General features: G+C 33.8%; 7 protein-coding genes and 1 long non-coding RNA gene across 12 annotated transcripts; 4 read left to right on the top strand and 4 right to left on the bottom strand.

Annotated features, from left to right (window-relative positions):
• Positions 1-9562: 9562 nt before the first annotated feature.
• On the bottom strand, positions 9563-13043 carry LOC120326179 (uncharacterized). 2 transcript variants are annotated; one of them, XM_039392429.2, is made up of 3 exons: positions 12749-13043; positions 11921-12104; positions 9563-10321 (listed from the first exon to the last, which is right to left on the bottom strand). In XM_039392429.2, the coding sequence occupies exons 1-3, from the start codon at positions 12989-12991 to the stop codon at positions 10011-10013; spliced, it is 738 nt and encodes a 245-aa protein (XP_039248363.2). In that variant the 5' UTR covers positions 12992-13043; the 3' UTR covers positions 9563-10010. The 2 variants fall into 2 exon arrangements, with proteins under 2 accessions (XP_039248363.2, XP_039248364.2); XM_039392430.2 differs by having other exon boundaries at positions 9563-10291.
• Positions 13044-14015: 972 nt separating this feature from the next.
• On the top strand, positions 14016-15875 carry LOC144422189 (uncharacterized). Its single transcript, XR_013475185.1, has 3 exons — positions 14016-14868; positions 15186-15377; positions 15513-15875. It is a non-coding gene; the product is annotated as an uncharacterized LOC144422189 (long non-coding RNA).
• Positions 15876-16222: 347 nt separating this feature from the next.
• Positions 16223-17906, bottom strand: LOC120326190 (small nuclear ribonucleoprotein Sm D2-like). The gene is made up of 3 exons (XM_039392441.2): positions 17746-17906; positions 16712-16891; positions 16223-16599 (listed from the first exon to the last, which is right to left on the bottom strand). Exons 1-3 carry the CDS (start codon positions 17748-17750, stop codon positions 16416-16418), a joined length of 369 nt encoding a protein of 122 aa, XP_039248375.1. The 5' UTR covers positions 17751-17906; the 3' UTR covers positions 16223-16415.
• Positions 17907-28769: 10863 nt separating this feature from the next.
• Positions 28770-30847, top strand: LOC120326186 (uncharacterized). The gene is made up of 5 exons (XM_039392438.2): positions 28770-28958; positions 29820-29961; positions 30031-30147; positions 30387-30487; positions 30582-30847. The coding sequence occupies exons 1-5, from the start codon at positions 28915-28917 to the stop codon at positions 30667-30669; spliced, it is 492 nt and encodes a 163-aa protein (XP_039248372.2). The 5' UTR covers positions 28770-28914; the 3' UTR covers positions 30670-30847.
• Positions 30755-76502, bottom strand: LOC120326144 (polycystin-1-like). Its single transcript, XM_039392380.2, has 94 exons — positions 75934-76502; positions 75589-75728; positions 75065-75136; positions 73590-73661; positions 72949-73133; positions 71036-71190; positions 70643-70747; positions 70352-70429; positions 69594-69775; positions 68911-69068; positions 68636-68828; positions 67591-67732; positions 67008-67101; positions 66699-66817; positions 66433-66583; positions 64095-64219; positions 63772-63903; positions 63533-63666; positions 63120-63285; positions 62749-62986; positions 62378-62520; positions 61973-62095; positions 61557-61688; positions 61259-61405; positions 60940-61122; positions 60625-60747; positions 59959-60163; positions 59550-59779; positions 59282-59382; positions 59039-59192; positions 58480-58651; positions 57982-58095; positions 57538-57683; positions 57050-57265; positions 55548-55646; positions 54951-55185; positions 53933-54123; positions 53595-53793; positions 53253-53440; positions 52739-52882; positions 52284-52418; positions 52013-52123; positions 51589-51801; positions 51148-51240; positions 50837-50980; positions 50402-50617; positions 49872-50006; positions 49349-49558; positions 48871-49014; positions 48637-48774; positions 48218-48382; positions 47800-47933; positions 47569-47716; positions 47279-47376; positions 46694-46841; positions 46152-46301; positions 45562-45790; positions 45272-45449; positions 45087-45189; positions 44706-44843; positions 44299-44412; positions 44062-44224; positions 43537-43660; positions 43073-43190; positions 42810-42950; positions 42173-42368; positions 41716-41886; positions 41462-41608; positions 40818-40989; positions 40554-40719; positions 40151-40378; positions 39864-39977; positions 39559-39680; positions 39268-39387; positions 39025-39186; positions 38083-38276; positions 37426-37649; positions 37157-37264; positions 36643-36923; positions 36265-36401; positions 36018-36183; positions 35686-35868; positions 35268-35391; positions 35039-35199; positions 34731-34866; positions 34198-34332; positions 33891-34072; positions 33542-33686; positions 33309-33432; positions 32625-32857; positions 32319-32451; positions 31956-32025; positions 31744-31881; positions 30755-31617 (listed from the first exon to the last, which is right to left on the bottom strand). Exons 1-94 carry the CDS (start codon positions 76363-76365, stop codon positions 31296-31298), a joined length of 14802 nt encoding a protein of 4933 aa, XP_039248314.2. The 5' UTR covers positions 76366-76502; the 3' UTR covers positions 30755-31295.
• A 1804-nt stretch (positions 76503-78306) lies between these two features.
• On the bottom strand, positions 78307-93001 carry LOC120326146 (ATP-dependent RNA helicase TDRD9-like). The gene is made up of 28 exons (XM_039392384.2): positions 92667-93001; positions 91761-91959; positions 91353-91526; positions 90670-90762; positions 90378-90524; positions 89827-89907; positions 89588-89689; positions 89248-89400; positions 88394-88624; positions 88155-88268; positions 87646-87822; positions 87434-87535; positions 86693-86855; positions 84979-85187; positions 84558-84686; positions 84345-84471; positions 83756-83927; positions 83415-83685; positions 82719-82925; positions 82454-82567; positions 82012-82134; positions 81575-81718; positions 81243-81382; positions 81071-81130; positions 80457-80597; positions 80001-80082; positions 79425-79597; positions 78307-79032 (listed from the first exon to the last, which is right to left on the bottom strand). The coding sequence occupies exons 1-28, from the start codon at positions 92852-92854 to the stop codon at positions 78903-78905; spliced, it is 4146 nt and encodes a 1381-aa protein (XP_039248318.2). The 5' UTR covers positions 92855-93001; the 3' UTR covers positions 78307-78902.
• A 12000-nt stretch (positions 93002-105001) lies between these two features.
• LOC120326175 (chymotrypsinogen A-like) lies at positions 105002-110276 on the top strand. 3 transcript variants are annotated; one of them, XM_039392424.2, is made up of 9 exons: positions 105002-105112; positions 105924-106897; positions 107253-107365; positions 107699-107760; positions 108002-108090; positions 108691-108850; positions 109168-109255; positions 109498-109649; positions 110003-110276. In XM_039392424.2, exons 3-9 carry the CDS (start codon positions 107323-107325, stop codon positions 110159-110161), a joined length of 753 nt encoding a protein of 250 aa, XP_039248358.1. In that variant the 5' UTR covers positions 105002-105112; positions 105924-106897; positions 107253-107322; the 3' UTR covers positions 110162-110276. The 3 variants fall into 3 exon arrangements, with proteins under 3 accessions (XP_039248358.1, XP_039248360.1, XP_039248359.1); XM_039392426.2 differs by lacking the exon at positions 107253-107365; XM_039392425.2 differs by lacking the exon at positions 105924-106897 and having other exon boundaries at positions 105016-105112.
• A 2541-nt stretch (positions 110277-112817) lies between these two features.
• On the top strand, positions 112818-121878 carry LOC120326154 (kelch-like protein 24). Of its 2 annotated transcripts, none has more exons than XM_039392393.2 (13): positions 112818-113414; positions 113668-113811; positions 115039-115141; positions 116152-116282; positions 116429-116521; positions 116977-117127; positions 117345-117439; positions 118088-118180; positions 118353-118527; positions 118920-119060; positions 119306-119487; positions 119927-120103; positions 121034-121878. In XM_039392393.2, the coding sequence occupies exons 1-13, from the start codon at positions 113358-113360 to the stop codon at positions 121301-121303; spliced, it is 1812 nt and encodes a 603-aa protein (XP_039248327.1). In that variant the 5' UTR covers positions 112818-113357; the 3' UTR covers positions 121304-121878. The 2 variants fall into 2 exon arrangements, with proteins under 2 accessions (XP_039248327.1, XP_039248326.1); XM_039392392.2 differs by having other exon boundaries at positions 117342-117439.
• Positions 121879-123226: the final 1348 nt, after the last annotated feature.

Below are 123226 nucleotides of genomic sequence, written 5' to 3'. Positions count from 1 at the left end.
AGTTTCGACAACTTTTCAGTTGTTAACGTGTTTCCCCGAAAATAAGACTGGATCTTATTTCAATTTTTCTCCGAAAAATAACACTAGGGCTTATTTTCGGGGGAGTTTTATATTTTCATTTATCAAAAACAACATTACAACGTAGAGAATTATGATATGTTTAAATATACAAAATATGAAAACCGATATCCCTTTACTTATAAATAACACGTTTTTATTCAAAATAACTGCAAAACATAGATTATTAATCACTTAAAACGTGTAGGAGAGATTTCTTGCTATCGACTAGGAGGACAAAGAAAAATTTCGCGTTATAGACCAGGTTTTATTTTAATGGGAGGGTTTATATTAAAATCATTTTTAGAATTCAGGATAGGTCTTATTTTCGAGGAAACATGGTAGGACCGTTTGGTAAAATTCAAATCACCAATACAATTACCTAATAAAGTAACATTTAAAATTTCCGAACGGATATATTAATTTGAATAGGAAATACCATTTAGTGAATTCTGCGATATTTCAATGGTTACGCACTTACGACAGTTCAGAGGTTTTATTCTGAAGCAAAAATAACATGGGCACGATAGAAAACTACAATCCATAAAGATATTGTTTGTGTTTTTTTTTACGATGGTGATGAGGGCAATCAAATCCGACACAAAGGATAATAATCAGAATGAAACTAATTTGGAAATTTGGGCTGCAAACTCCTTTCTACAATTTTCCTCAGCGAATCGTCGCCAGTGATCGCATAATATCTTTAGAGTTTTTCAGAAGGAGCAATTCTAGATATATACCCACTAATTCTCAAGACTTTATAGCGGCGGAAAATTTTGAGACTGACTACGATAAAATGAAATTCATATACCTTGCAATAGTGCCCGTAAAAAGACTATAAAACATTTAGATAGATACCTACCGTATATCCTCGCATGTAAGTCGACCCCCTAAAAACAGCCTTAAAACGGTTATAAAAATTTGCATATAAGCCGACTCTACAAATCGTAACACGCCGTATCAAGCCAAGGATGTCCAATTCGAATATCGCTACCTTCGAATATCGTTTTTGGTATATATCGGCACACATGCTAGCACCGGCGTTCACATTTTTATCGAAAACATTTTCCGAATATTATGTTTTATGGTAATCGAAGACAGCCCATTGCGGCTCGGTAATGATATGATATGATCTTTGCTATCAAATTATGCTCGGGCCTTGCATGAAAATCATAACAGGAAAAGATACGTCCAACGATGAAAATTGTTTATATCAACTTTAAACCTATTTAGTGTTTTAAGCGATAATAATCAATTGTTGTAATGAAATACAGTTTGTTTGCCACTTTCATTTCTCTGGTAAGTGCCGACAATAACACTATTGAATGATTTTGGCAATGGGAGAAACATGAATTATAACAACAAGAGAGCTACGTCCAAATATATGGACACGTCTGTTCGCAGTATAGTACGGTTTACCGTACCGTCAGATCACAGTCTACAAATATATTCACACCAAGCGAAGCAGTACAGTAGGACTTCCAACTTTCGCTAAGGCGGTACGGTAACGTCCCCGCAGAAAAAAAAACCAACATTATAGCAATACTGTACGGTACAGTACCGGTACCGTAGTAAGACAGCGTAAGGAAAAAATCGTAGCAAAGTACCGTAAGGACTTCGTTACGAACCATCGACTTTCGATGGCACGTGATCAAAAAGAAGAGGAGTGTCGGCGATGCGTCCGCAGAACGTTCGGTGACGTCTAGCAAACAAAAACAAATCTCACAGAGCTAACAGAAATATTTGAAATAAATAAAAGTAATAGCCTTCTGGAGAAAAATTTCATCTTTAACCAGTAAAAATTTCGAAGCAATCGGTCCAGTAATGAAAGAGCGTGTGAGCGTGTGTGAAATATTTTAATTATTTTAGGTGAGTGAACACGTACCACATCTTCTTGGCAAAACCTTCCATCTTATATACATTCTGTACGTTTTAAACCTTATCTAAGGTTTTGTTCGCTCTCCTGATTTCATAATCAGTTTTTATTTATTTATTTTTAGCATTCATTTTATTGTTTTGCTGATTATGGAGTCGAAATAAACTTATACTTATACCAATGACATTAAACAACATGATAGGCAACTCTGACGTCACTCCATAAGACTACAGGCAAAACATTGTATTTCATGATACGCTCCAATGCACATATTTCTCGTCGCCTTTCGCGTCCGTTTTCCGCTCGCTTTTGCTACTCGGCGTCTTTTTTACGTGTAGTACCTGCCTTTTTGCGCCTGTAACGAAACAAAATAATCTCTATATCTAAGAAGTTTTGCTTACTTGGAAAGCTGGAATAACAGGCAAGCTGTAAAGAGCAATTCTGGACATCATAGACGTTTTTTTTTATCAGAGAAGATTACAAACGCGATAGCGGAAAGATTTGTGTGGAACATTTTGCAGATAATGACAAAGTTCAAAGTTAGTAATTTTAATGTTTGCGCTTAATCATTGAAATTTCATTTAAAGAGGGTGTCATACAAAACTGTGCTGCGATACAATTTCATAACACAAAGTTTGCACCTATCGAACTTGCTTTTGTAGGTGAATTTATTAGACATATTACATTACATATTCAGTTAATCGTAGGTAACATTGCTGGTACATAATGCATCATAGAGGTTTTTTTAAATTTAGGAATTTAGCTCATAGCCCACTAATTAATATTATCTTCTATGCAGGAGGTTGCAGGGTTGAATTCAACTTGCAGCCTTATCGATCACCTGACGATGCTCATTTAGTTTGGCTCGAGCAAGTCTCCTTGAAATGCTTGTGTGGATGGAAACTACCTATAGTTTTTGCCTTCCTCCGATTTTAGACAAATTTATTCTGAGGGATTTCGCATATAATTCTCACTGATTGTTGGCTGTTTATAATTCCTATTGATTGTGAATTCTGATTATAACAATGAGTTGAAATTTTTTTTACTTAATTTACTGGCACCTTTTTCTTGTCAATACTCCAAGCTGAGGTAATAAACATGACAATACATTTATGTCATCTGGAAGCAAAATATGCACACTAATTAATAGTTTGGCACATTGAGATAATACATCATGACAGAAAATACAAGTTAAAGATATGTATGACCATCACATGGTAATTAAAATTAAAAAAAATTAATAGGGGCTGTGGAGTATGGAAAGTTCAAGACAAAGAAAAAGACAAATGTTCATAGCTCATGAACTCTCAATTTTGCCTCCATTGCTTTGTGAAGGCCAATATATTTCGAGTGGCTGAATTGGTTTACCTTTATGATAGCAACGATTTTGTATTTAATATAGCGAGATTATTTCAATTTAATTGAAGTGATATAATCTCCCAAAGCAATGCTTGAATCGTCTAGAATAGATCAGTGGTGTCGAACTCATGGGTTTTCGAGAGCCGCATTGCATTTTGAAAATTGTAAAAAGAGCCGCAAACAGTTTTTGATAATGTATACTTAAAAGATATTTTTAAGATAGTTTTAGTTTGTGACATATATTGTGATGCAACTAAACAGTTGGATTAAGTTTTATTATTTTCTTCAATTTCAAATGCAATTACATATTAATATTTGCATTCCACTATTATTGCAACATTTGCAAGTTACAGTATTTATTATAAAAAATCGTAAAATTCTATGTACAACCATCAAAATCATTTTTGAACAAGCTTTGAATAAGGAAAGAATAATACATACACTAAAAATAACTTAATCTAAATATATGAACCTAAAATTAACAAAAATACTACAGTATAAACTCAATGTTTTAATAATTACATTTGTCCTGGCGTTTGGCATCTTTTTTGTGTCACCAGCATACTAAGGCCAGTCTGAAATGATTTTATAGTACCAACTCTAACTAACGAGGCCACATGATCATGGGTTTATCTGGATCTTTACGAATGTTTAATTAATTCCAGTAATGCAAAAAAGTTACTTTTATCATTTCATGTATAGATCAGTAAAAAAACAAATGACAGATTTTTTCGACAAGACATTTCGCACTACATTGCGTGGCATAGGATTGCTTGAATTATTATTGATATTGATTTTTAGTAACTAAGTCGTTGTATAATTATATTAATATACAAACACATGGAAATTTTCTGTTCGAAGTTGGACTTCGAATTTGTCATATTGACTGCTGAGCTTATTGTGTTTTTTGATTGTATTGATGGAAATATGACAAATTAAACAATGTGCTTCAGAATTTTGTGAAGAGCAGAAATATTACAACTCCCATTTTCTTCGAAAATGCCACCTTCTTCATGTACTTTGCGTTTAATTTAATTACTCAAGTGTTTTATTCAAGTATTCTTTTGCTAGCTTGATGTGTATTCTTAATTGGGTCAAAATGTGGACAAAAAAAAAATCAATATTCCAAAACTACTTTCAGTAAATTGTTTTCTGTGTGAATTATCAATTTCACTTTAGAAGGTTTGAAAAATCTATTACATTTAGATAAAAAAAAAACTTCCAAAATACTATTACAATTATTGTTAATCGAGGGCCGCACTGGAAGTTCTCTGGGGCCGCGAGTTTGAGATCCCTGGTCTAGATTGAAGTTGTTCAAAAAATATATGATAGTATTTTATCATGAATGATGATTATACCCCTTCCGGAATTTCTTCTATAGTACTACCAAAAGTTGATGAACCAAATATAACACAGGTGCAGTGAGGTACCCATAATCCTCATTTCCAAAGCTGTTTTAAGTATGTCTGGCGTGTTTTGTGCCTTTTTACAAATAAGACCGCTTAAGCAATCTTACGCTTTGGAATTTTTAGTTATTTTCCTCAAGCCCTGCAGGATGTGGGGGCCATACACAACTCTACCGGAGGGTCAAATGTCTTTGCATGCCTCCATAGGTTGTTTTTCTATTGCAAATTTCTAATTTCAGTTGCATTATATTTCTTGGAATCACACTGTCACTGATATGTCGCCAGACTTCTGATATCTCCCCGTCTGCTATAGTTGTCCTGTGAATAAATAATAGGAAATTGAGTTTAGACGAATAGTTGAAAGTTTTGCTTCATGTCGGCTTAATTTCTTGATTGACATACTTACTATTTCTGCTATTGCCTCTTGTGCTGCAAGAGTCTCACAATGCTTAGACAGGTTTGTCCACAACTTTCACATCTGAAGAAAGAGAGGAGATTTATTAATTTTCGTTAAGAATAAATAAAGCAGTCTATATGATTCAGAATGGAAAAGCTAATAAATCCAATATCTCATGTTTTATTTAAAAAATATTTTACTGAATTTGGTATATAAACCAACTAATAAAAGGGTTTAGTCAGAAAATTACAAGCATTCGTGGCTCCAAATACTTGAGAAATCAGACTATACAATATAGACCGGTATGAGTGAAATGTTAGGTGAACTTGTTAACACTTTGATTCAATACGCAAATAAAAGTGAATGCGTAATAGTATGTTACAATGAGCAGCAATCAACAATGAGTATATATCCTCACTGATTAAAAAAATCTAACTGGAGGTGCATGAACTATTTGAAACCATAAGGGGTAAGTAAATATGTAATTTCGGCAAATGGGCAACTACGTACCGTACTGAATTAATAACTTCGTAGTATTTGACAAAGGCTGGCTTTTCTACATGTACTTAACAGTGCGATGCCCGGGTGTGATATACAACAATAGTATTCACCTTACCTTTTACCGATTTCTTTTTACCCCAACTTTCAAAAATATCATTAAAATCGACAACAACTGTCAAAGCAGGCACGAACACCATTCGTGCTACGCCTTGAAAGCAGCACACATCCGCTCGTTTTCGTCTCGTTAAGTATGTGCATTGGAGCGTGCTATCGAATACGATCTTCGGACAAAAATGCCGGAGTTGCGCATCATGTTGTTTAATGTCATTGCTTATACTTAAGAGAAAAGCGGTTTTTTAGATTTTCCACTAGATGTCCAAAAAGTGTCAAAGAACAACAACAACAAGACCAACATAATATTGAAACGACTACGTGTCCAATAATATTGAAACGATCGTTATGTCCACTACGTGTCCGTGTCCAATAATATTGAAACGATCGTTATGAATTAGGTTGTGAAAAAGTGAGAATACATGTGATAACAAGAGAGCTATGCTCAAATATATGGGCACGTAGCGCCACCCAATGGCAATAATTTTGATGACGTCATAGCGAGAAAAAAAAGTAATAGCCTTCTGGAGAAAAATTTTATCTTTAACCACTGAAAATTTCAAAGCAATTGGTCCAGTATTCGAAGAGAAAAGCGATTTTTTAATGATAATGACGAAAGAAAATAACAATAACAACAAAATTTTGAAACGATCGTTATGGCCACTAAACGTGTCCAATAATAAGGGCGTAACGTGGAATGGGGAAGGGCGAACAAAACCGAAGCGCGCGATCGGCGGTGCGTTTGAAGACCACGTATTACCCGTGCTGCCGCGCAATTTTTAAAATAATGTGAGGTGCTCCGAAGATGCTCTCGTTTACAATAATATAAGAAAACAGTTGTAATATAGGTATTTATGAACCATTTGTTCGCGTTCGACTATCGCACTCTTTATGAGTAGAAAATGTTCGTGTTTTGTGATAGGTGTGCCGCGAATATTTAAAGAGATAAATAGTGTGCTGCGATATAAAAAAGGTTCGGAACCACTGAGTTAATTTGTGTGTGTATAAGCTTAGTTTGGCAACTTTTTTTTGAGTTTTGAACTGCACTCACATGCGATAGGATAGGATAGGATTTACATATTTATCCCGGGGGAGAGGAAAGCCGATAAGACGGCTTATCCATATGGCGAACCACGGCCTCTCGTCCGGTTACCATTCCAAGTCGGGTATGGGATTAGTTTTACTGTATTGTTTGTTTTCGGAAGCATGGACTTGGTGGTGGAGGAAGCCGTAACCGACCAGCGGTTACGTGAACCACCCAACGACGGCGAGGAGTCCAGCAATCCTCTCGCACATAACCATCCCTGCATGGGATTCGAACCTGCGAACCCACGCAGAGTAGTTAGAGATGCGGTGGCGAGCGTATTCCTAACGCTTAGCCCGTTGAGCCACACCGCCGCGCCATATACGCCATATACGCGATATACGGTAAATGGTGTTTCTCGCGCGTTTGAACGACATGGAATATTTTTTCTAGGAGATGTCATAGTGCCGTCGTGGGACACCTCGGATTAAACTGACTTCGTTAACATTCTGTTGTGTTTGATTTTATTGCTTCTTCACACAGAGTTCGGATATAATTGACAGCAAAGATTTTCGCTGGTGAAAGAATAGTCCGCTGAGTGAGCCAGTTATTTGTTTTTGCATGAACTTGAATCAGCAGAGGGTACTTGCTATCGCACCCCTGATTACCATGCACGGGTTCGCATCCCGCTGGGAATAATTAGGTGCGAAGGTATTGCCGCACTCCTGTTCGTCGTAAGGTGGTTTAGGTCAGTGGTTCCAGTCCGCGAAGCTTTTTTGCCGGTCCTTGGTTTATTACGCAATTTCTCATCCGCCGTCATATTGCGACGTCTTTCGCGACATCTTGGCGCCGAGCAATCACACTTTTCGCTTTTTCGGCTCCGATTCATTGCGAATGCGCTCCATCAAATCTCGCAAGATTCAGAAACCTAAAAATCGGCACGAGTGCTTTTTTTGTTTTGAGTGCTTTTTTCATGATTAATATATGACCATCCATATAAAACGTTATGCATATTTCTTTGTTTAAACCAGAAAACAGTCAAGAACAGTAAAATATTTCAGTAGGATATGAACTTGTTGCGACCCTGCAGGTGGTCACGAGACACGCAAAAAAGCATGGGCCGCAGAGATGTTTTCCAGTATTTTGAGCAGACAGTAGGATTTTGAGCCTGGTGCCAAGTTATCGACGACTTTGTCATTGTAACGTAAATTCGTTTCGTTTGAGGCGTCGATCAACTGCAAAGGATTAATATGATGAACCCGATGAAAAAGGAAAAGCTTGATTAAAATTGTGATTCTACTTTACAGTCCATATTTAAAAAAGAATTACTTGACACAATTTTGGAAATCTATTGATAAGAATACCTATCACTAAGTAATCGAGCAATCAAACTGTTGTACATATTTTCAACCAGTTACTGCGTTATGCGAACTAGATTCAATTAAAACGAAGCAAAGAAATCGGCTGCACGCGCTACAGAGCTCCGTGTCGCAGAAACTTCTTTGAGGCCTCGTTTGCAATTCTTTATTCGAAACGAAACAGCAGCAAAATTCTTACTGGAGTTAATTGTGACATGATTTGACATGTAATATACATATTTTTATATGAGATGTTTTATGATTTCCTTTTTTACGCATATTGGGTGCTCAGCAGTGCATTTCATTACGCAAATATATGGTATTATTTTAGTGTTGACGGTCACTGATGATCGATACCGTCAGTATTGCAGTATAAAACAGAACATTCACAAGATGTGAAATAGATCAAAAAATTCACGTGTATTGCTGATGATGATTTTTTGAAGGAAACAACATACAAACATTCAACGACTGTACAAGAAGTGACCAGTGAGTTTATGTTAATTACAGTCACAATTGTTTGCATTTGGTTATGGAATAAAATTTAAACTTTAGATAATTATTCAGAAATACTGACATACAATTTGTTTGTTTTTTAAATATATTCATCCATCTGTTATTCTTTACTTTGTTAATAATACTGTGGTGCTGTTATTACATGTGGACTGTAGGCTACAGTTATCTGATGTTAAGGGTTTCATTTTGTAGTGATCAATTCATTATATCGTATTTTTTTTTTTGAGAATTGGAAATAATATTATCCGTTAACCAAGGTTTACATTTGATGCCAATATCTTCGATTTATCACAATATCACCGAGCGATGGGGGAAATTAAGCATTACTTTCACAACATATATATATCATGTATGCAACTGTTGTGAACCGCTTGTCTGAGGGAGTCTGATTTTGGTCAGGCGAAACGTTACAGAAATGCATTTGTGTTGGTGTGCAGTATTAAATCCACCACTGCTTTTATGTAACAGGTACTTTGAATATTTGAAATTAAATTGATAGTGACAAAACATGTAAACCAGTTAGTAAGCACTGACTCGTAAAATCCCTTCCAAAATAGGTATCAAAAAGTTTGCAATGTTGGGTATACGAACGAACGGCTTGGAGTTCAGCAATCCGCTCGCATATACCGGTATTTATCCAACATGATATTGTAGCCTTCCATCCACGCATAGTTTGTATTGCCAGACTTGGTTCCTCATATCAGCAAAAGAAAATGCGGTTTTTAAAGCAATACAATTCGAAGAGCAATCAATAATTTTTTATACTTCATAATAGAACGGATACAGTATGCAGTTAATACTACTTAGACTTCAACTACTACTGCTTACTTCAATATTATTATTCACAGTACTCTTTGAATCCGCTACTGGGGATGTGGGATGATGATACTAACAGTGCCCTATTTCCCTTCTCTCATTCATTGGTAGATTGTACTAGCCTATTTGAATATACCCATATTTCTGAACTTCACTTATTTATTATGTTATGTCATACGACTCATACATGTTAGACGTAAATGAATAGATGTATAAATTTATTGCATTTTATGAGTTCTGAAGCATATCATAAACTAAGTAATTGCAGTATTTTTAGTATTTCATATACGTACATAAAAGGTCATTGCAATTAAAAGGCTTCACTTGCATTTGAAAAGCTCAAATTGTTAAACGGATACCTACAAAGTAGATAAGAGCTAGATTTCAGGTAGTATTTATATTACCGCCGCGCAGTAACCGGTCCGTGTAAAAAATGCTAGTTATAGTTAAGACTAATAAAAGTTTTTCGACTCCATAACAGTATCCGTCTAACAATGGATTATTAAAAGCTAAGCAGAACACTCACATAAGCGTCATATTAGATTCGGCAAAATAGAAGTTCTACATTTAATCCGAGATAAAGAAAAGTTCAATCGCAGTAAGGTAAATCCTTGAAGTCCTGAGAGTTTGAATGCCACTTAATTTTCTTTGTTTCTTTGTCCTTGATCCAGCACCCTTTATTTTTATCTGAAGAACCGTGCTTGTTTCCTTTGTCTGTATTTTTATCATCAATATCATCGCCATCATCATCATCATCATCATCTCCGACGTATTTATGTTTTCCGGCGATTTCTAAGTTTTTTTGCTTACTTGTATCCTTGGACTCGTCGTCATCATCATCGTCGTCATGCTTGTCATCATCATCGTCGTCTTTTAATGAAAAGTTGATAACATCATTGGCTAACAAAAAGGGTGACGTAACAAATAAAATTCAGCCAGCCACTCAAACATATTTTTCAACATAGTTCTAATCCTGTAATATAAGAACTCAACATACGATTGCACGATAGGATAGAACTTTGGCGTCAAGTTTATATACTGTACTAATGTCACTACGTAAACTTGATTAACATTACAATCTTAACATAAATTTACTACATAGCTGTTGAAACGCCAAATACAAGTTTAGTCGACAGCTACGATGCAATATACCCATTTGTTGGGCAAAACAAAAAACAAGAAGGTTCTTACAGGAACTTATATCAATTTTTCTTCGATTAGGAGACCAAACACGCAATTAGGATTTCACTTTAAATATACATTTTTGTTGCGGTATTTCGAGACGCGGTGGACTTCAAATGCGTTACTTGATACCAACATTGGGAAATCTATAGCCATATTCTATTTTTTACACTCGTGCAGAATAGCAAAAATGCCATTGTCTGATTAGCCACTCATCGTAGGTATGGTTCGCATAAGTTCAGTGGTGTACCACGGATCTCGTTTTAAGGAGGATTACAAATTTCAAATAATTATGTGAGAGATGAGAATAGATACCGACTATCTGTTAGGTACCGGTACCGTACATCATCAGAAAAACGGTATAACCTACACTTCATGTTAAGTGTTTTTAAAAACGTCAAATCTCATGTGGTCGTTTCTAGATAGATTGCCGACTAGAGGTCCTACGAAATAAGAGTTGCTATTTTCAAATTGCAGTACCTCGTCGCAAACTAATCGAAGTAGAATTATCTCCAACTATTCGACCAGGTGGCGCAGATCTTTTTGGACCGGAGGGAAATAATAGGTGGATGCCGCTAATAACCTTTACAGTATTTCGATTCTGGGCGCGAGCCACTAGTTTACCAAAAGGTGGGGCGCGGAAGAGACTGACAAGCTAGGACTCTACCTTGTGATGTAATAATGAAAGTGATTTAGTTTGCCAACTTTATTTTGTACGCTCCTTGCACATGTTTATTTAGTATATATAAATGAACTCCTCATTTCGTCTATTTGGATCACTTCATTTCCTCCCTCGCTAAAAACATTTTTTATTTTTTTATTTTTTCAATCTTAAAAAGATCTTCATCTTGTGTTATGCACAGGGCCCAATCGCGCTTCTGTACAATTTGAGTGGTATATAACAAGTGCATAAATAAGTATCACAATAATAGTAATGAACTAAGTAATATTATCCCCGTTACCTAACGGCAAATACAAAGCTTTGTCGTAACGAAAAAGAGTGACGTCATTATAGTCTATCTGTTTCCAATAGCAGGGTGTTATCAACGGTTCATTCAAATCTACCCTACATGTCACGAATGTTATATTGACTTTTGACTCAAAATCAGCTGAAAAATTTTTTTTGCGCGCCCCTTCGAGTAGAGCTGATTTTCATGATGAATAACTTTCTTGAAACCGTATGTTTTGTGTTTGTGCATATATATGCAATTTATATTTAGTTGGACTTGGCAATTTGTATGTCAGTGGTATGTTAAAATCAACAAAGCACGGTTTTGCAATATAGGACTTGGCGTGTTTAACGATAAGAATTCTTACCCGTAAGAATGCATTTCGTTTGTGATGAACCTCCTTCACCGGATTTGAGGTTTGAGTGTTTGGAGTCACCCCTTCCATATTTGAAATACATACCAACACCTATCCCAGTTCCTATGAAAACACAGATGATGAGTACAGACAATACAATTGTCAAGCGGGTGCTGCAACATCTCTCTCGTCGAGCCTGAGAATGATGAAATTGTTTTTAAGCACTGATGATACGACGAACCATTACTAACATATATGGGATAATGGTAGATGATATGTTCTTATAGATTTAAATTTTGCGAGATAGAGTCTGCCCAACAAAATAAAAGAGTACAGTATCGTACAAATTATTATTACTTTATATTTTAAAATCGTATGAATGGTCATTGGATATGAAAGTAGAAGCCCGTAAAAGCCCCGAACTTTTCGCTTCCAATTCAAATCTCTCAGCATTCAAATTTAGTCAAGTTGCATAATACATTTTGCAGTCAATATATTCGAATTGATTATGAGACTGTTCTTCTAGTTTTGGATAGACATAATTCGAACGATTATTTTGTTTCCATTTTTAAATATCGTATTACCTTGGTAATGATGCCACGGTTATACCCCGCTTTGAGAAAATTCCCATGAAAAATAATTCACGCATGCATCCAAGTTCGAAAAACCAATAAGTTCGCGTAAAAACCTACTAAAATCTCATTAAAACGCGTAAAAACCCACTCAGTTTTATGATATATAATACTAATTATTGAAATCGAATAGACCATTTTAAAAATGCGACAAGACAGAAATCTGCATAAGTAGTTCAAAATGCACTCCTAAAAAGTGAAGACTTACATATGTTGATGGCAGCACTGTTGGGTTCGCGTAAGCAGGCGCGTGTTGTACTATTATCGGCGGTTGCATTGACCTCACATAAACTGAATCATCTTGTGTTGCATTATATCTGTCAACCCTCTGCGCGGGTATTCTATCTACATAATGTACTTGGCGCTCTATGGCATTTGGTCTCTGTATTCTTTGACCAGAATAATGCTCATCGTTTGGTATTACGGATCCCGGAAGAATTGGGTATTCCATTTTCGTGCACAGAACTCGATAAGAACCGCGACTGGAATGAGGCGCGATTACCTTCCGCGATTATATGTCCTGAATATTATATATATATATATATATATATATAATTAGATAAATTAAATGTTTACAATATTTTTTGTAACCTGATAAAAGCTATGTACAGAACTACGTTGGTCTAAAATATACATACTTCTATCAATTGTCAGACATTCTAGTTGTGGGTGTTTCATTGTTCTGATCTAATTAAATAAGAATTCAAACCATAACGACAGCAAAACACTGGTATGAAATTTATTGTAGCGTGTGGTGTGGATTTCCACAATATTGTTCTTATAACAATCCAGGTCACGAGTTATTGCTGCGGTACTTACAAAGAAAATACTCTTTTCTTCTCGGACGTATATACTTATGTAGCATATGGCAGGCAGATAAATTCACGTAAAAATGTTAAATGTATATTTCACTTTTTATGTGATCTGCTGGGATTAAGGACATGAAGTTTGGAAACAAGTCATTTTGCCAGTTTTTGTTTTGAATATGCAATACGTTAACTCGCTCAAGAGTTTTTTTTCCTGGATACGTCGAACACGTCCCCCTTCGCAGTCGTGAATTGCCATGTTTAGTGCAGTCGCCAAAGCATCGAGCAGACAGCGGGCTAAGGTTGAGGTCGTACGAAGACTTGGGTTGGATTTGTCGTGTGTGTACTCGTCTAAAGAGCTAATTGGCGGAATGATATCATGTTGGGCAAAAGCATATATATATCTGCTTTTTTATATCGGCTAGGTGGAGATTCCATGCCGAATATGCGATGTACAGTGGTGGAATTGAGAACGTTCTCGCAATCCGTTCTTGGACTGTCGCGATGATCATCGAACCTGTTTTTGTTTTAGTTAGACATTAGACGACGGCGGCAAATGTGTACAGTGTACATCAGATGACAATTAGCGTTATATTTGAGGTTTCTAAATTCATGATTAGGTTTATGTAAAGCAGGGGTCGGCAAACTTTTGTCGTTCGCGGGCAATGGCGGGCCGCACATATTTTTAGAACGTTAAAAACCGAGAAAATGGCCAATGAATCACATTTTTTCACACAGATTTCAGTTAAAATTCAAGCAGCGCGCGAAGACTGATCATTTGAATATTTTCTGCGCCATTAAACCATTTGCACTCAGCATCAACTTTTTTACGTTCTGTTGCCATTTGTCTAAATATAATCAATTTATAGGCTCATTAAACGAGTGATCGTGAATTATATACTTGTTAGGTTATAATATAATTTAGTGTCTCGAAACAAATTCTGTTACGTAATGAATATAATCATCAATACAGTTGTTTTGTTAATATAATTCAGTGAAGAGTCGCGGGCCGCGGATGTTTGAGTGCTATTTAGAGTTCAATCAAAATGTAAAAAAGTTGTCATAAAATACATCCCATGTTTAAGAATATTTGTTCAAAGTGCGCAATTTAAAAAATTGTCTTAAAAGTTATATATCATAATGAAAACAATGCGCCTGTATGTAGTCTGTGAGTTTTTGAAACCTTGCCATTTTCTGAAAAGCAATATAAGAATCATAGACAGTGTATTTATTCACAGTAGTAAATGTTTAATGAATTTGCTCGCGCTGATAGTGCTTTTAATTTACGTTGAAAATATATGGTTTGGCGCGAGGTGACGCACGAGTTTTTTTTTTTGTCATTTATTCAAGGGGCGTGTGACTTTTTATATCACTGAGCCGCAGAGAATTAGAAAAGTATGTAACTGCAGACTTTTGAAAAATTATCAATTCTTATTATTTTGCCTTCAGATACTCATGAAAAAAAGGTTGGCAGATAAGGAGGACCAAGGTCAACTACTACAACTATTGTCCTTATTCGAAGGTAAAATTCTCAAAAAAACAACTATAAACATCGAAATACAACTGACTCTTCTAACACTATCACGTAATTGCATTTAGTACCCGACTATCGCGAATTTCACTTTCCGCAGCATTCAAATCCTAGTGACTCGTGTGCACCGCTTTGCATGTTCAGCGGAAACTCTTGACTTGACACGACCCACAGTTTGGAGACCACCGATCTGGATTTAGTCCAGTTATTCTCGCAATCCCATTCGCTGCTCGCAACGGGCTAGTTAAAGTTGAATCTCATCACCTTGCTGATCGATATTTTTGTGACCGCCTACTTTACTTCTACAGGAACACTTGAACATGGATTGTCGATTGCCGCCAAGTCCGGGCTTTGAACTCCTATGGCCGGTCTAAAGCCGAATTGGCATGGAGTATGACGGGCTCACAATCGATGCCATTTCCAACGACTGGCTTTACATCGAATGTGTCCATTTCAGCCATCGGACTCCGTTTACTGCCAACGTAGCCAGCAGTCTCAAGGTAGCTCAAACTTATTTTTCTATGTAATACGAGCGTCGTACTGCGTACGAGTGGCTACTGGGTTGGATGAGCTCTCATCTGCTTAGGGCTAGTGTTCCTACTATTTGGAGGTGGCTCAAACTTTTTTCTTTGTAGCACGAGTACATCCAGTACCACGATGGCTACTAACGCCGAAAGATAGGATTCACATCTTTATCGCGGGGAAAACCAATAAGACGGCTTGATCAGATGGCGAACCACGGGCAATATTTCTCAACACTGTACTTGCCGGAAGAAGCTGATTGCCGACCATATCAAAGTCTGCGATCGGCCTTATTCAACATTCCCGGTCATACAAAGAATTGATATCTTTCGTCGTGATAGTTTTATTTTTTCTCGTCGAGGTCTGCGTGCCAATAAGAAATTCTTCACGCATTTCTCTTAAAAAAAAACGGGGAACCACCGCCTAACATTATATGTCAGCTTGTAACCGTTACAAATGGACTACGCCTACTTTTAATATAAAGGTAATAAACATCACCAATTATCGTACCAGAGAAATATTTCCAAAGCTGATTTTATTTAGTATAACACCATATGATCGTTAACTTTCTTTCAATTTGGAATAACTACAAGCGAAATTGTCACAAAATAATATCAATGAATAAAGTTAGTTCACTGGACGCATCAAACACCCAATATACTAGGGCTGAGAAATCTTATTTTTTGTTGCACAGAGCTACGCTCAGATACACATCTAGTTTTTAATATCTAAATATCAGTTTTCAAAGAATCCCAGACGCAGTGATAGTTTTCTTCCAAAATTGACTGCACACTAATACTATAGCAGACTCGACGCAATACAATTTGAAACAATGTCTTCTTTTTATTGAAAATCAATATAAAACCATGATTGCAGACTTCTGGCTCCTGTACAACATATATGCGCAGGAATACCTGAAAATTTGTCTTCAAGCAGGTTGATAAAAATGATATTCGCAGCTACAGCAGTTAGGCATCTATATGTCAAACTAGATGTAGCTGCGAAAAAAAAAACAACTAAGCCTTGGACTCAGCTGAAGCAAGAGGATTCTTCAGCACAATAATGATAGAGTCTCCACGAATAAACATCTTGCTTATAAAACGATCACGATTAACAGGCTTCTGCTTCGTCTTTCCTTTACCAGTTTTTGGAGTTTCTGTCCACATCTCCTTCACATTTTCCAGAACCATATTGCAATGCCTGTTAACAGAGATAAAACTGTTGTTGCATGAGAATAAATCAAATCTGTGTGGGAACTTACAATACCGTTTCATATACTTTAGCAATATTTTATATAGCAAAATCTGCTTACCTATCGAATGCTTTAACTCTAGCAAGTAACTTTCTGTTATTTCTGCAGTTGATCAATATTTGTGTATTGTTTTTCACTGAATCAGTCAACACTGATAAAGGACCAGTTTGAAATTCTTCTTTTTCTCGTGCCTCCAACTCCTCAGCAGTCATCTCACTCCTTGGTTTGTTTGCAAGCGCACTGTAGTTGTCGAATTGAATACCGAATTAGTAAACTGGAGCGAAACGTATAGGAAAATATGGGGTAAAAGATATTGTCAAGCTGTCTATATTTCAGTATTTGAGAGTCCACTTACTGCCTTATGCAGTAACTTGATACCAAATGGGGATTTCTGTATTGCCTAGTTCAGTCGTTGAATGTATAAAGCGGTCTGGCAGACTGGAGGTGGACTAGACCGCTTCACTCACAACATTAAAGCTGTAAAGCCAAAACAAGCATATTTCGAGTTCAGATTACAGGATTATATCAAGTATGAAATGTTAATATCAATCAGTAGAAGTAGGCTAACTATCGTTATAAATATTGATAATTACTGAGTTACTATAATTAAGGCTGTTAACGGGGGTCTTACTACTGTACTACTTACTGAATACATCGCATTACAGAGGAAAACAGCGCGAAACAGTGGAAACCAGCGCAAAACAGGTGACACAATTATTACCACTTCATGATGGCACCTGCCACGAAAGAATCACGGTACCTCTCGCCATGGTTTTATAGCGCTACCCGTATTACCTGTATATTCACGTGGTTATGTACCGGTACCGGATTTTACGTCATCATTTTTTGGGGATTTTTTTGGGAGGTACCGGTACCTGCGGGTCTTTTGACTAAAATAATGATTAAAAACCTATTTTGCAAATAAAACATGGAAATATTATATTGCTCCTAACGTTTCATTTTTGTAGTAGAAAATTTCCAAGGGCTCCCTCAAACATTAACTAACCAATGATTCACATTGTCGCTATTTTTCTCATGCAAAATCATGTTGATAACTAGTTTATAAAACATAAAAACTGTTATATTGTACTCACGCCATTTTGCAGTTACTCCGTATGTAGATACAGATTAAAACCGATTATGATCCAGCAATGACGCTGAAAAGAAAATTCCACTCACCAACCGACAAGCGAGCTACGAGTACGAGCGGCAAAAGTAAGTCGTATATAATATAGTAGACTCCAATCAGTAATTTCGTTTCCCCGACCCTTGACCCCTTAAAAATTCCAATATACCGTGAGACGAGGCCCTCGAAAACGACTATAAAATGAGTTTCGTATCGCACATATGGTAATATAATAATTTTTTTAGTTTCGTATGAAAATCAACACACTAAACGCATTACAGCTTGTTCCCATTAACGAAAGTTGCACATTTTCTGTAACTATGCAATTCAAGAGTCCTGCTGCACACTTAGAAACGTTTCGTCTGACCAAAATCAGACCTCCCTAGCCAAGCAATTTACAACAAAGAACAGCATAAGAAGTTGCGTTTATTTTACAGAAGCTATCAAACGCATTCATCTTTATGCAATGAAGTCACAAATTAACACGAGAGCACGAATACACAAAAAAAATCGATTATATATTCGCTGTTTTAAGTTTGCAGATATAGCTGAGCAATACCATAGTCTATACTTTATAATATATACTCTATAATGTATTCTTAAAACATCTGAAAATCTATCTGCTTGAACTCAAAACGTCAGTTACGATCTTTTGATCTTCGTACAAGAAAATGTCAAGCGCAAAAGCTCCACTGATCGTCAAGCTGCTAGTACCTATACAGTTACCAAACTGCCCGAAAGTAAAATGTCCGACCTGGTAACAGTGCTTGAGAGTGAAATATTAAAAACTCTGAGACTTGAAATACCAACCATCATTAAACAACCCATGGAAAGGTTGGCCCATGATGTTTCTTTACTCTCCCCCCTCTAGTATTGGCATCCAGGAGTCGTTGTCATCACTAGATGAATTTCTGAAGGAAGTGAAATCTCAACTATCCCTCTGAAGTGGAGGAGATAAAAAAAAGCCAAGACTTCATCGCAAAGAAACCAAAACGAAGTTATTACCAAAACCTTATTGTCCAAAACAGAGGTAACCTTAGATAGATAGATAGTTTATTTCGAAAACTCCATAACAAACCTAAATTAAAAATGGAGAATTCTGGAGGGCAAGCAAAACCTACAAAAAAGTTTAAAACATGAAGTATCTCATGTGCCTGCCCACCAGCACGCACACCTTAGATCAACATGGCAAATATTTAACAAAATCAAAAACACACATAATAAATCAAAGCAACAAGTTGAGGAAATCTGTCTGAAAAATGGCAGTATCACTAGGTTTGACTTTTCGATTTCGAACAAATTTAAGTACTTCTGAACCATTGGGTCCAGCCTCTCTGAGAAGTTTTCAAATGATTCGGGTAATTTCAAACATCTTCCCCATAATCGCGTGAGCAAGTCCATTTTTATGAGTTTGGCTACCGCAAATGAACTGTTGGTAGAAATTCAAAATCTGAAGGTTAGGAAGGCAGTTGGGCCAGACAATATTCCGGCCTCAAATATGTTGCTGACCTTGTTGCTCCGTGTCTAACAGAGTTCTTTAATTGCTATCTCTCACTCGGCATATTCCCTTCATCTCTCAAAATTGAGCGGGTAATTCCTCTTTTTAAATCTGGAAACAAAAAACTTGCTTCAAATTATAGACCGATATCTATTCTTTCATCGATTGATAAAATTTTTGTTTGTACGCTCAATTCACAAGAGGCTTACTAGTTTTTTCATTAAATATGTTGTCATGAATTAATCTCTATTCGGTTTCCAAAACAGTTTTCAACATCGTATGCCATTTTGGGTACTATATTTTTTATATATGACAAACTATAAAAAAAGGAGTTTGTTGGTGCAACCTTTTTAGATTTGAAGAAGAGCTTCGATACCGTAAGGCGTAAATTGAGCGGCAGATCACACAGTATGTTCAAGTAGGTACAAATCCTTTTCTTACCGGTGTTTCACGGGTTCCCACAAGGTAGTTGTTTAGGACCTCTTAGATTTTTTGTATTTATTAATGACATAACTAGGGCTGGGCATATTCGAATACCTGATGATTCCAGAATCGAATCGAATCTCGAATACTTGAGATATATATAATTGTATACAATTTTTTTTATTGTAACTGATTCTTTCAACGAATGAATTACTGAAAACGTAGAATACATCACTCAGACAAATTGCGAGCGTTCACACGCAATAAGAAACACGTTTTATCAATAAATCACTACAGAAAATAGTCATATGTCTGGAATGCATTGAAAAAATAAGGCTTCAATAAAAAAAAAATTAAGGAATATACGTTGACCATTGGCGATGAGAAAAAAAAATAAGATGGCGGCGATTCGAAATGCCCAGCTCTAGACATAACTCGTTGTTCTTCATTATTTTCCAAATTGTTTGCCGATGATACCAATCTCCTCGATAGTGACAAATCTCATGTAGCCCTTCAATAGAGAGTGAACACTGAAATTGCAAAAGTAGCAAATTGTATGAGAGCCAAAAAACATCGATAAATCAAAAACTATGGTAATTAATATCACCAAATAAAAGTAAAGCTCAAAATAGTCTGACAGTCCAAATTGATGATACAGAACTTGAAAATGTCAATTCATATATATATCTTGGTTTATATATAGATAACAAAATGAAGTGCATGGGACGTTCAAATATCTGACCTGGCTGTTAAATTAGCCAAGTCAGTGGGAATACTATACAAGCTTCGACATTTTACATAGCTAACCACTTTACGTATGGTCTCCTATTCTTTATTTCAATCCCATATTCAATATGGTATTGTGGCGCGTGGTTCAGCAGATAAAACCTTATTGCATCGCATCGAAATTCTACAGAATCAAGCGATTTCAGATGTAGAATATGCACTCGTCTTAGTCCTATTTATCGTAGACTTGGTTGATATTTACAAAATTGAAATGTTGAAATTAATGCACCATCACCACCACAACGAAAAACTTCCTCCAGCATTCACTACCTATTTTTTAAGCAGAGTGATGTGCACTCATATGGAACACTCTTATTATGTAAATCGTTTTTCCACCAAACTCACCCAAAATAATGGTTCTCCTAATTTCTTTAGTTCCTATTACTAATTGTTGTTCTCTTCGTGATTGTGTTTTTTGGTTAATTTTCTTTGAAACTTGTTTCTTCCCTATATTTTCTGCTCAATTCAGGTATCGCTGATTAGACGACTAATTGAGTTTTTCGCGACCCCTCATCAATTGTTATGAATCAGTGTGTTCCCGTATTTTTTTATTCTTGTGTGCGTTTATTGCTTTACATTGATTCTTGCACGGTAAAATAAATATCTGAATCTGATTTTTCACTGAGAAATTTACACGGAAAAGTCAAGAAAATTGAGGCCCCAAAACAGAACCTTGTGGTATAAACATATTAACATGTTTTGACGTAGACCTCACATTACCATAAATGACATATTGCATACGTTCGCTTATGTAACTTTTGATCAGCGCCATGGTTTACCTCGTATACCATAATGATGAATTTACTGCAATAATATTGAGTGATCAATGGTGTCAAAAACCTTTTCCAAGTCGACATAAATGTTAACAAAATGTTTTTTTTCTCCCAATATTCATATAATGATTAAGGATGCCAAGTATGAGTACTTACAAGTATTCGATTCTTATCCGATTCCTAAATTTTCGATTCCGATTCTCGATTCCTCGACATATTACCGAAAAAATATACCCACCCAAGCAATACCATATGAAATCAAGCAAGACAGCGATGTTCAAATTCTGGACGGACAAGAAGGCCGAAACTAAGTAGTATGGGTATCCAATATGCCACAGGAGACAAAACCGCACAAAAAAAAAACGAATCCCTCAAAACCCACAGAGATTTTTAAAATAAATAAACGTTAAAGCCTACTAGCGATATTTATAATATATATATTATATATAGTGAAGTTTGTGGTGTCGTAGCAACTCAACATAGCAGTGAAGCAGTTTATACATATATATATATGTGAAGAAATTGCCACTAAACGTTACACATTGTTTGCAAACAAAGTTTCAAACTCGAGAATCGATTCCGGTGCATGGAATCGATTCTGTAATCGAATCCGGACTCGATTTCGCCATCCCTAATAATGATGAGTAACGCTGTCTAAAACTGCGTGAATAGTTGAGTGTTTCAATGTAAAACCGAATTGTTTATCTGACAAAATATCGAATTTGTCCGAATATTCTGTCAATCTGGAATGCGAAAGATTTTCAAAAACTTTCGATATAGCTGTGAGCACTGAAATTGGTTAATAATTGCTCACTATGTTTGGATCTCCTGATTTTAACACAGGTGTCACTTTTGCCACTTTCAGGCATTGAGGAAAAACTCCTTGCTACATGCATGCTTTAAAGAAATCTGTAGAGTACTTGCTAATGATATAAATCATAAGATTTGGAACACGAATATACAGACCGTCCGGACCAGAAGCTTTTCTTGAATCCATTTTGTTTACAATGGAAATAGTTTCATATGCTAGTATAGGCTCCAGATAGATTGAATTTTTCTGAGGTTTTCCCAAATACTTCATAGAATTATTTGTCAGTTTCGATGCAAGATTAGGACCAACATTTACAAAGTAAGTGTAAAATTCGTGGCATATGAACTGATGGTTGCATATGATGCCATGAGTTGTCTCAATTTCGTGTGGAAATTTTCGTTTACGTTTCTTATTGTTGATTGTTATGATACGCCCCAAACAACGATATTTCATGCTTGTATGGAAGGTTTATGATTAATTTAATGACGAATCTTGAGTATTCAGCAGACACATACTACTATATAGGCTACCGTAGGCATTTCCAACCTTTTTAGTGTCGCGGGCTCTTTTTTCATGGGGAAATTCATTGCGGGCCGCAAACGTTTTTACCAAACTCAAACACCAACCCAATTCTGATTTACGTTAGAATTTGAGCGTCGCTAAATCAAACGCCTGGATTGCACAACAATTTTACGGATTTCTGCACACAAAGACCATGGACCATGAAATTCAACTCAACTTTTGTGCAAAGTGCACATACATTGGCGTCAAAAATAAAATCAGAAGTTTTTTCTTTAACTAGTTCGAAACTTTGATTGCCATTGCAAAATTGTTTAATATCAACGAGTAGTTTTGATACCGCACAGTGTAACTAACTGGCTTGTCAAATTTTCGTTCGTCAGTGTACTCCTATGCTTCGACTTTACAATTTTCAAATTCTTGGACTTTCCAAATTCTCGGAATAAGACTTCAAGCTCGGAACAGTTTTTTCTGCATATTAGGCATACATCGCTGTCTTACAATTCCGATTTTCATCCTCAAGCTTCATCTTTTTTGTTCCAGACGTACCGGTGGATTTGTTTTTGTGGTTCAACAACATTCGATAAAACACAGTACCGTTAGGTGACTTCAACCTTGATGACTTCACAATCGGTAGAAAACTCATTGCATCGCCACAAATGTAGCACGCTTGAGTGGCCCTCTGTAAAATCATGTTCTGTGGCGCTAACAACGCTTTTCTTATTGCGGAGTCGCGTGAAATTATAGCCCAAATTCTAGGAAGATTTGATATCATACCAGGAAATTTTTATGTTAAATATGTTTATATGTCCGTATTTATATGAAAACTTTAAGTGGGCCAAACGAATTCTTCCTGTGGGCCGCATGCGGCCCACGGGTTGGACATCCCTGGGCTACAAGCATATTTGATTCAGAAAATAATGACCGTGTGTGTAATGCACATTTGTGAGAAAGATGGGAAAGTAACCAATTTTACGTTGCTGTCAGTTTGTCTAAATTCCCAAAGTCGACAAGAAACTCGGCAGCAATGATAAGTTATGCAGGAGTTGAAAGAAATGAAGCGATGGAGAGGTAAGAAATCAAGTTGTGGGCTGAAAGTTGAAGTTTTAGAATATACAAGGCATTTCAGATTGTGTGACTTTTCGAGATTCAGTGTAGATATAATCTAGTATGCAAGCACTGCAGGACTGTATAGTACGTCATATAAAGTGCATTATGTATGGGAAGTATTAGTGAGTATTTAGTGGTATTTTCATTTGTCGAAAAACACTTACGTTGCTCCAAATATGTGTTCTTCATCATTTTAGATACCGTACTACAAAAAAACGACAATGCTCCACCAATCCAACCTGTTGCGGGCTATCATCGCTGCTGCTATCAGCGCTATACCTGTAAGAATGAAATGTATCAAAGGAGTCTTTAAAAAAAAGCGTTAAGGTATATGAGAATCATAACAGTTGCAAACAGCTTAGATGGGCTATTCATATTGAAATACTTTCTCCGGCAATTGAAACTGCCTATCAAACTGATCTCGAAAACTCGAAATTTTCTCCATTTTTTTTCTTAACTATGAAGATGTTTTGAGGTTAACGAGGCATTAATAAACGAGAATATCGGTTGGAAACCGAAGACTTATCGATCGATAGTTAAGGGTTCCCCCAAAACAGAAACTGCAGTTTCGATTCATCCGCTCTTGTAACTTGCGCACTGCGCATCGCACACACACACTCGGCGGGTCTCAAAATTCTCTCTCTTTACAAAAATCTAGATCACTATATCAATAATTAATTGATAACTCGCTAATTATACGACATAATTCGCCCAAAATCAATAGGCTTCTGGTCCGAGATAAGATGAATGCACATGCAAAATCTGGAGCAGATTCAATCGCTTTCGTGAGATATCGTGTGCATCTAACAGACATACAGACAAATACCTATCAACATACTTACCGATTAAAATCGATAAGTAATAAAGCTGAGGAATTTGTTAACTATGAGGATTATTGAGGAATAAAACACCATACTATGCAATTTCAAGAGTCCTGCTGTAAACTAACATAAATGTATGTCTGTAAACGTTTCTTCTGACCAAAATCCGACTTCCTCAGACAAGCAGTTTATAATAGTCCGGCAGAATCGTGGCCGAAGATTGTTTTGAGACATAACGTTTTTTTATTGTTTAGATATAATGTCGATGACATAAATAATGATACCCATGTGGATGTGGAGTATTTAATGTTGAGCATTTTTTCTAATTGGATTTTAAGGCGCTACGGAAGTATTCGTACCAAGATGACGCACATCCTGAACCCTAACCTGGTACACATACAATGTTCAGGCTGTGCGCCATCTTGGTACGAATACTCCGGGAGCACCTTTTTGTTAAAAACAATTATTTCTTAACAACATGGGTTAGTTTTGCATACATAGTAACATTGAATCTCCTCACAATGTCAGAAATTCAATTTTATAACAATGAATGGTAGTTTATTTCCCTAATATAAGCCAAGATCCATCGACAGCATCTAGCCACTTTCTTTTTCACTTTTCAAACTGCATTTGCGTTGCCGCGGGCATTTCGTTTTCTTGCTTAAAATTTCGGGACCTGGGAAATATTTTATTAGTTGAAATGGATTGAAATATTCGACCTTGTCTTTCGCTCCGAACGAGGCCATGTAAAACCGTCCACTGGTATCTAACGATGTGTAACGTGTTTACTTTTCGAAGAACCGGAACCTTTCAGGTTCAGCATTGACTTAGGCCAAATTGTTATATCCTTGTGGAGATAGAGGGTATGCGTATGCGGAACCGAGATGTGCACCTGTTATGAGTTGAGTCAAACATTTTTTAATCACTAGTACATCACACACATTTTCCTGAGTGCCTCGGTTGTACGTGGTAACGCGCACATTTTTGCGCACGTGCTCAAATTCCACTTGTTTCTTGACCTATAGGTTTTTGACGAGCTTATGTGTATGATTTCATCCCATAGAATTTGTATGCTGTTCTAAAGAATAATAGTTTTAGCTTTTTTTACAATGCCGAATTATATAGTCACATTCATTTAAACCGCGTGTTGTAAGTGAGTTTTGTAATATTGCGTGTTGGTTTTCAACTGGTTTATCGATATTCATCATTTGTCATCCTTAAATCGGTGATGCCAGTAAATCTGTAAGATAAAAAGATCCAAGTGCAGTTTCAAGTATTTTGTGGCGTCTAGAGCTGCCGCAAAACCATGGCGGGCTTTCCAAACCATGGCCGACCAAACTCACGGCGACTGACTTTTTAGCTGTCACAAACCAATAGCGAGCTGCCGTGATTACGGCAGCAAATCGAATACCACCAATTTTGCTGCCGTAACCACGGCATGTCGGCTGTAATAGCAGGGCTGCCCCTGATGGTGATAAATATTGGGTAGGTAAGTTGTAACGCTTTTCTCATGAATACAGTTTTGATGTATTTGGGGTCAGGATTAGGTTTAAGTAGATATAATTCCACATGATAAACTAAAATATTGTACAAGACTTTGTAAATATACCGGCAATAGCGCGATAAAACCATGTCAAGAGACGCCGCGTACGTTCGTGGCATGAGCTGCCATGAAGTGGTAAAAACTGCGCTTCAAAAGATCAGTATTATCTGCATTAAACAGCAGTACCCACTCAAATGACAGCTGGGGCATGGATACTCATATAATCTGCTTCATCCTGTGGCGTTTCAATATGAAACCTGCCTCTTACCAGTTTACACGAGTGTCAATTGGTATCTAAGCTTAGCCAGAGACAAAAAGTTTCGGACTGCGGTTGGCGTGACGAAATGTTTTTGAATATATATTCTACAATAAGATTATTTGATTGCATATTACTGAAAGTTACGCCTTATATGTTTTCCCATTGCATTATTCCTTCACTAATATTCGATAATGTGACGCTCATCTGACATAGTTTTTCAAGTGTGTAATTAGGTATAATCTTTTCCACGCAGTTCAGATGAGAATGTGCGAATATATCTAAGAATCGCTGATATTGGTTTGCAATGAAATGAAATCCCATCTTGGCATTCTTCCCTCTCGCAATTGCTGTGTATATTTATCGGAGAAGTTCTTTGGCATGGTTATTAAATGAAGAAAACATGGGAGTATTTTTTCTACTTCTCTACTACTCTCAAATCTTCACATTTTGTAAAAACTTTTTTCCATTCAAGCTGTTTTTGAAACATCCTCAACAACCACAATTGATTCTGTCATTAAACAAACACTCCGAAACAAACACTTAAAGTCATCAACAGATGCATATCAACAAGTCCTAATATTGCTAAATTGGTCTTTATTTTACCATTTCACATGTAATGCTTTTTGGTAAACCTGTTATCTATCGTAAATACAGCACATTTGACTATGTTGTAGTGTAACTTTTTTGGCCTCACTTTTTTAATATTTGTAGTTAGATCTCTTGGGGCAAAACATGATCATGTTGTTGGAATAACTTGGCACTTTACCACTCGTATATCATTCATTGTCGAGAATATTAATGAAATCATAAAATTTAACACCCGTTTTCGTTAATTTTTTGCTGTAGCTGAATTCGAGGGACAGCATGACAACATGCAAGAGAAGCACGGTCGTCTCTCAGTTTTGGCAGGGTTCACCAATATGGCGCACAAGCTGAACATAGTATGTGTACCAGGTTAGGGTTGAGGTTGTGCGCCATTATGGTACACAGATTTGACAAAAAAACACTAATACAAATATCAAGCCGTAAAAAAATGCTCAAGGCTGCAAACTCCACACCCATGTAGAAATGATGGGAAAATACCCCAAGATGAATAATCACAAATAAAAAAACTTTATGTCTGAAAACAAGGTTAGGCCCAAAATAGCCCCTTATCTGCCGGACTACAACAGTTTGTTGTTTGACTCTTGAATTGCATAGTAAACTAAAAGTCTTCGAAAGACATAATGACAATTAAGTTATTTGTTTTACAATCATTTTTTGGAAAGACAACTGAAAACTGACAAAACTGCAAAACCACGAAAACGAGGCAATGTTTAATGTTCAAAGATAAAATAATCTAGAATCTCAACAAATAATATCTAAAATATTCTAAGTTCAAAAATAATAATCCAAAATACCAAAGTTACATTTTCAATAAAAAACAAAAATTCTAATATAAAGAAAATAATTACTCATATCGATAGTCAATACGTCATTTGGAACACAAGTAGGGCAACTTAGGTATTTATCATGAGAAAAATTGAAAGCTTGTTGCCATCTGACCTGTGTGAATGTATTTTTCAATTCAATTATTACCAACTTATAGCTGATGTTCATAAGTGGAGGCTTGAACGTTAGTGGAAAATTGCACAATAATTATATATGGATGTAATTTTTTCTCTCTGCAATCTCCGCATATCAAATACACTAATATTGAATAATGCAAAGATACAATATACAAATACCAATATTTATTGAAGATTCTGTAAGTAAATAGAATATTGAATTTTCGTATTTTACTGTAATTGTATCTAAATAACGATAACACGAACACACTTAGTTAACACACAGCATAGTTATGCTTGTGATATAATGAGTCATTCATAGGCAAGTTTTGTGACAACATGAACTGCACTTCACTTCTTTGCCACTAGAGAACAATGCAAAATAACATTTGTTAAAATAATCTAAATATATCTAAATGAATGCTAAAACAATCTAGAAAATAATATAAAATCTGAATGGGTATTTATTACATCTAAATTATACGAAAATAATCTAAATATAGACAAGAGAGCTATGCTCAAATATATGGACACGTAGAGTCACATAATTTTGATGACGTCATAGCGAAAAAAAAAAGTAATAGCCTTCTGGAGAAAATTTTTATCTTTAACCACTGAAAATTTCAAAGCAATTGGTCCAGTATTCGAAGAGAAAAGCGACTTTTTAAAAACGTGTCAAAGAACAAGAACAAGAACAAGAACAACAAGAACAAGAACAAGAACAACAACAACATAATATTGAAACGATCGTTATGTCCACTACGTGTCCAAAAATATTCCAAGTTGGCAAGTCGTTGCGTAGATGTGTCTGAGCGACTTCATGAATTGCTATTGTTACGTCATCGTAGGCTTATTGCTGATTGGTCATTGTGACGACTATAAACAAGGAAATCGATGCTCGGGGAAACACCCATCGATTATGCGACGGAAGAGTGATTTTGAGCTGAACGGACAGTGCGGCATACAAGTTGGCGCGGGCGACGGACGCTGTGAAAGCGAAGCACCTGTTTTATTTTCATCACACTTCTAAGCTTTCTGAAGATAGGAATGAATCAATCAATCTCAAAGACAAACCAAACACTTGAGCACGAGTAAGTTCGACATCACTACGTACAAGCACAGGTTATGGTACCGTACTCGACTGGTAACGTTACCCTTCCATGGTGTCTGAGTCTGACGCTTTGCACGATGCACCACACCGCCGAGGATAGAATTACTTGAACAAACGCTGTGGTAAATTTATGAAATTTTAGCTTGGGACGCAATGCTGTCATAATAGCGGGAGTCCTAAAATTCTCAGTTTCCTTATTAGTTTCTAACAATTATAGACTATATTATATTTCCAATTGACCGGTGTAAACCAAAAACCTTGCGTGTGAGTTCTTACCCCAATATCGTTTTACTTTCTCCCTGTTACATTTTGCTTAATTTGCATTCCGGCCAATTCTCTGGCTATTCAGATAATCGTATTAGGCATTTTCACAACTCACAATTTTCACTCTCAATAAGAGTATCATTCCCCCTCAATTTAATAAGCTATGACCAGATATAATGTACATGCGTTCTCATCATTTGTGTATATATTATTTTACTTATTTTCATGTTATTTTGTGTGATTGTTTATATTGCGTTAGACATGCACGTGAACTTAATGTTATCGTTCTAAATGCTTGCCGATATTTTGCGCGTTTTCCCTGATTCTGTTTAGTTCGATTCCTTGATGTGTATCGTACGTTGTCAAGACGGGTTTATCTAAAATAAATTACAATCCTGTGTTTGGATGGTCACTGGTTTGCTGATGAAGCGTTGTAGGATAGAATAAGATTTACATATTTATACCAGGGGAGAGGAAAGTCGATAAAACGGCTTGATCATATTCATATGACAAGCTACGTCCTTGTAATGATTCCAGTTTTTGAATAATTTCATAAACAATGTCCAATTATTCAAAGCATTGACAAAATCTTCGGAGAAATTCAGAAGTCCTTCAATGAAAAGGGAGACGAAAAGAAAAGACGTGGTAAGCTTGGGAAGAGAAAATTTGTAGAAATGTCAATTATGAAGCAGTGGAAGAGCATCGACGCTTTAAACGAAGTATGTGTATAAACAAGCTTAAATATGTGTAATAAAAGTATACTTTTGAATGAAGTATTTTACTTGCAGCAACAAATTCATAATCGGAAAGAGGTGAACAGAATATTTAAAGACAAGTCTAAACAGATATTCAAGAAGTGGAAGTCGGAGTTAGTGGAGAATAAATTACTTGCAGAAAAGCTAAAAGTAAGCGACTAGATCAGATTTAGTCATAATTGTGGCCATTTGGGCGCTAGTTCAAAAATATATGTATCAGAGTTGATTAGAACAGACATCACCAGAACCAAAATTAGTTTATTTTCAATTTTGTCTTGGACAATTACTAACGGAATGAAATAGACTTCCACATGCAGACATGATAAAAATAGTGCATTATTATTATAATGAAAGAAATTAGTCGGTAATGATTTAATTTTTGGAAACAGAAAGAATCAAAGAAGCTGTCTGTATTGCTGCATAGACTTCCTGATCCTGACTCGAATTCAGAAACAAAATCGGAAAAAGTGCATAAACATTTCATCAACAGGTGAAGAAATATTTGCTTCAATAATTGTCCTAATTTCCATGTTTTTGGACTTACTAATATATTCTTAATACGTTTCATTACTTTCTTTTCACAGCCAGAATTATGTGAATAAATCTCATAAAATGCAGCTCAAAATGGAGTATACTCGACTGAAGAAAACTCATAGCAAGGAAAATAAGTAATAACGTTATTTATTTCCATACTATTAACTTTCATTATTTGAAAAAAACTGATTCTATCCGTGTTGAATCTATGAAGTATGACAGAAACAAGGACAATTTCAATATTCGAATTTATTATACAAATACTGTAATTACACTTTTTACAATATGTATAAAAATATAGCAGACTTTTACTGAATGAGTCTTTTGTCAGTGATTTTGAAAAAGGTAAAAAATTGGCTCTAGCACATGATTAATGGCACTTGCCGTCAAAAATAATTTGTAAAAATGAAGAATTATAATAATAGTGAAGAGATAGAAAATAAAAATTGTAGCTTTAAAAACGGAACACACGAGTATTAATGATGAACATGGAAAAAATAATAAACACATAAATATAAATACTTTTACTAAGATTCTCACAGTATAAGATTGTCAAAAAATGATACTAACTACAATTATATTTATATACAATATATTAAGATATATAAAATGGACTCACACCTTACACTGTTCAATAAGCACTTCACCAAAATATAAAGACCTCGAATTGCTTCATCAGAATGACCATAGTTTAATAGTAAACAGTGTGAATGTTGTGCGCATATTGACAGACCAAAAGAAAAAGAGTAAGGTTGCAAAAAATATTATTGCAGCTGCCAAGCACTTTTCTTTGGAGTTCTGCCAAGAGGACTTGGTCGGTGTTTAGTACCTTTAGAGTCTATTTTTTGTGGATGAGGAGAACCAGATCGTCCGGATGATTGCTTTATATAACGTGTGTTGAGATCATTAAGAGATGCACGGCTATGCTTTTCTTGTGCTAGTAATGTTGAGTCTGTACTGAAGCGCACACCTTCATCACTATGTGGTCGTTTCTTTGTGGAATTATGGACCGCGATGCCCCATTTTCCAGTTGGATCTTCATCTTTCTTCAATACAGAACTTGCACTAATTGTGCCTCGCACAGTACTAAAACAATAATGGATAAAAATTATGCAATACTATTTACTATCCAATAGATAACCTGAATGATTCTGAAAATTTTACATAATCATAATTTGAAAATGTTAAATTTCTTTTATCTATACAACTCACCCTTTTTGTGTCTGTGACGGACCAGTGTAAGAACTACTCCTGACTGGAGGTCGACGTAAAGGATCTCCTACATCTGGAAACATGCTCTGCATCACTGTTTGAAATCTTGAATCATTTGAAATTTCACTTTTTCGGCCACTAAATAGAAATTATAATGTTTGCAAATAACGATTCACAGTTAGAGTGAATGATAAAACAAAGATTTGACAAACCTGTTCAAACTTGTTTGAGATAATGTTTGTTGGCTGTGCATGCTGAAATGACCTCGACTAGAATAGGTTGCTGAAATATAAATTGTCATTATTCATATCATGTTTTCTTATTTAATTGAGGCCGTATTAGATGATACTGAACTACAGCAGTCATTAATGTAAGAAGTTGATAACATAACATAATTATGAAAGAAATATAACGAGTTACGTAGACTTGAAATAGGTACTAATGCAGCATACCAAGCAGACAATGATACAAGCACACTGCAAGGGTCTAATTCACAAATTTTCCATCTCACCGTGTCATTTGACAAGATGAATTTTTGAAAAATGACTTCAGGTCTAAATATGCAGCATATTTACCAGCACTTCTCACAGATCCTTTACTTTCAGATGCAGGTATGAAGTGTGGCTGTACAGTCATACTTGATGCTGCCGTAGCTATCTCTCTTGCTTGACTTTGCAGCATTGCAAGTTGTTTCTTTCGCTGGGTTATCTAAACAATGATTAATATTTGCTATGACTGTACAGTTTTAAACAAGTATTATATGCACAGTAGGTCATGATTGAATAATGCAGTAGCCTGCCTCGGTGTTTGCATAAAACAAATTTATCCTGTTTTTTAATTCTGAAAAATATTAGTATGATACTCGTAACACAATTACATACTTCTAAAGCCTCCGATTCCATATCAGTGACCTCATTTGTCAGTACATTCACACGTTCAAATCTATGTAACATCATGTCAACTGAATAGTTTGACAATCTGTTATACAAGTAGTCAAGATGTTGATTGTCCATTGGTGTGTCTGAAGGTTGGTCTAATGTCAGGTAATCATACACAGATATTGAATGATCCGATGGTGTTCCAAATCCAGAATCTGATGATGATGAAGAGATTCCTAGAACAAAGTTTTTTTAATTAGTAAATCATTATTTTCAGTCCAGGGTGCTTGTCCTGCTACTGCTATAATAGTAAGCAGTACAGCGCAAAACTCGATGAAGCGGTTACCAAACTTTGTAGTACGCTATATCAATGGCTTCGGACGGATGAGCCTGCAGGCTTTTTCGGCATCACTTATTAACCACATTATAATGAAGAGTGGTAAAGAGTCTTTACTCTCACTCCGGGTTGATACCACATTACCACTCCCTGCATTTTCAGTTCAGTATATTAGTTAGATTGTAGTTTGTGATTCCCATTAACTCTTATGTTTTTCAATTTACATATAAGTTGATTTTGCACAATTTTGCGTTATACTTAGTAGATGAGCTCAATTGGATATTTTAAAGATTGACAAATGCAATTCAAATCGCAATGATAAAAGAATGCAATTAGCAGAAGATAATCACCTGTTGCATATGAACATTGAGAAATCCTCCCTGGCATGAAGCATGTGTCAAATGAGTCTAGGGACATGAATGACCCTCTTGAAGATGGAGTTGACATTCCTTCGAATCTTACCATAGGTCGATACTGGATTTGAATATACAAGTTTAAAAAAGGTTGATTCATAGGAGAGTGCAGAATTAATTTGCTGCTGTGACAATAGTTTGGAATCGAAAAAATTTTTCAAATATCTCACCTGCTTTGGTTTTATGATTCCAAGGCGCATTTTAATTCTTGCTATTAAATGTTTTAATATTTCGTAATCTGGAACGTCCGTCCTCAGATGACTTTTTCTGCCATGACTGAACTTGTATTCATTGATAAGAATGGCAGCAAATATCCTGAGAAAATAAAGAGCAAATAGCATATCAAGTGTAGGCCTGAACTATCATTGTGCATACATCCCGTCTCCAACATTAATATCGCTATATTTTATCTACCGGTACCTGTATATATTAATAAGACAAATAACATACATGATACACAAATGGATTTTGCATAATTCAACATTGAAATAAATTGAACTGTTTTACTCTTTGACATACCGGCAAAATATGTAGAAAATTCCGAAAAAGTATGAAAAGAAAAAGAATATGGTGAAGAAAGGACTGTAGTCGAAGCATGTTCTGACATCAAGACGCCCTCTAAAAGCACGAAACATTGCATATATTGCATTTGGGAAATCCCGGAAGTCTGATATTACTTGATTGTAGCTTTGTCCGTAAACCTGTAGGTAGTAAAACATACAATTTGTTGCCCATTTAAAGTTTCAAATGTACATAGCCAGCTTGCAAATGCATTTTCAAAAAGTGCAATATAAAATGGAAAACAGAAAATAAATATTTAACTAACCAAATATCCAAGAATTGCAAAGTTGAGAACAAATAGCATGAGCATGAATGAAGCCCCAAGCAGATATCCTGCACTTGCAACAATGGTGTCACCAATTGAAGACCATGATTTGATAAAGCGCAATAGTCTTGCAGCCTGCAAATTAAGTTGAGTTACTTCCTAGAATATTTTTGAAATTTATGGTCTAATGTTAAAACCATTGGTTGAATCCATATTGCGGTGACCATGTCTTCGAAAGTGAACCACTTGCTAAAGAGCATACTATAATATGATATGGGTTTAATGTCTATACATAAATGAATGTCATTTGAAAAAAATCAACAAGGCGTTTTGCAATACATTCAGAACTACTAGATCTGAAAATGCGTTACCTCCCTGGTTCAGCATACACATTTACCGAGGATTAGATGGTGGAAATAAATTGAAAAGCCTGAGATTAATCTGCAGCCCACAATACTAAAGAGGTTAGGACAAAGAGTGCACTATTAAGCAGCCGTATTTTATATTATACTAATAACTAATAAGTGTATTACCCTCGCTATGATAGCAAATAGAAGTAGGCAGGCAGTGATGGTTACTAAATCAGTATAGAAAGCAATCTTATAAAAATTGGTGAACGCGGTTTTGTCTGATATGTATCTTTGTGTGACTTCTTCCATGTATATTTCCCTAGAAAAATTAATAATATTTTATAAGATAATATTCAATTAATTTGGTATAAATCAACAATTTTTTACACCATTATCATTGTAAAAAATTGAAAATTTAACAAAAAGAAGGCATTCACAAATGAAAAAAATTTCAAAATGTAAAATATTCAGTAAAATAGAACAATACATACTTGTATATGAAGAGGATGCATAATGTGAGTGTCAATGCCAGGACAACTAGATTAACCCAATTCGTCCACTTGGTGAAGTATAGTTGTGGGGTTATTTTTGGATCTCTGACTTTTTTCAATTCCATCACTAGTAGAATAATACCAATGATTCCGACAAATGACTAAAACAAAATTTGAATTATTATATTGCTCACACGGTTTATTTTTAACAACAATAATTCATACAAACCATAAAAAGCATGTCCACATAGAAAGAAGAACTTGGCACAACAATACGGACTGTTTGTATATCTATTGATGGTCGCACACCTCCACTGACACCAATTTCAAACATTACAGCACAGACAGTAAACCTAAAAAAAATAACATTAATAATCTGCTGCAACACATTCAACATACAAAATTTCATATTTTCCCAGGAGAGAAGAAATATTGAAAATTTTAATGCCATAGTAAAATACCATAGCTAGTCCGGTACCGATTAAGGAACCAGGAAACCAGCTATTATAATTGCCAGATGCTTTAACATGGTTAGCATAAGGATCCAATAAAATCAAAAGAGACTTATTGTGAAATGCATTAAACTTGATTAAGCATAACCAAGATAGTGGAATATTATGATCATATTAATGTCAGTCAATGCTTACCAATATGTTGCTGGATTGAGTTGTGTGAATTCTACAAACACCACTCTGGTATTCCTGTCAATCCAATTCTGATCTTGCAATTCTGTAAACTTCTGTTTGGCCTCAGTTTCAGTTGATGAAGAATTAAAGAATTGTGAATATCCAGAATCATCATATATCAAATCTTCACCCCAGTACATCACACTATGAATACACATAAGACAAATGTAGAGATCTATTGTAAGAAACTTGAGGCATATAAATGTGAAAATACTCAAATCCCAACAAGACGTTATTTAACTTTGAAAATATAATGGTCTGATTTGAATAGTTTGCAAAATCCAAATTCTAACCCTCCAAATTCAGCTTTAGTCCATGTCCATGAATCATTTGTGGAATTAGTCCAGCCAACACCAAAAGTATCAGTCTCTTGCTTCCCTGAGTCGTGATTCAAACATGTTTGTCCCGTGTTTGTTATCTGACTATATTGCCTCTGACCAGTATCAACAAAACAGATTCCTGTATTTGAAGGAAAAGATTAATTTTATTTAATTACAATAAACTAGTGATTGTTCTAAATATTGCAACATAACTGATTACCTGGAACATCTCTTTGTTGTCGAAGTCTGACTTTTCCAAGAAGATTGTTATTGAGATTTTCATTCTCCAAAGATGTTTTGGCTTCATATATCTTCACAGCAAATATTTGATCAAGCCATGCCCAGATATCTGTCACACTAAAAAATAGAAATAAAAATACAGGCATTGAAAATATGAAAATATTTTCATTTTTAATGTATTTTTGCATATCAATACCTCTTCAATTTTTAATCAAATGGCAAACAACTCTGTTACATGTAATTGCAAGAAAAAAAGTAAATTGTCTCAGAGCAATTAACACAATGACTGTTTTGATAACTTTACAGTAATGATAATAAAAAGAAGAATTATAACAGTATATACTTATTAGATACTAACGTTCTAATTTCATTGAATGTTGAAGATTTATTCTGCCACCGAGGTCCTTCAGCATCAGATTGAAGCCTGAACTCAGTGTTGAATAACGATTTCTTAACAGCAAGAGTGTTGTAATATCCCATGGTGTCACGATCCCAAGATGCCACTGCTGCAACTGACGATAGGAAAATCAAATAGATGGCCAGATGTAAAAGAAGCTTGTTAGATCTTTTTGTTTTCTGAGCCTCACGCTTGCATTTATCCAGAGCAAAACCGCCTGGTGCTCTCACCTTGCTGAAACTCTGTAGCAACAAAGAAAAATGTTAATCAATATATAATAAATAGAAACTAATGTTCCAACACAGTTTTCTTTGCAATTCATTCTTATAGCTTTACTGCTGGAAACTTCACAGACCTATTTTTAAATACTGGCATCAAAACTAAGTAATATCAATACCCATTCTATTAAATGACATAAAAAACAAATTTATTCATAGCATAAAAAGTTTACATAAAACATGAAAAATTAACTTACATCAGTATGTCCATATGCTTCTACAAGAGGTTCATCCACAAGATTATCATTTTCATCAGGATTTATTGGTTTTGTAATCAAGGCCAAGAAAGCAGCAAATAGAACAACCTGTTCAAAAATAACCGTAATATCATATAAGATTCATTTCAAAACGAAAGTCTTTTTTATTTATTTTTTTCCACGCTAATTAAATTTTAATGAATTTCAAGATATATATACTTGACTGAAATAATTTCATCTCATTATTTATTGATAGAATACGAATTTACCTTGATAGGTTCTACAATGAAGAAGCTTTCGAGCAATGCAACAAACATTGACAAGAGCCATCTTTTTGTTGTGTCTGCACCAAATGCATTTCCGTACAATATGATAAACAGAATACAGACTCCCATTGTGATGAAGCATATAAAATAGTTGAGATAAATACACCAGTGTGGTAGAAGATATTTTTCAGAAGATGGCTGCGGACTTGATCCAAAGTATGTTGATGCTGATAAATGAAAAAATTATATGCAAATTATATAACACTACGTTCTACTACGTTAATGTTAAATTTGTTAATTTGAAATATCAAGTAAAATGGAAATAGCAAGAAATATAAACCATTAATTAAAGCTAAATTCATATAAAATATGAGAAATGACAAAATCAAATCAAACACAGATAGAAATATTGCAATCAAAAATTGAAACAATGAACAAGTGATTGCATTAAAGCAGGATAAGACTGATTCCGATTAGTCCAGAAAGCTTAATCTATTTTCATATCCATGATGAAATAAATTGGGTGATGATGCAAAACAAAAACAATGTTAATATGCTTTGTTGATTCAACAACTTCAAGACAACTAGTTGGAGAGCACAGACATGGCTAAACTTCAATAAATCCACAAGTTGTGTCATACATGGTGTTCATAAAATTACCTCTTGACATTCTGCTTTCACCTCTACTGGTAGGAAAATCAGGTAATGGAACATCACTTTCATCAGAATCATCATCACTGTGACTGACGAGTACATCGTCTAAAACCAAACCTCGATGTTCATCACCAAGTGGAATTTCATCAATCTCATTGAACTTAGTTCCTCGTGTACGTTTCAAAACTGCTTGCTTATTTCTACAACAATATAATATCAAAATTTGATATGTAATCAAAATTTGATATGTAATCAAAAATAAGCCCGATATTACTAAATATTGCCAGATATTACTAGACATATGAGTGCTCAAAACAGTGTTGGGCAGAAGTCCTCGAACCCCTGTTAGTCAATTTGATTCACATCCATTCGAATGTAGAGTCAGGTCAGTCACTGAGTTGAACCTCACTTGAGTGAGAGTCTAAGTCAAGTCTCGGATAAAGAAATGACTTGAGTCCAATTTGAGTTGTGTCAATGTCTTAGCCCCCAACACTGAAACTCGAATTAGCATAAAATAATTATCAAAGTTTGTTATGTTGCTTAATAAGTTAGCCTATTTCCTCGTTTTGTGCTCTTTTATGGTACATTGTACATCTGCCCATTTTTTATATGTTATTTACTTTTTTAACCTTAATTAATTTGTTGTGCTTATTTTTTTATTTATTTTTGTCATTCTATGAGGACATTTAAAATGTTTGAAATAAACAAATAAATTTCAATAATCACTGACTTGAGACAATATATCGAATTTGTAGCATGAATGACACACAAGTTTAAGGAAGACAACGAAAATTAAATTCTATTAATTGCGATGAAATTTGACCATTAAAAATACTAGTATCAATTATTATTAGAAAAAATTTTGGCCTCAGTCTGACTATAAATAGAGTTATTTTATTTATTTGTAGATGTTTCTCTTCAAACTGTGACATTAGTTTCCTATCTTACGTAATCACAAGATCTTCCTCCATATCATCATTATTTGCAAAAACATCCCAGAGATCATTAATATCTTCATCATCATCTTCATTCTCAGGCACAAAGTTAGGTGGACTAGCACTGTCTGTATTTCTGACGAAACCAGTGTTGCGTCGTCGAAGAGGTTTTCTCCTATTATAAATGTATATTTATATAAAAATCAAAATTATCAGCCTGTTTTCCTGCGTTCAAGAAATAAAAAAATACACTTACGTCACACTTTGAGGAGATTCTGTAAACTGGGTTGTGGAAAACTTCACTGGTTTCTGCAGTTGGTTTTCATTTTGAGAATGTAACAAACCTTTTTTTGTTGCATTCGTGCGGTTCGGCCAACTGTTTAACATGACAAAAATTATGATTTCTTACTAGCCTATTATAGAAAAATTCAATTCATACATTCATCTGTGTATTCTCATAAAAATTTACAAACAAGTGGAAAAAATAAAATACAGATTTTCAAGTAAAAGTCAATTCATTCCTATAATAAGACAGCTGAAATCTTACTCTGGGCTTCCACTTGTAGATGATCTATCCTCACTTGAAGATGCTATATCTCCTGATGATCCTGTCACACCAGATGATGATGGACTATCAGACAACTGAATTGCACTGTCATCAGACCAGACCTAATTAACATTTTTAAGATTGAAAAAATATTGATCAGATTATTCATTCACTACAACTTTGCGAATTGTTCAGCAAGAACATGCTGTAAGTATGTATATAAGTTGAAATCCATCAACAGCAGGAGAAACAGTGCACTTTATGCATAATTGTGAAAAATTTGGAATAAGTCATGTAAAAATTACCTTGTCTTTGATGTCCAAAGATTTAACAGTTCCAGATCCTTTATGTAATTTTGCTTTACGACTTGAAGATGATTCATATGGTTTACTTTTTATGCTAACAGGAGTTTGTGCTCTCTGAATGAAGTTGCAAAACAACACGTTAAAGTATAATTTGTACAAGTATAAACTTTGTAAAGTTATTTCACTTTTGTTAAAGGTTAGTTGACTTATAACGATAATTAACAACTATTCTTAATCTATATTAATTAACTTTGCTTAATCTTCGTAAAAGAATGAAAGTTACTTACTGAATGAAATAGTGATCCACCATCTACTGATTCATTGAAATATCCGGCCAGAAATTCATTTTGTCCTGGTAATCCTTGATGGTGCCTTGAAGATCCTTCACTGTAATCATCATCAGAATCTGACATGTCAGCATTATAACGTCTTCCATTTCCATCAATGATTTCATCAAGTATTTCTATTGTTTGTGCAGTTCTTGAACGTTCAAGCCAGGGTTTAACTGGTGCCACCTAGAATTTCAAATATATTATATTTGGCACTACTGGGAACAGGAAATCGCATTTTCAAAGAAAAAAGGCTATATTCAGGGATTTGAATCGAAAAAATGTAATATGACAATATTTACAATCCACAATTTAAAAAATTCATATACAAATATTGACTGAGAAAGTTCAAAATTCATACCTTGCTCTTAGATTTCTTGAAAACGCAAACAATGATGAGACTCAGTGGAAAGACCATCAAGCTAACAATTGCACCAACAGCAATATCTTTCCATCTTAAAATCCCAACTATGGTATCTTGTGGTATTACATCACCATCTGCATCCCATCCTTGATACCAAAATGCACTGAAAAAAGGTTTCAATTTAATTCATAAAATATAATCACATTGGCAAGTGATGTGAAGTGCATCAGAATGTGTATTCATTTTTTACATCACTCTTACCTGAACAGCATGAATGTCAGAAGTAAAGTAACACAGCATGTTACTCGCTGAACTCTTGTAAATCTGCTTCGAGTTGGACGTTCAATAACGGACAACCATAAATGTGCATCTTCCCATCCGTATGATAGTTGAGAGCCAAAAATGTTTGAAAAATTCATTAATTCTTCCTCAGCTGAAAATAGTAAAACAACAAGGACCTGTTATTTCTTCCCCATATAAATGGCCGGCAACCACCAAACCTGGTGCTGGTCCATGAAGAGTTTATTACTCGTTAACATCAATAGAGTTTGGTCAAATTTGGTTAAATTTGGTCAAGTAAAAAAAAAGGTTAGGAATTAGATTCAAGGTACCACAAATGAGATGCAATCTGCAGTTAGCATTTCAATAAGTCTCTGAAATTTGACTGACAAAATTTGTATTAAAGATTTTTTAGTCCTGGAAAGAGAAGTCAAAATCAGCCAGACCTTTCATGGAAGGCGTGGGTAAAGTTTTGGGCTGCTTGAAACAACACAGTTACTATTCCCATTCACTATTATAGTGTCAAATTTAATGGTGGAAGATAAAAATAAAAAATTTATAACATTCCAACAATTCTTATTTTACATGAAGTTTGCTGAAATTGTTTATCAAAAACACTAACTTACTTGCAACTCGGATGGTTTTTTCCAAACACGTTTCATCTTCATCGTCAGGATAAACTTGCAGCCACGAATTAACCAGAAAATAATACTTATATTCAGTTTGAAGATCACGAACCATGACGCGGTCCACACACCAGCCAGGATCCAAACCTGATAAGATGTGTAATTTTGAATATTTTAAATTTCAAACGATGGTATACATTTATATTAAATCCATTTAAAATTGAAATCAGATAAAAAATGTTATTCTATTGTACCTGTGTTGTCATGCCACAGCTTGATTTTATAAATTTCACCCAGACTAACATCAGAAGCAATTTGCATTGTGTCAACAGCACCTCGTTGAAATGCATCTTTTCTTGCTAGATGTCTTGAACCTGATCTTGTATCATATCCATAAACACATATTCCAACATTGGCAGTCGTTCCTGAAATATATTAAATAAACTATTATATTACATATCGGTGATATAAGAGTGGAGTGGGTCACTGTAGCGATAAAAAATTCTGAAGTTATTGGCAATCAACTTGAAACATAAACAATTTTATGCACAAATTAGCATACCACAGTGAATCGGGGTTGGCTTGTGACACACCCCCTTGCGTTTTCAAAAAGTAATGTGACAACAGGTGTGTAGTATGATGTTTTATTTTTTGCTTGCTAACGTTAAAGGAAATATGAGTGGCCCAATGAAACATAACAAATATACTTACCACTTCCAATTCCAGCAGCAGTTTTGATTGTAATTTCATATTTGAATGAACCATCCAAACCACAAAGCGGAATTACACTTGCTTTCTTAATATCTCTCAAATCAAGTTTTCTTGCCCATATCATTGCAACAATGTAGAGGAACATAATAACAACCACAGTTATCAGAGCAATAGGATTTTGTGAAAAATCAATGTTCTGTAAATGCAAATGAAGAAGTTTAAAAATCACAAGTAACTTTTCATTAAAATACTTTGGCAAATATTGCTTCAAACTATGACTTGAACACTAGCTTGAAAAGCATGTACATCTTTGTAATATGTTCAAATGAAAATTTATCGAAATTTTAATATTTGTCCTTTTGTCTTAAAACCCTTAAATTACTTTTCAGATATTTATACATATGCATGAATTAGAATATTTAATATACCTTTTTATTTCTGTATAAATTAAAAATACTGTCAACTCGAAAAACGACAACTTATATAGCGATAACAGGATGAGCAACAATAACATTTGATTATTTACTAAGAACATTGGACAGTACATTTAACCATTCAGTTCAAATTAACAAGAAATTAAATGAAATTATTTTATCAATATAAACAGGCATACACTGAGATTAGGTAACAATCTTACCACAATATCAGTGACATTGATAAGATTCGGTGGATTAATGACAAAAGATCCGAATGATGTGAGATGGTCTGAATAACATACTGACACAGTGTATGTGGACTCTGATGATGGATATAAACCATCAGTTGCCCATATGTCACTCTGCAAAATAAATAGAATATATAAGATAGATAAAATTTGAATATTGTATTTTTTATCATAACTAATCTACAGTTGGTTTAGAAATGCTCCCTTTTCTGTTTTTGTTTTAAAATCAATCTTACCGATTCACCATAATACAGACATAAGCTGTAATAAACTGCAATCTTTAGATCAATGATTTCATATGTGAAGTAGTTGGATATATTCAAATATAATTCTGGCACGGTTGTGTCATTCAACCTGAAATGTATGAAGTATTTTTTAATCAAGATTGCAACAAAATTGGTATTGTGAAAGAAGATCCTTTAAATGGCTGAACTATAATGCACTTTGCTACATGATTATGATTGAATTGCCGCAAATAACAGAGGGAAAATGGAGTCATATATACTGAATAATGGTTTAAATGTGAATAATATTTTTTACCTTAATTTAAGTTTTGTGATTAAAATAACTAATGCAAATAGAATTTTGAACAGGAAAACAATTCTAAGTATTTGAATTATCAGTTCTAATTGAATATAAACATAGTTAATGTAATTATGCCATTTATCAACAAAATCGAGAAGACAGAACAAATCCATACGATGGATCCAAGAAGAATGTATAAAGTTGATGATTAGCACCATCTGTCATCTCAACATCTGATATCCTCAATATTGCAGCATAATCTTCCTTGTTTGGTTTAGGTGAATATCCAAAATAAGCCTCTGTGGAAGATCATGGATTGAATATATATTATTTGCAACAAGAATTGCTAAGTTGCAGGTATGCAAACAGCTTATTGGTACTAATTTAAGTTATGTTATCACGATATCTTTTGCTTATGAATCCATCTATTAGTTTGATGAATTTTGTGTGCAAAGGCTGCGATACTCCAATTAAACGGTACTCTTACAATATCATTTGTCATGGAAAGATGTGAGAAAAATAAAATATTAGAGTAGCAAAAACAATAAAAGTTTTCACCTTCAAAATTTCTCTTGTATTGAATTCAAATTATAACTACAACCTCAAACTACCCTAAGCCAATTACAGTTTGTTGTAGGAGCAGATTCATTTTCCAAATATGCAAGAACAACAAAAAATGAGCAAAACATCAATTTCTCACCTATGGTTGGGTTTGGCTCAGCTTTATTGTTGTTATACTTTTTTGTATATATGATCATGATGTGAACTGCTGTTCCTGCATCACGATTATCATTTTTTATCGTAATTGCAACAGACTGTAGAGGTTCAACCATGTCAGGAGTTGATTCAAATACAAGTCCAGCCTGCAACGCAAATATAATTTATGCTTTGATGACTTTTTATGCAGAAAAATTTCAGCTTCTATGTCCGCACTCACCCTTGGTTGATAGTTTGAACCGGAAGCATTTACAACCTGCAATGTATCAGCAACACTCAAGTATTCCCATGAACTTTGTGCCATAACAAGTTTTACTCGTCTTTCATTTCCTTCCTGTAACAAAAAAAGATTCTGTGGCTGTTTAATTTGTTGGTCATAAATGTTTACTTGATACTTTTATAAACCAAATGGGTGAATAGAAAGATCTACAATAAAAATTCATAAATCCAAAATAAAGATGTAATTTCAATCGTGCGAATGATTCATCTTATCTTATGTAGGTTTTACACAAATTCATTTTCATGTCAGCAAGGATCAATAGTTTTATAAAATTAAAACTTCACAATGTTTTTTGAATATGAACTACTACAGCTGTATATATAGTAATCTGAAAACCTATTACTTACGCTGGCTGTAGCCAAGTTAGTGATGGGAATTGCTGTCCCATTAGGATATGTGTATTCTATCCTTGGAACTCGAGAAGTGATGTTTGCATATCCATTACTTGATAAACTATGAGGTGGAAAGCCATAGGTAAACGGATTCTACATAAAAAAGAAGACATGATATGATGTTAATTCATAATTAGATAAGAAAAAATCAGTAGGCTCAGTAATGATTACCAAAAGCAACAACAAAAATCTCTTTAAATGAGTCGCAGCTTCGAGGCACTGTGATACAGAAAAATAGCAATACAAGAATGAAATCCATATCCAACTATCCTACTGGAATAGGCTCATATAACTGAAAACTTCAATGAGTGTTAAATGAAAAAACTATGGACTCACCTGCTCATAAACCATTGAAACTGCAAACATCTCAATATCAGAACTCAATCCATCAAATACATGACTTGGAAGATTCCAGTATATACCCCCATTCACTTGTTCTCTGTGAAAAGCAGTTCAAAATTTAAATATTGCTGCAGTTCATGATGCTAATTATATTATCACTTCAATATCAAAACACTCACTTTGGAGCTGTGCTGGGGGTTGTCTTGATACTTGTGACACTGACTACAGGAGATAAGAATGAAACTGCTTCTTCATCAACTACTTTACTTTTCAGTACATTTTCAACAAGTAAATCAATGTTTGTCATCAGTTTGTTGACAATTTCACGTCGATATTCTTCAGTGTAGTTGACAGACACTGAAAAAGGACAAATTCACTATTAAAATTGGCCACTATTAGTGTTTTAAGAATAACAAAAACCCAATTTTTCATTGTTGACTTTTAATTTTTTCCCAGGAACAAAACATACCGTTTCCAGCATTAGGATTTGCAATTGTTTCTGCGGTCACGGTGTCATATACAGCATAGTTGACAACTCTGATTAAACCACCAATAATATCTAGCACATCGTTTGTCGCTCTCTGGAATGTTGTTTGACCTTCTTTATTAACAAATTCTCCCAATCTTGTTACCATGTTTTCAACACTGGCAACAACATTTTGCTGAATGCTTGGATTTTGCATTTCCATCGGTTCTTTCTGAAAGAAAAAAAAATCTCATATTCTAACTTATGTAGTTCATCTAGTCGTTTGACGTTATTGAATATATCCATATAGGTAGCTTATTTATAAATCAAATATCTTCAGAAATAATAAGGTATAAGAACATCTATGGCAATAAATCAAGGTTAATTTTGGAATAGATTCGACTTTGAAAAACAAATTTGTTTTTTGTCATTTGTTTGACAAAATATATTACTGATAATACAATCCAACAGATACTGCATGGGTGGTAAAATTTAAAACTTGAAGCAGAATATAAATAGCACCAAAATCATCATTCATATTCTCATGTAATATCGACTCGACTAGTCATCAAGAATACACAATTGATTTTTACCATGCATTGTTCTAATACAGATGCAACTTGCTGAACTTCCTTCAGGGTAGTTGTTTCAATCCCGGTAACAGTTTGCGTAATTTTCTCTCTCACTGCAACTCTTTTACTATATTCTGTATCGGCAACACTGATATTGTTCTGAGTTGACACCTGGAATTCATGAAATATAAAGCTTCCTTTTTAACAAAATTTGAACAAGCAATTTCCATCAATTCTTTAGAATTAAGATCTTACATTCAAGATGAGATAACAAATTACAATATACTTGAAGATCCAAAGGATAAATTCTCAATTTTTAATAAAATAAAATATGTTAATTAAGCAAAGTGTAACATTCGTAATATGCATTTCATACAATGTTTAAACATGGGGGATGATATCTTGGATAATGGAGTAAATACTGGTAATAGAAGAATGAAGAAATGCATTCAATAATTACAACATCACCATATATCTCGTGCCATTTAAAAGAAGTGCTTTTGACTGAATTTCTGCATTTTTCATTGAGAAGATGTAAAATAATACCTATATATAATTCTTACCGAATTAAGGATAGTAATGGCAGCAGCAGAAAAATCCAAAATATCTTGTGGATCATTTAATTTTTCTAAAATCGTCAATTCCACTTGTATTTTTTGAACCAACCAATCAATGTGTGAGTCTCTCTCTCCCATAGTTACTGTTACATTCCTGTAAAAAATTCATGATTGATTTTTTTCCTAATTATGACTGTCTTGTTGCAAATGATTGCAGTCAAAAAATAGTTGCAAAAGATGTGACGATGGAGGGACAATATCTGCAGAAATATTTCTTAAGTGACAATGGATTGGACACAAGTAAATATTCATCTAGGCACAAAATCAATTCATCATTATTTTTTACAGATCTAAAATAAATATCTGACAATATTTTTGAAGGATGGAAAATACTTCTTATATTCTGCAAGATTAATAAAACATACTTTGTTGAACTTGAGGCACAGTGAACACAGTGATAATGTTTAGTGCTCTATGAAATATAATATACTCAATGACATGGTACTGTGGTATGGTATGTTGACCAAATTATAACATGACTTCAAAAATGTAATTCTATCCTGTGATTAAAACAGACAAGTCAATACTCACTGATCCAAACCAAGGGTAGATGTACCAAGCTGATCTTCAACTAATACTTTGATGTTGACCAAATATCCATAATCTGCATGCCCAAGAGGTACGTATCCCTGTATTACAGAAAATAATATCAATACAAAACAAATAGTCTTTAAAAATAGTTTTTCACTCTAAATGCACTAATTAATTTATTTTTAAACAAACATGCTAATCAAAAGATACAGAAAATATTGGTTATATACTTGTGTTTGACATAATATAATAGATAAATAATTCCATGGTAAAGATTGACGCTTTCTTACCTCGTATGATAATTGTGTTCCTCGATAAAGAATAAATGTGTCGTCAGTATCTTCAAATCCTGTAGATGAACGTCGACATGCAACAATTGTGTACACTAAAGGTGAGTCAGAATCTGCAGCATCATCTCGCCAGTTGGAACAAGAGAAACTAGAATGAAGATAAACTAGTAGCATTGATTTCTACAATATAATTTTAGGATAAATCTGAAAAATGTGGAAAAAATTACTTACGACACCAGGGTATCCAGGGCATATATAGGATTTGTAGGCCAACCATCATATGTCATAACACACGTCCCATTTAAAGGAGGCAAATTGGGACCAAGTACCAACTTAGAGTACCCTTCCTCTCCATCAACATTGATCTAATGCAAATGAAAAATAAATAAAGATATCAAGTCATGATATAATACGTATTCATATACCCTGAAGTGAGTACTAAGTGAAAGACCAGTGTCATCCACATTATTGGGAGAATTTAGTTTAATTGAATGAGTTTACCGAATATGAAAACCAAATAGAGTACAAAAACTAAAAGAGAAACTAATAGAAGGTGAAATTTAAAAAAAAAAGTGATATTATTCTAAATGAATTTAAGAACAGATAATGAATATCATGGAATATCTTTACACAATTATACTACAATTACCCGTAGTTTGAACTGATAGGTGTATGAGTTGACCAATGCTCCTTCCTTCACAACCAAATATCTTGATTGTGCTCCTGTTGTTGTTGTTTCAAGATCAAGTGGAAATATAGTATCTTCTTCAGAACCATTATCGGATACTCTTAACACTTCCCAGATATATTTTATCTGAAAAATCATCAGCATAAAATAATGAATTAATCTTAATGCCTTCATAAATGTAATTGAATAGGACCGGTAATTTAAATTCATCATGAAAATATCCTGTAAATTTATGATTGTCTCCAACAAAACAGAACAATTTAAAACAGTATTAGGCTAAATACAGTTAGAATTTTCAAACAAAAATTGACTTATAACATATACGGTCGTACATCAGCAATAAGTCTGTGTGTCATAAAACCTTTTCTCTTGGTACTTACATTATCGGTGCTTGAGCATGTGTCACAAGATCCTTGCAATCCAACGTGAAATGAAGCACTGATCTGATATGAAGCCATGGAGTAGCAGGTATAACAAACTATTGTTGTTGTGGGTATAGTACGTGGAACAACAACAACCTTGGAACCGAAAGCAATTTGTCAAAGACATGAAATACATGAGTACAACATTCTGCTCAAATAAAGGTAATTTGAAATATGAATAAAACAGCCTACTCTTTGAACAGCAGAAGAGTCAGTTTTTCCGGTCTTGGAAGCTGTCACCTTATAATCATATTGCATTTCTTCTTCAAGAGTTTCAGGAGGTATACTGAATTGATATTCAGTCTGATATGCCAGTGGTATGTCACATTGGGCAGTCTGCAAGCAAATGAATATTTTTGTTAAACTAGTTGACAGAAAAGTGTTTTATTGCTTTTATATAATGGTGCATAATGAAGTAATTTTAATATCATTCCTTCAAATCTTATTTTTATTCTAACCTACTTGAGTTAAGTTTGAAAAAACATTAAAGGAACTGAATTTTTAGGAGCCTGATATTAATTAAATAGGATTTTACTAGTATCGTATTTGCATCTGTCTATGTCAGAAAAATATAGTTGTGAAACGACCTCAATGTCATATTATTGTACATACTGCTTTAAGCAGTGAAATAAATATGATAGTTTTAACTTTGGGTATAATAGAAACATACCTTGGTAACTGTGCTATTTATGTAACCATAATCTTCTTCCGTTAGTGCATTTGATGAATTGCAAGTCCATAGAAATGACAACCCTTTCTGTTGTTCTGATGGAACATCAGGATCAAAGGAATACCCAGCATCAAGAACCAGTGGAGCTCCTTTTGATAAAAATCTTGTTGTTCCACCGATGATAACAACAGTCAAAGGAGTAGAAAGTACCTAGAAGATTCAAGTTGAGTCCTTTGTATTCAAATTTACAATTTCTACATACTTTAATATTAGTATGTGATATTTTCACCTAGATGTGCCATTATTTCAAAATGAGATTTAATTTATAATTATCACTACACAAAATAAAAATATTTTAAAAATAAATATTAAACAAAACCTGCATCAAGTAGAAAGAGTTGGGAAAATCAAATAAAAAAAAACCTAAGAATACAGATCATTGGATAATAAGTAGTAAGCAAATAATCTCACTCAATAAGTTGACTTAAACACTAAATTAGCACAAGCAAATCTGGATACTTACAGCCACTGATACAGCAGATTTATCTGACAGATAAGTGTCATCATACGATACTTCAACTTCAAAACAGTAGTTGCTCACTTCGAGTGTTAATGCAGGAAGAACCAGCATCGGTTTATTGGAACCAACAGAGATTTTCTAAAAATACCATTCATGATAAAATACAGAAGAAGAATTTCGCGAAAGCTGAGAATATACTTGAAATTTTCACATAAATCAAAAGTAAGATATATAAATACACTAAGGCTTAATCATGCCGGGAATTACACTGTGAAACCAACCTTTTGAGCAACACAGACAGTATTTAAAAGGATGACTGATTTTATAAAGTATTTCGTATAGGTTATCAATCACGGTGCTGGCCACAAATTTGTTTACGATATTATTTGAAATGGTAAAGTCAATATCTATTATTGAAAACTTTAGAGATTATATCAGAATAATGATTTGCTATGAGCATCATTCGTTTCCAAGAAAATTAAACTTATGAAAAGGATTCAGCTAATATCAGAGTTTTATAAAACAAAATGTACCTGGACATTGTTTGGATTAAGTGTAGTACAGTCCTCTTGTTTATAGACAAGCCAAGTGTAAGAAACATCATAATCAGAACAGTTTGTTGTGATTGTTGACTCAACATATATTGTTCGAGAACGAAAAAACTTGGAAGATTTGCTGCTTTCAACAAATGAGATTGTAGGTGCAACACATGCAAGTTTGCTGATCGTCACTGAAGCTGTATTTTCAACCTGAAAATGCCAATAATGCCAATGCCAATGCCAATAAAATATTGAAAAATACAAATGAATTTGATAGTTTCTAACTGTGTTAGACATCATTATCAGTAAATTTTTATAATTTAAAATAGATCTTACAAATTTATCACATTGTTGTATGAAGAAAAAAGAAATTTAGTAACAGTCACAATTTTACTTAGGTTCGAGATATCAGAGACAAACAATACTTACCCAACTAACTTGATTGCTTGTGTTGACTGTGATTGTGTAATCATTCTTAAATCTATATATATGAACTGCTGTGCTTGCTGTAGTTATATCTGGAATGCTTGGAAAGTCTCCCCAGTCAATAGTATGTGATACATTAGTTCCAACCTATTCAAAGTCAGAATACAATTTAAAAAGCCCATCTCGTTGCTATTAGCAAGAGAAATATTTTAAAGTAAACTTTAAAAACAAGAAAATATTGTGTAAAAGTGTACAATAGTTCTTTTATTTGTGAAAACTATTTTAGCCATTTTTAAAAATAGTTGTACACTTACTACAACATTTATGTTCAAAGTGATGTTTTCATTTATGTATTGTGTTCTTCCTGGATTTTCTACAGACAGTTGCACAAGACACTTATCCTGAAGCTGTAAAAATATTATACACATAACTAAAAAATATTATATATCCGTATCAAAAAGAACTCTGTTATTATGAAAAATATTTTGTTCCATAAGTTACAAAATTTACGTATTGGCTCTACTTACTAAAAATATGTATGTATGTGCATATTTAATTGAAAACCATGAACAATTTTCAGATATTACCATGAAGTAATTTAACACAAGATAAATTGATAGTGCTTCTGAGCTAATTTCAACTATTCACTTTATCTTATGTTCAGATATTTATAATTTAAATTCTTAATTATGGTTGGTTCATTCTGCTTTAAAGTAATAATTAAAAGTTTTCTCAAAATATCAAAATGAACTTGCCTGCAATGTTAGAGCTATTATGCTTTCACTGACTCCATTATTTGCAAGTAATTTAACTTCAGTTCGTCCAGGAACTGTTAATGTTTTGTGAATTTCTTGCCCGCTTGCTTGAATGACTTGACCAGTTTCATACGTAATGTTCCAAGAGTAAACAATGTCTGTGCCAGAATCAGTTTTCACAGAAAAGGTCAGATTTTCTCCAGTTGCCACATACTTGAAAAATAGAAGGGAAATTTTTGCACACTGAAAATAGTTGCAAGGTATATTTATTTAATAGACTAGTGTCCATACAAAATTGAACAACTGTTAACGTCTGAAGTGAAATAGGTTTTCTTTATTCTTCTAATTGTACAATCATTGGTGTCATTATCTGATCCACAGATTGAAATTATTGATTCAGATAATACATAATTTGCCAACTTACCATTTCATCAGTACAACATCCTTCAATTTTCACACCAGATATCGGATCTCGAACTGTAATTATTTTTGTCAGATTTGAAGAACTCACATTGTTGCTTGCTTCAACATAAACCTAGAATGAGATTTTCATTATTTTATTCTGAATAGATTGTTTGGGACATCAATAAAAAAAATTTTCACCACTATTGTATCTTATTGAGATAGATTTGGATAATGATGATTGAGAAAAATATACCAATATAAACATGCAAATTCAAAATGGTTTTGCTTACTTCATATATACCGGGTGAAACAAAATAAGATGATGTTTCAGATTCCTTCTCATTCACCACTGCTGCTAATAATTCTGACCCATTAACATAGAACTTGAAATTAACATTGTCACCATGTTCCACTGTTCCCTTGATCTAAATATGATGAAGAAAACTTAGTGTTAGATTGTAAAAAATATAAAGATTTTTAATAAAACCTACAAATTGATTATTGGTGAAAAATCTAATATATTCAATGTCTTTGTGGGACAGTCTTGATATATCTTTCGCAAATGAACACTCACATCATACATAACATTGCATTAACAAGTATAAAACAAATAAAATTCAGTTGGATCATAAAATTTAAAAACTTGAACTGAAAGTGTTCATGATGTAGTAATGTGGTCAAGTAATGGTCAAGTGATGTGCATGAACCTCAACGAACATAAAAAAAAATGTGTAAAATGAAATACCTTGACTGTAGCATTAGTTGCAACAAGCAGAGAGTCAGAAACAATATCAAGATTGGAAATCGGTGTCACAACAGTCACTGTGTAATTGACTTGATCCCAGCTGACAAGATTGGATGCATTTACTATGAGCTTGTATGTGGTAACCTGCACAACATTACATATATAATAATTTAATATGCGTTACAGGTAACAACGAGAGATACATATTGGTGTTCTCCAATCATATATAAAGATGTTTCTTTAAGCCATTTTTTATATTTCTACTTTCATGCGTAATCCTTGAAGTAATGTTGATTTGGAAAACATTATAGTCATGGTACTTAATAGTGCCCGAAAAGAAGTTCAAACTACATGTATATTTAAAATTTCTTTGTCATTTTTTTTTTATCATTAGTCAGACCCTGCAATAAAGTTTGTATTCGTATTTACATATGATTTGAAATCTATTCGAAATTTTTAAAAACACAATAATAAGGAGCACTGCTACATTAATGAAAATATATTGTGAAAATACCTCTGGAAATTTCCAATTCATTTGAGTGTTTGTAGAGTTTTCTATATCAGATAATGTACCAGATTCGCCTACATAATACCATGAGTAAATGACATCAGTGCCAGAAGAAATGGAAGCTACGAAATGTGTTTGTTGAGATAATGGAACATTGAATGGAACGATTGCATTCATGTGGGTGATTTCAAGTCCTGAAAATAGACAAGAAATTCTTATTGTTTAGACGAGAGTAAGGTACAGGGTATAATGCAAATTTAAATTAACTCAAAGCAGATTTTAGTGTAATAATTATTTTTAACTAAATTATTAACAGAAGATTAATAACAACAATTATTTAGTGAATACCTGTAACAACATCTTGCACAGTCAAATCATAAGATTCAGTCTTATTTCCAAGAGGATTTTCAACTCGAACAAAAGGATAATATTTTCCAGCTGCTGAGTATGTGTATGTTAAATTTGTATCATTCACTTCAGCATATGCTGCACCAGAATCATTCGGATCCCAAAAGAATTCTAAATTTGTGCCAACAGATACGATTGCCTAGAAAAAAGGGTCAATTACTTAAATGAAAAAGTGTGGAACACAATAAAATCAAAGTAACATAGAGACACACATATTCCTGATAATATTTTATTACTTATATTCATATGGAAATTTAAAAAAAAAATGGATAACTAACCATGATTTTGACTTCTGATCCTGTGGCAGCTGCTCCATCAAAGCCATCAATGACCATAAAATTAATGTCACCAATCCTATCAATGGAATCAACTGTAATTTCAGATTGTTTTGAACTGACTCCATTGCTTACATTAACACTGACGGTGTATATACCAACTTCTTTAAATGAGTGAAATATGATAGAAGAATCTAAAAATAAGAAATTTTCATTCACTGTATTCAGTATGGGGAGCAAAATGCTGACAATTATATAGTGAAATCCATGAACTTTCACTTGAATATCCATCTATTTTGAGCATGAGAATAGTTAACCAATGCAATGCATGCAAGGGAGGGGGACATAATGGGCCAGAGGTAGTGGGGACCACTACATGTAATCCAGAACTCCAGAAATATTCTCGCACATAATTATTTCCATTTGGAATTCGAAGCTAAAAACCCACACATTAATAAGCGGTGCTATAGCAATCATGTTCACAATGCATCAACATTTTTACAATGCTGTAACTACTCTTTGTGTTTCTATTTATACTACAAATTCACAAAGGAGATAGACTAAATAGCGATAGGAGACTGCCGACATATGGATCTTCAGCATGTTCAATATTTTACCCAACAATTTTGACGGAGTACGATTTCACATGAGTTATGCATGTTACGCACACAATCGTTTGCAGTGACGAAAGTTAGGGGGTCCCCCAAAACAGTAACTGTGGTTTCGATTCCTTTCCTTTGAACTCAATAGCGATACCATGTGTTCCATCACTAATTAATTAATAACTCGCTAATTATATGACATAATTCATCCAAAATCAATAGGCTTCTGGTCCGAGATATGATGAATGCACATGCGAATTCAACCTCGCTGCCTTGAGATATCGCGCAACATACAAAAATGTCTAACAGACAATCAAAGAGACAAATACCTATCAAGATACTTACCGATCAAGATTGATAAGTAATAAGTTTGATAAACAGTTGATCAATCGGGGTATTTCCTTAATTGATTAACATACCATTGTAAACTTCTTCTGTTACACCATTTATTGAAATGGTCCAGTCACTTGTTACAGCACTTGAACTTCCTGCAGTTGTAGTTGAAATGTTTTCACCAGAATCTAACAAAGCTTCAAATCTAGTGATTTCATTTCTTGCAGTATATTTTCCATCCACCAAAGCGTCCGTTGATATATTGACTCCGAGAATTAAGTCAGCAGCAAGAGCAAATATTTCTGCATAATCTGCACTCACCTAATAGTAAAACAAAATCACAAAAATATAACAATTGCAACTATATTCTTTTTAATATTTCACACATTGACAATAATATGCAATCATATAATTTTTTTTTTACTGTAATCATTCTTTGATGGTCAATTTTGATCTAAGTAAGCAATTTCCATTATAGTTTATCCCATTTATCATGCTGTTATTTTTTTTTAAATGATTATTTATATCTCTAGTGTTGTGTTTGACACTATTTTACCTTATTGTAATTGGGAATTTGCAATGCAACATTTGAACCTCAAATTGAAACCGATGACTAAATAATGAACATGGGCAGTTCAAGTTTGAAAAAATTATAGTGGGTGCAAGAATAAATTATATCTTACCTCATTTTCAATTTTAACAGATATGCTGTAGTTTTTAATATCCGTGAATACATAAGTAAACGTCGGTGTAGATAAAGTATAATCATGTCCAGGGGTAACCTGAATTAGAATAAAAAAAATTAAAAGCCTTAAACATCATATAGCCCATAGGTTCTCAGGGCTCCGCGAGAGAAACCCAGGGGCTCCGCGAGCTATTCGATTACTTTTCAAATACTGACTCAAAATTTTGTAACTGTTCAAAGAAGCGATAACAGCTCCGATAAAATCTGACAACAATATAGTCTCGAAATATGGTAAAGAGGCGAAATTGAAAAAATGACATTATTTATAATCAGGAACGTAGCCAGGATTTTTAAGAGGGAAATGGTTCAAAATTGGAATCGGAAATTTCCGAGCAACATTCTTCGCGATTAAAAAAACGGATAACGAGATTTCTGTTGCGTAAAATATTCAATCCATGACCGATGCGAGCATTTAACGTGTCTCGTCGTTATAATGTAATGGTGCTCATCGTTACTCACACTGTCGGTGCAAAACACGAACAATTGGAATTTATTTTATTGCATTCGGCTCTGTCGCTAGTTTCAGAATGAAAAAAGGTACATCGCGGATCACGTGCACAATGGACTGCGTGCGGCTCCGTCAGTAGTTTCAGAATGGGAAAAAAGGTACATCGCGCGAACAATTGACTGTGTTTCGATTTCGCAGTTACTACGATGAAAACCTAACATAACACCAAATTTTGTAATTTACAATGTCTATAAAAACGTTTTCTATCTGAGATGAGTCTGCTGAAAACCAAATTTGTGATCTTCTCTTCTAAGTTTCAGTTTTAATATTTTAGAATGCCGTTTTTCAATCAAGAAATTTGAGTTGCGGATTTACCTCTTTATTAATTATTATTTTTAGCATTTCATCGCCGATGGCTATAATATGGTAACATAATTTTCACATTGAACTCATAATTCCCCACGAGAACAAAAAAGCAATTAACGTCGTCAATGTGTAACAATACATGTATATATATGCCGAGGGAAATTTTTGATTCACGGAGAATAAACACCGGCGGTAAAGATGTTTGAAGGTTCAAAGATACGCCATGCTGACGAAAAAAATCGGCAATCGAACAAAATGCAATCGCGCACGTTATTAGCGGCCTTTTAGGTCTTCCAAAAATGTCGAAAGGGAAAAGATTCGACCACTAATTTATTAATGTTTGTCAAGTGTGAAATTTACAGCCTCAGTATATATATAATTTATGTTTGAAATTTAAATTTATGTATGACTTGTATTAACCCTAAGGTTCAGCATTTAAATTAAGTAAAGTACTTTTAACTTGCTCAGGAATATTAATCTGAAAGTAACAATTTTAACATTTATTTTTTGGGGCTCCGTGAATAATAGTAAACCTTTTCAAGGGCTCCGCAACACCAAAAGTTTGAGAACCCCTGATATAGCCTATATATATATATATTTTTCAGAAAGATTCAAATCAATATTACCTTCCAATAATATTTCTCCCCAGGTCCACCGGTACTGATTGAGGCAGTGAAAGTGACACTTGTATTGGCTCTGATAATGGATCCTTGTCCAGTTATACTTGCTCCAGTCACTGGTTCTTTTACAGTAATGTCAAAGTCAAAGGTTTTTGAACTGATCAAATTTGAAACCGTCAAAGTAATTTTAAAATCTCCTGTAGTGCTATAAGTGTGATTTGCCTGAATGAAAAATGCAATACGACAGATTGAATTATTGTTATTGTTATCATCTTGTTTATAACTAACAGCTTGCTTGCTTTCAGATTTTTATAACCACTGTTGAGAAAGATAATTTTTAAGCCTTCGGTGTCAGTATTACTTTTCCATAGGAAAAGCATATCTCATAATTAATTACAACTAACAAATTATATTTGTCATTTCTAATCAAAAATAGCTGTCAAGTTTGCATGTTCTATAGGATTTTGAATTTGACAATAATTGAATTGATTTACCTCAATTCCGCTCTGTAATGCGCTTCCATCTTTAAAATCCCACTGATATTCAAGGTCAGTACCATTAGTTGAGGTCGCAGTGTATAATACTTGCAAATCTTTTGCAATTAAAGGTGAATATGTGGATGATGTACTAATATTGATTCCTATATCAAAATAAAAATAAGGTATTACTTAAATAGCTCAATTGGAAAATAAAAAACAATAAAAACTAAAAATTAGTATTTTAAACAAAGTAACAATGAAATTAGGCATAATAAAAAAGCAAATTGCAAAACTTGGATAATAGATACTATTGTAGAACAGATGATAAATCTACATACTGATCTCACTCCACATGAATCAACACTTTTTATTGCTGACTCATCTATTGAATAATATTTGAGATAAAACAGATAAAATATTTATACATTTGTGATATTTTTCTAATTCATTTGAGAATACCTTGAACAGCTTCTTGTACAACAGCATAAGCAATGTCTGTCACTTCACTCACAAGATTTTTTGCAGTGAATGTTACCGTGTAGTTTCCAGTGCTAGAATAGGTGTGGGTGATATCTAGAATAAAACAAACATAAAATGGAAACTTTAATTTCAGACACCACTGCTATGCATGTTGACATTCATCCGTTAAACTTTATGAATCAATACTGCCGCGATAAAAACATACTTTGTGAAAAACACACACAAATACAAGATTTCGCAGTAATACCATAGATTAAATTGTAATCTTCATGTTATTATACTAAGATTAAATCACAGCAATATAAAAATTATGAAATTTAATCAAGCTAGTATGCAGAAATCTCCTAAACATAATATGACAACATGAAATGGCATGCTCTGATGAAAAGAATGATTTTGCAACTTTGAAAGAAAGATTATAGTGGAGGATAGCTTTTTTTAAATATAATGATGTGTTTCAAAGACTAAATCACTTACCTGCTAATGTGATATTTTCTACCAAGGTGCCGTCACCAAAATCAATCTTATACACTGGATTTGTTCCACCAACAGAATTCAATTTAAAAGTGGTCGATGATCCTATCTCAGTTTCTGGCGAGTCAGTTATTGCAGCGGAAGTTATTTCATCTTCAATACACACTATCACAGACTGAAATAAGAATATACTGAATGTTTAATTTACACGTTCAGGTACAGCTTATGTTCGAAAGTATGGAAATGTGTTTACTTATAAGCAAGTGGAAAAATATCCTGATGCTGATCAAATCTGCATGTAGCATTATTGTAACATTTAATAAGACCTGTAGCGGAACTTGAACAAGATTTTAGTTGCATAGAGGCATCAGTATATTCTAAGGTTTCTCATTCCAATGCACTAACTATACAAAATATATACAAAATTGTATTTTTCTAGAAATAAAAATAAGTATTCTCATTTGAATATCAGTACCATGTGATCTCTTGAATATATTGTTTTAAGACAAAACCAGATACAGCAAAAACACAGTCACGATGAGGGATTCAAAATTTAACAAACCATTTCATCATATTTTGATGTTTTCTTGCTCTTGACTCTTGCAGTTACATTGTGGTAGCCAGCAGTCGTGAAAACATGATTTATAGTATTATTTGAGTCAACATCTATTGATGTCCCATCTTGAAATATCCATTCGTAGTCAAACAGGGTTGTACTGAAACAATATCATATTTAATAAAGTATCATTTATATGCTTTGACTTCCCTTTTTTTTCAAAAACTATAATTCTAAAACTGAACTTACACATCAGTAGGCATGAATGCTTGCATTGTTGCATTTCCATTTGTTTTGAAACATCCTTCAGTTGTGTTGACATTTGTTACGTCAATTGCAAACACATGAACCTTTGAAAAATCAAATTAATATGATTAGTGAAATTGTAGCAAATACATTTGAAAACTAAAAATATGAAAAAAAAGGCAATCAGTTGTAGAATATAGGTTGTCGAATTAGCTCATTATTATTAAGTATTAAGATTATACACTACATCTGCCTCAAAACAGAACCTTACCTCAAGAAACTTCTGCTCTGAACTGATGGGGTTCGTGGCCGTAACTGATACATTATATCTTCCCAAAGATGGGTAGATCACAGTATATGACAAGTCTGTAACATTATCAGTGGATGGCAGCGAATCAAAATCAAATGAGAACAGAGCACTTGCTTTCCCAGTGACAATGTCAGCAGTCAAAACAGTTGATGTTGAAATCTCAGTAGGTCCATCAGACGTCAGAGTAAGGCCTGAAAAAGACACAAATAGATGAATACACAACATGTAGCCAACAAAAGACATTCTGAACAAAGAAATTATCGGACATTTTTTCAGAATAAATAAATTAACAAACATCAAGATTGACTGTAACCTGGTAATTCAGTCTTTATATCTGATTTATTTATGATTAGGTTATGCATATCCATACCTGTGACTCTTTCATAGATAGTGATCGTTGTTGTATTTGACATTGCGTTTAATTTATTGTCTGCAGTCATGTTTACTGTGTATGTTCCGGGAGAAGAATATCTATGAGTTATTGTTCCTTGATTAGAATCTGGATCTATTGTTCCATCACCCCAGTCATAAGTAAATACAGCACCATATGTTGAGGGTGATCCTGATACTCTGAACTGTTAAAGAAATATATACTGTTATAATATGTTGCGAATTTTCAAGCATGGCTTCAAATATTGGCTCGATTTTATGATTTTGCCAGCTATTGGGTAGTTTTTAGTTGGGTCTCCAAAAATGATCTGTACAGTTCTAGTTTAGCTGCAATTTTCGAAAAAGCTGCACGATAGACTAGGCTAAAATTAGCTATCAGTAGTTTTAACCGATGGGTTGTTACATATTTAATTAAAATAGTGGTGATGAAACAAGTAAACCAATCTGGAAGCACCAACTCATGAGAGCAGTCTCGAAATAATTATATAAAATTTGCAGAGATATAATATGAGAAGAATATTTTTGGTGTCAAGGGTCGGGAAAACAGCCATTGAAACAGTCTTGATATGGAAGTAATAACATGGATTCACAGATTCCATGTCTCTACATTCTGATGAGTCAGGTTAAAATAAAACTTTTCTGCTACCTGAAGATCGTCACCAACAGCAGGCACGGTCGATGTCATTTCTATCACAACACCAGTGAGCAGGGATCGGATGTCAACAGTAATTGTTTCAGAGATGGAATCATATTCGTTGAAGACTTTTATCTGAAATTGAAAAACAAGTGAATAGCAGCAATAATATTATTAGGATATATTGTCCATATACAATAGTATCTGAGATAGTCTTATTGCATTAAATACATTTGCAGCATAGACAAAAAAATAAACTGCTTGAGATAGTTAATTGGGAAAATAAAACAAATTTTCAGAGAATTGAATCAAAATTTGTTCATTTACCTTGATGCTTTTTTCACCAGTAGTTGGAAAAGATGCATTTTTAGAGTCAGTACCATAAACTCTCTCTATATCTGGATCAGGATCTGGGTCACCCGTATGAGGTTGATTAATTACAGCACCTGTCTCTGCCACATTGTTGATTGTCCATTCAACTTGATAATTGATGTTGATATCAACCAAAAACTATAATATAATTAATCGTAAACAAGTTAATTTAGAATTTATAAACTATTAATGTGCATGTATACAAATATGATTAGATCAGGCTTCTGAACGTTTAAAGATAAAATGTATAATAATATTATTTGTCATATGATACCTTTGCTTTGATTTCGATATCTGCACCAGTTTCAGCGATAAATGGACTAGGAGCATCAACAAATTGTAAACTAGAAAGTCTGTTCATTTCATCAACAGTCAATGTCACTGATGTATTCATTAATCCCAATCCGTTTGTTGCCTGAACCTGAAAAAAAAAAAACGATTCAATTGAACAACATTAATTCAATACAGCTGTTGCAAGAAATTAGAAAGAAAAGATGCAGTTTTATTTTCAACCAACTTCAAATCTCGTTTATGAGGAACATTATGCTATGAATATAACCATAAGAACTTACTGATAGGACATATACAGCAGGTGTACGAAACAAAACATTATATTGTTGGTTGGTGTATATGAATTGAGTTAAATCATCAACAACCCATGAATAGACAATGTTCGTTCCTGTGTCAACCTCTGCTGTGAACACCTGAATATAAAAAACAGACAATGGTCTTCAAAGTTCGACAAGTTAACTATGGCCATATCTACTGAGAAAAATTGGATGCAATAATTGGAATGTTAATCAATACTCATGTACAATGAATGTGTAATGGGAGAGAGTTGTCCACATTCTCATTTTATTTATAAAAATAGCTACATAAAATATGCAATAAATCATCGATGTTTAAAGGTCTTGCATCCTACATCCAGGAATGAATGTATAAGAAATAGCAACTATAATACATTATGTATTCCAGAAATATAGCTCACCTGAGGAATGCTGGCCAGTACTCGTGTAGTAGCAGCAGGCAAAATTCGAAGACCTGTGATTGCTATTTCAGTTGTGACTCTGATTGTTATTTCAGTGGAACTATACGCATTACTCACAGTAGCCTGTAAAATAAGTACCGGTATTCATTCATTTAATGCTTAAAAAATATGTATGAAACATGAAACAAAACAAAACATACTGATTATTGTTATAGCCATAAGGGTTATGCAAACTACTGTTCAATACACGCATGTCTATAAATTTGCATGATAAAGTAAATGGATCAGAATTTTATACTCAGAGTCAAACATAGAAGCAGAATTGCTAGATACACGAATTCAAAAAACAACACAAGTGTAAAAAGTAACATGTTAGTTCACTCTACAAATTTGGAAATGATATACCGTTATCAAAGATGAATTTGCAGTTATGGGGATATCAGTAGCTGTGATTCTCAAGTTCCCGGTAGATTTTGTCGTACATTCTGTGTATGTTTTAATGATTTCTGAAGGACATTCTGATAGCAAACCACTCCTGCCTTCGATACCTGTAAAATTGAAATATTGAATATTGTAAAAAGGTTTATTTTATTTAGGAGGCATTCTGTTGTGACACATATACAATTAAACACTTTTGAAAAACTAGAAACTATTGTTGTTTGATTATTCTAAAACAATAACAGACAGGAAATAACCATTGGTTGGTTTCCTTTTTCAAATTTGAAAAAAAAATATTCAGAAATTAAGTTGAAGTACAGTAATATAAAGTGTCTCACCTTCAAATTGCGTTTCCACATTTGACCCACCGCCTTCAATTTCTAATATAATTTTGGCTGTTGTACCTGCTTCTACAGCAATAATTGGGTAACCTTCAGGACTTGTACCAGTAGATGGAGGTGATATCAACTTTGCACTTTTAACCAAATCTCTCACTTCTACATTGCATGAAGAAGAATCAGATTGAGATACATTGTTGAATGCTTGTACAGTGAAAGTTAAATTTCCAGCTTCGCTCTATATGAGAAAATAAGAATAAAACAATAATCAGCTTTCCTGAAACACTAAGTTTGCGTATAAACTCTACATCTACGAGAGCCTGTTGATGTTGACATATTGATAGTAAAATGTAGTACTAGAGTGAACAAACCGGGGTGAGGAATGTTGATGACGGAATTGATCCTGTAGATCGATGACTATAATGCATTCTTATGTCACACCATACAGACTCAATCCAGTTATTTGTTGATGTATCAAGGTTAGAATGTTTAGTTGTCCAAGAATCTGTTTGAACCAACATAGCATTCTGACGCCAGCTGAAATCATTTAATAAAGAATATTTCAAAAATTGTAAAATACAACTAACCAATTTTCCTGATCTTTATATAATAAATTTATTTTTCTTGCTCATAAAACTTGGCATACTTAATCTATGAAAGAATTGTTATAATAGTTAGAATTTCAACATTTCATCAATCTAAATCAGTACATATTGAAGATTTCAACAACACTGAATATATTATTTGTGTAACATTGATTCTCAATCAAAAATAATAAACTTACAGACTCAAGTTTGTTGACTGACAAAGTAATGGCAAATCAGTGAGTTGAATGCTGTTGTGATCTGTTATAGGATGACTGAATGCAATTCCAATTACATCATCCATTTTCAATTCTTCACCATTTTGTGCAATAAGCTTGGTAAAGAAATAATGTTGAATTACTTGAAACTCTTATCATGTATTACAATAACAAAACAGAATGTATATTATTCGAAACTATATATAAAACTGTAACTATACCTGGTAAATTTTGTTATTGTTCAAAGAAGAACTGACAACATATTCACCGACCAATTTGTAAGACGGGATACCTGCTGTTGGTATGGAACTGGTAACATTCTCAGCATAATGACTGCAAGGCTCGGATAATTCCTGAAAAATAAATGTTTGACAAAGAGATTACAAATATAAATAAAAGAACGAAACAACAAAGGTTTTCAAAATGCATTTGTAAGCTAAGACAAATGACTTGATAGAGCTATAAGAAAAGACAGGTATTTCAAAATGAAAAGGGAGGTAACCAAATTGAGTTATATTATTGAATAAATACTTTCACTTCATACCTTGCATGAATTAGTTATTGGACAAAGTTGTTGTCCAGATTCACATGGGGTTATTTTCTTTATGCATGTATTGAATTCAACAGCATTTCCACAAGTCGAATATGAATTGCCAAAGGATGAACAACCTGTAGTAAATTTCAAACGAATATCAAGTGAATAAGGAATAGTGTATTGACAATACATGGATTGGTATTCATAATCATAACTGGATAATTTATAGAGTAAAACCATCATAATTTTTTAAGTATGAATGTATATCAAAACAGTAGTTCCGCATTTGAACAAATGAAATAATCATTATGTATACACATATTAAGCTGAATACATCACAAGAAACACATGAGAAGGATGTGGCAATAAACGTCTTTCTTGAGAAAGATCTCTAATTCTTTTTAACTAAAGCAAACAAGGAATAATACATTGAAAAGAGCTCAGGCGCCATTTATTCTGTGTTTGATTAATAAACTTTGATTTCCAAAAACATTAGTTTAGTTGAATAAAAGATGAATAAAAGAAAAGTTCATTTACTTTGCCATATGATGGTGAAGTAGTATTTTATTTACTTTTCAGTTAGTTGAAATATTTAAGATATAAACCAAAGTGGACTTTTGATAACAAATGAATGTAAGAAGTGAAATTGAAAGGGCTTCGTTGCGCTGTGACAAAACCCTTGTAATAACAATAGAAGAACGTAATAGGGAATGTATTCAATGAGACACTCGACACGTCAACCCTTTTGTTGAATGTTAACCCAGATAATGCTGCTCATGGGAGGGGTCTACTCTTTCCAGACATCAGACAAAACCTACATGAATTTCTTTATATTATTATTTCAAAATGAATCAAATAGGTATAAATAGGCTTTTATGTAAGTAAGCAGCAGACATTTATGCCATGTTTTATTATTTTTGGAAGCTATACTAAATCATGTAGTGTACTTCTATGAACTATCTACCCTGTTTAATAGTTTTTCGAACTTTAGTAAAAATAAATAAAGACTGCAACTTTCTGAGACAAAGTACAAGAACAATCTTTATATAAAAGTAAAAGATCACTGACAGAGGAAATCCATTGGTAATTTAAGAGATATACATTTACATTACTGACACAAGAATAGATACAATACAATGCAACACTGTGAGGGTAACAGTATAGTGGAAGAAAGCCCAAAAGGCAGAAGAAGTTCCTAAGCAAATTATGACGGAAAAATTTTATGAGCCGTATTCAAACATTGAAACAAGCATATTTAATAAATGTATTCATCTATTACCTAAGTTCGAAGGGTCAAAACAAAAAAAATCTTTTTTCATTCGTGAATTAGATTTAGTAGATATGTCCATGATGCCCAAGCATGATTATGTTCACAAAACATATATTCGGTTTTCACAGGCAGAGGCCGCTTACTTTTGTTTCACTCTAATCAGAGATATAAACAGGTTAAACTATTGGACAAAGATTCCAGAGGTGTGAAATAAAGTGTCAGACATAAGACAGGTGGTAATAAGAACCATTGTATTTTCACACCTGCCGGTCGTCACCGTGCAACCTAACACTACTCACACGAGTCCGAACACTATGGTTTGGGTCGTAGTGATGACACAACAATTACGACATTACATTTACACAAACATCAGATATCATGACATCAAAAGAACCGCTGTGTTTTATATAAATTGCATCAGAGAGGCATAATGAACCACAAATCATATTAATTATATTCGATTAAATCAATGCGTTTACCAAAAAACAAAGATCAAAAAGCAGCCTCGGTATTGGGAATTGATACTGGAACCGGAAATTTAATTAATAATTATATTGACTGGCCTTTCAGATATTCCTGTTTCAATGTGAAGAATAGGCCTATAGAACAAATAAATTTATTTTCACTTGGACTTATTTAACAATTCGCAGAATGTTATGTTATGGATCCCCAAATATTCCCCCTAGGTTTTTCATTCACACAAAATCTTGATTCAGGATGGAATCTTAATTTTAGATTCAAACACAATTAGCTTTATTCTCAAAGTGACTAATTTCTCTAAAAATTTCCTGAGAATCCTTTTAGCAGAACCCACTAGATATGACCAAAATTATTCTTGACTAAATAGAAAAAATGATCTTGGGAATTTCATCTTAAAAACATACACAAAAATGCTTAAGTTTCGATTTATAACAGTTACCAAAATGAAGCATATTTAATGTATTTGAAACCTACAATATATCGGTAAACATATTGTTGATCCAAATAACTCGGAAATACATATCAGTATAATAGTGAATACTATCAACTAAGACAAAGGATGAAAACTTGCACACTTGACAGACTTAAAACACCTACCCGGTCGGATTAGTTGTGAGCCAGAAGCACATACTGGTCTGAATATTTGAAGTCTAATTGCTGTAACAGATGTTGATGAACCACTGAACTCCCAGCTTGTGGAAGTTCCAGCATGATAAACCCACAATCCAGGAAAAAGTAGAGTGTATACCTAAAACCAAAATATTTTTAAAGAATGGCAACTATTTTTGTCAGCAGAAAAATGAACTACAATTTTTTCAGATTTCTTTTAAAATACCGTTGTTTTGAATATCCATTACACTTACCTTTTCACTCGCGGAAATTGAGGTCGGGGCAGATTCAACTAAATTTTCAAGCGCTGATGTTGTGGAACTTCCAAACAGAGTTGTACCAGATATATAGTGATGAGGCTCCTCGGCAATATCTGATGAAAAATGGTTTTGAATAAAACAAAATTTATTTTTATACTTTTTTCAAAATTCCACTGATCAATAGAGTGTCATATATAACCATAATATTCTCGATATCACAATATAAACCGTTCATACTAAAACATAAAACTTTTCAGAACTGCCACATAAATATAATTTTGTACATAGGTAGTACGATGTTACCTGGATTTCGATACTGGCATATGTAAGGCAGAGAATCTGTGCACGGTAGTGTGTACCATTTCCCGCCATCTGTTGCATTGAGAGCAACACATCTCTAAATTGAGGAATGAAAAAGATCAGAGAATCTTGTAAACTGGTGGATTACAAACTATAAGCAACTATTTTTAAAACAAAACAGTAAATAATAGGCATAAATACATTTATGAAATAATTAAATATGAAGCAATGCCCTTTTTGTTGCTTCCATTCTTATTAATATGTTCTGAGGTGTCATATGAAAACTCCTTTAATAAACAATGTTATGCTTTTGAAAATGAGCACAATTCTTGAAAATTTCTTTATGTTTAAGCGAAGTCTTTGTATTATTTCAATATGTGTGTCACCGATAACCCACTTGATAGTTTCAACATAAGTGACACTTAGGAAGCTCTCATGTGGAAAAGAAAGACTTACAATTGCTGTAATTGGCACTAATAAATATAAAATATTAATTCTTTATCATTTAGAATTAGATTGCCTTCGTTAGTGTTTTATTTTTATAGCATACAAAAAGATATGAAATGAATGATAATTTGTTAATTACAGCTGAGGCGTCTCCAAGATTTGGTTGATCCACAGCCCAGTTTGAAAACATCGAACCAGAAACTGATTGTTGTGTTACATGGAATATTGTTCCTCCCAATACATCATCAATCACAACACCAATCCAGAATAATTTGTTTCCACTAAAATGAAATAAGCCAGGCAAAGCATTATATTAATAAACAATGTAATAAAAAGTGCAGGATTAATCATGTCAAAGAGATATTACAAAAAAAATTAATTTTTGCATTTATTTTTCTATCTCATCTGTACCAAATGCCTATTAATATAATAATAATCCTTTTCTTCCTTCCGCAATGACATGAATGAACCATATTTGGACACAGTGTAAATATGGATTATTTTGCTGAATTGTTGCTGAGTAGAAAATTTGGAAAGTTTGAAGATGTAGTTATTATAACTCAAACTGTTATTTGAAAACCATTAATTCAAAATACAAAATGGTGGAATTCAGACTTTCACAGTATGATAGACTGTAAACTTGGGCATAAGACTTTTTTAGGATTGTACTGTTTTATAAACTGAATACAAGTTGCATGATTAATACACTGGTTTCCAACTGAGTATCTGCCATAACGGATGTTAAATCAATTGAAATTGAAGACAACGGGTTAATCCTATTATGTTTAATATATCTATATCTGTTTTAATAGGTAATGGAAGGTTGTCAAAACAACAAAGTACTTGACGTCACTTGTATATGCTGAGGAATGGCACTAAAAGAAGAATAGACAAACACTAATGTGGTAAACTCTATAATATTTCCATATAAATCCCTAATACCTAACATAAACTAAAGCCAAAATAATGTTGTCAAGTACAATCAAACAAAACCAGAATTAAGTGCAGTTGATTGTCACTTGAAAAAAAAACGTACTATATATCCACCAGATGCATGAAAACTATTCTAAAACTTTTAATAAAAATAGAGAATATGATTATACACTCAAAAGGTTTCATTGCAAAGCAATGTTTTTCATTATATCACAAATTAAAAAAAAAATTAGTTCTGTGGAATAATTTACCTCGCAACGGCATCGACAATGAGATTGTTCTGAAGATAGTCTGATATTGTTGAACTGTCAACTACAACTAGATTGCCCTGATTTTCTTGGCAAGAAGCTTGTGCATTCATCAAATTTTGTGGCCCAGTTTTCAAAATATATCCAATCTGCAAAGACTCTAGAAAGCTGGAGCCAGTTGGTAGGAATGTTTTATCTGCAAAATTACAATTTAAATTTTTTATAACAAATCATTGCTTTAGAAATGTTTGATAATTTTTTTGCAGGCTACAGCATACCATAATCTACTGTTCCATTCAATGAGGATTTCCACATTAATCGTGGCTGAGATCCGTGTTGTACATCAACTGTGGCATTTATGCTTTCACCTAATTCGATAACCTTATTGCATTGTAGACTCACATCACCAATTGGTTCCTCAACATTAACCATTATACTAAAAAAAAGGAACAAATTAACAAGTGATTTATAACCACCTGTTATATAATTTATATATACAAGACAGGAGCTAAATAGGTTGTTTGACATTTTAGAATTCTATTTTAAAGCAAAACGTTGATGCATTTAACTTTAATTCCTTACATCTGCCGACTAAATCATAACTCCACTGTGAAATCAAAAATTTTACTAAAAGGGCAGTATATTCAATAATTTGAATTCGTCATTATATATTTTTTATTAAAATTTATATCAAAATCAATTATTAAAACTGATTTGATTTACATAGTTTGCAAACATGGATGATACAATTTATAAATAAACATTTAAAAGTTTAATACCAAATAAACGAAGTGAAAAAAGTTATTCATATGTAATATTATTCCAAGATAGATGGCATAGTATGTCCTTCTTGTTGAAATACATCCTTAGTTTTTGTTAGAATAGGATTGATTTATTTGCTTATGTTGCTTGAATAAGTATTGATGGGAAAATTCATTCAGTAGAAGTTTATATAAAATACCTGTATGAATCATAAACATTTTTGCAGTTCACAGTGATAGTGACGTAGTACGATCCAGCCAAGGCATATTTGTGCATCACATCAAACTTTTCAGTGACAATGACGACAGTGGAATCATTAAAATTCCAAATAAAATTAGGACAGCTTTCGACTTTGAAATCAGGAGTCACAGACAATTGAATCTGTTATAAAATGATAATAAAAATCATTGTAAAAAAAAAACATGCCTCAATGCAGTATTTATTATTACAGTAATAATATTTAAATGTCAGTGCCACACATTAGAAAATGTCCATGAAAAAAGAAGATAAATAATAGGCAAATAGTGCAGAAATTATCTCAAGTGAGATCAGTACATTTCTCATGTATTCCTCCTCAATTTTCAGATATAGTCAAGCAATAAGACTTGCTTCAATGGATTTTAACTCGGAATACTTCACATAATATGACTTGATTCCTTTTAAAAACCACTTGAAAAGCATCATTCAAGGATATCAGATTACAACAGATGCTTTATGATTTGTTCAAATAATAGCGATGCTAACAAAATGGCGACAAAATATATACATATTTGGATAACACTCATACTCAACATCTGCTGTAATATTAAAACAGGATGTATAGCAATATAGAGGAAATCCTGTATTTGCTCAAATTGGTTATACTTCACAATCATTGAACCCCTAAATTTATTGTTTAAACAATTTATAGTTTATGTCAATTCAATTTCCACATAACAATGACTTGAAAGACCTTACCGCTTCATGCTGAGAGTACGTTCTTAACCCATCTATACGGAATGATATGCTTGCAAGTAGTACATTGTTGTTAACAACCTGAATAATGATAAGTTTCAACTTTAAACATTCCCAAATTAACATATCAAACATTGATAAGATAATTTAGATTAAGATTTGCTGATGAAATGTAGCTCAACACAAGTTGCAATTCCATGTACATTTACTTTGAAAATGTTGAAGTTTGAGAATGAGAAAATTTGTAATAATGCATTTTATTCAAAACCAAAAAAAAAAACTAAAAATATCTACCTGTCTTCCACAAACATCAGTTGACACAGTGTCAGAACAAACATCATCACAAGTAGATCCTATACTTTGAGGAAGTGTGCCCGATGAACATAAACACATCGATTCCTAAATAGAAAGAAAAACTAGTATTGAGCTTATAGCATACATAAACATCCAAAATATATCAAAATATTTTCAGCAAATAATGGGCCTACATGTAAAAAATAAAACAATTGATTTGATAGCATTTTATACTCAACCAAAGAATGTCTTAAACAGAATATAATAAAAATAAGAACAAATATTTTTGCAAGAGACATAAGTTGGTACAGTTTATCCAGCACACAACTGTAATTTTATAATAGTGTATAATAATTCGTATATTTAACAAGAAAAATTCAAAATGATACCCACAGTTGTATGAACCACTGCATAGGAGTATCCAGATATGAGACACTGTTTTTTGCATTCAACATCCTCAGTGATACTTGATTCCAAGTCAGTATATTGCCATAAAATTACAGTGTTCGTTCCATTGGAATGATGAAGACAAGAGATGTATGAAGATGCTGATAAAAAGAATTTCAATGTTTACGTTTTAAATAGAAAGATGGAAAGAAATGTAAGTGAATAATGCAAATTGTAAGCTTATATATACGACATAATTCGAAGATGTTTCTGGAAAGGGTATTTAAAATTTTTTTTATAACAAGTTGAAAAACGAAGCATATGTTTTTGCACCGATAGATGAAATATGGCTAAAATTAGCCATTGCCAACACAAGGAGTGTCTTGCCAATTAAATAAGGTGTGGACAGTTGAAGTCATGCATAGCATATTTCATTAAATTCTATGAAATATATAACTTTATGTTTCGATAAATGTGTGCCTCTGTATATATATGTGCCACACAAATAAATATAGGATGGGAACGTAAAATATTTTTTTGCGAATTATTTGAACATTTCTAAATGGTAACTGTGTATGGTCATGTAATTTCAACATTTAAGATTACATTTTATTATTATTCACACTTTCTCACAAAAATAATATTTTTATCATTTACTGCATAAATTAGGCAAACAATAATATGTTTCCTCGATAAATTTCAGTTACTGAACCATGACTTAAAATGACAAGAAAAAAACTATGATTTAGGAAATACTATGTGGCAGTTACCCGTGAAACCGCACCCACTAAACCACAATGATGAAAAGGTGAATCTGGTTCATGAGTTCATTTGCAGACAAACTCAAATTCCTTGGTTATTACACGAATTTGAGAAACTGAATAGATGTTGAACTCTCTGTTCAGTTCATGTATTGCATAATATTACCTGATTCACTCACACTAACATATGTCAATCCTAAATATTCCAAAAGCATAAATTAACAATAAAAATTATGCTAAGCATTGATATAGAAAAAAGCTATTTAAAATCAGATATATATATATATCTCATTTTGTATCAAACAAAGTTAAAATTATACATATACTTAACTATATAAATATAAATTGAGCAGTCTTTACGCTGATTATTTTTTAATCAAAACATTTTAATTCAAATCCCTTCAAAAGTAAAAGTAGATCAAAATGCATTGCCAATCTATCAGTATGATTACTTCATTTGGTCACAAATAATGCAATATAGACAAATTTAATTGGGGGAACTGTTAGCAAAAATGAACTTATTACAGACTTTCCATCGATTCCATTCTTCAATTTTTGAAACAATATTTTGCTTTACTATGGCTTTTCATAATAAAAGTACAACTACACTCAACTTTTTGTTTACATTTTTCAGAGTCTAAGGCCCCACCCTTAACCCCTTTCTGAAGTTATTGAAGGATTAAAGAAATTGTAAAGGAAGTGATAAAAATAGGATCTACGCAAACTCTATAGAGCGAGACAAAATACTTGACATTTAAACATTGAGTGTAAATATAGCATTTCACTGAGATTCAAGGATGTTTTAATAGGAAATGTCAATCATCAGTAACTAACCAGCCTAATTAAGGACATGCATTGTTTTGATCACAAAAATAAATATTTAATTAGCCATCATTGGTCATTAATAAGCCTGATTTTTGAGTAAGGCTAGTTCAGAATAAGAGCGAGAAATAAAGAAACTAGGTATAATTTGTTGAAAAACGAAACAATAGCCTACAATGTATTCAACAGTCATTCAAATTGAAACTTGTAGAGGTTGTATTAGCACGTCACAATTAAAATTTATGATGTGTTCATGCAAGAAATGATGCCTTGTATTATAACCAGTACAAGTGGAAAAGCAATGATCATGTAAAAAGCGCCAAACTATACACTTACCGCATTTCACAGTGGACAGATCAACATCTTTGAGGGATTGGTGCAGAAGTGATGAAGGGCTAGAACATACAATCTGATTTTTGTCATGCACGTTGATTCTGGTGATAAAATCACCTTCTCCTTTTACAAGTTGTTGGAGCCATTCAATATCACATGTACATGTCCAATTATTACCGGAAAGTGTTCTGTGAAACGAAAAACATTTCAATGAATGAAAAACTTTGAATAATGAACACAAAATAAACACAATTATGTATGATTATGTTAAAAAACAAGAGAAATGATACCAGATAGATTTAGTAAGGATTTTATCTACATTATTTTTCAAGTTATTCGCTACTATTTTACATTTTAAAATCTTGCTAAGAAATAAATGAATGCATTTGAAAACACATTGCATAAAATAAATTACAGTTTCAGATTAATGTCTAATAATAAATTAAATACTGTTTTTAAGATGTTTGTATAGGCATAATCATAAAAAAAAACACCATATGCCATGGATATTGTAAATATTGATTGTCCAATAAATTAAAACATCTCGTAGAATTCTGATTGCTATTTTATATTTTTGAATTTCTTCCAAGAACCGCTATACAGTATGATATTTTAAAATATTAATATATCCAAATAGTACTTACACATTATTGAGATTTGTTAGTTGTTGAAATACATAATTTGGTAAAGAATTGAGGTTGTTGTTATGCAGTGATCTGAAAAAATAATAAAACAAAATAGGATAATGTGCATAATTTAGAGAACAAGAAGAGATGAGATTGCCGACAATACTCAACAACTATTCGATGACAGACAAAAAAAATATGGTGTTTTTATGGCAGGATCTCAATTTGTTTTGTATTTATCTATAGTTTGAGGTAAGCATTGAGATAACTCCCATTAATATTCATTTTAAATAGAAAATAATAAAGTAAGAGTGTTTATTATTATTTGCAGATGGAAGCATACTTGCTGTTCAATTGACTTGGCATTTTCTACAACCACCAGTGTCATTCCTTTACCAAAAGAAATAACTGCCACCTCACACACTTATTATTTGGGGGCATAATGATGGGTTTAGGGTATCATTATCAAAATTATCACTTGTTATAAGATTTGTTAATTCAGGCGAATGAAAGACAAACCTCTAGCTGACTAATCCTACAAATATTTTGTATAGTTAGATTCATTAAAAACAACATTTGAAACAAAATGTATACGAAGTGAATTAGAATTAAATGTATTGTTTGTTTCTATTTTTGTTACTACCGAAATTGTGGAAAAATTTACTGAAAAGCAATTTATAAATCCGATAGTATGTGAAATACAACATATATAAATATATATATATATTGGTAATATAAAAATTATTGGGTGAAGACATGCCTATCATCAATCAAATTCAGTGTCTCATAAAGTTTGAACTGAATTGAACCCTACCTAATCTCTACCCACACCCTAAATCTTTCATTCGACCACAAGCTTGATAATTGATACTGCAAAAATGGATGCTTAGACAAAGTAGAATATTTTTTGGAGAGAAGTGTTGAAAACAAAATACTAATTACTATTCATTTATAGAGGCAGCAATTACAATCATTTAGTAATTTATAGTTTTAATAAACAGAACCCTGATTTAGAATATTTTTAGATCATAATAAGATGACTTGTTTATTTCTTTTTCCATATTATGATGAGTATATTGGATAGATTTTTCATAATATATACCTCCTAATCAGAAATATCATCAATCATGTAAATATTATGACAAGAATCTATTGATATCAAAAAGTCATTCGCTTCACTGCACATGTAGAACGCGATTCAATTATCAATGCACTAAGACACAATATGGACGACCCCACTTCGTCAAAATATCAAAGCGAATTATTGTTGAACAATAAGAATCACAATCTATTGTTTCGTAAATATGGTGAAATGGACTCCAGCGAAGAAGTAACAATATGCTTTCTTGTCATATTTGTACTATGGAAACCGTAATACAGGAATAAATAATTTGATTGTTAATTTGATACATCATCATAGGATTACTTGAGAGCAAAATCAGGCTTTTTATATTCACACGAACTAAAATAGCAGAGCAATTTTTTCAACTTACAATTCTTCCAAAGAAGAAAATCCATTAAAAAAAGTTTCTGGTATTGCTTCAATATTGTTATTTGATAGGTCCCTGAAAATAAATTGGCAAAAATACAGATTTAAAAAACTAAAATTTCTGCAGTATTATATCAAAATTTATTTTTTTTTAATTTTGTATACATGGATCAAAATGATTCAAAAGTTGAAGAAATTGTTGTGTGATGAATTATGAATAATGATGTACCGGTACTCTAAATTCAAAAAGTTGACAACGATTATGATGTCAATAAGATAGACCATTCACAATATTAAAATTTTGAACTTGAATTGGAAAAAATTATAGAATATCAAAGTCAAAAAATGACAATAATTTTTCAAGCAGACTTAAATTATTATCAAACAAACGATGATTGTTCAACAAATCAATGTAAGTGATTAAATACCCAGATATCTTAAGGTAAATTTTACATTCGATGCAAGGTAAAAATTTTTAAATTACTTTAAATAAGTAGATCGTGAATGAAACGTAAAAAAAGTAATTACAGCTTTTTAACACTTGAGTCTAATCCAGAAGGAAATGAATTCAAGTTTCTTCCAGAACAATCAACATAACATTGGTTTCCTGGCTCAGAAGTGCAAGAACATTCACTTGGACACGATGAACAGGCAGCAGCAGTTACAGCCTGAATACAACATATAAAATTTAATATCTAGAATATCTTTATGAATGTATAAGGGGATTCACTTATGTCAACACAGGTGACCTTGGTGGGATGGGCTAGTACTCACATTGAGTGAAATTAGATGCGATTGAAACACAAACAATTGGATGTCGAAATGCACCGCACACAAATTGATATCTTGAATTTATGAGTAAATCATTCTCACCTGATTTAACATAAATGACGAAAACAACAGATACATAAAAACGAGGTTTAGCAGCTGTATACTGGACAATCTGTGCCAGGCAGATCGAGTCTTTGTAATCTTTTTATATTTGCACAGTGAGGATGAACGACTGGAACACATAGGTGGAGATGATAATCTTTGGAGTAGAACATGTTTGTTACATTTCCCATACTGTGACAGTGATTCCTGAAAAGTTTTTTGACGTACTCGTGTACATCCATCAAAATGGCATGAACCATTTTTCATTCGGATTGACTTCCAGCTGTTAGCGTAATAATTTTGACGCTTTTCATATTTCCATTTGTCTGATACAGCTTTAGTATCTACATCATCCGTATGCGCTGAATCATACTGTCCTGGCTCTCGTTCACTGTTTGGAATAACTGGCCAATCACTTGAATCAACAGCCATGTAAATATGATGTAGTTATTATCTTGAAGAATTGCAGGTGGTAATTCCCAGTTCAAGCTTGATCTAGCCGTACATTTTTAGCAATCTATTTAATTGACAAAATATTTATCTGCTAACAACAATTAAACCACAGAAATTTATAACTTTCAACACAATTTCATTTCATACATTTTCTTTTTTTATATATAATATAAACGGCTGAAAAAAGAAGAGAACGCTTCCTTTTTGCTTTTAACAATATTAGATCCTGTAGTTTCATATTTTCTGTTTATGTGTTATGTCGCCAGATTCATTAATTCAGCATGATGCTTCAAGATAATAAGCAAAATATTAATCAGCTTTAATATGAAAGTGTATTTTCATTTAATAACCAATATTTAATCAAAATATTTTTATTTATTCAGGTATTGGGAACACTCCTCCAAAACAGTGTGCCCACATGTATTTACATTTACTTTGATTTTTCTTTGTATTTATTCACTTATTTGTGTTTTTTAAATGGACCTAAATAAAGGCTATAAAGGCTTATCATATATATAGGATTTCTATTATCAAAGGAGTATAAATGGAAATAAAATAAGTGAATTAACAATTTCTATATGTCAATCAAACGTTCAACATATGGGTGGAATATGCGTGTATAAGTGTACAGTATAATTTGGAATAATCATGCTTCCCAGAGGAAGTGTGAAACCAAATAAAAGGTGTAGTATGCTAGGAAACACTTCTATCTCCATCTACTAAAATTCTGAGGGGTACACAATTGCACGAAATTATTCATTTTTGCAAAATAAGATATATGTCCACTCCATGTCTAATAAGATAATGATATTTAGGGCAATTCTATATATCACAGCCATGAAGTTTTAGTAAAAAAGGTGATCTTGTTGATTTTTCAAAATTGTCGAGTTTATCATGAATTCATCAAAATTTCAAATACACAATGTAATCGCAATTATACAAAGAATTTATTGAATTATAATGTGATAATGAACTAACAATATTTTTAATAAGTTATTTACCAATTTGTGTTGAGGAAATTAAATAATGATATGTCTGTATGTGCTTATTATGGAGTGGGAGCCTCTCACAGTCTCAGTAGAAGTTTAAAACTCACCACTGAACCCTGATGATTTGTCTTTTTAAGTATGCAAATGTTTTACATTTTTTGTATTGGTCCAATAAATTTACAAATAGATTAAAATTTATTGCATTGAAGATCTTGCATGCAAGTTTGATTGAAATGTTGTTCAAATCATAATTAATTGCATAATTGGCAGATGTTGTGCAAACAATGCATAACAATAAAACAAAAAGATAAGATGTTCTTAAACAATATTAACTGTACATTTTTGTTGTTGATCAGAATTAAACCTCTTTCACCAATAATACCGGTAATCTTTTTTATTCAGTATGAAGTTACCATTATCAACCAGTCCGCTGGTACCTTTACACCTACAGAAAGCTATACTCAGAATCAACGAAATTTCAGAATATAAAAATGATATATCATATTTTTACTTGGATTTCTCTCCTAGGTATGGAATATTCTGATTACCTGACTTATAAAATTCAAAATCACATAGATATGGCCAAGCTTCAACCCAGCCAGAGAAATAGTTTTACCTATTGGCTAAAATGTGATGATTTCTAATCTGCTTGAGTAAGAAAGCATATTCTGATTAGACTGCACATTTGAAGGTATAGATTCAAACAAAATTTACCTTTTCAAACATCATGAACAAATACAATCCCTCTATACAACAGACATAAGAATTGCCTGCATACCTGACTGTCCCACTCTTTGAAATATACAACAAATTTATAAATTCAAGAAAAAGTACTTTGTTTACATAGGGAAATTCCACAGCTCAATACTCCCATCTAGAGGAAAATATTTATAACTATTCCAACACCACATACCAAAACAACACACAGATGTGAAAGAATGTTTGTGAATGTATTTGAAACAACTTTATAAAAGTCCAACGAAATCCACCAATAGATATTATAGTTAGAGAAAATAAAAAACCGCCCCATATTTCAAGAAGGCTTGTGTAAACTGTAGCAAAACACAGCATACTTCAAAGAAGTATTTTTATACATGACTGTGATTTGGATACATTGAAACTAAATTAAAAGACAAACCAATAACAGTGACATAGGCAAATAGCAGGCTGTGATAAGGCAGATAATAATAACAATTGAAAGTAATAATATGTAGAAAGAAATTGACAATGGCACAATATGGATTGCACCGATGTAAAAAAGTATTGGTTTTCAAAATCATGATTGAAAGAAATTGTTCAAAAAAATAACGAAAACATTCTTCAAATTCTTCTTTTATTTATCCCGCATGTAGCAAACACAATTGCAAGCCAGAAAATACAATACATGACTATTGGTAAGAAGTCTTTATCGCCAATAATAATTTATATCATGAATGAAGAAATTCACTTTTAATCAGTGGCCAAGTCATAAGTCATGAGAGAGACTCATGACGATAGTATGCTTGACAGTATATAGACTTTTTTTTTTTACAAATCGTCAAAGGCAGATGTATCATTGAGAATCATGGCATCATGCAATCTGTACAAATCTTTTCTGTCTGCACTGTGATGCTCTATTTCATGAGGAACAATGAAATGAGGATCAACTTGGTCCCACCTGAATAAAATAAGAAATCAATTACTTGATTATAAGAGAAAGTCAATGTAATCAACCAGTCAATTTGCAACTATCTAATTCAGCTACACAGTCAGAATAAACATGGCAAAAAAAGTCTCATTTAACACTAGAAATTTTGTTGGTGTATCATTCAGTGATTGTACCCAAAAACTTTAGTAATCTTTGAGATTTTGCACAAAAGATATGTTCTCACTAATCTACATTTTAATAGAACTGGGCTAGAGATGGCTTGAGCAGTGATATTTTTTCTTTTTATCTTGCACTTGCTGCAAACAAAGCTCTACTTATAAATTCAATTGAATAAAGCCGTGCAGTTGTATTTCATGAACAGGACTAAATGGAAGAGAAACTCCAAAAACAAGATAGCTTACCTATGTGGTCGACGGAAATTGTCTGGCGTAACAGATGGTCGTTTCTTATGAAGAAGTTTCAATATTTCTGCCCTCGATTGTTTTTGCAGGATATGAACAGTACCTTGACTGTTACTTGCAATATCTTCACTCGATCCGACTGTCATATTAATCTTCATGCGAAGACTGTTGATCTACATCAAAATGCAAGTACATATCCCAGAGTTTTTTTGAAATAATATATAATCGGGCTCAAGTAATAGACGTGAAAACTTTCATTAGTCTAATCATTAGCATGTTTATAAATTCCTCGTAAATGAGAGACATACACCGTGCTATAGAAATTTCAATCTGATCAATTTGCTACAGTGACCATTCTAGAATTACCAATCGTGAAGTTATTCAATGTATAGACTATAGACAAATGTAAATAATCTTATGCCACCAATTCAGTGGTTCTCAACCTATGTTACGTTATCAAACATTTCAGTCATCATGTTATGCAAATATAATTGAAATAATCATGAAACAGATTTGCTGCAAAAATGTAGAAAGAGTGGTGAAACAATAAAATCAACCACCAAAATGTTAACCTACTGCAATAATATCTTTGATTGAAATATGAACATCGAATGTGAGTTCCATGTCATGTTCTGGTAAGATTGATATTGTTCCGATCCTGATTGTAAAAAGATTCATAATTTGAATATTACTGTCTTGACAGCAGACAGCTCAAATAAGCATCCTAGATTACTGAAACTTCTGGGTACAATCATATACAAACAGAAGTTTTCTTGTTAAATAAATGTTCTTCACTTTGGTGAAGGTAATTGAGAAATTTATGGGTTGTTTTTCTGGATCATATTCAAGAGTTTTTTTGGGGGGTCATACTCAATAAGGGATATCTCACAAAAGAAATTGGACCCGAATAGTTTTATGGTATAGTACAAAACAATTTTAAATCATTACAAAAAATTAAAAATTTGAAAAATTGATTTCAGATAAAAAAGATGGTTAACTGATATTGTATAAAATACAAACATTTAGCCGTACCTGGATTTCGTAGCTCCCAATCCACAAATAGCACCTGTCAACCTCATCCTGTGTTTATCGCATCGTAGTTCCATGACGGGAGTAAATAACATGGCAATGATGAAAGGAAGGCCATAAATTTTTGGCAAATAAGTCGTGCTCCTGCATAGTTAAAATAGAAATGCAACCAAACAATGTTTCCTTGGACAAGAAAAAAGAAACCAACAGGGCCTGCTGCTGACAATCTTTCATAACGCAAGAAAAACAAATCTGGGATAGGTGAGTAAAATACGGTGTTCATGCATGCATGCAGGCAGCAATGATTTAACTTTTTTATGTCAGACTCTGAATTGGCGTTGGAGATTTTCACATTTGAATAGTTTGGTATTTTAGAATTGACTTTCGTGATTAATTTGAATTCTATATGCAACTACCTGGAAATATCAAGATTAAATCCGGTTTTACAGCTGGGAAAAGATGGGAAATTTCACAAACATAAGTTATAGCAAAACTGAATTCTAAAATTGATCTTTTTCAAATAACAAAATTCTCTGTACTTTTTAACAGACCATAAAACAAATGAAGAGTCATCAATTCGGGTATAATAGTATAATTTGAGAACAAAAAATTCTCACCTTGCAAGCATCGTGCTTCCTGATTCATTAATACCAACACAAGCGGAAACCATCAGATCCCTAAAAACAGTTTTCAAAAAAGTTGAAAAATGCTTTTCGATATAAACTAAAATAGGATAGGAATTGAAATAACAATTGATACCAGAATAAGACATATTACTTTCACACATACCTATGATCATCATTGGGATCTTGGTTTATCACAATCGAATTAACACTGTCTCTTTCAATCCGAACATTGCGAAGTTGCCCAATATTTATCATACTGTAAAAACCTATTTCAAAAGGGTTTTTCGGTCCATGTAGAGCAACCTGAAATAGAATTCTTTGTTGAAATTCCAAGAGCATACTTTAGACATACTTAGCTATGCTAGCATCACTAAAAAGTTCATAATAACTAAAAAGCTAGTTGCAATACAATATGAAAATTTGAATTCACATTCTTTAAATCCAATATCATCACCGGTACCTACATCACTGGTTCAGTATAGCAAAATAGCTTACAGCATTTCTTCTCTTAGAATGAGGTATCAATTCCCCTCTCGCTTCCCCAGGTACAAGATGCCAATCAGCAGTTGATATTGCTCTGTATTGTTCTTCTGACTGTACTTTGTTATATTCTGCTAATTCCCACTCTCCATGACTTCTCTAAGTAAAAATTAATTCATATTGATTAATGAACAACCAAATAAACACATGGTGATAAACTGAGGCCCATTATTTTTCACAAACATTTGCAATTATGGAACTTTGCATCATTGCTAGGGTTTTCCGCAAAGGTAATGCTCAGCACCAGTGTTATTAGTGACGATATCAGTACAGATTCATATATTTGAACATTGCTCTCATAAGCCTATCATATACTGTGAATTAATCATGAGAAGCAATTCATAACCTATCAAATATATTATCATATTTATAAAGAACATGCAAGAGAATACCTCAGAAAGTCTGTTCTCTTCACATTTTTCTGCAAGTTCTTTTTCAACGAGATGACCATTTACATGCATATCATCATAAGTAAATAAATCAACTCTAGTTCTATTTGAGACGACGGAATAAACCTGAAACAAAATATTAATTTGAAAGAATACTTTTGACACAAAAAGTCGTGCATCAACTCAAAGATAGGCAAATAAAGACTTGAAGACTTAAATAAATAACTTAAGTTGAGTTTGATAGCAAAGATGTTTCATTGCTTAATTACTCAGACAATTACTTTCTTCTTCCATAGTGTACTATTCATGTCAAAAACGTTAACTAATATGTCCACTATGGACGCCCAAAAAAAATCAAATATTCAATTTCATTCAAAATTCATTCCATGCCTTACTTTAATCGACTTTTGTGAATTTGAAGGCTCACAAATTTCTGAAACAGTACCTTTACATTACATCTGTTCTCAGATTTCATCAACAAATTTTCCAAATACTTCTTTCCTTTTTGTTGAGCAACACTTGCAAGAACACGAATATTTTTCAGTTGGAATTCAATTGCCTAAAATACCAAGTACTAAATCATCTATTCAAATAGTTGAGGACCTAAACATATCAACATCGAATAGAGTAAATTGACCAAAATCCCATAAATTGGCATGATGTAGATTGATCATTCTTTCTGCAGAAAAAAGCAACAAAAGCAAACTAACCTGAAAAGGAATTTCAGCCAAATTGTGAGAAATTCTCTTCAATCTGCTGATATCAATATTTGAACCAGAATTACCATAATCAACGAAGAACACTCGAACTTTTGTACCTACACGATGTTGAACAAGGCTTCTGTAATGCCAGGTGCCAGTTCCATCACTATATGGTGCCAGCACAAGCATTCCTGGTTCTATAGCTGTACTGAATCGCTGAAAAATAATAAATCCTAATAAAGATAAACAATAAAAAAAAATTCAATTCAGGTTTGTTAGTGTACAATTATTAAAGTTATCAAATAGTTATATCTACGGTAATCTAGTGTGATAGTAGCATATACCAAGTTGACATAAGCAGTATTTAAAAGTCAAAGTTGTGTGTCTGTATTTAAGCAATTTGATGTTTTCTAATATTCAATTTTCAATAGTCAAGTGATGTGTCACCAAACATGATCATGATATATGACAAACTTATGTAAAAGCCAACTCAATTGCAGATATTTGATAATTGAACAAATATTTTGGAAAAAAATTAAACAAAAAAATTTAAATACATTTGTTTATTTAATTTAAAAAAATGTGAGAAAAGAATATGAAGACACTATCAAGACTGCAAAATAAGATGGTTGCTGGAATGGCATAGAATAACAAAAACATTGGGTAATTATGTCTTCTTTCAACATAAAATCAAAGCAAACTAACCTCAGCTGTTTTTGCAGATTCTTGAAGTTCTTTGAAGAGCTTTTGTTGGAGTGAGAAATGAGGGTCGCTTGCTTTACATCCCCAAAAATGATTTATAGCTACAACATACGTGACTTGAATGGTTATCCAAGTACTTCCACCAGGTTTTGGAGTTTCATATTTAAAGTCAGGCATGTTGATAGGGTCGTAGAGAAAAGGTGTTTTGAGTAATTTCCATGATTTTGAAGTATCTGAATGACTTTGGACTACATGTATCTTACGCCTTGCATCTCTATAAAAACATATAGTTTATTTGTCAATAAAATGTAATTTCTTAGAACTCTATTCATAATTCTTACTACCTCATCTTGCAGGCGACATATACAGAAGGCAGAACATTTCCAGTATGTATGTCATCATCTTCTTCATTGCAGAATTCTATAAACGCTTTTGATCCATCAAAATAAATTGCTTTTTGTTTACCACAGTCTTTTAAAGCGAACTGAAGCGATTCAGAATACAATGGTCCCTTGTCTGAGAAAAAAAAAAAAAAAGCATGTTCATATCAAAAGTATGAGAAGCATGTTTTGAATATGATTCGTAGAAAATTTTGTACAACATATAATATTAATACAAAAAGGTTCTTTGTGAAGTATGCCAAAAATTTGGCATCAAAATGGTATGTATATAAAAAAAAAAAAAAGAGGAAATACTGTCTTCGAAAATAAAATATTCCATTGCGTAGGTACTACTACCACACTACACAAATTTAACATCTAAATTGAGCCAAATAAGAAAATATCTATACACAACCAGATTCAAGCGTTTCATACAGTACACTGATCTAAACTGACATAGATATTCATCTTTCCCAATTGGGTATGGGAGGCATACAATTTATTATATGATTATATGACTTTTCTATATAATATAATTTCTTTATCAACAAACTTGCGGGAAGTCCAGTCATCATGACAGTTCTGTGCGGATCAAGTTCACAAATATCTTTCAGAGCTGGTTTCTCATCAGTACTTGTACTATAAAAATAGTTGGGATAGAATGCTCCAGCCATCGCAACCTTCATTATGATAAAAAAATAAATTAGCAGTGAAATGAAAATGTGGTTCTTGTGGAAGATATAGTAATATGGTGTAGCATGATTACTTTCAGAATAAGTTCACAATCTTCATAACTGTCCCTCCAGTAATTTCTATCATATGATAAAATGTTGAAAGCACGTAAACGATCAGTCAATTCCTTGACAAGCATGTTGACCTCGTGAATACGCCGAACCTTGAAAATAAGAAATATAATTTCAAATATCTGACAGAGCAGGTTACTTTCTGTCCCAAAGTAGGAAGACACGCAACAATTTTTAACGAGTAACATGATGCAATACACAATCCTTCAGACATGCATGCATACAATGATGCAAAATTAAATGAAAGAGTTCCATAAATATACCGGTACATATATATACAGTAGGAACAGTAAAAGTCATCTCTACAGAAAATGCAGAGAACATTGGTCACTTATTGAATAAAAAAAATTTGTAAAGAAAATGAAACAAGCTACATGGAATTACTTGTATAAAGTTCTTCTTGCACCAAATATATTCATCTCTTCTTCTACGAAACATCTGAGTATTGACAGCATGATCCCAAGCTCTGTATGCTTTCAAATAAGCAATGCAATCACTGAATGATCCACTTGCCCAACGTAAACGATGACGATAAGCATCAAGATTCTCACGATATGGTGTTGCAAGAAACGAACCACGAGATAATGAAGCAGCTGCAAAAATATACCATTCATAAAATTTAATACGAAAATAATGAGAATTCAACACAAGATGAAAAGATGAGACCGCCAACTTATCGACTTAAAATTAAAAATTAATTAATTGATAACTCGCTAATTATTCGACATAATTCACCAAAAATCAATAGGCTTCTGGTCCGAGATATGATGAAAGCACATGCAAAATTGCAAAATTTGGAGCAGATTCAACCTCGCTTTCATGAGATATCACCTAACATACGGAAGTGTCTAACACAGGGTCGGCCAACCTTTTTGGCCGACGGGCCACATTTAGTTCACTAATAATTGCGCGGGCCACTTAACATGGTAATTATTTTCTAATTTTGCTACACTGACTAAAATGTAATGGAAAAACAAACAAAATCATCGCATCAAACTTTCTCAATGATAAGAACAATAAAAAACGAAGATACTGTGTAGAGTCAACAACGGTATTTCTACGCGTAGATATTTTGGTGTGAAGTTCGGCACAGTTTTTCGCTGACAAGTTTTCAATATTCGCTGAAATGGACGATGTAGCAATGCGACGCCAATTTTTCATATGACTGTCAGAAATTAGTGATCTCACAGGGGATTTGATATGGTTCATCTGTGAAAAAACTTGCTTGTACAAGTAAGTGCTGACGAATAATGAGGCCATTAAAACTGTCATTCTGTGAATCCTCTGAAATTCTTTCTTTAGAGACTTATTTTCTGTAAAATTGAGTAATGGCAAGTCTTTAAATCATTCAAGCGCCAAAGCAATCCAAAGTTGTCAACTCATCAATATTGTGCTTCATTGCCAAAACATCAAGAATTTTATGCATGTACATACCACGCCTAAACACACAGCATTGGCAATTATCATTTATGCCCCCAGCAGGTCCAAGTAATATTTGGTCGGTGCTACATTTGAACGAGAGACCACGTGATAAAATAAAAGAAGATTGTCTCACAGATGAGATAATGTTAAATAGAGTAGTAGAAGACCCAAGTGTGTAAGCGACCATTTAAGTATCGATATCTTCCAGTTGGTTTCGAATTTCGATTCAAAATTGCACTCATTGCTCGTTTGAAAGGGCTAGCAGAGCGCATTTCAGGAAAATGAACAAATTTTTTGTATCAAATCTTTATATTAACTACATCACTTGAAAAATAGCAGTTTTACTCAAAATTTTTTTTTTCATTTATTTCCGAAAATACAGCAAGGGCCACTCGAAACTCCTCGGCGGGCCACATGTGGCCCACGGGCCACGGGTTGGACGACCCTGGTCTAACAGACAGACAAACAAACAGACAAATACCTATCAACATACTTACCAACCAAGACCAATAAGTAATAATCTATAGATTATGGGTGGTACAGAAGTTATTTACTGATCAAAAATTCAATGAAATCGTATTATTTAATTTGTTATTAAGCATAACAAATTGTCCTTGTAGTAAGTTTCATTTACAAAAACAAAAAAGAAAGATGAATTCACACAAATTGAGCTCACCAATAATAACACAATCTTGCAAACAACCAAATACAAGACCAAGAAGTAACAATTTCCCCAATCTCATATCAAGCGGTAAAGCAGCCAACACTCTGCCAACAAAAGTTAGATCTCCATCATGTCTTTGTCTGCAAGCGTTTCCAACAGTTGACAATGCACCAACCTGAAGATTGTGAAATAAAAAATGAATTTGAAAAAATTACTCGGCACATACCTTATCAATTGATTGGGCAAAGATTTTCAATAAATTTGTTTCAGGGTGTTGAGATACTTTTTAATATTTCTATGTCATAAAAACAATACTTATATATGACTTCTTTGTAATGTACCATAACTTTATTACACTGCGATTTTCACATCTTTCCCAGGCGCTCCAGAAGTATGTGTACCAATATGGAAGTGACTAATTTTGTTCACCTATTTTACATTAAGTTGTGTTAAAGGACAGAAGCCTATGGGCAGGGGGTATATTCACTTGGCTAACACAAACAGTCCCCGAACTCCTAATAGAACTAAAATTAAAAAATTGGGAATAAAATTATCGCCTAACCCTAACCTTGTACACATACTACGAGAGTACCCTTTTTCCTCAGAAAGCTCATTACAAGAAGCTATAAGCTTTCTGATTTGGCCCTGGCTAAGTAATCCGTTACACACTGGGTGAGGTCATTGGCACAGAATTTGGGTCAAATATCCAAAACCGGCAAGTCCAACTCTCTAGTATAAATGCATTCACAGTACCTCTTTCAACAGCAGGATTGTCCTCTCAATGTTCTCAAGTCTAGGTGGCGACATTGCTAGAGATAGAATTGCTTTTGGTTCTCCAAGATCGAGAAGCTTCACCTGATGAAATAACATATGAAAATAAACTATTTTTCAAATCAACTCAATATGATGCTGCTGATAAATTTTAATGACAAATATAACCTAGCTGCAACCTAGAACGTTCATACTTGTAAAATAACATGTTCAAGCGGGCATCTTTGCATTTCTGGTATTCCATATTCGCTCATGTGGTTATTCCAGAAGTCTTCACTAACGAGTCTATAAACTTGTCCATTCGAGATACGACCAGCGCGACCTTTCCTTTGAATAGCATTGGTCTTGGAAGCCCATTGCAGCCGCAGACTCTGTAAACATAAAAACATAGCATGATCCAAATGAAAGATTGAAGAGCAATGGATTGATGACATTGAAGCAAATGGATGATACGATGAACAATCAGCTATTTCTCTGTTGAAGATAAGCACAAATATTGATCGATTAAAAACATGATTAATAGTTGTGGAATGATGCTCCAATCTACTATCGAATATGGTTATTCCAAAACTTATACCTGAGACAAAATAAGCTATTTAATGAGAACTTTATGTTAAGCAAATCCATTTAGATTTTAGATGTTGCAATGTTCAACACCATGTAGACTATGTTAAGAATTATCACTTATCTATTTCCTACTAACCTGATAATTTGTATCCAAATCACAAATTAAACTTTTAGTGAGGCAGAAATCAATAACATATTTGATGTCTGGAACAGTGATGGAGCTTTCAGCAATGTTGGTTGAGAGAATAACCTGAAAATGAATTACATATAGTTGCCTACATAACCTTAGTCTAATAAATGAATCCTTGACGCTAGAACTCCAATCACAATTAATTAAAATCAATACTTACTCACACTAACTAACAAGCAGCTTACCTTTCTCATTCCAGGTTTAGGTGGTGCAAATACTTGAGATTGCTCTTCGAGTGTGATACTTGAATGTAGTGGAACAATCGTTAATTTGTTTTCAACTCTAGTATATTCCAACAATTGCTCGAGTTCGCGAATGTGAAAAATACCAGGTAAGAATACCAAGACAGTTCCGCGATAAACCACAGGTGGAGGAGTAGATGAGGCATTTGCGAACTGCAGTAAAGTCCTAATTTCCTACAAAAAAAGGTAACAGTCGGGGATAATAGTAGTAATGCATTCATTCACAAACCTATCAAGAACATGAAATAATAATATGATAGCTTCAATTAGAATAGTGAAAACTGAAAAAGCTGTTTTGAAAGAATGAAGAAAACAAACTATTTAATACTAAAATACTTTGGTGGTGAATAATGCTTCGAGTTCAAACTATGATTAAATACAAATTTAGGCATTCTTCTTTATAGATTGACATTTTTCGCCTTTGTACCGATAAGAAATGGACACATTTCTCCCCTTTTTCCAAAATTTTCCTTTAAAAACTAATTGAGTTATAATTAATGAAGCATGGAGAGTACAGCATAAAAAGCACTTATTTTTCATTGTTAGGTTTTCGAATAAACTTGCTTTAAAAATCAAAGTACTCGCCCTTGTGTTCTGAGACCACTAGTAAAGACCAAGTTTTTCTCAGTCATGTACAACTGAAAAACGAAGAAAGCACAGTTCATGTATTACTCATGAACATCAATTTTCGGTAAAATAGACCTAGTTAGATTATTCAAAATTGGAATTGAAAATGAGCTGTCAATTTTGACACCAGTCCCCTTATTAGATTATAATTGATTAAAATATTTGATTACCTTGGCTTCTAATGCATCAAAATGTTTGATTAATTTTGCTGTAAGGGTGAATGCTTCATCAGAAATATCAGGATCTGTTGCATCTAGTGGAGGAAGTGGTCCCAGTGTCTCAAGTTCTTCAAGAAAATGTTCAGTAACCTCATAAGTACGACCCTATAATAGGAAAAAATAAGTTGGTCAAGAGAGATTATATTTCCAACGGGAATATCAATACGCATACAGCTACAATTGCACAGCTGTATTACAGAAAGATGATACATGACTTACAACCTGTATCTTTTTGAATATAACCAGACTAAAAATGGTTCAGTCTTATTAAATGATTTCATAAAACACATACCTCGATAGTAATGACCGGCGCCATCTCAGGCTTGTCAAAAACAGGCTGAAGAAAATATTTAGCAAACTGTTCTGTATCAAATGTTGCAGACATGAGAACAACCTGGAATTTTAATGATATACGATATGTTATATTACTTCATATCGCACATGAAATATAAAAAACTTGCTGTCTGTCTTGCTGCTGTGAATTAATTATCATTTTTTCATAATGAAATGCATTGAATAAAAGGTACAAACCTTAACAGATTGTGAGTTGAGATGCAACAACCTCCTCACAACAAGCAATGCAAAATCTGTCTCTTGGTCACGTTCATGAACCTTAAATTGTAAGAAATTAGAGAGTTTAAAGTTAATAGGATCAGTTGAGTTGATGTGAAAAAACTTTCAAAATACAAATCTTGATACATGTTTTCAAATATTTTCTATGAAATCAAATAATGAAGTTAGGGCGGAATAAAATATAACATCCAGACAACATTTAGAATAGATTTATAACATAATCAAAAGACATTGATCCAAATAAGTGTCCCCAAACATCATTCAAAACTTTCTCAAATATCAAAATCAAAGCATCTCTCAATGCCAGTATTAACCAAGGTAGAATGAAGTTAGGGCGGAATAAAATATAACATCCAGACAACATTTAGAATAGATTTATAACATAATCAAAAGACATTGATCCAAATAAGTGTCCCCAAACATCATTCAAAACTTTCTCAAATATCAAAATCAAAGCATCTCTCAATGCCAGTATTAACCAAGGTAGCCTATTACGACTGTCCACTCACCTCATCTAAAATGATGTGTGTATAATTCTTCATATGTTTTTGTTTAACAATATGTCGCAGTAACACACCAACTGTCATGTATGTAATTCTGGTATCTTCAGAAGTTACTTTGTCTAATCCAACTTGATAACCAACCAACTGACCAACCTGAAACAGAAATTCATTCGCATTTTGCTACAGTGATTGAGAATATCTGGCATAGAATTTAGCTATAGAATTATCTATAAATGGCAGCATGAGAGAAAGTTAAAATTAAATGTAAATACGGGTAAAAAATAAATTGATATCTTGCCTGCCAATTTCTTTCATGACAAACCCTTCTCGCAATGCTCATGGCAGCAATTTTTCTTGGTTGAGTCACAACTATATTGCAGTACATGTGTTTCTGAAAACAATCATCGTGATCATCACCTTTTAGATTATGACAATTGATAGAGAAATGAAAAGTATTTTTCATATATTATATATCGCATAATAGATGAAAACTGACAAGATGGTCTACCTTATGGCGAATAATGGTAACATGTCGGGTATACGAATAGCTAGTCAGTATGCATGGCAGATGTTTAGACTTGGTTGGTGAAGAACCCACGACCATTGATTAAGCGAACTTATCTAACATGGAAAGGAGCACAGTAACTCCATGCGCACATAATCATTCCAAACAGAGTACGGTACTTCCCCTCTATCAGAAAAACAATTGAAACAGTAGCCTATAGCCAACCTAACACTTGGCCCAACAGTCAGTCACTCATGATGACTTCTTGTTTCCACACAACATATAAGCATATTTACATTTTATATATGACTTGTTGAGTATTTAACAGTTTGATTGACAATATGAAATAACAGGTATAAGTACCGGTAGTTTTTTTTTTCAATTAGTACCGATCTAATAGTTTAAAAGGTTTGCAAACAACTCGTGGTGTTTGTTTATATTACTTTCTTCTCAATATTCAGAATTGATATGACAACCTGCTGATGCTGATCCAAAATAAACTGAGGAACTTGAGTAGTTTTTCCACTTCCAGTTTCTCCCTGTATAATCGTCACTCTGTTGTTTTGTATTGTGTCAAGAATATCTTGCTTATGTTGCAAAACAGGCAGAGATTCATCATATCGGTGTTTGAAATTGTAGTGATTGTAAACCTTAAACGAACATCAGTTTAATTATACACCAATTTTGTTTAACACCTTATGTGGGTTACCCATAGTCGGTTGGCTGAGTCATATTTTTAATAATACAAAATTTACACAATTACTAGTTTATCAAATTAAATAATAATTACAACATTTTATTTGCGTATATACCAACAATCGATATTTAGTCTCACAGTGATTAAATGAACACTGCTGTAATATATACTGTAATAATTCAATAACCTCCAGGTATGAAACATCCGCAGAATGTTGATCTGCCGTATTGATGGAAAGACACGCAAGATCAGGAAGGGTATCAAGTTCCAGCTGTTGCATATCTCCCCCAGTAAGTGTTGAATAAGATTGGCAAGTATCAGTCCCATCATATAATGATGATGTTACAGAATCTGGACCACTGCTCACCATAGGCTGATTTCTGTTCCTAGAATGTAATTTTTCCTCAAATGGTCAGTCATAAATAACATTACAATCAATCACATTACAGTTAATTATAGCAGTTGTGATGCCAATTATACGACTGCATATGTCACAAAATATTTTTGGGGATTTTAATTATTTGGTAAGCAACACATTGTAATAAATATATTATCCCCCAATTAGATCTACAATATTTTGAGTCCATGAGAATCTCCTAAAGATGAAATACCAAAGTAACATGATATGGTGAATTATTTTTATAATTACTGTATATCAATTGAATTTCCCCGACTTTTACTTCTACATTCTCTTCCAAATCATATATGATGATTCATATCAATCTTGTTGGTTAAGTATTGAATGAATAAGTTTCCTTTTGTGCTTATTGCTTTCATTTATTTCAATTTTTATTAACTCGTTTTTAATCTTGGTGTCGCAGACTTATGATGACCATCTCTGGTCCTTCGCGACCCCGAGTCAATTGCAATGAAATCCGTTACTGTAACGCATTATTACTTTTTCCTATTTTGAATTTGTGTTGTGATTTCTTGCACGACAAAATAAACTTATTGTCTATTACAGCCATGGATAGACAGCTATGAATCAGATGAAATCTATTCTGCCTTTGGCAAATCTTACCGTCATCTTTGGACATATAACCAATAATGTACAGGAATGAGAAAACTAAAATTCAATAATAAATATAATCACCTGTTGAAACGAGATAAGTATGTATACTCTTCTTTGATTCTCATTGGTTGTTTGGTATCAGGGTCGAATGGCCTTCCTTGAAATTCCAAGCCGGGAACAGTTTGACTCTTTGGGACGGGTTTACCAATAGAAAAATAGGCATCTATCTGATCCAAAGTAATCCCACAACTTAGATTACTGCGAGCCATTGACAAGTCTTAGATAAATCACTTTAATACAGTAATAGCAGACTAGAACAGGAACAAGTACCACAGTTGAGTCATTGAGTACATGCTGATAATATTATGCTACATAATACAAGGTGTCATTAAAAACCATTTTGCAGTTTTGAAAACAAACATTAGGGATGGTTGAGAATTTAAAGGGCATTGCTGGCAAGTGCAGTTTCAATATTCTGTTGCGTCTGCAGTTGCAGCAAAACCATGGCGGTATTTCCATACCATGGCCGCAACGGCCAAACCTATGACGACTGACTTTTTAGCTGCCACAAACCAATGACGAGCTGCCGTTACCGCGGCAGCAAATAATCGGGATTATTGCCATAGTTAACTTAATATGTTATTACGACAAGAAAACGAGAGAAATAGCTGGCTTGATTTCGGGCCATCGTCTGCACGTTTTGGTCGAATATCCGTTAATATTGACGGGCCATATTCCGTGTGTTGTTATAGTGACTCAATTTTTGGATGACTTAGTCAGGTGGGGGTTAGAAACGACAAATGCGAAAATGGTTATGCCACGCCAACTACATGACGGTGTTTAGTGAACTCGCCCCCATTAGTATGGGGTTCTTTCAACTACCGGTACGTACCGTAACGGCCCTAAATTATCGGAACGGGGGCGAATTTTCACCTACACCTACCGGAAAGCTGGGACGAACCTATAGATGGATAGATAGATTTTATTTCGATTTATTCGCAAAAAATAAAACTTAAAAACGAGAATATCGATCGAAAGTTAGGGGATCCCCCAAAACAGAAACTGCGGTTGGGATTATTCGACTCCGTAGCGACACTGTGTGTCCCATCACTAATTAATCAATAACTCGCTTATTATACGACATGATTCATCCAAAATCGATAGGCTCCTGGTCCGAGATATGATGAATACACCTGCAAAATCTGGAGCAGATTCAATCTAGCTTTCGTGAGATATCGCGTGTATCTAACAGACAAACAAATACCTATCAACATCCTTACCGATCAAGATCGATCGGTTATACGTAGAATTTTCAGTTATTGAACTAGTATTCACTCAAATCTTGGAGTGTTGCCATTTTCGGAAAATTAAAATAAAACATAAAGAAAACAATATGTAGAAATCCTGATGCATTCTAACAAAATGACACAGAACTAGCTTTGTCACGCGACTATTACCAGAGTCAGATCTTTAGAAAATTGTGCTACGTTGGCCACATCAGGTCGCTTTACTTCAATTTCATCACAAATATGTATAACCAAAAAATAACAGGGTCAAGCAAGATGCCAGTTTCTGCTGTGATTGAAGTCGAGGTGTGCATTGATTTTGATATCCCATGTAGGAAGCACCAATTTCATATGCACCAAGCACTGCAGTAGGCTACTGCGCACGCGCAAAATACGATATACACATATAGTACTTGAGCCCCGCCAGTGCCGATAGAGAATATTATTACTTAACAAAAGAAAATTTCGCCGCTGCCGATGTTAAGAAATGAATTTGCCGAATATCGCGTGCCTTGACTGACGTACGATCGTACAATAACTTTTGCACTATGCGAAATTAATTGTCTCACTCCGAGAGTAGTGTGATGAGTTTTATTCGCAAAGTTAGCAGTGGGATGTTTGAGCAGTCATGTAATATTTATGGTTTAGGAATATTTATTTTTCGCTTTTTTTACCTGCATATTCAGTACTCATTTGTTTTTGCGTATGACCTTTTTACCCATCAGTCGATCGCGAGCTCTTTGACAATTTCAGCCGATCGCTGTCGCAAGTTGGTTGGTCACCTCTGCTATACGGAAACATTCTTTTGTGCAATCTGCTATTTTGAAGCTAAGTTCTTACAGTTAAATAGGATTGAATAAAATGTTTTGGGCTGTGGTACATTATAAATCAGAAAAATGGCTAGGTTAAGCTATATTCTTTCTTCGGCAAAAACACTCACTAACACTCGCTGAAAAATCTAAATTAGTGATCGCCCTATACTCGATCCATGTACGATACGTGCCTGTGTTTCGCTGAGTGAAAGTGGCTGATTATATGACACTCGTCCAAGAAATTTTATCGGTATATATAACTTATTGATAATAAAAGCAATATCAAAAAACAAAAAAGTTATTTTAGAAATTGAAAATGCTTGTATATAAGCAATAACAGAACATAAAACTATTAAGAGTACTGACAAAACTCAAATTTAACGGAATACTATCACTCACAAAAATATAAACATTGATCCAAAGTAAAATTACAAGTACTTGTATGAAATGCAAAAAGGTTTTATTAACAGTAAAGCTAGATAAAAACAATTAACTTTTTTCATAAAAGGATATATTTGATTCTGTTAGTGTAGTTGTCAAATGGGGAATTTTGTTGTATCATTGGAAAAAATTTCAGGGATTCAAATACCTATATACCGTGTTTCCACGAAAATAAGAAAGGTTTCTCATTTAAATTTTCTTTCGAAAAATTACACTAGGGCTTATTTTGGGAGTATGTCTTTTATTTTTATTTATCAAAAACAATATTACAAATTTGAGGATTACGAGATTTTAAATATATATATATGTATATGCAAAGAATGAAATCCGATATTCCTTTACATCCATTAAAAAACGGGTTTATAATATTAAAAAAAACTGTTGGGTTACTTTTAGGCTTGGTCTCATTTTTGGGGAAACACGGTAGTTATATATAAAAATCGGAAGAAAAGTAGACAATTTCCATTACATTATATTTTTAAAATGTATAAAATTGAAAACGTTTGAAACAATATGAACAAGCAAAGTTTAGTCAAAGATAAGTAGGTGGATATAACTATAACATACGCTATAATTTAACAATCGATGAATCGAACATTTTAAATAGAAATCTGGTATAGTATTTCGAATATATCAGTCTGATTTCCATTCAGTACAAAAATACTTCTGTGTATTGAACAAAACTTTTTTTTTATTTTAAAACGTTGCGGGGGTGTTTTTCTCAAATCTCACATTTTGCATAAGTAGCTGGGGCTCTGTACAAAAGATCCGACAATTGAATCTCTACATAATATGTACAATTAATCACGATTCAACCGAAATCAAGTAGAATTTTGAGATAACAAAATAATATCATAGTCAAGAACATAATAAAATGGATGATGTTCTTTTATAGCGTCAAACATTAAAAATTCATCAACAAAATGTAATTGGTCCCAAAATGTTTCGCGATTTGTGTTACGAGCCAATGCTGATCACAGTAATAATTACAATCTAAGGTTTGGTGCGAGTTTACTACGCGCACAATTATTGAATAGTCGAATATCCTGATGGCGGCGAGGTGATACAAATTCGAAATAATGACAACGATTAGTTGCGGCAAAAAACCTCCCACGTTTTAAATTCTTTGTGGTTTAATTATTTAATGAACTGTAACCAATTAATTGTTTATTTGTCATAGAGAAGTGTATTTAATAAAAGTGATACATCGATTAAATATGCTAATTGTGTGACTGGAGTTGCGAAGGGCCTAGACAGGTCTTCAAGCAGCGATATCTACAACGATGATACCAGGTTAGTATAAAAAAGGTTACTGAATGAGGCACACTTACTGAATACCAGCAGTTGCGACAGTAAACATATTTGAGCCTATAAGGCAGATCAACTAAGAATATGCCGCTATCTTGGAGAAAGTCCCCGAAAATCAAAAATGGGACGAACATAGAACAAAAATATAGTAAAGGTAAAGTTGACAAACTGTAAAACTATAAACAGGGAAATCAAACAATTAACACAAAATATTTATAACAACTAAAATTTTGAAGGAGATATACCAAATTTAAAGAGAGAACTTAGCGGGCTTTAATAAGGAAACAAAGCAGACCGCTGTATATGGCAAACAATAATGATATGCTTTTATATGTACGTACTGTCCGCAGAAAAAATAAAATACGAAGGGGAAAAACGTATAAGAGTTTATTTATGTGCTTTATTATTTATTTTGAAATACTTAAACACACGGTAAACTTGAATGCAAAAAATACATATGACCTATTAGCTAGCATCTGCATCGCTCAGTGATGAATAACCTGCTGAACTACCAGCGCTGTGAACTGATGAAGACATAGAACCAGACCAAGCATCAACCTCGATGATATCATGATTTGAAGAAATGTTGGAGCCTGAACTTGCTCCACTGTCAACGGTTTTTCGAGATTGAAAATTTGCATCTAAACTTGGTAAACTATTGTTTGATGACATATTGTCAGAGTGCAGGGATGGAGTTACAAAACTCGAGATCGTTTCGCTTGATCTTGGAGATGCCTGTTGACTGTTCAATGGCAAACTACACAAATTGGCATTTAGTGATTGAGACAAAATTGGACCGGGTATTGATGTGTTTATTAGGCCTACAGACCGAAGTTCGGGGAAACTTTCGGATTTCGAAATGGAACCACTTATCAGCGGGAAATAATCGCTTGTTGTCATTTTGGATGTAGGATTTCTTGTTGGTATGACACATTTGGGCCGGAATGTATTTTATGATCATTGGTGAGGCCCTCGGTAGCAACATTGGGATTTGGAGTTTTGAGCAGTGACATTTTCATTAGATTTGTTTTTACAAAATTAATAAATGTGATTGCAATCACAATCAGAATCACTATGATCGGACATACCAAATTACCATACCAAACAAGTGAAGATAATGTTCGAAATAATACGCGATCATAATAAGCGTAATAGAATATATCACTAGTTGAGAGAAACATCAAAATTAGTCCAATTCCAATATTCCCACATACCAAGAATATGAACGTATAGAAATATATTAATAAAATTCGGCGAGAGAACTTCCATTCGACGTTATTTCTTATCAATTTTGAGATTCTAATACTAACTGTCCATGTAAGAGCAAAAGTTGCTATTGATGAATAAAGCCAGCTACACACTAACTTGTATTCCACTAGCCCTGGAAAAGTCCAAGGCAATACAGTTGATAAAAGCACTCCCAGCCATCTTGCAACATATAAAGCAAGTATCAATTTGTTGCACTTTGTATGATCACTCGCGGTTTTTTCAGAAGTAGTTTCTCTAATATTAACTTTGCAGTCAAATATCGTGAAGGTAGTTGTCCCAACCATTGAAAGTAATTGACCGACGATTATTATCCCTAGACTCCAATAAGTCCCGGAGAGGTACAAAACAAGCAAAGAAAATCCCAGGAGTGCGTCTGAGGCTGCAAGCAAATTTTTTTCCCCTAAAATATATAAATTCTTCAAATATATTTTGAATAAGTGACCTGGTTATTTATTTTTGTAACTGTCTATGTTATATGATGTATACCACCAATGATAGATATCTATTCCGAGATTGTTCTTTTATATATTTCCACTGCTTGAAATAATTTTCTTTTTTTCGGTTCTAAAACCAAACCAGCCTCTAACATAAATTATTAGGTACTCCTGTAGTAGGCTATGCGAACCAAGATGGCGGACACCGGAACGTAGTATGTGTTCCATTTAGAGTTAGGCCATAATTTCAGGTACAAATACTACGGGATTCTCTTGGCTAGTTCATAGAACTAATATAATATAGAACAAGAGAGCTACGCACAAATATATGGACACGTTAGACCAGAGCGAATCAGTCTTTACCGGTACCTTTGACGCTACCGGTACCCTCAAAAAAGTTCTGAATTTCCAGTAGCAAGAATTTTGCAGAATCAAAACGTACAGCCAGTCATGACACTGACTAAAATCCGTGTTCCCATGGATAAAAAATAATACAGCAAAATTTTAGACGAAATATCAAATTTCATAGAAATTTTGAAATAAATAAAAGTAATAGCCTTCTAGCAAAGAAATTAATCTTTAACCACTGAAAATTTCAAAGCAATTGGTCCAGTATTCGAAGAGAAAAGCGATTTTTTAAAAACGTGTCAAAGAACAACAACAACAACAACATAATATTGAAACGATCGTTATGGCCACTAAACGTGTCCAAAAATTGGAATACGATTATGGCCCACGTTCCGGTGTCCGCCGTCTTGGTTCGCATACCACAGGAGTACAAATTATAGGCCCGGGTTCCAAAGAGCGACTTTCAGAACAACGACTGGCCCACTGCCATAATGGAGACCTCATAATAGCGACGTAATCAAGTGAGCGACTGTCATAATGGCGACCGCATTAAAACCGCGACTGTTATGATAGCGTTAGGGTTAGTCCAAATAAAATGTTGTTTTAAAGTCCCTTTTGGTTCAAATCTTTCACTACGCAGTGTTTGCCTGTTTGTGCGTGTATACGAGTGTAGAGAGGTTCCTAACCCTGACACGAGTTAAGACGCTATCATAACAGTCGCTGTTTTAATGCGGTCGCCATTATGACGGTCGCTGTTTTGACAGTGGCTCACATAACAGTCGCTGTTTTAATGCGGTCGCCATTATGACGGTCGCTGTTTTAACAGTCGCTCACTCGATTATGTCGATGAAGTCGCCATTATGACAGTCGCTCTTTGGGCAGTCGCTGGATACCCCAATTATTATATCCAGTCAATTAAAATATTTCAATCATTTTTATTATATTCTTTCCATATGATTATAAGAAGGATGTCAAGAACAATACATTTTCTGACATGGATACTTCATAACCTATTGTACAAGGTTGAAAAATAAATTCGACCAATTATACAAAAATTAGGACGCTACACGAAATGGTACATCTAAAAACGTTTCGCAATTTGGGTACTTCCATAATGTTGTACCAGGTAAGGTTTGGGCCATAATTTCATTCTGATTTTTCATTATTTTAGTTCTATTACGAGTTCGGGTACAGTATGTGCTAGCCAAGTTATTATGTCCATAGGCTTCCGTCCCTTTACATAACTTAATGCATGGTAGGCGAAAAAAATTAGTTCGTACCTACACATTGGCACACACTTCTGGAGCGCCATAAATTGAATAGGAAGACAAAAATAAATACAATATCCTGCAGCTGAGATGTTTTTTTCTAAATTATACATAAATGAATTTCAAATGTAAACAAACCTGTAGTCAATTTCATGGTGTAGCTATCAGATGTCTCCTTTTCCCAGTAACAAGCATTTATGGTCAATTCATAAATTTACGAAATATAATTAAAATTTATATCCTGAATTTAAGATTGAATAGCTATAAAAATATTATATTTAAAATCAGTGGCGTAGCCAGGGGGTGGCTTTGCGGGTCGAACCCCCTTTGAAATGTAAGAAAAATAAAATCAATTTTCTGTGTCTTAGATAGCAATTTTCCGTAGCTTGAAATGCTTTTTAGACCTCCAAGACTACTAAAAAACACACGTATTCCAGCGTTCGATCGGACCCGCAAGCTGTTTCAATCTAACCTAGCAAAAACAAAAAAATTCAGAACTCACCCTTTGAAAATTTCTGGCTACGCCCCTGTTTAAAATTATTGAAAGTAAGTTTACAACGTAAACAATGTTAGATTTTGTCACTTAATTCCGACAAAATAATGAACTTTTGTTTTGGGCCGTGAACTACTATTCATGGAAGATATTGGACTAATTTTGAAATACGAATTTCTCCAGTACGGAATAAAATATACAATCGACCTAACGAATTGAAACGAAGGCGTAAATGGCCCAAGCTTGATGAGGTGTCCGATTTGCTTAACATAGACATAAATTGTGAACACACTGGACCCTACTAAAGTGGCGTTTGCGGTCTAACTATATCTGGTCATTAATATAAGTACTGCAACCGTCCCTATTGAACGAATTCCTCTTGTAATGTATGGTTATATTATATAAATGTTTTGTACCGCACATAAGGATTGGATTAATTAGACTGGAATGAATATTACAATTCTGCTTTGTAAATTACTCTTAATATAAAATATTTTATCTAGAATCATTTTGCAGAAGCATCTTGCTATCATACAATTGCTAACTAAATTGTGATGAAGTCCAAACATTCTCATATTCTACGTCACATTGAATTTAAATAAACCGTTTTTGTTTTCTCCCAATTGCAATTTTCTATCTCGTCAATTTTAACTAAGCTAATGCTTATCACTAACTTATTCAATTCTAACCAAAGACTCCCATACCCGGGTATTTATCGGGTATGGGAGTCTTTGGTTATCGTTGAAAAGTGACGTGCCACATTGTTGGTTTTGAAATGAAAAAGTAGTTAAGCAAAGAGTAATATAGTATGTTGCAGGTTTTAATATGAATATGCCACAAAAAATATAGGGAAACGAATTTTTGCCAAATATTGGAAAATTCAGCTTTAACAAGAAGATGCAAAAAATATAGTTCTCGCATGTAGTAGGCTATATCCGATATAACATCATATTGCATACCAATAAAAAATATTTTGTTCTTAGTGATAAAATATTGAGAGTTTTTCCAATCGGCCAACTGTACTTTCATCATATATACATAAAATTCTCGTTTCACAGTTGACAGTACTCCTTTAAAACTAATTTATTATCTTGCCAAATGATAGATCTATGTACCACAAGCCGTGTGGTACTGAGATGAAACTTGCCCTTATTATGACTTTTTGCAAAGGTCAGCGGCGGCAGCCCGGTTTATATCAACGAACAGAGTTTTTATGATCAAATTTGGGGTGTACCATCATCAAATGAAATATTTGATTCCTCATTGAAAAGCTTATAAAACAGCAATTGGAACTAAAGTATAATATTCATTAGTATATGAACAATGCGACAAGATAAAATCGGAACCTTGGAAAAGAAATTATTGCTGTGATTTAGGTCTAATTTTCCTAGTTACGCATACAATTACGGTCGTGCCGAGATACAGATTAAAATTACATCACCGTCGTATATGAAGTTGTTTTGGAATTATATGCAAGTAGGTTGATATTTCCATACCAAAGTTACAAGCCAAGTTGGGGGTTACAAATTAGGACTGCACGAAACCATACATGTTGAAAGCGTGAAAATATTGGAATCCGTTAAATAGCATTCACCATATATGGCAACGTGTACGATCTGCGTGACAATCTAAAATATTTCAAACGAATTTAGACCAGAAAGCACGACTGACGATTTTAAATTTAAGTTCCTTTATTATCCTTCACCAACTTAGTAATCTGTGTGATGGAAAACATACTAAAGTATAAATGTACTCCTCTTTTCAGTAGCAGTCTGTATATATATATATAGTCTGTAATATATATAATTTTAAAGCATTAGTCGATGACTCAACCGTTGGCAACTAAATTGCATAATAATCCAAGATTTACCGATTTTAGGACTCAATTAATTTTCGCAAAGCATAAAAAAATAGTTTCCATAGATAAAACAAAATTTTGAGAGGTCTTGCTTGGTTTTATGACCAAAATCTCACTGCTACAGCTTAAAACATCAACTTATTGAAAGTCTACTTCCAGTAACATACCCTGGTGTGCATACCAGGTATGGGAGTCTTTGGTTAATATTGAGAAACGACGTTGCGCCTTGTTGGTTACGAATTTCAGGAAACTGTAATGTATGTTCACGCAACTGTTAAGCCAACAGTAATATAGGGTTATTGCATAACTATGACAATAGCAGTAATTGGATCTGCCACGATGCATATATGTTAAGGAAATGACAGCCAGATAAATTCTAGCAATGTAACACAAGCAATGGAAAGTGTCTCAAATTCTCATCAAGTTAATTGTAGAAATTCTTTTCTTGCTGTTCATCATTTATTAAATTTTACTTCTGATTGAGAATTGTCGTTTTGAGATTTACAAATCTTTCAAATTTTGAAGTGACTAGAATGTCACAAAGACGGATTAAGGCCTAATTCTTCAATGTTTAATTTTCAAGGTTCAGATTTGATCTTGTCGCATTGTTCAGTATCATTTTGAACACATTACGCCTACTTATGCAAACCATGAGAGTAATCGATGTGACCCGCCATTACTAAGTGCTATTCATTGCTCACCAAGCTTTGATATTTTTATCCGAAACCTCTGGCTGAATATTTCTTGTGGAATTATACTTTCATATTATTTAGTTCATATTGGTATTTTATGAGCGTTTGATATAGAATCAAATATTTTATTTGATATTAACATCCCCGAATCTGATCAACCATATAGGCCCACTTCGTATCGAATAACTAAAAGTCATTATGCAAAAAAGTGTTCTAAATGCTTAAGTGATTAATACGTACAATTTGAAAATCTATTTATGACTTTTTTGGGTTTGCAGTTTGATTACTAGAATATATGCCTAAGAATTATAGGTAAGATCGGGCGCAAAGATGCCAGCCCGGCCCGACTGATTAACTGGATTTGCAGGCTCAAGCCCGAAGCAAACCCGAAATTTCCTATTTTATTTAGGAGTTCATTGAATTGTCATTGTGCAGGAGTTAAGTACAGTTTTTTGCAGACTACGGTCTCTCGTGGCCAAAACACGGCCGAAGCGCCTCATTTAAAAAAAAAGGTCAGCGATAGTGAAGCCCGACTCGGCCCGAATTTCGGGTCGGCTCGGGCTTGAGATCTTAGCTCTACTAAGAATACAGTCATCGGTTACAGATGTGGAGTGATGACCATAGCGCCTTATAATAGTTTCCATATATATATATACTTGCTCTTCATAAGCCTTTAAATCCGAGCAAGCTATGAGAAATTGCTGCTAAAATGCTGCTAGGTAAAAAAGATCTCGAGGTAGAGATCTCGATTCAGCATTGCCTCCTAATTAATTACACTCTGGGTAGGGTTAGTTGATTGCCTATTCATATTTTTATTCTGTTACCCCTCTATCAATATCGATGACCTAACATAAGAAACCCTGCTTTTAGGCAAAATATTAAGCTAGGGGGGAAGTGATTTCCCCAGAACAGAAGGGCTTCTTATTTCTTCCGAAGGCGTCTTCGAGCATGTTCTCATGCTTGATTCGGTCATTGCGGATATCAAGAAGAAGATACACAAGCGTAATGTTAATGTTGCGTGGCTTGACATCCTTATCGTGGCATTCCCCTCCAAGGAGATATTCCAGCAAAGGCCGCTACGGCGGCTTATAGGGCGCAGGTAGCCCCAAAGATCACCAGTTTTCACGATTGAAAAAATCTAATGTCAGAGGCGGCGTCGCCTCCTGGACTCGGTAAGACGTTGCCACAATCTCGCCCAGCTGAGCACGAGCAACCGAACGGACCATGTATAGTCGGGGGAGTTCAAGGTTTTGAACGCCTAGGTAACCCGAAATATGTCAGCTTCGCGGGCAACATTCGGGACGCCCAGACCCCCGACCGCAGCCGTGGAGTGTACCCCGGTGCACCAAAATGTCCAAGGACTTCGAAAATGGCACCATGCCTAACCGACCCGTAGGAATCAAACTATTCAGAATAAAATGCGACTTTGAGATAAAGCTCACACTTTCAATTCAACAAGTATCATGACATACAACAAACTTGATAAATAATCTAATCTGATTTATAAATACTTCGTTATCTAAAATGATAAAACAAAACCTCAGAAATATCGTAACCGTTTTGTAATACCATTAAATTTTTATATACAAATGACACATATAACCAATCTAAAATCTCAAAGAAGACATTCGAACGAATTTTATAAATAAGTATCATGTGTACACGTGATATACGGTAAATATTCTCTGCTATTGGACAAAATTCCTAAGTGTGATCACCTAGCGCCAACCATTCTTGCTTTTAGAAAAATTGAGGGTATTCAAGATAAACATTTTCTTCTGATATTGGTTAAATAGAAAAGGGGGGATTCAAGAACTGCAAACATCATCTCAAACTCACATACTCATGTTCCCATCGTCTTCTTCAAATTTGAAGTGGGACAAGTCCCTTTAATAAATAAAATCTTGCATCTTTGAGAACTACGTTTTTGTATGTGACTGTAAAGATGGTAAAAAGCTTCGCATTATAATATTGATATACTATGTTGTACATGAAATAGTCTTAATATTGACGAGCATCGTTGACGGTGGTTCCATTTGCAGATCACATGAATATATATTGCTTCCTTACGCGGCCCAGGAGTTTGTGCTGGTTAATAACAAAATAAACAAAGTAATTAGGGTTAAATTAGTTATCGAAATCTGTCGTATCGTGATTGATTGGTTGATAAAAAAGGTAAACAACATAGCTCTTATACGTGTTGACATCTCTGCTCCGGGGATGAACCCGTGAAAAACATATTATCAGCATCTAGTTTTTATTCTGCAATAGCACTTTGTCTATCTTCGGTACTTTCAAATGAGTAAATTTGGATAAACGTGAGTATGTTAATATAATATCATTTTATTTTTTTTGGGGTACTTTACAGATATTATCGTTATATAAGTTGGTGAAAACACTTTACTATTTTAAGTGGTGTACTCTCTCACTTTACTATTTTTAGCGGTATACTCCCTGGAATTCGAATTAAAATAATTGAATACTTTTACCATTACATCTCGCAACTTCAGCGAACTACATTTGGGCATGTTTAATAGCTAGGCCCACTCCCGCTTTAGTCGGGACAGTCCCGCTTTTTAGCGTCTTGTCTTTTTGAAGAAGGTGTTATCTACATAAAAGCATTATTGGGCGAATAAATGAATTCTCAATGCTTGAAAACGCCAGGCTATTTTATTATTCTTTCTTCCTTTTGCTGTACATAAAAAATCGAATCGAATTATTTGTATCATTAACGTCAATTCCTTTCTATTATTTGAACTGAACCCGATATTTAGACAGAGAATATGCGCATGAACTCTCGATGACAATATGGCCAATGAAGACAGCCGGGATGGTTTAAAAAGTAGCCCTATGTAGTAAAATCGGAAAATGTAAAGTAACAAAATCACAGCTAAGGGGTCGTTGTCTTTGGAGGCGTCCCGCTTTAAGGTCACAAAAATATGGTAACCCCCATTAATAGCAAAACAAAGACAACTACTTTAAAAACGGTATAATGACAAACATTGAATTTTCGCAATATTATCTATACCTATTGGAGCATATTCAGATTGTACCACGAAGTTGCGATTTAGGGTGCAGAATATTAGGCATTTGGTTAACATTTCATAATTCTGCCAATATGCTTTCCAGAAATACAGACCAGAAGTGCTGAAGGTTACACTCAAGAAGAAAAGCTACATTCTGTTACGCACAAAGAATAATTTTATATTCAGAATTGCTATAGTCTAGAACGATAGTGCTACGCCATCCATAATTCTGTTTCAAACACTTGTACCAGCATTTTTATAGAATTTCCGCCTGTACTAACGCTTGACGTATCTGAAAAATAGCTACCAAACAAGCTAGCGTTATATTCATGCGATACACATAAATTTGCGAAGCTGTTGTCATCTAAGGGATATAAGTGGGACACACACTTATATACAATAGATGATTTGTAAGCACCGGGTGAATTTTTGTCCCCAAAATCCAAATAACCACCTCTTCGGTATAAAAACGTCTGTATATGTAATACCTTTATTCGATATTGTGGAAATATAGCTTTGACAAAACAACAACTAAATTATCCTTACCGCGTCGGCGAAGTGGGCGCTGTACATGATTTGCGGATTCGCCATCGCAAATGGTAATTTTCGGGGACCAGGTATTGAATATAATCTTGAAATCAATATGACCCCTTTATACTTCTATATTTTAATTCTTTACGTCCTTGACACAACGAAAACTGCAACCAAAATTACCAGCAGGTACAACTGAAGGAGTGGTGTCTATCTCATACAACGTGAACAATTCGCAAGTCATTAGTTTCAAACAAATTAAAATTCTCGTGATTGGTTCTAACATCCGCACATCATTAAATCCTATTTAACTACAAGCACTAAGTTTTAATTCACCTAAGATTAGATAGTAAAAATGGACAAGCCCTCTTATTTGCCTGTTGGGATTTTAGTTTCTGGGTTTCTTTAACTTCATCATCCCAGTTTCCGTAACATGAATGATACGTTTGATCACTCCCGCTCAGTAGTCAAAAATAAAAACAATATTTGAAAAATTGGAACGGTGGACGATGTCAAATAATATCAACATCCGGCCATCTTCCAAATGTGAGTATGACTTTGAACATGTTAATAAATAAGTTGCTGTCACATTTCCAGTAATTTTGTGCACGTGATGAAAGTATGTTCTCTGAAAAATAGAAAAGAGAGAGAAACTATTTATCTTCGAGTAAACCTCATTATTAGATCACCTAGTCGATGACGTTGCGTAAAATTCTTTCGTTTCGAGGACATGTATCCTTTATCTCTTATTCTTTTATGAATGTGCGTCATCGTGCTAAATGCATGTCAAACAAACGTCATTTATCGCGCGAACAGATGTAAATTCTCACCCCGTTATAGAAAACTTTGCTATTTTGGGGCAATTAATTCATGGTAGACAAACAGAAACATTTCATTTTAGCATAAAAACCCTGTGTTTTCGGATATTAGTTTATGTTACTTTTGAGAAATCTGAAGAAACAATCTACAAGATGAAATATCTTCTAATTGCACTCTTCGTCGCAGCAGTGTCTGGTAAGAACTAATCTTTATACAATATTGCTAAGAACATGGGTCGACAACCACAATTAACGATGTCAGAATTTGTAAACCCCGTTTACAGTCTATTGCTTATAAATTATAGGTTGCAATCATTCCTGGCGGGTAACACGGCGTGGTCTTTGAAGTCGTATTAATTCTTATACGCGCATTAATGTTTTACTGCATGTAAAAATACCAATACGCGCTAAAAGTTTAAATATAGGTGGCTCTTAAAAAGTGCACGAGTAAAATATTCAGAATGCAATCTAAGAACAGTTTGTGGAACATATTCATCGCATTTCAACTTAAAGTTTAAATATATTTTAGCTCGTCCACATGATCGTGTAATCGGTGGATCGAACGCACCAAGCGAGGCGTATCCATGGCAGGTGACTGTAAAACGTGTTGTTATTTTTTGATGAGTTTCGATATTTTAATTTAAATCACTAAATCTTGATGAATTATTGCCCTACATCATTTTTAATCCTATTTCGTAGCGATATACAGTATATTTAATTAATGATATTCTTTTGGCGTTATAGGATTCTGTTAACATGTCATAACTGCTTGTATATAAGCATTATGGATATATAAATATACAATTGAATCAATTTAAAACATTTGTTTAAGGTATCACTTCGTCGGCCTATCGGAAATTCTCATTTTTGTGGAGGATCCCTCATCTCTATGGACTGGGTTATGACAGCTGCTCATTGCACGTAAGATAGCCCTACGTAATCATGGTGTAAATCATGATGAAATATTCGAAGCACTCGATGTTTATAGATTACGTATTTTGTATTAACATTCGAAGTTCGTAAAGACTAGATAAATTAAAGTTTAACACTTTAAAACAATTAACGAGGCTTTTGTGATTAGATAATGTTTGTGAATATATGCGTAATAAATTATATAATCAATTATTTTATACTGTGGGTATGTAGATGCTTGTTATTTTGTCCCAAAATTTATTTCTTCACTTCACAAATTGAAGTAGCGTTGTTCTTTCGAGAACCAAATATCACATAACACGATCTTGATAGTAGCACGATCAAGACCATTTTGAATTGGTTCCATTACATTTGAACCCACGTACATTTGAACCCATGGCAATTGTACCCGTATGCTATTGCACCTATGGAATTTTTTTGTTTTTCGGATTGTTGAACCCACACTAACCCTAACCCATGGGTTTTAGCACCCGCATATAGATTGAACCCGCGGATATACACATGGGTTCAAATGTACGTGGGTTCAAATGTACGGTCACCTTTTGAATTATATTAGACATTTTGGTAGTCAGTTCTTAATTTTTACAGACTCAACAACGTTAATGTTGCAATCGGTAGCACAACTATTTCTAACCCCTTAGAAACAATTTCTGGAACATTCACAACCAGCCCCAACTACAACTCCAACACCATCAGCAATGACTTCGCCGTCATCAAACTGGCTTTCTCTGCCACACCTGGCCCAACTGTAAGTATGGAAAAACAAAATCATGAAAAAAAAATTTTTGTTTTTTGAAATCACACTTTAATTAGTGCATATATTCGTTCCAATTGATTATAGCATTCATTATATTTTTGAAGTTGAGGTTTAATACTTTCCCAAAGCGCTGAAAAATCTTTTCTTGTGTTGATCAATAATATCAAATAAATAAATGACAAACTCCTTTTTTGTTACATCTAATTTAATATTTTGCCCGTTGATTGGGTGTTTATGCAGTGTAGGCGAATGTGAAATATAAATTCCAAATAGTGAATAAGTTAGTAAAATATACAATTTATTTTAAGGTTGCTGCGATTCAATTGGCCAGTACTGGACAAACTTTCTCTGGTACAGCCGTTACAAGCGGATGGGGATACATCAACGGCGGAAGCAGTAAGTATCATGAATGTAGGAATATGCCAAACTACACCGGGTATTGCGTCAAATTGAAGCTATTAAATTTATTGTATTTATGATAAATGATTAACAACCAAATGGGCATGGTATACAAATACCGAAACTGATAAAATGTCGCATCATTTTTAAATTTCTTAAGAACGTAATCCATACCATCGGTACTATTTCTCGGATACACATTTCACAATCGTAGCAGGACTGACAATTTCTTATTGTAGATCCCAACACCATACCCAACGATTTGCAATATACCGAATTGCCTCTGGTGGACCAAGCTACCTGCAATAGCATGTGGACAGTCTTGCCTAACCAACAACGCATTGACGACTCAATGCAATGCGCTGGTGCAGATGGTGCATCTTCCTGCATGGTGAGAACATGAAAATCTTAACAAAATTCATAGTAATTTAATTTCTCCAAACGTATTTTTTACGAGCAAGCCCATTTTACTTCATTTAAAAACCAGAATTTGAGTGACAGTTGAAGTTGTTGCGTTTTTCAACAACATCTTCTCACGTAAAATAATTTGATCATATCTATGCTAATATTATAGTAGGTACATCAGTTGATGTGAATGTTTCATGCACAACGCTATTGTAAATGCGCAATAAATTCAAATCCGCTTTTGGTTTAAGTAGATTCGTAAATTAGTCGTTTTTGTTCGATTTTGTAACTGAAGGTTTTGGAGAATACGAATCTATCCTTCATTTTTTTTCATATCAGGGTGATTCTGGTGGCCCTCTTGTCCAACAAGTCAACGGTGTATGGACCCTCATCGGTGCAGTATCCTGGGGAAGCAGCTCTTGCAGCACAGACCAACCAGGAGTTTACGCCAGAATTGCTTATGGCAGATCCTGGATCAACCAAGTCACTGGAATATAAGAGAAGAGAATTACTGTGCGACGTAGCAATAATTTAATCCACGATTTTTTCTCCGATTCATATCAATTACAATGATACAATTTAAAACGATGAAGATAAAACATATGAAGCATAGTTGGAGTGTGTTGTATCTCTCTATAGCAGGGTGGTCCAAGGTTGTCGGCCTCGCGGGCCACACTATTATTTTTGTATTGTTTGCGGGCCACAGTAATGCCAAGAATAGGTAAACGGTGCAATACAAAACAAACACTTTTATTGTTTAAACACATTGATCATTATTTATCAAGCTAAGAAACGCAAAAACCACCCAAAAACTCACTAAAACATGCAAAAATCGTGCTATATCTAGCGTAAGACTTCAATCTCTCCATAAGGCGAAAATGTCCTTTTAGATTGTCATCAACACAGCTTGCAGACATATTTAGCAAGCATTGTGGTATTTCCCCACCCATATACAGTCAAAAATCTATTTGAATTGGTCAGCTTTCTTTTCAAACTCATGTTTACAAAATGCGAGGTACAGAAGGGTAATTACTAAATTTTTACATTCAGGGATGGCGAACCGTGACCCACCGCGTTCTGTTCGTGACCCGCGAATAAAATAAAAAAAATGCTAACATATCAGTGATGAAAATTGATAAAACCGGCCATAAATTAATCCAACAATAACTAAACTATTATAATGTACCTTCAGTTGGGCAGTCAGGGCTGCGATTGCTCGTATTCAAATTGTTAATTTTCGGGCCGGTATGGTAATTTTCAAAACCCCTAATCTTAGAGTTAGACGCATGTCTACACCGCTGTGTACCGGTATTCAGCTATTGGCTCTGACATCGTTTATGACATAACAATGCAATTGATCTGTTCATTTCTCGCAACTACTTGTCTCATTCGGAAGTGCACCGCAGACTGCTTTAGGAGTTATATGAGAACTAGATGCTAATGTGCATTTTATTAGTTCGAGTGCCATAAAAAGTCCCTGATAGAAGTGCTGCATAAGTAAAGCCCAAAATTACACCAACACCAACAGAAGCTTATAAGATTTGTTCCAGAAGTTTCTTATAGATACAAACATCAATTGAATATCTGTGACCCACTCTCTTCTGTTCCGCGATAAAATTATAATCTTTGACCCATTCATTGAAAAAGGTTCGCCATCCCTGTGACATATAGGCAGCATTTTAGGTAATACTGTTTCGGCTGGTTGCAAGAAAACACCCGGCAGAAATTGAATATTGATGAACATTATATTGATCGGCCATTACATTAATATTTAGTTATCATTCATAACCAACCTAGACTAATAGGTTCCTCATTCGATTTAGGGTTTTATGGAACCCATTTTGTTAGCATAAATTCCCGACAAAAAAAGGAAGCCAGTCTACAATTTAGACTAGTCAAGCAAACTATACAACTGCTCTAGTAGTCTCAGCTAGCCATAACACTAGTCAATTCAGTAACATTAGTGATGTAACAATATGGAAAAGATTTTTCTGGGTATTTTTATGACGAAACAACACCAAATGTGATTTTTCGTTTTCCCGAATATTGCGACGCTGGTCACATACAATGAAGCGGCGGGCCACTTGTGGCCCGTGGGCCTGGGTTCGGACCACCCTACTCTATAGTCTATACCAGAAGTGACCAACCTGCTTTTGACCGCGATCGACTAAAATCTTCAAAATAGCTTGCCATCGACTGATCGATAATAAGTTCATACACAAAAACCAATGAGTGCTGAATATGCAGATAATTAAACACAGGCGTACAAAAAAATCCACCGCTCCCAAAGAGCTCGGCTTTGTGGGAGCATTTTAATTTCGCATAATGCAAAAGTTGTTGTACGATCGTTTCTCGGGCAAGACGCAAATAGTCTGCAAGTTCATTTCTAAACCTTGGCAGCGGCGAAAATTTCATTTATTATGTAATAATATGATCTATCGGGCTCGCCCAGACTCAAATTGTGTATGTGTAGCCGCCTATATCGTCTTTGGAGCATGTACAGTACTGTATTCTCTTTTTGAAAACACACAACAGGCTGCAAGGAACTGGTTCAGGGCAATTTTTTGGGTATGTCATTAAGTTTACTTAAAAAACCAGACGCGATCGACTACTCGAAACGTGGCGTTCGACCGGTCGATTGACGTGTGGCCACCCTTGGTCTATCTATACATTGGCAATGTGGGTAAGTTTTGATGCCCTAACAATCCAACCTCGCCATATTAGCGCTATAACATACAACAAGTACCTCATATGAAATACAACTGAAGTACTACTCATAAAGAGTAGTTACTAGCGGCGGCGAGTTAATAGCTGGTACATAGAACGCATAAAGATTATTTTGAGGCAACGGTTGTAAAACACCACTCCACAAGAAACAATTTCCTCATTTGAGGCACATAAAAAGCGTTTAACGTTTGCATTCAAAAAATAGCTCAACTTTGGTGCGATGGAAATAATTTGGATTCAACACATGTGACAAACCAAAGAGTGAAATTTAATTTTAGCTGTACATCGTGAGCCAAATCTTCCCAGGTCTATTTCGCATCCTACGCGAATGTCCTTAATTCCTTGTCAAGTACGTCCAATTCACTAAACTCTTCGGCAAAGAGCAAAAATACACAACCTATTCAGAGGCACTCAATCTCGACGAGAATTAATAAACGTTGCGATACAACACAAAGCGTAAACGCCAAGTGTTTGCGTTGAAAATATTTTGATGACTCTCACAAGGCGAACTATAAAATGATAAATCAAGTGACGTATTTTTTGCCGTATTAAAAGATAGATAATAAGCAGACGGGTTGCGTTTTGTGGCATTTTAGAGGTTCGAGCAACGTTATTGGGCAAGTAGTGCAGGGTGGAATAGAATACTCAACATATTTGGTAGTGTATTATGAACAGATTTGGAAGACACTTCAGAATTCAAGTTAGAAATTTACACCACTGAACTAGAGCATTTGCCTGTGATTCTACAGCAAGTTGTTGGTACCGAGCATGATGTTTTAAGTTTATATCAAATTACCCATCGTCATTCATGAACATGACAAACATGTCAATCGAATTTGATAGCTTTCTGAACGAGGCATGTCATATCAGCCATTTCCACGCAAATATAAAAGATTTGCAATAGCCCTTTTATAAGCAGCCACATGAAAATATATATAATATTATATTAGACCCTTAGTACTCTGAAATGATTGAAGCGGAGGAAAAAAGTGACAAACTAAGTGACAACACCTTCTTGTTTTCGGTGGGTACTTGCGTTTTACCATTTGATATACAATACAATATTGTTGAACATCGGTATCTATTCTGTAGGCTTACTACTTTTTGAATACTTGATTTCGTCAAATTTCATTGTGTAACTATGTCTTTGGAATATATCAAATCAAATATGGGCTATTCTATGAAAACAACCATTGGTGAACCAAGTAACAAAAACATATTATCTATGTTTACTCTTCGTGTCGCTGTTACAGCGTCTTTATCATTTTAATTAATAGGTTCCAACACAAGGCTCGAGCATACTCGAAGAATTCAACAATATGAGAACGGCTGGAGTGCTTGTAGACGTCGTAATAAGGGTTGACAGGAGAAAATTTCCTTGTCATAGAGTTGTCCTGGCAGCAAATAGTCAATACTTCAAGGTATCTTAGATATCTTATGATTGTAGGCTGTAAAGTAGGCCTACTTTACAAGAACGGCAATAAACAATTTTTGAATGGGTTGCGAAGTCGGATGTGCTATGCTTGTTTTTCTACCCAGTAAAAATTATACTCATACTATGCCATTTATGATGTTTATATGGATATTTTTACAAGTTGCGCTTTAAAATTAGTTTACAGTTTCATAGCCATCATTTTGATTCCATATACTGATAGCTAATTTTAGCCTATAGCCTACCATATCGCATCTATTTGCGGACTAATTATTGATTCCTGAAACTAAACTATAACTTGTGATATCGATTGGGTTTCTACAATGTCAACTACTTTTCCGTTTTCTATGCTTTTGCATCGGTGAATCTGTATGCATATAATGCAAGGATGCTGTAACAAGAGTGAAGATAACTATCCTGAGTAATTCAATAAATAGTCTTACTGCACACTAACACAAATATATTTCTGTAACGTTTCGTCTGACCAAGGTCAAACTTCCTCAGACATACATATTTCAACTAAAGCAAGAATAGCAATTGCAAGCACCTTTATACAATGGGTGTCATGGCAACAAAACAATATCATAACAATGTGAGTTAACGAACCCATGCAAGTGGTGATTGAAAAATTAATTAACATCACTAAGTTTAAAAATTAAAAAACATGAAAGTTTCATGCACATTTATAAAATGGGTGTCATGGCAACATTTTTGTCAATGTGCATGGAACTTTCATGTTTTTTCATTTTAATTTTTAAACGTGTCATGGCACCCATTGTATAAAGGTGCTTGCAATTGCTATTCTTGCTTTAGTTGAAATATGTATGTCTGAGGAAGTTTGACGAAACGTTACATAAATATACATATGTGTGTTAGTGTGCAGCAAGACTATTTATTGAACTACTCAGGATAAATTGTAACTTATCGAAAAACAAAATTGCCATTTATTTAGTTTTATGTTTTTTTCCTAATTTTGAAAACAAAACAAAAAACTGACTAGCAGCATAAGAAACGAAGAAAACGAGCCCAACCACACTTAGTATCCTTCCGAATGAAAAAAGTGTCTGAGCGTTTGCACGAGTTTGAATTGTTACATCGTCGTTAATTATTGCAGATTTTCCATTGGCGATAATCAGTAAGACATCTATTGCGCGATCGATGTAATATTCCAGTCATAATAGACTAGAACTGAAAATGTCCTGGTATTACTTTGCAGGCCATGTTTTCATATGGTTTGAAAGAATCTCGCGAAAAGATTGTTTCAATTCATGGAGTTTCTTCTGATACCATGGGGTTGATAATCGAATATGCTTACACAGGTGATGAAAGTGTGATGTATATTTCTTTTATATCAATATTTTCAATCCTGACAATCTAAGTGGTATATGGCTATGTTATTATCAAATTATTTGTTACCTGTAATCTACGAAATGAAAATTCATTAAATATTTTTCACGCTTCAACTACGATCTGTTTGATTTTGTTAACACTTGAACTTCTGCTGGATATAATTGCATCCCAATGTTCTAATTCACTTTTCGGGCATTAAGACGGACTTGCATCCGTTGCGCAAAATTGTCAATCACTAACACGTACTCCCCAATGAATTTTTTTTTTGATTTGTTGCTACAATTTCAGTTTTGAGTTCACCGATTGTTCGAGGAATGTTATTATACACATTGTCCTTCAAATACTTTTAAAGATAACAATCTGAGGTGTTCAAATACACCGCGTGGTTTTCGTCTTTAATCCAGTACTGACTAGTTAATCAATGTTGGGCAATGGTTACCCATGCTGCGCACTTTATTGAGTATAACATTCTTTGTAAAATTTTCTTCGGAGGTGAGTGGGTGATTGACAAATTTGCGCGACGGTTACAAGCCTGTCTCCATGAACAGGGGGCCATTTCAAACATATTCTAGACAGAACAGAGCTTTTGTGCAAAACGTCCTAGATTCTTGAAATCCGGGGTGCAATCGTACACAAACATAAGTATAAGTGTTGACAAAATCAAACAATTGTTATACTATGGTATGCCATGTTGTTAAGTGTTATACTCCATTTTCACGGAAGTAATTGACAAATTTATGGGTTCCGTTTTGTTTCGGATCACCGTTTATTTCTATATTACTGGTAGTAAAGTTACCTACAATCTTTAATAGGGGCAGCAGAAACTAATCTAACGAATCATCAAGTTCTTTTACTGCAATTTTGTACGTACATTGTCGATACCGGTTATTCAAAAACTTTAGTAAGGGGATAATAATATAAAATTTAGAGAAAGGTTCGACTACACCGTCATTCTAATTCCATGAATTTTTCTTTTCAGGAAGATGTGTATTTTTAAAGTGTAACGCTGCAGAAATCATGATGGCTGCTGATTTGTTTCAATTTTTAACATTGAAGGATGCCGCTGTGAAATATTTGCACTCAACAGTTGATATTAAAAATTGTCTTTCGGTACATACACTTTTATTTGTAATTTAGACTTAATATACTTTTACAGCTCATAAAACAAGATTACTATTTGACGTACTGATTGCCCGTTAATGCCATATGTCTGCAATTAGTTACCGATTATAAACCAGTTATTTCACTTTTTCCAGATTCGAAAACTTGCTGAGAATCATTCCTGTGAAAATTTACTTCAGAAAGCAGTTCAATTTACACGAGAGCATTTTAAGGAAATCGTTCTGCAGGTAAGAACTAAGAAGATATAGAGACTTGACAGGTGTTAAATACGTTGGTAATTAGAAAAGCAGTGCAAAAAAACTCTTGTAATGCTTTTTATTGAAATGCGAATATCGACGTCCTTAAGGAACAAACTGCTTTAAAAGAAATCTCATATGCTGAAACCTAAATTCTTATTTTTGGACTTTTAGTGTGTAAAATGTATAAAGATCTTGCTTGAATCTTCAAATAAATATTTTTTATGTTTCAAACACCAAGTCGATAAAACTTATACAGAGTTCATTTATTTCAACGAACGGACCAAAATCACATATTGCAAAGTCACATCAAAAATTTAATTTACTAAATTTGAAATTCTATACTTACTTGTATCCCAAGAGTTTTGGCTTGTGTTTAGAGCGATCTTTATATGAACGTTATGATTCTACAAAATCAACGATCAGATAAAGCGTTTTTCCTACAGGATGAATATTTAGATCTCACTATAAATGATTTAATATCTTATCTGACTGATGACGAACTATCTGTCAATAAAGAAGACGTTGTGTTTGAAGCAGCAATGAAGTGGATCGAAGAAAAAGAAGAAGGACAAAACTATTTACCCCGCGTTCTGAGTACTTATTACTTTCGACTTTCATTACATCTAGATACTCACCTGAAAACGTTGAAGTTTTACAAAAAATGATTAATGCTGGTACCAGTAATACGCTTATTTCAATGTCTGCAACGCATTTTTGCACTCATTACTAATAATATATATATATATATATATATATATACTGATCATTTATTACTGTTTTATAAATGTGTTTGTTTCTTCCCTGCTAGCAGAGGCTGTTCGATTGCCTTTTGTTACACCGGATTTTTTGAGATATCAAGTTGCTGAAAATTCTCTAATAAAGAACAGTGACAATTGCATAAAGCAGGTAGGTCTATATATATTAAATATTCAATGCGTGCAAAAACGGTTGCTCACAACGTATCGATTCACCAAATTGTTAATAGTACGCCAGGAATGTAGCTATTTATAAAATATTGAATCCAATCAATCATAAATATAATAAATTTGAAAATTCGGATCAAACATTTTTGCCGATCTTTGACGTGGTATATGGTCATTTGAAATAGGACATCTTATTTTGATTTCCTCTCTGTATATTCAATAAAGATTCTAGTTCAAATTTGGAAAACAAAATCTGTTTTACGTCTTGTGGTTATCAAATACTGTTTGAACATTGCTGTCAAGGTTATTTATCCTGGTAGTCGTAACCATGACGAGATATCCGTGGTTAAATTAAGTCAAATATTTATTTAAAATAAATAAAGCATAGTATATATAGCAGCTATGTGGGATAGCTTTGAAAATGTATATGAACCGATGAAAGTGACAATAGTTCAACAAATCAATATCGCCTTTTTGGTTTTGAGCTGTGAGATGATATTTGTGCTTCGCAGCTTGTATATTGTTTTGGTGGATTTTAAACAATAAGATATAACTTTTATGTCACTGCAACACCCAGCAAACTGATACAACTCCGGCAAAGTAACATTGTCCACATGTTTTCTGATTTCAGGTTGAGGAAGCAAGAAAGTTTCAGGTCTCAGGGCAATTTCGAGAAGGTTGTGACGGATTACAAAGGCGACCTAGAAAGTCTACTAGTAAAGAGGTAAACGATTTGTTTCTATGGTTTACTTAGTAATTGCTTTTTACAAAAGAGGTTGTGATACACCTTCTCCTATTTAGTGTTATGTGCTAAATCATATTGATGACAAGATTAAATCTATTACCTAAACATATCCAGTATCATATACGTATAATGTATAAGATTGTTTCACAAGGTATTGATTGTGTTCGGCGGCGAGAGCAGAATTGGTAATTTTCACGAATGTGTTCAAGACGTCAGCTACTACGATCCAACGACGAGAAAATGGGCGACAATGGATTTAGTACCGGGAACTTTACATACTCAGGCATTTGGCGCAGTATCGTTAGGCTATGATATTTATATTACGGGTGAGTTGAAGTATAACTTCAAATATTTAATGGTCATCGTTTTCTCGATATCGTAAATTCTAGAAAATGAAAGCTACCTGGACTGATAAGACCATCCTTATCTAAGAAATACAACGCAATTGTCGACGCACGTACTAGATTCAAACAATTTCAAATAAGATGCGCATGTTTTTCATTATTTCATTTCAATTGGTCATATAACAATTATTGCAGTTGTGCATGACTCGATGAGTGGGTGATCACATATGATAATAACGAAAATGAACTTTTTGTCTTCATTAATTACAATAATGATGTAATATACATAATAAAACAGGTCAAAGTACAGTTGCTATACAGTATGATGTACACTGTGATGTGTTTTAAATTGTGTTTTGTTTTTCTGTATCAAGGTGGAACGTTGGACAACAAGGCCGTTAACGATGTGAGGATATTTTATACGTATCTTAACAAATGGTGCAACGTTGCTCCTATGCTACAAGCAAGGTATCATCATTCAGCTGTTGTTGTCAATGAGCAAGTATACGCAGTAGGTGAGGGAAATTTTAAAATGATTAAAATATTATAGTATGGTGGAAAAAGCTTTTGTCACAAAGAAAGATTATTTTGATGTTATTCCCGATGACAGTGAGTGAAATCTGCATCCTCGAATTCGATGCTTGGGTAGAACGGTGAACAATTGTACATATTAGAACCCATTTGCAAACAATGAGTTTGTTGGCAAGGCGATGAGTTTTGCTTTTTCAAAAAATAATATTTGTACAATATGATATTCTAGGAGGCAGCGACGGAACACACTGTCTTGATCACGTTGAGCGTTATATTTTGTCAGAGAACAAATGGGTGGCAACAGAACCCCTCGTCCATGCGGTTAAATGTCCGGCTGTGGCAGCTTACGATAACAAGCTTTATGTATTCGGAGGATTTACAGACGGATATATCATTTGTCAATCTATTCAAGTAATAAATAACACAAATATCACTTCAAACGGATTTTTTTTATAGTTTGTTGGTGGAATATGATGTTACCGTCCCAACACGTTTTAAATTGGTATTAATTTTACTAAAATTGTCAATGATTTGAATGTAATGTTACAGAATGATCATATTTTCGTAGAAGTTAAATATTGTTTTGTCGGTGTTTGAAATGCAATTCATTGGATATATATTTATAGCATAGGCGCTTTAAAAAAGAAAATCTTCATATTATCATTTCGTATTAACGCATCAGGTATGTGCATTATATTATGACGGCTCTTGTTGCATGCGCAATTATCTATATAAAAATGATGATGCAGAATGATATTCTTACTTTTATGTTCAAGTTTTGTCGGTTTCTCATACATTTGAAATTTACAATCTTTCGATAAGCATGGAAGTCTACCGCTATATTTTTCAGATATACAATCCGGCCACATGTTGTTGGATAGCAATATCATGCCCAAGTATTGACTACACTTGTGCTCATGCAATTCATCTTAATCATAAAATTTATTTGTTGGGTGGATGTTCTAAAATTGTGAAAGTTTACGACCCAGAGAATGACTCAGTGATGCAAATCACTCACATGGAGACGGTTAGTTTAACTTTCATTCCAGTATTTTAGCAAAACCACACACGGGATATTACTTTTATTCTGACATGCAGATGTTTCAGGTGATTTTTTTGTATTAAGAGTATAAGCCCACAAAACAAAAACTCTTATATTAATTGTCATGGAAAGATTGTTTAAATGACTAAGGTTTCTATGTCCATGAATAGCCTGATTGGGCTTCAAACTTGTGAAGGCACGTGATATCCAAACCAGATACTAGATATTTGTACGCACTGGTGCAAGTCCACTCTATGTGTAGGGCATTATAATTATTATATATATAATTCTAGTTTCTATCGTAATAAATAAATCACCAAGATTTTTCAAATGCAATACATTGCTATTGTTAGTAGATGGCAAACTACTAAAGATACTTGAGAATAGCGCAGTGTGAACGAATCTTCGGTGCGGCAGGTATAATGTCCTAACACCAGAAGAAGTTGTTTCTAATGGACACAAAGGCATATCCGAACTCGAGGCATATCCGAAGAGTCGGGATGGAGTAGTCTAAAAAAACACGTCTCAATAAAACCCCAAAAACTTGGCTCAGAAAATCTCAATCTTGGTTTTTGGAAACGCAAATCTATCATTTCATGAATGCTCAGTTTTGTGCCGACTATAGATATGATTATCCAGAAAAACGAAAAATTTTGAGCTAACCAGAACCTGAATTCTTCTTTACAAAAATTTCATGTTATCATTCAAATATCAGAGTGACTCGCGTTGTTACGTTAAATTCGTCGCAATAAATTTTCGTATTGGAACTTTTCAGTTCTACTGTTTTACAAATGACTTGCGATTGTAGCTCCGGTGAGTTAACACTTCCCATCGTAATTTCCTACGTCGAACAAGCGCTTTCCCCGAAATAGGAAGTTTTTAAGTAAACTCACGGAAAACGATATTATATTTCAGAAACGAGACAATTGTCGAGCGACAGTCGTTGGTGGAAAAATATACGTCACTGGAGGTGTCAGTGAATCCAGTGGATCATCATTGGATAGTGTGGAATGCTACTGTCCCGCACTGGACAAGTGGGAAAGCGTTGCACCAATGCCGCGCAGACTGTATAGACATGGAAGCGTAAGCATTCGAATACCCGTGTATAGGAAAGAAAATCCAAACCGCACAATCAACGATGCCACGGTAATAAACACGAGATTATTGCAACAACCACCGGATTGAACGTGTTATTGTCAACACTGATAAAGTTTAATAACCTGCATATCCAATCACATGAATATATATAATATATCTTGCAATTACAGTGATAAATCGATAGTTTATTTTGAAGACTTCATAATACAGACAAATGGAGAACTCTGCAGAGCGAGAAAAACCTTTAAAAAAAGTCAAAAACATGAAAAATATCATGTGCCCGCTCACCAGCACATACACGAAAAATATTACACCAAGCACAAATGTAGTTTAAGGAGGCTTGGGCCAGAAATAAATGAAAAATTTACGCGAATGTAATTTTCAGGCTGTCATACTTTTAAAACATTTACCTGAAAATGATCAATACAATCTGATAGCATCAGTAAATTTGAATATGTCTAGAACGAATGGAGATGTAAAATTAATTTTCCAATCATTATGTAACCTAGTATACTGATATAGCAATATTGTATTGTTATTTATTAAACTAATGTTCATTAACTCTCAGTGATATACCGAAGTTATTTAGCATCAAATGTAAATCTTGTTTAACCGATAATATTATTTCGAATTCTCCAAACAAATATACAATATGATCTCAGTTTCAGGTGTTACGTATATATGAGAGTTCCGCTGGGAAACAAAGTGCAGCGGTGCATTACTAGTAACCAGAGCTAATAATGTTTAACCGATTTTAGATGGTTAACGGTTGCGATTTATTTTGACCGGTAGGCTAACTGACATGTCTGGTACAAACACCTTATATATACTGTAGTTTCTCCAAAAATGATTAGTTCTTTGCAAATTTATCTCCCGTGGCGTTTAATTCAAAAGAATATCTCTACCTGTATTGATAAGCACTGAAAATGTAAAAAATTATTGAAGCACTGGTATTACTAAATATGAAAATTTGACAATGACAAGCTCCTAATCAGCTTCCGGTCAGAATCTATTGTTCACGATTTGGTGGCACGATCGTTTATCCATTGTCATTCAACAAGAGCGCATTCTGTAACAGGAATATATTAACATATCGACATTTTCGTAAAGCAGTGACGAACGCTTCCAATATTTCCAGTTGTGTTGAATACAATCGGATAGTACACTTTTCTTTATGATATCTCATAGTCATAGCACAATTTGCACACCACCACCAAACACTGAAAGTTTTGTCACATAAATGACATTGAATAACCGAATCGGTTCCACTATAATACTTAATACCATATATATGTCGGAAGTACGCTGCAGTAGAACGACAATGAAACTATCTCGATCTTTACAGAGTTTCGAGCAATACCAGGATCAGATCACGCAAAATAGCTTTTAAACCATTGGGACGTTGCTTTCTTAAATGATAACCTACTACTTCAAGCGTAACGCTGCAGTTTGCCAGTTAATGGTTATTACAGTATTTCCCCTGAAAGTCCCAACCCTACTAATACACTTTTATAGCCCCAAGAAAAGTCGCGGAAACGGATACGATCCCTTCATTTCCGCAGCCGGTTCGCATCGGTTATATAGAACCGTCTCACGGAATTTTATGAGATCAATGAACCGGTTAGCATCACTGGTTATTGTCAATGTTCTGTTTGTGACAGAACCGGCTGAAAAATACGACTTTTGTGATGGAACCGGCTGACAAAATACGACTTTTGTGATGGAACCGGCTGACAAAAAATTTGAATCCCACCACTGTATATATATATATATATATGACAGTTGTTTCGGCAATCATTGACGTTTGGTCTTTTGCTTTTCTAGGCTTTCGGGTCTCAATCTGTGCTCAACAAAACAATCAACAAAATGAGAATATAGCTAGTATATACACGAACGCCACAATTAATAGAAGTGTTAGATTAAATACGAGTTTTGATCATTTTCATATTCCGCTGTTTTGTTAGATTTTGTTATTTATTGATACTTGATAAACCTATTTGCGCTCCAACA

Source organism: Styela clava, chromosome 4 (genome assembly GCF_964204865.1).
Source record: "Styela clava chromosome 4, kaStyClav1.hap1.2, whole genome shotgun sequence".
Classification (NCBI taxonomy): domain Eukaryota; kingdom Metazoa; phylum Chordata; class Ascidiacea; order Stolidobranchia; family Styelidae; genus Styela; species Styela clava.
The sequence above is the reverse complement of the archived record's forward strand: the minus strand, read 5'-3'. Positions and strand labels throughout refer to the sequence as shown.

What these genes read in the sequence shown, in the direction of transcription:
- LOC120326175 (XM_039392424.2), top strand. Translation starts at nt 107,323, where the DNA reads ATGAAATATCTTCTAATTGCACTCTTCGTCGCAGCAGTGTCTG. An exon ending in ATGACAGCTGCTCATTGCAC is followed by an intron (nt 108,091 to 108,690) that starts GTAAGATAGCCC and finishes TAATTTTTACAG; the next exon opens with ACTCAACAACGTTAATGTTG. An exon ending in ATACATCAACGGCGGAAGCA is followed by an intron (nt 109,256 to 109,497) that starts GTAAGTATCATG and finishes TTCTTATTGTAG; the next exon opens with ATCCCAACACCATACCCAAC.
- LOC120326154 (XM_039392392.2), top strand. Translation starts at nt 113,358, where the DNA reads ATGATTGAAGCGGAGGAAAAAAGTGACAAACTAAGTGACAACACCTTC. An exon ending in GTGACAATTGCATAAAGCAG is followed by an intron (nt 117,440 to 118,087) that starts GTAGGTCTATAT and finishes TTCTGATTTCAG; the next exon opens with GTTGAGGAAGCAAGAAAGTT. An exon ending in AAATCACTCACATGGAGACG is followed by an intron (nt 120,104 to 121,033) that starts GTTAGTTTAACT and finishes ATTATATTTCAG; the next exon opens with AAACGAGACAATTGTCGAGC.
- LOC120326179 (XM_039392429.2), bottom strand. Translation starts at nt 12,991, where the DNA reads ATGGAATACCCAATTCTTCCGGGATCCGTAATACCAAACGATGAGCAT. An exon ending in CAGTGCTGCCATCAACATAT is followed by an intron (nt 12,105 to 12,748) that starts GTAAGTCTTCAC and finishes CATCATTCTCAG; the next exon opens with GCTCGACGAGAGAGATGTTG. An exon ending in AACGAAATGCATTCTTACGG is followed by an intron (nt 10,322 to 11,920) that starts GTAAGAATTCTT and finishes CCTTTTTGTTAG; the next exon opens with CCAATGATGTTATCAACTTT.
- LOC120326144 (XM_039392380.2), bottom strand. Translation starts at nt 76,365, where the DNA reads ATGGCTGTTGATTCAAGTGATTGGCCAGTTATTCCAAACAGTGAACGA. An exon ending in CTGTTGGTGACGATCTTCAG is followed by an intron (nt 60,164 to 60,624) that starts GTAGCAGAAAAG and finishes TTTCTTTAACAG; the next exon opens with TTCAGAGTATCAGGATCACC. An exon ending in AGAAAATATCACATTAGCAG is followed by an intron (nt 58,096 to 58,479) that starts GTAAGTGATTTA and finishes GTTTTATTCTAG; the next exon opens with ATATCACCCACACCTATTCT.
- LOC120326190 (XM_039392441.2), bottom strand. An exon ending in AGAGTTAAAGCATTCGATAG is followed by an intron (nt 16,600 to 16,711) that starts GTAAGCAGATTT and finishes CTCTGTTAACAG; the next exon opens with GCATTGCAATATGGTTCTGG.
- LOC120326186 (XM_039392438.2), top strand. Translation starts at nt 28,915, where the DNA reads ATGAATCAATCAATCTCAAAGACAAACCAAACACTTGAGCACGA. An exon ending in AACCAAACACTTGAGCACGA is followed by an intron (nt 28,959 to 29,819) that starts GTAAGTTCGACA and finishes AATTATTCAAAG; the next exon opens with CATTGACAAAATCTTCGGAG. An exon ending in TACTTGCAGAAAAGCTAAAA is followed by an intron (nt 30,148 to 30,386) that starts GTAAGCGACTAG and finishes TTTTGGAAACAG; the next exon opens with AAAGAATCAAAGAAGCTGTC.
- LOC120326146 (XM_039392384.2), bottom strand. Translation starts at nt 92,854, where the DNA reads ATGGCTCGCAGTAATCTAAGTTGTGGGATTACTTTGGATCAGATAGAT. An exon ending in CACACATCATTTTAGATGAG is followed by an intron (nt 89,908 to 90,377) that starts GTGAGTGGACAG and finishes TTACAATTTAAG; the next exon opens with GTTCATGAACGTGACCAAGA. An exon ending in AATTTCCGTCGACCACATAG is followed by an intron (nt 79,033 to 79,424) that starts GTAAGCTATCTT and finishes TATTTTATTCAG; the next exon opens with GTGGGACCAAGTTGATCCTC.